This window comes from Canis aureus, chromosome 2 (assembly GCF_053574225.1).
Source record: "Canis aureus isolate CA01 chromosome 2, VMU_Caureus_v.1.0, whole genome shotgun sequence".
NCBI classification, from domain to species: Eukaryota; Metazoa; Chordata; class Mammalia; order Carnivora; family Canidae; genus Canis; species Canis aureus.
In genome coordinates, this window is record NC_135612.1 from 68925277 (window position 1) to 69069455 (window position 144179).

The 144179-nt window shown below is 38.8% G+C and overlaps 1 protein-coding gene across 8 annotated transcripts; it reads right to left on the bottom strand.

Moving 5' to 3' along the window:
• Window positions 1-8068: 8068 nt before the first annotated feature.
• On the bottom strand, window positions 8069-97546 carry LOC144301319 (uncharacterized). Of its 8 annotated transcripts, XR_013368142.1 has the most exons (5): window positions 78992-79216; window positions 60479-60579; window positions 53658-53748; window positions 11301-11382; window positions 9976-10722 (listed from the first exon to the last, which is right to left on the bottom strand). XR_013368142.1 is itself a non-coding variant. In XM_077878122.1 (4 exons), exons 2-4 carry the CDS (start codon window positions 11789-11791, stop codon window positions 8211-8213), a joined length of 318 nt encoding a protein of 105 aa, XP_077734248.1. In that variant the 5' UTR covers window positions 11792-11908; window positions 19426-19713; the 3' UTR covers window positions 8069-8210. The 8 variants fall into 8 exon arrangements, 1 of the variants encoding a protein (XP_077734248.1); XM_077878122.1 differs by lacking the exons at window positions 11301-11382; window positions 53658-53748; window positions 60479-60579; window positions 78992-79216 and adding exons at window positions 8069-8326; window positions 11776-11908; window positions 19426-19713 and having other exon boundaries at window positions 10537-10722; XR_013368144.1 differs by lacking the exons at window positions 60479-60579; window positions 78992-79216 and adding an exon at window positions 97470-97546.
• Between the last annotated feature and the right edge of the window lie 46633 nt (window positions 97547-144179).

Sequence of the window (144179 nt, forward strand, 5' to 3'; positions counted from 1 at the left end):
AGAAAGGTCACCAATGGATTACCTTGTACTGTGGTAAAATCTTGATATGTTGAAAAGAAGCAACATCAATAATTCTGAACGATTTGGATGTGGTATCCAGAGAGGTAACACTGAATCCTAGCTCTGCTCCTTGCAAGCTGAGGTATATGAGGCAGATAATTTACTGTCACCAGGCTCAGTGTTATATGTGTAAGTGAGAATTACATATGTATATAATATATATATATATACACAATTATATATATACACGTATATATGTTATACTATGAGGAATTGAGGAACTAGCCATATAACTGCTATGTATATGTACCTGTATATAATATTATATGTATAAAATAATATTTTATGTATTAAATTGCCTCAGTGATTTTTTTAGGATCAAAAATATAAAAATTGCTTGGTATCAAAAAAGTGTTGACATGAATAAGTGTAGGAAAAATAGTGATTATTTGTATCATATAGTTGATCTCATTTTGTTTTCTTTTACACTAATGTTTTACACATAGAAATTCTATAGAGAAGGTCAGCACTTAAATACATGATAAACCCACCTTGAGGATGTCAACAACTGGTAATGTAAACTAGACCAGATCTAAGCATTAAAAGATTCCAGAAATGTCCCTTGAGTATGGAAAAGTCACAGCTCATGGATTGCCTTCATCAGAACAATATTTAATTTTATGCCCATTGTATACTGCAGCCTTTCCTTTAAGGAGTCTGAAAATCCCTTTATTTGGAAGTTAGGTCAACATAGCTATTGTGTTTGCTTGCAGCACCTTCCTCCTATGTGCTGTTCAAATTGACAGCAACTCAGAAAATCATCAAACATCGGAAAATGCTTACTGCACACACTAATGTGTCTGCTCCTGCCCTTCGATGGTTTTGTACCTACTAATGCTGTTTTGAGTGCGATGTTCTCATCTCTCATTGGATGCCTGTCTTACAAGAAGTAACTGTGTAAACAGGGAGGAGAGAGAGAGAACAATTTTTCTAATCTAACTACATGGTGCTTTTATTGTGTTTTCACTTCCAATGAATAGAGAATTCAATGAATGGAGAATAAACACTCCTGTGGGTTCCTTTCCCCGAAGAGGAGGGAAATACTGGGTTTTCAAAACAACGTTCACTAGGAGAAGCTGCATGCAGTATCAAGCCCACATTTGGAAGATGTGAGACCTTACCTCCCACCTTGGCTCCAACCTGTATAAGCCACATTACTTTGCTCAAGTGATTTGAACTGTATGAACTGCCGTGGCACTATTAGTAATGTCTGCTTCATTGGTGTGTAAGATGTGAAAATGTTCCATAAACCATCAAGCACAATGCAAACATTAGTTATTATTGTTATGACTTTTTTTTATTACTTCTATAGGGAAAAGAGTGCTGCGAGTTATAAGAATTCAAGTTACTTTACAATCCCATAAACAATATCACGAAAAGCCTTAAATGCTAAGAATAAGGATCATACATCAGGAGAGTTTATATTTATGTTTTCTGTATATATACACATATATATAATAAGATTTTTTTTCAGAGCCAATAATATGGTCACTAAAATTGGCCACAGTTGTAAACACAATGATTATTAGTGTTATAAAGCACACATAAGCTCAACATGTAAAGGAATGGTATGTAATACAAGCTTCCCAGCTACATAATATCTGGAGAGTATTGTGTTAACACACACACACAGGAAATAGCATCAAAAAAAAAAAAAACATGAAATGTAGTTGCTAATGAGTCCAGCTAAGTGTAATATTTCCCCCCAGTACAGGGGATTTGATTAAACACTAGGGAGCCAGGGGCCTTCTTAGGTCTAGAGAACCAGTCTACCTTCTAAGGGTTCCCTTAATTCAGGAGAAATTTAACTGCAACAGATCAGATTCCAGATCTACATTTGCCTCTGTAATAAGGATATTTTCAGATACATCTATTCTCCCTTCACCTTGCCAGTGCAGATAAAGTGTGTCCCTGACACTCAACAAGGGCCTAGTTACCTGGCTCTTGAGTATGGCATTGTTGAGCGTGCCACTGGCTGCAGTGACAGCTGTTCCCTCACAGATGTTAAGGCCCAACAATTCCTTAAGTCAGGATGAATACATGAAGTGGGATAATTCTTTGCCACATGGAGTGTTCTGTCCATGTTCACTGTGGGTCCTTTCACTTCACCTTTTCCCACTGTCAAATTCTAGTAAGATCTCACAATAAATTGAAAAAAGTATTCATGTTTCCAAATGCTTCCCACAGAGGAATTAACACCATCTTGAGAACCTCTGGGCTTTGAGTGTATTGTTGTTGAGGATAGATTCTTAAGAGGAATCTGAGAACTCTTCTCTGAACTAATTCTACCCTTAGACCTAGAAGATACATAAAGTTGCAACGGTCAAAAGATGAAGGGCTATGTAGTAGTACACACCTGGTATTTTATTGATTTCCCAGAATCTAAATACTTTGCTTATGTTTACATGATCCCTACTTGTCAATAGATTTGATTTTCCAAGGTCCCAGGGAAAAGAGGGTGAAGCTCTGCAAATTCCCTCAACAGCCCAGAAGTGTGTATCTAGGATCAGTGATCAGAGTGAAAAATTTTGTTTCCTGGTGGGCAGCAGGCTGAGCAAGAACATCAAAGGGCCAGGGTTAGTCCACAATACAGTGATGGTCCTACATGGAATGCTGGCAGCAGGTGCTACTGCCTTTAGGTTCTCCTTAGACTTGCTCTCTAGCTCTCTTCACACTGGTTCTGGCTAATAAGCTTGCCCTCCTTCCTGCCATTTTCTGAGTCTAGTTCTCCAGTTTTCCTGGAAATCTAGGAATTGTTCTCTATATTTTTAGTAAATATATTTTCCACTTAAAGTAGTTCTAGTTGGCTTGTATTGTGAACTGCAAGTTTGTGTTTTCACAAAAATTATATATTGAAACTCTAACCTCCAAAGGATGGTATTAGGGGGTGGAGTTTTTGAAAGGCAATTAGGTCATGAGAGTAGAGACCTCATCATGGGATTAGTGTCCTTATAAGAAGACACCAGAGTACTTCCTCCCTTTATGTTCTTGGCCATGTGAGAGTGTAACTAGAAGACCTCCAAAAGTGCAGAACAAGAAGAGAATCCTCACTGGTTCACTTGGTACTGGATTTGCCCATGCTTTGATCTTGGACTTCCCAGCATCCAGAATTGTGAGAAATAAATGTTTGTTATTTAAGTCCCCCCATGTATGGTATTCCACTACAGTAGCTTGGACTTACCTAACATAGCTTGTATTGTTTCCACCTAAAGCCTGGAGTGATGTGGATAGTTGGGGATTAGCAAACCCCTGAAGGGGATTCAGCATATGGCCTTGTACCTTCTAATCCTTCCGTAAATGCTAACTGTGCACCAATATATGCCAGGTACTGTGCTGAGTGCTGTGGATGCAAAAATGACCCAGACTCAATTCATAACATGTTGCTCACCATGTCCAGGGGTTTGGGGGAGGCAGATAAGCAAATGTTTATATTCACCGGCTAGTATTGAGGCAGAGGTAATTGTTATAAGTAGCGAACCCTAATATTTTGTTGGCTGTATGTATTACAAATCCAGTTTATGACCTTCCTTTTCACTTTTTTTTTACAATGTCTTTGTTATAGAGTTCATTATAATTTGTGCTTCTGTATCATGTGTAAAATATCTCTTCCTGAAATCCAAGATTATTAAAATTCTAACCTAAAAATATTTTTTCTCACAATTTTACATTTTCTATTAGTTTTTTAAATTAATTAATTTAGCAAATGTTTCCCCAAATCTGTTGAAGTGATTTTATGATGTATCTCCTTTAGTGAGTTAATGAAGTGAATTACTTTAAAATATTCACTAATATTAAGCCATACCAGCATTCCTGGAATACACTCAAATCAATCTTAATTTTATTCATAAATCATTGAAATCCATTTTCTAGTATTTTGTGTAAATTTTTTTATATCTACATTCATAAGTGAAATCGCCACATAATTTTTATTTACCATTTGTCTCTGCCTGATTGATACCAAGATTATCTCAGCCTCATAAAATGAATTAGGGGGATTACCTGTGTACTAGTTTTCTGGAACAGTTTGCGTAAGCTTGGAATCAACTTTTGATTTTTTGTCAAAACTTGCCTTGTGAAATCTGAGCAAGGGGACTTTTTTTTTCTTTTTGGTGGCTAGAAGTAGCCATTTCTTTCCTGAAAAATCACTGTATCCCTCTGTAATAGTTACGTATTTTAAAATTTAAAAATGCATGAATGAGGCCATTCATTATTCTGCCCACACACACACACACACACACATACACACTTTCTCTATTCATTCTAATTATTCCTTTGACTATCTTTCCTCTTTGTGCCCCTTTCAGGTGTTATCTTTTTTATATTACTGTCTGATCTCATTCTGTCCCAATTTGATTTCTAAAGAAATCTCTAGTACCCTGGAGAATGGAGTGTATCAAGGTTCAGTAAATGGTTCTTCAATATTCACAGGGCTCCAAATGTTCCCGTTTTATTAAAACACCCACTATCCAACTCATGAGTCCCTTTGGGGAATGTATGGTCTCTCCTACAAAATCATTTGTAAGCATTTAAAGAACAATCATGGGGCACCTGGGTGGCTCAGTGGTTGAACGTCTGCCTTTGGCTCAGGTTGTGATCCTGGGTCCTGGAATCGAGTCCCACATCAGGTTCCCCTCAGAGAACTTGCTTCTCCCTCTGCCTATGTCTCTGCCTCTCTGTGTCTCTCATGAATAGATATTTTTTTTCTTTTTTCAAAGTCACTATGTATCAGACTGAGAGTCAGGAACTTGAAGGAGTAAAACAGTGTCCATACCCTCAGCCCTTCCAGTGAGGTTTCACAGACTTTTTAGGAGATAGACCAATAATTTGAAAGCAATGAGATAAATATGGAGATAAGAACCAAGAAACCCAGAGGAGGTGATGTTTAAATGCCCAGGGATAAGAGCTTGTCACTGTGGAGTCAACTTATTCCTCTAGATCTTGGATGGACAACTCTTTGCCCAGGAACATCCCATTTTTAGCACTGAATGTCTTAACACCTGGGAAACTCCTCAATCCCTGGCAAACTGGGTCAACTGGTCACCCCATCTAGACCTTCAAGAGTCTAGGGCTACACCTGGACAGCAAGAATCCAACCAAAGGGCATATTTGATTGATTGACATAAGACCTGAATAACCACAAACAGTAGATTTTCATCAGGCATAGCACATTAGAGATGGCAGGGCAGTCAGAAGGAACAATGGATGCAGAGGCAGGAGAGAACAGGGTTGTGGTTTGGAAATACAAGTCTTTCTGTGTGACAGAAGGTTCAGTACAAACAGGGAGAGGGTGAGAGATGAGATTGCTAGAGTAGGCAAAGGCTCAAGAGCGAGTCTTGTTGAAGAGAGTTAGCTTAATTTTACCCTTGGTCACTCTGAAGTGATGGCATTAAGGGAGTTGACTCTGAACTAACATGAGCATGATAGTATAGAATCCAAACTATTTCAGACCCTTGTAAATTCAGGTTTGTTACCACGGGTTTGGCAGACTTATCTGCATCTTTATTTTTTTTTAATTTATTTTTTATTGGTGTTCAATTTACTAACATACAGAATATTATAATCAGGATCCAGTGTCATGAAGAAGAAAAAAACCTCAAACTCCTGCACTCATTGGAGTGGGTTACACATTCACTGTGTGACCTCACAGGAGTATCTAAAATATCCCAGCCTTTGTATCTTCCTCCCTAAAACAGAAACGGTGATACTAATTCTATTACTTCTGTAGGGAACCAGGGGGAAAATGTCTGTGGGTGGACTCTAGAAAATGTCAGGCAACTAGCAGATCTAGGTTTGGAGTTTGTAGTTGGAATAATTGCAGAGCTAATAGTGTAAGAGAAATCTGACTGAAAAGAAAAGAAGCAACTGAACTCATTAGCTATTGAAGTTAGCCCTAAATTGTCTGTGCAACTTCAGCGAGGCTATATAATAGGCCTTGAACTTGAGATAACTCTGCAATAGCATAGCTCAGCACAGTGAAAGTCAACTGTATATAATTTGCATGTGAAATGGATCAGCCTGTGATCTCAGTGCAAAGGAGGGCTATATTTAACCAGACTCAGAAGTGAAGCTAACTTATGAAAGAGTTAACAACCATAAGGTTGATAGAGCATTTTAAATTAAATGGCACCTATCAATGTCTTTCTCACTTAATTCCAACAGGGACTGCACATTTCCCTCTGCGAGGTTTAATCTCCCTGGCTCTTAGCACTGCGAACACTCCATTGTTTCTATTTACTTTGAGATACCAACGTATTGGCCCACTGGGGCCTCAGGTGCCATTCTGACCTGCATATCTCTAAGCTTTGCTGTCACCTACATTGCCCATTTCCAAGCTGTCTGCTCCCAACACTGTAAGTGGGGCTGTGATCCTGGCTTGTTTATAGAGGAACTCTGGGTCACCTTTGTTTACCTGATTTACCTTGTTATTAGGGTGAGGTTAGAATTGATATTATGTCCATAGATAGAGCTTGCTGAGAATAGCATGAACTCATGGCCCATAGATTGCACAGTGGCTTAGGACTCTTGCGTCCTGGTTTCTAGTCTCTGGTCTGCTGCTATCCGTTGAATGACCCCGGGTGAATCTCTTGAATACTCTGAGCCTGAGCCCCAGCTTTCCATCTGTGAAGTGGAAGAGGGTAATTTTATCTCTTTGACCCAGCTGTTGGGCTACAAATAAAGAACGATAAATGCACCTTTGTAAATTACAATTGCTACCAGGGTTATGAGTCTTAAAAAGAGGAAGGATAAAAGTGCCAGATTTTGACTCAGAAGTTAAAATTCTATTTTGCATTTACAGGTTGGATGATAATCGAGAAGACGGCATCAGCATCTTGGAGTAGTTAAGGGTTTGGCTCTGGAGCTAAAATACCTAGGTTCAAATTCTAAGGCCACAATTTGCCAGATGTGTGTGGCCTTTGGTTCAATTTCTTCACCTCTTTCATCCCGATGATATTAATTGATTATAAGATTGACAAATTAATTTTAATAGGTACTTACAGAGTCTATGCTAAGTAGTTGACATTGGAATAACCAAGTTAAAAACCTATAAAGCACTTTGATCAAAGGCTGGCACACTGAAATTTCTTTATCTATGTTAGTCATTATATTTATTTCTGTTACATCTTCAGAAAATGAGTAAGATGTGGCAGCCTCAAATGATACATTTTAAAATACTTTGTCAACTTCAAAGGACAGTTCAAATATCACTGGTGTGTGTGAATAGACACTGGTGAAGTGTACCTTTGCTGTGCCAGGTGGAATTCCTGGGTCTGGGGTCTCTATCCCTCACACACACCACACTCAGACACAGACACACATAGCTGCACACATATACATTCACACATGTGTCCAAACACTCTAGAACAGTTCTGATTGTTCTCAGTACAAAAGTTGCTCTCTTTCGTCAATGTTGAAACTAAAAGACTAAAAACCAGGACCTTCCAGACAATCCACAACTTACTTTATTTCCAGGAAGTCCCTATCCCCCTGAGGTTATTGATTTGCCAGTCATGGGTCATTAATTTTAAACAAGACCAGATTTTCCTCCTTTCAGGCACTTGGTTACCTCAGGTCTAAGAGGAACTAGGTTACCAGACATGAGTCAGTCCATGAATATTTGTTAACTGACCAAATGAATGATTCTACAGTAAAAGAAACCATCACTGCCAAGATGTACTTGTTATGGCAAAATGCTTTGGAGTGTGCATTTTTTTCAGAACAAACTCTGTTATGTAAATACTTACATTCCCTAGGTCAGCCCAGTCCCTGTTTATTTTTCTCCTGTAGATCACTGAGTCATCTACAAAAGTCAATACTCGGAATTGAATGTGCATAAAAAACTACACTGGAAAATTCGTCCCTGAGAATCCAAGTCCTGTCTTCTGGGTACTCCCTGTCTCTCATTCATTCATTTTTTTGTTCATCTGTCATTCAGCCATTCAGCCATTCATTAGCAACCTTTTGCTAAGTGCTTTCTCCATAACAAACATCATGCTGGTGACAACAGTAGAAAAATGAAAGTGATAGGTTTCTGACATTAAGAATACATTCAGATGGGAGAGGTGAGAGATACAAAAAAAAAAAAAAAATGTGGCAAAGGCTTTCTGGAGGAGGTGATGGTTGAGCTACCACGAAGAAGAAGCAAGAGTACATCAGGGTTTCTGGGTCTGCTGCCAGTTGGCTGAAGGTTGGCAGCAACTCTGCTCAGCTCTTCTCCATGCATCTGCTCCTTCTGACACCCACACTATGGGAGCATTCCCTACCTGGCCTGTGGGCAGAGAGGCAAGAAGGACTTCACTGACAAATGAAAGATGGTACCTATAGTGTTTACTCAGACATAGAAAACATCAAGTTCATTCACATCCTGTTAACCAAAGTATGTCACATGGACAAACCCATGTTAGAAAGACATGGGTATATACTCCTGCCATATGGCAAGCCATGTGACAGTCAATGAGACATATTATCCTATTGTATGAAGACAGAGAAGAATTGGGAATACAAATTTAATCTGTCATAGACATTTTATTAAAGCACAGACAACTTATTAGGGCTAGGCACTCTGAATTAAAGAAGATGAGAATGAAGCCTAGCCAGTGGCAATCCTCCTGGTAAAGCCAGTTGATGTAGTTGTAAACCTTAGAGTTCTTTAACTCTTTATTTTCTCTCTTCCCCAAAGTGAATCACTTACTAAATCCCAGATTAATTCCATCTATTTGTGTTATATTAGCAAATACTAGTATTAGTATTATTTGTTATATAATTGATGAATGAATGAATGAATATAAGGTTGAAAAAAATGAAGGATTTGCCAGCCTTCCCTGGCAAAGTCCATTTTAGGTTGGCTCATGTAAGAGCACCTGAGCACCCGGGCTTATCAATTACTGTTAGACCTACTAATAATTGTTAACTTCTCTTCCACACACTACACTGTGTTGACTGTGAGGTCAGGATGTGTCATCTCTTCTCTCAAGGGCCAGGCACAGTATCTGATATATAATAAGAGCTTACTTATTTGTTCTGATTCCTAGTTGTCATTATCATCATGACGTCATAACCACTTTGCATATGATAAGAAAGGCTTTGTTTAGGATATAAACACTTTGTATATGATATGCACCTAAGAGGGGCTGATTAACCACAGGCTAGCTGTGTCACACGTTGAATAAGTGATGACACTAGAATTTACCAGGTCAGTATGTCTCCAACTCACACGTGTTACACTATATCATGCTGACACCTTAAGATCAGCCACAAGCTGAGAAAAGATACGTTTAATATAAGCAACAAAAAAATACATAGGAACTTGTACAAGCTAATAAGAAAAGTACAACTGCCCAACAGAAATATGAGCAAACAATTTAGAGATCTGTCATAAAATAGAAAACTCAAATGGTTTATAGAATTCAAGGAAATATTCAATCCCATTAGCATAAGATCAAAATATGTTATTATTTTATGCTCATTTGATTAGCAACAATTAAAAAGTGTGACAATACCAAGTTTGGGAAAGTAAAAACACAAAACAAAACAAAACAAAAAAACAACCAAATCACAGCATATCTGGTATATTGCTGATGGATGTGTAAACTGGTTGAATCACTCAAAAATAGTTGGAAATTATTTTAAAGTTGGACATTTTAAAATCATAAAAAATAGCAATTTTATGAATACATGCAGAACCAAGGGAACTTTTTAAACATGTTCACCAGACATAAGTCCAATATTATTCACAGCAGCATCTTTGAAATTAACAAAAACCTGAAAACAACCCAGTGCCCAGAGAAAGGATAACAGAAAAATAAAGTGTTGCATATTTAATTGTACTATATCCCTAAAAATAAATGAGGTACAGCAACAAATAACAATATAAATGAGCCATAGCAATATGTCTAAATGAAAAACTAAGTTGCTAAATATTATGTATAACATAAATTCTTTTTTTATTAGAAAAAGTGAAAATAATTCATTTAAAAATAAGTCATTTCTTGAATGTATAAAAAAAGAAATGAGAAGGAAGAGGAATGATACCCAAAGACTTTGGGATGGTGGGTGACTCTGCATGGGATAAAGTAAGAAAAAGATTCCTCACAGTTTTTGTGAAGGTCTTGCCTCGACTTTCAAAGACGCCTATCACATTATTTCAAGATAATTAATTCAAAGACGCTTATGACATTATTTCAGGATAATTAATTATTTTTAAAAGTTTTAGAAGAGATTAATCTATGGAGCAATGATACAGTCCATGGCCAAGTTTTAGAAACAACACAATTGGACTTGAGGCCCATCAAAAAATAAAAGGAAACAAAAGACCTAAGCATAATCCAAGGACCTAAGCTCAGAATTAAATAGAATATGGGTTTTGAGGAGAAATCTTCCAATCTGTCATAGTCCTCTTCAATTAGTTCAAGTACAGTTGTAACAGGAAGATGGTCAAAAGGGGCAGAAGAGGGCCCCCAGGATCCGGGATACACATACTGTGGGTCAGAGACAAGTGAGACAAACAGGAATCAGGATGCCACAGATGACACCGAGCAGAGCCAGGCAGCCGCTTAACAACCAGAAGGCTGGTAGTCCCCGGTACACCCACGGGAAAGGAGAGGTCAGACGGGCCTCGTGCTGGGTAAATAATCAGGATTTGAAGATTCACAGGAAACAGAGATGCTGAAAAACAGTTAATAAGAGAAGCTGTGCAGTGAACTGGAATAAAGACTAAACTGGAAATTACAAAACTGTCTTTAGTTCTGTTCCTGGCTACTATTAGGCTTTCATGCAAGTCATTTTCTCTGGCTAAATTCCAGTTTCTTGCTAGGATGTCTTCCTCCTTTACAGAGGCTTTTTTTTGTTTGTTTGTTTTTTTCACATGAGAAAACATACAAGGATGTTCATATTTGGAAATTACAAAATGCTTAATAAAGATAAGAAGTTGTTATTATTTTGGTTATTCTGCTCATTAAGGATATTGAAGATTGAGTAACCATAAAAATGCCAGGGGGGTCTCTGATGTTTTTCAAGTGCTCATCATCTGTCTGCCTCCTTTAGTGGATTATAAATTCTTAAAGGATAGCGATATTAACACATTCTCTGACACAACTTTTGCACCTTGCTCATTAGATGATCCCTGTATTCTGTGAAGTATTGAATCAATTAATGGAATAATTGCAAACAACTCTAGTGGTGACCTTTTTATAACCCAATTGTACAATGACAATGATTTCATAGCTAGATCTTTTTCAGCTTACCCTCTACATAGGTGACACCCCAGCTTGGAAGAAAAATCTCATTTCATGATGCTGTTTAAAATTCCCTTGAACTCCCTCAAGTCTAAAAAGAGAGAGAGAGAGAGAGAGAGAGAGAGAGAGAGAGAGAGAAGCTCAAATTCCTTAGCATGATATTCAACACTGATAACATAGTTTGTCTTCTCCCTACATTTCCTCTCCTTACCTTCTCTTGTCTTCCGCAAAGGCATACTGAGCTGCTGTGTTCTAGAACCTGTGCCATGCACTTTCCGAGCCTTGCAGCATCTCATGTTCTTCCTCATGCCTGGAATTCTCTTACCTCTCTTAAGTCTATCCTTACCAAGCAAACCACTGTTTATACTAACAGTGGGAGCTCACACATCCATTCTCCTTGTCAGTCCCAGGCGGATTCCCACCTAGTGGTGTGATCTGTTTACGTGTGAGCATTCTCATGGCAGGAAATATACTTCTCTCTTACCTCCAGCACCCACCATGGTGCTTAGAAACAGAGGACCTGCTCAGGGTAGGTTCAGTGCAAGAACAGAAGAAAAGATCTTGCCCACTCCAGTTGAACACCGTAGATATTCCCAGGGACCTTTACATAATGATCCCTATAGAGGGTGGAAAATCAACAGCAACAACAAAGTACTAATATTTTGAACTTCACAAATGTGCCCAGCCCTCAAGAGCTTATTTCCTGTGCCACTTTGACTCTACAGAATTGAGTGTGATTTTATCAAATCATAATTTTTCACATGTGCAATATGTGGAGGTGGGTGATTGATGTAATATCTTAGAAAATTACTCTAGCATGTCAAAAGGACAAATGGATTAGTGAGAATTATTATTTATAGTGGTAAAGGTGGCTTTGCATTAACTCAGCCAAATCAAAGCCTTATGTAAAAGGAAGTTACCTCATACCTGATTCCTTCCCTAACTAAATATTATTACTAGTGAGGCCAATGTAGTGAAATAGCTCAATTGTGTTGAATTTCAGGCCTTACATCTGCTTCCTTTGATTAGTACTTCAGAACATTTTTAAACTATACTCATTTAGAAAAAAATGACTCTGAATATTACAAAGTCTTTATATCTCTAGAAATAAAAATCCCCAAAGAATATAAATACATTTTGCCCAATCTTTTTTGTTTTGTTTTCTGTTTCTTTTTTTTTTTCAAGTCTCTAAGTTACTGTTGTGTACTGAATTGTGACAACTACCCCCAAACACATATATTAAAGCCATTACCTCCTCTGTGACTACATTTGGAGATAGGCCCTTTGAGGAAGTCATGAAGGTGAAATGAGGTGATGAGTGGGGTCTTAATCCAATAGGACTTGTGTCCTTATGAGAAAGAGATGCCAGAGCTCGCTCACACACTCTGTCTCTCTCCTCATGGTCACAGAGCAAAGGCCATGTGAGGACATGTGGAGAAGGCAGCTATCTATAAACAGGAAGAGAGATTTCACCAGAAATCAACTCTGAAGGCACCTTGATCTTGAACTTCTAGCCTCCAGAAATATATAAAAAAAAAAAATTTCTGTTGTTTAAGCCCCACATTCCATGGTGTTCTGTTTCGGCAGCCTGAGCTGATTAATACAGGGACATATACGGCCTTAAAGGGGCATTGCAATATTTTTTAACATATGCATATTCTCATGTAATCCCTGCCTAATCAGGACAGAGCATGTTTTCAACAACCCAGAAAATTTTAAGCTACCACTTTTTAAGAAAATCTGACCTGTATCTCCTACCCAGAGGAAACCTCTGGTCTGATTTCCATCATCATACATTAAGTTGTGCCTATAATAGAAGGAAATCTTACAATATGTATTCTTTTTGGTCTGAATTCATTAGCTCAACTTAATTTTGCTAAGATTCATCCATGTTATTTCATGTATCAGTAGTTTGTCATATATACATAAATATATATAATTATATAGTTATATAGTAAAATACCATGCAGAAATAAATTGTATATACAAATATATATACTTGATATATACAATTTATATATATTATATATACTTGATATATACAATTTATATATACTATATATATACTTGATATATATATATATATACACACACACACACACACACACACACACTTGACTGGTATCTCTCTGTGTAAATGTATCACAATTTATTTATCCATTGTTCTTTTAATGGAATATTCTATGTTTGCTGAGAGTTTGTATAATTTTTTTCATTTATTGAGATGATTATGTAGTTTTTTTCTTTTTCTTTGTCAATTATAGTGAAGTATATTGATTTACTTTGTAATATTAAACCAATCTTGCATGCTTTGGACTAATCTGACTTGATGATACTGTATTATCATTTATATATAGTCAGAAATTATGTTAGTAATTACTTTCTAAAGGTTTTTGTGTCCATGCATGAGAAATATCAGTTTTGAGATTTTGTTTGTATAATGTATGTCCAGTTGTGATGTCTTAGTTAATGATGCCTCATAAAATGAGTTAGGAAGTGCTTCTTTATTTTCTGAAAAAATTTGTATATTACTTTAAGGATTTGCTTGTGTTCACCAGAGAAGTCATTTATGCTTTGAGTTTCATTTGTGGAAAGACATTTAAATACAAATTAACTTTTTCTAATGGATATAGGGCTATTCAGATCTTCTATTTCTTCCTGAGGTTCTGACAGAATGGACCTTCAGTGAATTTTTTTTTTATTTTATTTAAATAGGGAAGTTTGTTGGCATAGAGGGTTTCTCAATCATCTTTTAGGTCTGTTTTATTATTGGTTGGATTCTTAGTGATGTCCTCATCTTCATTCCTGATTGTGCTGATTTGTGTTTCGTCTCTTTTCTTTCTTGATCAGTCTAGTTTTTAGGCTATTGATCTTACTACTCATCTTTCAGATATATCAATTTTGGCTTTTGTTCACTTTTTATTTATCCTTTTTTATGTATTTCTGCTCTTATTTGTATTATTTCCTTCCTTCAACTTAATTTGCACTTGGATTTACTCTTATTTTTCTAGCTTCTTAGTGGTTAAGCTGAGATCATTAATTTTAGACTAACATTCATTTATAATATAATTATTTGAAGCTACAGGTTTTCCTTTAACTAATTCTTAGTTGCATCCCACATGTTGTGTCTTAATATTATAAATATTCATTGCATAATATAAACTATTTTATATTTATTATTTTAAAATTATACTTAGCATGTATTATTTTATCTTCAGTATTATTTAGTATTAAGTAGTACTAAATATCAAAAGGTATTTCTTCTATCCATGGCTTATTTAAAGATTTCCCATCTAATTACCAAATATTTGACTATTCTTTCAGACATTTTAAATTGCTTTTCATACAATTTTATTATGAACAGACTCTTTACAATGTAATTTCTTAAAAATGTACTGAGTTGTTTTATGATCCATTATATGAACTATCTAGGTAAATTTTTGTAACAGTTGAAAACAATGTGTTTTACACGCTTCCAGTTATTCTATAAATATCAATTAGATCAAGTGAGTTAATCATATTTTTTCAGTTCTATATCTCTAATGGTATTTTATCTACTCTATCAATTTTTGAGAGATATTTCAATCTCAAACTGTAATTGCTAATTTTTAAAAAAAACTTTTTACTTTAGTCCTATCAGTTTTTAATCAAGAGTTTTAAAGCTCTTGTATTAGATGCATTTTAGGTTTATTATATCTCCCTGAAAAACTGACTCTTTTATAATCATAAAACTCCCCCTTTTATCTCTGGAAAACTCTTTGTTTTAAAGTCTACATTGTCTAACATTACTATAGCCACTCAGTTTTCTTATGATTAATTTTTACAAAGTACATCTTTTCCCATCATTTTACTTTTCACCTATTTGTGTCTATTTAAAGTATATTTGACATAACAGCACAATATTAGGTTTTGTTTATTTATCTAGTCTACTAATTTCTGCCTTTTCCTAGGAATGTTTAATCCATTTATATAAAATATAAATATTAACATAACTGGATTTAGTCTTTCATGTTTCTATTTGCTTATTATTTGTCTCATATTTTTGTTTCTTTGTTATGTTTTGCTTCGCTTATGAACCACAGCCTGTGATCTCTGTTGCCAAGGCCTAAAAACATTTTCATATACTTCATCCAGTTTTTCTCATTGTTGTTGCTTTTACAGACAAAGAATAACTTCAATATCCATTATCCATCATAACCAAAATGGAAGTGCTTTCCTATTTGTTTTGAAATTTAATAGTAAATCATCAGCATTTCCAATGACAAAGTACCCCATAATCTTTGGGCTTTTATCCCAGGAAGAGATGTGCTTTACATTCTGAGTTATCAGCTGTAGGAGTACATGTGGAAAAGAACCCCTGGGTTATGGACTGGCTCTGGAGGAACGGGTGCTGAGGGAAACTGGGTCAGAGGTCAGAACAAGCAATGCATCTGGAATCCCAATTCTAGGCAAGCTTTCAACCTAAAATCAATTGTCACATGTCTTTGAGCTACCTGACTTAGATACCCATTGCCGGGAACAAGAAATTTAATTGATATTGAGAAAACATGTAACAGCAAATTCAAAGAATCTTTTATCAGTGGAGGAGGGAGTGAGACTGGAATGGAAGCAAAAGCTGGCTGAGATGAGGGTTCCTGAGCTACATCCTTCCAAAGCAGAAATCTTCTCTAACGTGTTTGGAATTTTATTTATTATTCATCACTTTGTAACAAACTATGCAAAAAAAAAAAAAAAAGTACCAGCTTATAATAGCAAACATTTGTTATTCCTCTTTGTTTCTGTGGGTCAAGAATCCAGAAGTGGTTTTAGCTGGATAGTTTTGGCTGAGGATCAATCAGGAAATTGTATCAGGCTGTTGATTAATGCTACAGTTATCTAGTTTTTGGCACACCTCTGGCTGGTGGCCGGAGACTTCAGTTCCTCACCCCTCAACCTCTCCCTAGTCTACTGTTTTCATGACATGGCAGCTGGCTTCCCATGAAGTGAATGAGAGAGAGAGAAAGAAGACAATGCCATAATACTCTTTATGACCTCATCTCTGCATCACGCACATCACTTTGGCCCTATCCTATTCATTAGAAGTAAGTCATAAAGTCTAGCCCACACTCAATGGGACAGGTTTACTAAGGACATTACTGCCAAGGGGCAAGGGGTCTTGGGGATCCCTGAAGCTGGCATCCTCAGAAGCTGTGATGTTAGTATTTAGGATGTCCTGTTTGCTTCTTGTTTAGGGGTAGGCGTGGCTGTAAGAACTGAAACTACAAGAAGTTCTCAGTGCTTATGGAAGAGAGAGTTGTAGTTGTGTGTAGGCTTACCTATTTTAGCTACTTTAGGCCAACACTTATTTTCGTTATCTGCATACTGGTCATTCCAATCTCTGAGATTATAATCTAAGAGATATTCCTTTCATAATTTCATGTAAACCATATATTTTGTTTTTACCAAGAGGGAATATACTTACTGCTTTACAAACTAAAAAAGTAAAGGCCCTCTTAAATCACCCCACCCTCAGGTAACCATGATTAATGTTTTGATGAGCATTTCAGACATTTCTGTAGCCACATAAACACCTAAACTACATATTATATAATTTTACAATAGTATTGCACCTGCTTCTCAGCAACTATATTTTTCACTTGATAATATGCTATGAGCAATTTTCCATGTCAATAAATATAGCTCCATACCATCATTTTGAGTGACTGCAGTGTGTCCCATTGTATGGATGCTCTATAATTTAGTCTACTAGTTACTTATTATTAGAATATTAAGGTTGTTTCATATTTGTGTTTTTAGAGGAACTGAATGAGCAGCTGTGGGGATGCCCAGCTTAGCACAAACCTAAAATACAGAGCATTTATTATCTTGGTTTTGTTTCCTTTTTCTATGCCTTTTCAGATTTTAGTGGAAATGTCCGTGTTTAACAATTATTTGTGAAGCTGCAGATTAAAAAAAAAAAAACAAAAACTTCAAGAAGCCACAGTTTACAAAGAAATATGTGATTCAGAAGGGTTTTCCTATTTCCTGGGTAAAGCTAACTTCATTAATTTTATGAGAAGACTCACAGCCCACACTCTCTCCATTCATTCCTGACATGACATAGTGAAGACAGGAAGAAACATTAATCAGAGTTATTGGTGAAATTAGCCCCAAAGGGACAGTTTCAGGGTAAAATCACACTAAGCAAGAACTGAAGTCATGACTACACTTCTATTCCCCCATGTTCATTGCATTCTGCATTCTTCCCATGAAGGTAAAAGAACATTACCCTTAGATCATGTAATACGGATGACTATGTAATTTATAACCTAAATGGGGCACTTTAGGGAATGAAACAAGACGTTATTAACAATTATCTAGGACAATTGACATAAACCAAAACAGTCCCAGGTCAACTGGAACATATGGTCAATGCAAAGACATCAGTTAAGGAAACTCAGATACAGATTGTTGAAATAAATTATCAGCACTGAGAACTAGTAAATTAGCTGGGAATCAAATCAGACTTCTCCTGTGCCAGATCCTTTACATTTCTGTAAATTTCCAGGTCCCAGAATATCTGTACAAGTTTGGTTTTTTTTTTTTTTTTTTTGGTTGGTGTTGCTTCTCCCTAGGTGAAATCTCACTAACACAAATTTTTATTCATTGGAATTACTTGGAGGATATATTTCTATAGTGTAAATGTATTTATTCTTACCCAGATTCAACAAACATTTAGCTACTTTATATGTCCTGGGTATCTTCAACATCTTACTCCTGTTCTTACAATCTAGGATAAGGCAGAGGGGTAGTTCATAGGTCCACCACTAGAGAGAGTGCTGGCCAAGATTTTGGGTCTATAGCCTGCAAGTTGTGAATAAGGAAGAAAAGGGGAATTTGCTTTCTTTTTTCTCTGAGAGAATGAGATGACTTTTTATACAACCATAAAATCCTAATTCCCACTTCTGCCTTTAATTTTTGCTAATTGTTTTGTTTTTTAGGTTTTTTTTTTTTTAATCTAATTTTAACATCTATCAGAAACTTTTGCTCCTCCATTTATGGCTTTTCCCCCAGTATCTCCCACTCTATGTTCCTTGTTTCCTGTAACTTCCAGGTTTACCTCTCTCATTTAATTCATCATATTATGTTATAATTACTTATTAATGTTTCTGGGTGCTCATCCTTATCAGTTACAATCTCCTGAAGGACAAGAACTACCTTATTAATTTCACTTTTTCCAGCATCAAGTTGGCACTTGGTTAATGTTAAATGAATTAGTGAAAGGATGAATGAACAAATTAACAAAATGTAAGTATATGATATGATCCAATAGGAAATCTATATTTTAGGATGGCAGTTTCGAGACAAGATGCCACTGACTGGAATATTAAATTCAAATATTAAAATTTCAAAGAAAGAAGGTGAAGCCAAATAAAATATAGCAAATAGCTGGCTTCTTAAGCTTATCTCGCTTTTGACATTCAGTCAAAAGAAAAAGAAAGGGATTATTCCATGTTCCATAAAAGAGAAATCATTCGTGTAAGCCAAATAATCACAGACACTGTCAGGATCTTCAAGAACCTTGATTCTAGCACTCATAATAGTTAACACTTCCTATCATATGTTATCTACAACTTCCATGTATCTGTAATCAGATCATTGTTTAATTAAAATGTTAACTGTAACAGGTTTGACAAGATCCTCAGAGACATCAGTAGGGACCTCTGTTAAGTTTGACATTGATTTATTATGTCTTTGTGCTTTATGCAATCACCTATGAATTAAATTATTGTACTATCATGTAGCCCACATTTCTATTTGCTGGACATGGTGGGACCGTGAGAGTTTTCCCAAATGCCTTCTAAAATCCAGGCAAAATATATCTATCTATTTCTGAGTCTAACACCCTTGTGAAACATGTTTGGTTTGCATGAACTCATTTTCAGTGAACCAATGCTATTTGCTGGTTGGTTGGTTGGTTTGTTTTTGATTCTTGCCTTTTACCTAGGAACCAGTTCATTTAGTCACTCAACAAATTTTTTTCTGATGAATTCTCTGTGATAAATATTATGCTACATACTTGTGTCAAGTCTCTAACTTTTAATATTTTGTATCTATCCTTGGTCTTCTTTTTTACAAATTAAACAATAGTTACCTGACTCCAGTCTTCAAGGATCTATCTGTTCCCCCAGAATTCCAAGCTAATACACTGACAATGTTTCTCTGGAATCAAATTCAAGACTTTTAAATTTTTTCTTGTCAGTATCAGATATGTATTTTTTTCTGGCATAGTCTCAGTCCAGACAACTTCAGGATCACCTAAAGCAAGTCTCCGTTTTTAATTCCTTCCTGATGAGTTTCTCTTACTTGGGACCTTGTTTTTCCCATGCTTTCTCCATGGAGGACCAATCTCCTGGTTCTTTGAGCCCCTCTATGACCTACTTAGATTCCTTCTGTCATATGTCCTCAGTTCTGTGTTCTAAGTTGTTTCTTTTACTCTGTAACCCATGCTCAACATTTGGTATTCTTGGAAATGAGAAAAGGGAAGAAAAACGTAGCCCTTTTGGTATTGTCACATTTCTATCTTCTTCATTGTCAGTAACATTGTGCTCCACTCTGACTTTTTAAGGAAAAAGTTTGTTATATCATGTGGACACAGTATTTCTAACAAGCCATGGATGTTCTTTCTGTATCTTTCTGTATCTCCACCCTTAGTCCTAGTTAAGGTTGTCTTAGCTACCTATGGCAACTTGTTATTTCAGATCTATTGTAGTTTACACTGATGGCCATGTTAGGATAGAAGACTATAGCATCACAAAAATGTTTAGAGATGAGATTATCTATATGAACCTTCAAAATCATTGGATCGTTCAGTCTTGCATAGGTCCAAATAATGACCAGAAATCATATGTATTACTGTAATGCGAAACCCCATGATCTGAAGTTCTTTCTGTATTATTTTTGCCAATATCCCCTGGTAAAATTATCTGTTTTGCTCCCAATTCCTGCCTTTGGTTACATGACAATAGCTTATTTTTAAAAAAATAATTTGCAAAATTACTATGCAAAAATGCTTCAAGCCAAATGCTCTGTAGTGAATATTGATTGAGTGCCTACATTGTAAAACACTGTGTCTTTTCCCAGAAAACTTACTCTGAAAAAAATAGAAATAAAACAACAACAATTAAGATATAAAACAGAGCCAAGAATGAGGACATAGCTCAAAGCCCTAAGGTTATTTTGTTTTGTGTTATTTTCTCCTTTCCTTTAATTTTTCTTTTCATATTCCCTCCTAGGAACCTTGTCTCCCCAGGAGAGAAAGTCCTCATTGTTGCAAGTTCACTGAAAGATTTACAGAAGAATTGGGTTCTTTTGTTTTTGCCCTTCATTCATCTTATTTCCCTTTGCCAAAGCAAACACATTTGCATTCTGAAATCAACAGCTTCAGTCAACTGTGTTTGCCATATAACCCCTGTAAAACCTGTCTTTGAACCCTTTGGAGGCTTTGATGCTATAACTGAAAAATCCGAGGGATGTTCCTTTATCCCACTTGGAATTACTTGAGAAATTGTGTTGCTAGAGTTAACACATACCAGTTAGTCTCTTTTGGGCTTATTGCTTTGTGTCAATTTCTTCAGTAGCTGAATTTGTCAAATTGTGCCCATCCTACATGACTTTTGGATAGAAAGCTACTCTTGGCTTGCTTCATGTTTATTTGGAACTTCCACTTGAAATATTGCCTTTTTAGCCTCACAGTGCTCCTATGATATGGTCAGGGAAGGCATTTGCATTTGCATTTTTCAGATACTGAAATTTATATTTAATTGAGGTAAGCGATTTACTCAGATTACAAGGTACCTGGCAAAACCGGGACTTGAACTCAGGTTTTGTGATTGCATATCCAGTGAACTTCCCACTTTATTTCCTTAGCATCCAATTAACTGTTAAGTTAGGGGATATTGTTAATGGTAAGCTCTTAACCTAAAAATGTCCCTTCTGACACTGTGTCCTCCTCAAGCCACAACCTCAGTTCCATCCTTCTGTTTGTGATAATATTTTCAAAAGTGTGCAGTAGGAGATAGTACTGGGGAAAATACAGTGGTGGAAACAATGAAGTTTTTGAATCTTTAGAACTCAATTCTGACCATCCCCAGATAAAACAAGGATAAAACAGGGATATTACAACGAAAACCAATGGACAATTCCTACAAAGAACCAGGTGGTTAGTATGTCCTCAAATCTCAAAAATATAAGCAGGTAGTGACAAATCGCCAACAGCTGTGAGACCCCTGTGACATCAGCACCTGTGAAGTGGAAAGCAGAAGGAAGAAAAATGGGGCATCTGGAAGTCCCAAGGGCACAGAAGCTACAAAATCATCATAATATTGTAGTTTATACTCACCCAGAAGGATACAGTGAGGAGAAACGTTTACTGAATAGACATTTACTAGTGAGTGATCTTAAGGTCAATGCCTGTGGAAGAGAGAGACACTGGCAGCAGTACTGGGCAGGGGTAGAAGTCCAGCTGTGATACAGCTCTAAAGACAACTTCAGCCCATCTCCTGGGAGGCTCTGGCACTAGAATGGACCTTCAGCTGTGTCCCAAGATCAGGGTGCCTGGGCGTTGTTATAATTTCACATTGATCAGTCACGGACTAGGTGAGTCCTATAAGACAGTATGATCTTTGGTGAAACAGATTTTTTCTGACCATGGCAATCCCCAGAGGGCTAACAGTTAAGGGTCATCTCTGGCAATACTCCTAGCAGACAGGAAAATCAGCCTTCAGTGTCTACCTTCAGGGTAGTACCTCACTGAGTCCACCAAAGGTACTTACTGGAAAGTGTAAGAGTAGGATCCCAAAATGAGAGTGGTTCTCTAGACTCCAGCTTACATGCAAAAGTAAGGGAACTGCAGTGAAGTGCTGGAGCCCTCTGAGCCTGCCAACTTCCTCAGCAAACAATTCAAACCTCTGTTGTAGACTGAAGCCCACACAGAGGACTAACTGTTCTAGGGAACTATGAATTGAGTAAAACAGGCAAACTAGAAACAAACAAAAAAGAATACCCAAAAACATTTTTTGAGTGTAGTTATCAGAAAGCTTGAAGCTATATGTTTTAACATTTCAAAACAAAAACAAATGTAACAACAATACAGAGGGAGTTCTAGAAAGGTGAAGCTTAACAAAAACTGTCCTTCACCACCATCCTTCTAAAAGTAGAGGAAAACTCATATCATGTAAAAACAAGGAACAGAAGAGAATTATGTATGATGTTATTATAAGAAAAAATAGTATAAGGAGCAGAATAAAATTGGTACAGATAATGAAATCCTGCCAGAATGCATGTCTATGAAGCAGAATGCATGTCTATGAATATCTGTAAACTAATATTTCTAAAAACCTTGAAGATATTGAGAAAATGATAGAAGTTATAAAAGAAACCATATATCAAAAGGAGATAAATTTTATCAATTATGTGATTTGAGGTAAGGAGGATTTGGAAAAAGAGGTGACAACTCACAAAATAAATTTAAAAATAAGGGATCCCTGGGTGGCGCAGCGGTTTGGCGCCTGCCTTTGGCCCAGGGCACGATCCTGGAGACCCGGGATCGAATCCCACATCAGGCTCCCAGTGCATGGAGCCTGCTTCTCCCTCTGCCTATGTCTCTGCTTCTCTCTCTCTCTCTCTCTCTGTGTGTGACTATCATAAATAAATAAAAAATTAAAAAAAAAATTTAAAAATAATTTCATAAATGAACACTTACCTAGAAAAAAACACAAAATTATGTTAAATGCAAATAATATATTTTTAAAATGGAAGAGAGACATGACAAAAAACTTAAAGCCCCCTCCCAAAAAATTAGAGGTAAATAAGACTCAAGGAGAACATGACAACTGTGGAAAATAAACAAAGAAAATCTAATAAACATTTCATAGGGGTTTTATTTGGAAGAAAATTAACAAAAACACATAAATTCTGAGACTATAATTTAAGGTTTCTTGAAATAAAATAAAAATTGACTTAGAACTACATAAATACACACACCACATAGTGAATTTAACCCTGTGCACTCTTAATATAAGATGCATGCAAAGACTATATAAAAGAAAGGAAAATCCTTTTGGCATCCAAGTAAAAAGACCTACTCACTTATACAGGAAAGAATATTAGGTATCCATCAAAATTTTTGACACTAATACTTTATGCCAGAAGACAATGAAGAAAGATATTCACCATTTTTTTCTATTATTTCTTTTTTTTCTTCCCAAACCTCCTTTTTAAGTTTTTTTTTTTTTTTTTTTTTTTAAGATTTTGGGGATCCCTGGGTGGCTCAGCGGTTTGGCGCCTGCCTTTGGCCCAGGGCACGATCCTGGAGTCCCAGGATCGAGTCCCGCATCGGACTCCCGGCATGGAGCCTGCTTCTCCCTCTGCCTGTGTCTCTGCCTCTCTCTCTCTCTCTATCTGAATAAATAAATAAAATCTTTAAAAAAAATATTTACTTATTCATGGGAGACACAGAGAAAGAGAAACAGGTAGAGACACAGGCAGAGGGAGAAGCAGGCTCCACGCCGGGAGTCCGATGCGGGACTCGATCCTGGGACTCCAGGATCGTGCCCTGGGCCAAAGGCAGGCGCCAAACCGCTGAGCCACCCAGGGACACATACAATATGTGTCTAAAATTCAACCCATCTGAAGTTAACTGCAGTATTTTTACCCTAAATATTTTTGCTCCATTATAACTCTTACTACAGTGAACATCATGAGGCAAAATGACCATAAAATTGAGTACTTAATGTTGTTTATTATAACCCATTTTATGTTGCAAAATAGGCAACTGAATTGCATACAGGAGTTGAGATCTTCCCAAAGTTGTCCAGCTAGTTATTGGCAATGTCCAAGAAACCAACCTGTGTAATTATTAATCCAATATTTTCCTTCCAAAATCCCCTTTTGGCAAATAACTTAAGGTAAATTAATTAACTTTGTTGATATACTATTTGAAATTTATTGCAAATTCAGAAAGATTATGAAAACACACTTTAAACATCTCACAGAGCTATAGAAACTGAGTTTCTTTGTCATAGAATTTATGTAAAAAGTGTCTGTGGACATTAGAAAGAAAAAAATGAAAATTTGCTATCAAGATAAAAACATTTGGCTTCATGGATTACAACAATGCATATTTGCTACAAAGAATAATAGAGCCCACAAAAGAATAGGGTTTCATCAACAAGAAATTCAAAGACTAAATACTATATCCCCTTAGAATTTTTCCCCAAATTTAATCACCAGAAGTGACAAGAAACACACAAAAATCTCAAAGATGATTTTGAGAATGGAAAAGAAAAGTTAAAAATCACACAGTAAAAGAGAATTACCAATATATGTAGACTTTAAAAATATGCCATATGATTTCACTTATATGTGGAACCCAGAAAACAAGTGAATAAACAAAAAGTAGAATTAGACCTATAAATACAGAGAACAAAGTGATGGTTTCCAGAGGGGAGGTGGGGGTGCAAAATGGGTGAAGGGGAGTGGGAAATCCAGGCTTCCAGCTATGGAACGAATAAGTCACAGGAATAAAAGGCACAGCATAGAAAATATAGTAAATGATTCTGTAATAGTATTATATGGTGACAGATGGCAGCTACAATTGTGAGGAGCGCAGCATAACATATAGACTTGTCAAGTCACTATGTTGTACATGTGAAACTGATATAACGTGTGTCAGTAATACTCAAAGTCTACTGAAACTTAAAAAAATAGAATAAGATGAAATGAAATGAAATGCCCATACTTCTCATTTCAAAATGCCTTTTATATTATTGGAGAAGAAAGAGTTGGGTCAGAAGCTTAAATGCGGGAGTGCCTGGGTGGCTCAGTCATTTAAGCATCTGATTCTCGGTTTAAGCTCAGATTCCTGAGATTAAGCCCCATGTTGAACTCTGAGCTAAGTGTGGAGTCTGTCTCTCTCCCTCTGCTCCTCCACCCACTTATGCGCTCTCTCTATCTCTCTAAAGATTTTATTTATTAATTTGAGAGAACAAGAGAGAGAGAGAGCACAAGTAGGAGGGTGGGCAGAGGGAGAAGCAGACGCCTTACTGAGCAGGGAGCCCAACTCGGGACCCAGTCCCAGAAACCTGCGATCATGACCTGAGCTAAAGGTAGACACACTTAACTGACTGAGCCACACAAGTGCCCCATCTCTCTCTTTCTCTTTCTCCCAAATAAATAAAATCTTAAAAAAAAAAAAAAACTTTAAATGAAATAAACACAAAATAATGGTAGAATAATAGCTTAAAAAATGGATAAATACGGGAGGGTCAAAATATTCCTTCATTGATGCAATGTCCATGAATGTCCTTTCCTTTTTCCTTCTCCATAGAGAATTAAAACATTTAGATATTACTTAGTATGCCATTCAAGGATCTCTCCAATTTAGTATCAACGTATTTTTTGCTTCCAATAAATTGGTTCTTATATAAAGCTACCAACTTTAGCCAAATTGTTTTATTTATCACCTCCAAACATATGTTCATTTACCCACTTTGATATTCTTTAAATTATTAATACTTATTCTAGTATCAATGTGATACTTAGACAATGTGCTAAGTACAGAGATTTTGGTCAACTTTTCAATACATGTTGAATGTCCTTCCCTCAGCCTGTTTGCTTCTGCTTTCAGAGTCTATGTTTGCTTCCAGATCCAGATTAAATCTCATTTCCAACATCATTCTCCATCCACCTTGCTCTAAAATGGACTTGTCTCTGAATATCAACAAAAGTTCTTGACCAGACAAATCCTTTACTGAGTAATTTTACATTGATTTGGGATATCTTTGTTTCATGGAGTCATAGATGATAGTTGGTGGTGGAATCTGGCTGAAATGAAAATATGCTTTCCCCTGATTTAATCTATTATATCTCTGAAGGCATTAATCAATCAATGATTGATTTTTTATATCATTGCCATTATCATTTTTTATATCAATGCCATTAGGGATGAAGACCTCACCACTTTTTAAAGTTATATCTATCCTATCACTGGAGCATTCTGATTGCTTAAAGTTCTTCCTATACTTAGAAGAATAGTCCTCCATGTCTTCCTGTGAATTCCACATATTGGTCCCCAGTTCTGCATATTTGGCAGCAATCAAGGCTGGTAATTTACAGAAACTTCTGTTAGTGCCATTCAGCATCCACTCTCTCTTCTTCTGGGAACTATGCCCTATTTTCCACCAAAGGAAATTTCTTTTCCCAGTCTTAGTCTTTTAAATGAGATTGGCTCCATTACAGAGAGGACATGTTTCCTGTGCTTAAGCCAATCAGTGTATTCACCTACACATGGCAATGATTTCTCTAGTGGGCAAACAGCCTAAGCAAAGTCAATCACAGTGAAGTCTTTCAATTCTGAATATAGTTTTTTTTTTTTTTTTGAGCTCTATGGCTCATAGACTTACTCTTTTCAAATATTTTTCCCATTTCCATTTTCTAGGTGACTTCACTGGAAAATCTACCAAGCATTTAAGGAATTAATATTACTAGTCCTATATAAATTTTTCTAGAAAGTAAAAGAGTTAACAATTTCCAACTTGAGGAAATTGAATTACCCTATAAACAAAACCAGACAGGGGGGCACTTGGCGGGATGAGCACAGGGTGTTATGCTATATGTTGGCAAATTGAACTCCAATAAAAAAAGTATTTATTTTTTTAAGATTTTTATTTATTTATTCATGAGAGACACACAGAGAGAGAGAGAGAGAGGCAGAGACACAGGCAGAGGGAGAAGCAGGCTCCATTCAGGAGCCTGACATGGGACTCGATCTCGGGTCTCCAGGATCAGTCATATTAATAGACTAAATAAGAAAAAATATGATTATCTCTAAAGATGTAGATAAGTCGTTTTATAAATTTCAACACCAATTTATGTTAAAAACTTTAAACAGACTAGAAGGTAAAGTAAATTTTGTCAATCTGATAAAGGTCACCTACAAAAACCTATAGCTAACATTATTTTTAATGTGAAAATACTGAATATTTTCTTCTCAAAATTGAAACACAGTAAGAATGTCTGCTGTCTCAATTCCTATTTAACATCTTACTGGTATTCCTACCAATGCAATAAATTTTAAAAAATGAAATAAAATGAAATCAAATTCATACTAAGTGGAAAATAATAAATAAGCCTATATTCTTTTCAAATAAATGATCATCTACATTGAATACACAAAACTCTCCAAAAAAGCTACTGAACCATTTTACCAAGATTATAAAACATTCGATAAATATGGAAAAATTAATTTTATTTCTCTATACTAGGAATGAACATATGGAATTTGAAATTCACCAGCCTATACCACTTAAATAGCATTGAAGCATAAGAAATTATTTTGTGGAAATTTATTAAAGTATTTGCAAGAGTTATATGCTGAAAACTACAAATATTGATCAGAGTAACCAAGGTAGATCTAGGAAAACAGAGAAATATACCTTGATCATGGGTTAGAAGACTCAATGTAATTAAAATATCAGTTCTACCCAAATTGATCTATAGATTCAACATAATCTAAATCAAAATACCAGTGAGCATTTAAAACAATCAACAAACTAATTTTAAAATTTATGTAGAGAAGAGAAGTAAGGGGCCCCTGGGTGGCTCAGTCAGTTAAGCATCTGCCTTCAGTTCAGATCATAATAATGGCGTCCTGGGATGGAGCCCCACATCCCTGATCAATAGGAAGCCTGCTTCTCCCTCCCCTTCTGCCTTCTCTGCACTGGTCATGCTTTGTCTCTGTCTCTCTCAAATAAATAAATAAAATCTTAAAAAAAAAAAAGTAAGTTGAATAGTCAAAACAATTTTGAAAAAGAGGAAGAGGGTTGCCTGGGTAGCTCAGTGCTTGAGTGATCCTGGGGTGCTGGGATCAAGTGGGGCTCCTTGCAGGGAGCCTGCTTCTCCCTCTGCCTATGTCTCTGAGTCTTTCTGTGCCTATCATGAATAAACAAATCTTTAATTAAAAAAAGAAGAAAGTTGGAGAACTCACATTACCTGATTTCAAGACTTCTGTAAAGCTACAGTAATCAAAAGAATGTGGTATCAGTTAACAACAGTTAGCAAAGTGTCTCTTTAAAGAGCTAGAGGGTAAATATTTTAGGCAGGCAGGTCATAGGTTCTCTGATGCAACTACTTCACTCACTCATTATAGTGTGAAAGCAGCTACAAATAATGTTTAAAAAATTGAATACAACTATGGTCCTATAAGACAACAGAAACTAAAATTTGAATTTCATATGATTTTCAGGTGTCATGAAATATTATTTTATTTTTTTACCATACAAAAATGTAAAAATCATTCTTAATTTATGGGTTATACAAAAAGAGGCAATAGGTCAGAGTTTGCTGAGCCCTGGGTTAATGAATGCACATAAAATTTTATTTCAATAAAATTGAAATACATCCATTTATTTAGGGTCAATTTAATTTCAACAAATATAAGGCAACTCAGTTGGGGAATTGTTAATCCTTTCAATAGTGATGGAGCAACTGTACAGTAATAAGAAAATAATAATCTACCCAAACCTCACACCATATTCAAGACCAAATCAAAATTGATCAGAGATATAAATATATAATGTTAAACTATAAAACTCTTTGAAGAAAACAGAAAATCTCTATAACCTAAGGTGCCACCATACCTCAACTAGAAGATGAAATAAATTGGTAATACCAAGTACTGACAAAAATATAGAGCAAGTTAAATTGTAATTCATAGGTGATGGGAAAGAAAAATGGTACAGCAACTCTAAATAATAGTCTGCAATTTTCTTATAAAGCTAAACATACCCCTACAATCTGATGATAATCTCATTTATAGTTATTATACCTAGGATACACGAAAATATATATTTAGACAACAATCTGTATGAGGATATTTATTCATAATTGTCTCAAACTGGAAATAATCCAAACATCTGGCAACTGGTGAATAGATAAAAGAACTGTGGTAAATCCATACAATCTAAAATAACTGAGTAATAGTATAGATACATGCAACATGAATGTATCTCAAACATCACTATGCTAAAAGAAGACTTAAAAGGCTGCAGATTATATGATTCTGTTTACATGACATCATGGAAAAGGAATAGGCACAGACAAAAAAAAAAAAAAATCTCTATCTATCTCTTAGTTCCTGCTATGGACTTGGGGAGATGAAGAGAAACGATTATAAAATGGCACTAGGGACTTTTCTGGATGATGGAAATGTGCTATTATTTCTATTGCAGTGGTTACACAGATATACATATATGCCATATTTCACAGAACTGAGCACCAAGAAAGGGGGGAGTGTTGCATGTATTTGTATACGTTTGTATTCAAATGATTTCACCGTAAATTTGACTTAAGGGGAGACAGAGACAGAGGTATCAGGTCTAACTCTCTAGATCTTTAGAGACTGAGGTCTGAAAAAGGAGAGAGATGAGGGGAAGTGAGTGAGATCAGAGAAGTAAGAGTATAATCTTGGAAGCCAAGGAAAGAAAAGAGTCTAAGGTGAGGTGGACCACTGCATTAGGCTGCTATAGGGCATGTGGCTAAAGGAGTGGATGTTACTGGTAGATTTAGCAATAGAGAGATCATTTGATAGAGTCTGACAAGAGTGATGTGATGGGATAACAGTAGGTTCAAGATAAAAAAGAGAGAGGGCAGCCCAGGTGGCTCAGCGGTTTAGTGCTGCCTTCAGCCCGGGGTGTGATCCCAGATCGAGTCCCACATCGGGCTCCCTACGTGAAGCCTGCTTCTCCCTCTGCTGTGTCTCTACCTCTCTCCTTGTGTGTTTCTCATGAATGAATAGATAAAATCTTAAAAAAGAGAGAGAGAGAGAGTGAGATGAGTAGAAAGTAAAGACAACATTTTTAAAGAGTTTTATTGTAATAACACATGGTGAAGTGAGAGAGTAGCCAGAGTCCTATAGGACCAAAATTGTGTCTGGTTACTTTAGGGTGGTTACTGCAGCTTGCATGCTGATTCGAATGACATGATGAGAGGGGAAAAAAAAAAAAGTGATGATGCAGGAAAGGGAGAGATCTCTGAAGCCATGTGCTTGAGTAAGTGAGGGAAGGGGGTCCAGTGCAGAGTCAGAGGTTCCCATCAGGGAATGTACCTGGAGAGCCTGGTGATCGAGATAAGGTTCTTCCTGCTCCAAGTGGCATGTCTAATTTGGATGCTGGTTTCTTATCTAAGGAGATGCCAGGGGTTACACCAAGGGGCATGGAGCCCCAGAGAAGGGGGATGATGAGTCCTGAATTGGAGGTCTGAGTCACAGCCAAGTCTTCATTCAGGCAAAACTTGAAAGGTAAATCAGAACTATTATGAATTACTAAAAATGCAAGTACCATACGATCCAGCAAGTCCACTTCTGGGTATTTACCCAAAGAGAACAAAATTACCATCTTGAAGAAATATCTTTACCTTCACATTCATTGTGGCATTATTTACAGTGGCCAAGATATGGAAACAATCTAAGGGTTTGTCAATGGATGAATGGGAAAAGCAGATGTGGCATACATACAATGGAATATTATTCAGCTGTAAAATGAAACAAAACAAAAAACAAACAAACAAAAAGAAATCCCATCATTTTCAACAATATAGATGGAACTCAATGGAACTATTCTAAGTGAAATAAGTCAAAACAGAAAAAGGCAAGTGCTGTATGATCTCACTTTTATGTGCAATTTTTAAAAGAAGCAATCTTATATAGAAACAGAGAACAACAAAATAAATAAATAAATAATAAATAAATAAATAAATATTTAAGAAAAGAAACAGGAAACAGATTGGTTGTTGCCAGAGATGGAGTGTGGGTACTGGGGAAATGGGTAAAGGTAGTCAAAAGGTACAAACTTCCAGTTGTGCGTTCTGGGATGTAATGTTCAGCATGGGGAACAAAGTTAAAAACACCATATTGTATATTTGAAAGTTGCTAAGAGAGTATATCTTAAAAGTCCTCATCACAAGAAAAATATTTGTAATTATGTGAGATGCTAGATGTTAACTAAACTCTATATAATAAACACTTCATAATATATACATATATCAAATCATTGTATTGTGTACCTTAAACTATTACAATGTCATATGTGAATTATATTGCACTAAGTTGAGGGAAGAAAAGCAAGTTTGATTAAGAAACCCAAGGGACAGGGAAAGGTCATTTGGACAGGGGTGGGATGATGTGCTCAGAGAGGTAGGATGGATCCCTGGGCATTTGGAGCCATAATCATGGCAATTAACCACATCTCTGGGTTTAGGACACATAATTCCAAACCCCACCTAGCCACGGCTCCTACTATGACTCCAGGCTTGCTAAGATTGACTCAGAAATCAGGAGACACTGGGCCTAAGGTTTGAAGGTTAAATGTGGTCAGAGCAGCATAAGAAAAAAATAGTCATTGACTTGGTTCTATTTGTTTTGATGGATATGTAAAATATGTGCAAAGTGCAAGTGGATTGATTTTAAATGTGATGAATTCTTTGCTAAAGTAGTAGGGGAGAATAGCAAACACATAAACTATGGATCAGGACAAATAAATCCTTTTTGAACCCAGAATCAAGCCATTCTTAAATATTATTTTTATTCCCTATTTAAGCCAAGATTTTCTTTTTCTCTCTTGGAACACTTCCTTGAAATGGCAGAACTTATGGGGGGTGGGGGGGCAGAGTATGCATATGTGATTCAACAAGCCAAAGTTGACTCTAAGTGTGATTTCTCAGGAATACTAATAACTATCATTTGTACTTTATTACAGGTTGTAAAATGCTTTCAGAAATTTGATCTCGTTATCCTTACAAATAAATGACTTTTGTCCTCATTCTATAAATGCAGACCCAAGACCCAGAGAGATATAACTGTTTGCTCAAAAACACGCAGCAAACGGCAAAGTCCAAGCAAAATCCAGGCTTTTTTGACACCCAGTCTATTGATCATTCTGCTATGTCAGTATATCACACTGTTACGAATCATCACAGTCCTGTGGGGCATGCACAGAAAATTCCTATTCCCAGGCCTCTCCTCAACAAATTCTGATTTGCTCAAGTGGGGCTGAGGAGTCTATTTTAACCACCTGGGCTGCCTTGGAGGTGCCACTCATTACAAGGTTTTTTTTTTTTTTTTTTAATTGTTTTTTTTATTTATTTATGATAGTCACACAGAGAGAGAGAGAGAGACAGAGACAGAGACACAGGCAGAGGGAGAAGCAGGCTCCATGCACCAGGAGCACGACGTGGGATTCCATCCCGGGTCTCCAGGATCGCGCCCTGGGTCAAAGGCAGGCGCCAAACCGCTGCGCCACCCAGGGATCCCTCATTACAAGGTTTATTCCACTCTGCATCTTGGCACATCACAGTCACTTGCCAGCCTCTATCAGGAAGCGCCTTAATACAGAGTATGCATAACTGTGCAGCCCCCAAGAAAGCACCACCAGCCTGGAAACAAAGAAGGGTGGGTCCTGATGTCTGCTCTACCATTCTCCTGCTACACGGCCTCTGGTAAAATAAGTCACTTCTATGAACCTCAGTTTTCTAATTTCTATAAAATTGGGCTACCCTGTAGAATTGCTACAAAAATTAGAACATAGCATGCTCAATCAACACCATCTCTTATAATTGCAAAGAAAGTGTTAGAGATCAAAATTTGGCAAAACAAAAATATATAGGATCAAAAATAACCATCAAAAAGTCGTCAACAGAAGGAACGGGGTGAAAAACAAACGAAATCAGTCATTCATCTGTAAGATCCTTTGGTTTAAAGTCCCATTTTAATTCCGGCACTAAATTAGCAACCCATTGAAAATAGTCTGAAATAACTCACATTCAGAGTTATTAAAGGAGCTTGATGAGTTTCACACACATTCACACACACACACACACACACACACACACAGGCACACACACACAACCCTGCAGGTTGTGCTTTTTAACAGACCTAAATGTAAACTTCTGGAACCCAAAATAAACTCCAAGTTGGTAACAAGTAAAATTAGCTCCAGTTTGTAAGCGTCTGTGAAAGACAACCGAGAGTCTGTTCCGAAGATAATGATAATGACTCAAGCCCGGCGTGGAAGGGAGGCCTTCTGTAGAGACAGAAGCTGGCGAGTAATGTGGGGTGCTGTCCTGACAGCAGAGAGCCAGGGTGTCACTCCAGCTGAAGCTCATTAATTCCCTTTGCCCCAAAGTCTATGCTTGATCGATGTCTCCCTCACAGGCAGCTTTACTGGAGGCTCTGTGCCCCTTCTCTATGGTGTGCTCTTCCCTCCTTAAGACACTTGTGTTTTGCAAGTTGAGATGAGGACACCTGCTAATGAATGATTCAAGACACACAGGTGGCCCAGGGCTGGGCCTGGCAGGCGGATTCCTGGAGCGGCGCCCCCGTGAGGATCCTATATACAGAGTGAGAGCCCGCCAGCAGCCAGATTCTTGCTTAGTCAATTATGCATAATGGCTGTCAGTCAAGTGCTCCTCCTTGTGTCCTCATGGAAGCCATGGAGGAGGAATCAACAAGGCTGTTTGCAGCTTAAGGGCAGCATGTGGGCTCTGATGGAAGCAGCAGCAACAGCGCAGGGCTGGTAGCCTGCTCCTTGTCTGCAAAGAACAAATTCCTTAGTGAGGTTACAATACGCTCCATGATTTGCCCTTGTCTGTCTCTCAGAAGGGATTTCCTACAACTCATCCACATGCAATGCGTGCCTCAATGCAGAAAGACTGTTATGGGTTGAATTGTTCCCCCACAAAATTCATATGTTAAGTCCTCACCCCCAGTACCTGAGAACATGGTGGCTGTGTTTGGAAATACGGGCGTTACAAGTGTGATTGATTAGGACAGAGTCATACTGGGGTAAGCTGGATTCCCAATCCAATATGACTGGTATCCTAGAAACGAAAAAAAAAAAAAAAAAAAGGAAATTTAGGTACAGAATCACACACATCCAGGGCGAAGGCCGTGTGAAGACAAAGGCAAAAATCAGAATGATGCACGGAATGCCAAAGATTGCCAGCAGACCCCCAGAAGCTAGTGGAGTGGCATGGCACCCCTTCTATATAGCTTTCTGAAGGAATCAACCCTGCTGACACCTTAATCTCAGACTTCCAGTCTCCAGAACTGCAAGACAATATATTTTTGTTACTAAAGCCTTTGGTCTGTGGTACTTTGTATGACAGTCCTAGCAGAAGAATGGAATAGTATCTAAAGACTGTCCTTGGGTTTGCACATGTATTTCCAAAATAGTAGAGGAATTAAGGGCACAAGGTTTGGAACCAGAGAGAATTTGCCATGATTTCCACCTTGACCACTTTCTAACTGTGATTCTAAACAACACATTTTGGAGCCTCCACCTGAGAGCTTTGAATCATCATTAAATAACATGACCCTGGACTTCAGATAGACTTGGTTGCAAATTCCTGGCCATTCACCAGCTGATTGATCCTGTAATGTTACTTTATCTGAATGCACCTCCGTTCTGCGTCCTATAAGCAGAGGGTACAATACTCCTTTCTCTGCAGCCTGTGAGAATTCAGTGTCACAGGGCACAGAAAATTCCTATCTGCAGCCGAGCCATGGTCTCTACTGCTAAGGAAGAAGCAGGGATTTGCTCCCTTGGGAGAAAGTTCCCTTGTGCTATCTGGACAATTCTATTTTTCCTGCACATGCCACAGAATGGTGGCCTTCTCGGAAAAGTCTTGCTAGTCTGGTTAGTTTGTCTTACTATATCATCAAAACTTGTTCTTAAGAAGCACAAGTACCTGTGCCAACATCCACACATAATTGGATTGTTCTGAAGTAGCTTATGTGCGGAGGCTACTAGACTAGATCTTTTGAGGGAGAAGCTTTGTTTTTCAATTCCGTATCTCCCCGTTTCTTCACAAAATAGGTTTTCATTAAATATTGGGTGGATGGATGGACGGAGGATGGATGGCAAGGCTTTAAGTCAGATTAAGAAAGTTCTAGGTGAGTGTTCTGTCCTTTCTCCTTGGTGTCAGTGGGGTCATACTTGTGGCTTCTTCCCAATGCTGGGACCTCAGACTCTGAGAAAGAGAAGTGGGGAAAGAACCCCCGCCTCCAACGTGGGAAAGATTCTGGCCAGATGAAACAGAAGAGCCCATATGTGACTTGCCCATTACTTGTGTCTAGATCTTTCCCTTTATAACACTTCACACTACACAACAGGATCATGGGTGCATTCTCACTTAGATATCACAACAATTTATAAGCCAGGCCAGAGAGACTTTATTTTCCTATCTACCAAGGAGGAAACTGAGGCAGATAAGTTTCCCAGGATCATGTAAGCTAATCAGAGACAGACCTGGAATGAGATCACAGTTAGATGGCTTGTGTTCGCTCTTCTTATTAAATCTTGCCAGTCTGACTTCATGGAATTGGTTTCTGAAATAAAGTCTTAGGTTTCTGCCTGAGGACTATTTGATAGACATTTTGTGAAGAGTCAGCAAGCATGGGCTTTATGGACTGGTTTTCCTGGGGACAACATACCATTGGAAGACAGTAACCTGAGCATAATCCATACAAGTTGAGGATAAACTCTACAGAACTAAGAAGGAGAATTCTAGAACATAGCACCAAACAGGAGATGAGAAATGCCTCCATGAAATTTTAGACATGGGCCTGATTACTAATTGGTTGGTAATTCCCTGAGTTTCATCATTCTCATCTACAAATTGAAGATAATATCATCTGCTCTAATGTTGAGCTTTTGACAATCTGTTGTAATACAGACATGAAGGCCACCCCAAGTTTGCAGCAGACATATAAAAGGCCCTTCATCTGGTCATAATTACAGTCAGTTCTGAAGTCAATGCTCAAGATTAAAATTAAATCCAAATCATCCTCCAAAATCCTTTGGAAAAGTCTTAAGTTGAAGACTAAGAATTTCTCATTCATCTAACACATCCTGCTTTCCCTCCAGTGTACAGACAGATTGCTTCTTCCTTCCTTGAGCACAGAAGACATTGCTGACTTGCTTCTATGGAACATGTGGTAGGAAAAATATGAATATTTAATATAAGATTCAGACTCCAATAGCACATTCCTGTCTCCAGTGTCACCCGCAATCATGGAAATATTCAGAGTGGAAAAATGGGGGTAGAATCACCTGCTCTCTGTTCATTATGATTCCATATCCCCCCTTCTTTGTTGTATTTTCTGCCACCCCCCTTCTTTTATTACCATTATTACCAACATCATCATGATTACAACCGTGATTTGCCAGTGTACATAATTGAAACGGGTAAATCAAATATGTGTATTATGCAAGACTGTGGTGGTTAGAAGTCAGAGATTCAAAAGCCCTTCTCTGTAACTGAATTCACCCACTGTGATGGGTTGCACCCTCCAATCATTATTCAGAATCCTGTGACTCAGCACTTGCCACTTTGGATTACCCAGCCCAACCCTATCTCTGAGCAGAATTCCAGGTCTGTAAATGCCATCCATATTTCAGCTTCCCTAAGAAACCTGACTCAGTTCCTGCCTTGCCCTTGTCCCCTTCTGCTGCAGACTCCCAGTGATAATTAGGGAAAAGGAGATGCAGGATCCCAGGAGGGCAGAGTTGAATCTAGAAATTGGCAGGAGTGGCCCGAGCCAAACTTGGCTCCAGCTGTCTCACTAACAGGTTCCATAATTAGCTTACAATGCACAAGGACTTGAGGGTTGACATGACGTGTGTGAGAGTGTGTGCTTCCCTTATATACTGTGTTTCACTAGTCATCTGAAGGTAAAGAGTCAGCAGACATGTGAACTGGGTTCTTCTGGCCATGGGAAGACTCAAGGTGATTTTCCTTTTGATGATATCAGAGTTAGGTTGGATCAGGTTGACTCTTTCCATGCTCCTCCCCACTTCGGCTATTAGAGCTTGGGTAGTTGGAGGCAGGACCAGGGAACATACTAATTGGAGGCCAGACCTAATGAGGCACCAGGCCCTGCTCAAAAGCCACTACCAAGGGGAGGTTTCCCCAGAACCTGATCTCTCTCTTTGCCCTCTCTACTGGATCCCTATCCCCTGTTTCACTTATTCTGGTTCTTAGAGACAGTGGCAGCATGCTCTGGAATCTTCCGCTTGCTCATAGTCTCAGCATACTCCAATTCAGCCCCCACACTACAGCCAGAGGTAGCTTTTAACTTGTAAATTTGACAAAGTAATTTACTGCCTAAACCTGTCAGCATCTACCAGTTACCCTTCAAGGCAGCATTCACAGTCCTTAAGAAGGCTTTCAAATCACTTGGCAAGCCAGCCCAAACAAACTCTCACGCTTTATCTCCTACCACACCTTCACAGAGTGCTGCCAGATTAAATTAGGGACAGAGGAGAGGGAAAAAGGCACATAGAAAATATGCAAAACAATGTTCTTTAAATTCTCAGAATCTGTGGAACTCCTGTATAATCTCTTTAACTCATTGCCTCTCCAACTCAGCTCCATTAAATAAGAAAACCCGAAATGTTCGACTTGGTACTGGATCATCGACAATGATGGGAAAGACGTTGAGGGGATTTTCCCCACATTTTGTGAAGTGCAGCCCCTACTCAGCCTTTAGGAATCCAGCTTAAAAAAAAAAAAAAAAAAGCTCAGGGGTAGCCCCAGTGGCCCAGCGGTTTAGCACCGCCTTCAGCCCAGGGCCTGATCCTGGAGACCCAGGATGGAGTCCCATGTCGGGTTCTCTGCCTGGAGCCTGCTTCTCCCTCTTCCTGTGTCTCTGCCTCTCTCTGTGTTTCTCATGAATAAATAAATAAAATCTTAAAAAAAAAAAAAACCAACTCAGTTAAAGATGGCCCTGACACTCCCCAGTGTCACTATTCTTCTGTATCCTTCAGGAAAAAAGTATCACCTTCAGTGTGCCTGTAATGAATGTTGGGACTTTTGTGCCTCCATCGTACTGGTGCCAAAAGGGATTCTGAGTAAAAGCCTGATCTTTTTTAGCCAGAATGAGTGTTTGAGAGTGTTACATGGTGCTACGGTATCTATGTTTCTCTGCAAAAGGCAATCTGCTTTCACCTTAAACTCAATCTGGCAAGTGCATGACCAATAAAAAAAGAGTGACCCTTGAACCTCATTCCCATTCCCAAAGAGAATCAAAGCACAGAAAGCAAGAAAGGCTCAGAGGGGATTGACAACTACTATGTATCGAGCCGTTGGCAAAGACCACATGGGTGGGCTAACTCTGCAGATACGCCGCTGACAAAGCATGCTCTTGTCAAGTGAACTATAATAACTAAATAAGTAGAATGGGGCATTTTTTGTAAACAGTATAATCAATGGCTCTGGAATAAGCAGGTGCCAATATCAAGTATAGAGAAGCCCAGGGTATATGGAAAGGGATAAACATACCTGGAAGAAAGAAAGGAGAATTGCTTATTCAGGGCAGAGCGAATGCAATTCCCAAGCCATGGTGAGCTGAGGAAGAATATACAAGTGAATATTGAAATTGTAGAAATAATTATATTAAACAGGCTGTGTAGAACTATGCTGGAGTTAAGTGCACAGTATGTGGTTCTCACTCCATAGTTCAGGCCATCTCAATCACTTTTAATGTCTTCATATAATCTTACATATTTTAATTCATGTCTCTACTTTGCTAAGTGATATAAAAGTAATATTTCTGGTCCAGATTCTGAACACTTTAGTGATCAGCTGAGGCAGACAGCAGCACTTCTACCTTTGCATATAGGTCGCATTTCATCCATTCAATTCATTCTACACATGCATATTGAATTTATAATATTTGACAAGCACATTCCTAAATGCTGAGGAGATACTGCTAAACAAATCAGAAAATAAACAAATTGATACCATAAAGGGGCTGACAGGTAATTAAGAGGCAATGATAAGGGAACAAGGTGATTTCAGATCGTGATAAGTACTATAATGAAAAGGAAACAGAGTATATCGAAAAGGGCAGTGATGGCTCATTGAGATCATAGGGGGGAGGAAGGACATATATGAAATATATGAGTGGCTGAGTGAAGAGGACTGCGTGCTTACCAAAGCCAAGGGGGCCTGAGGTCCCAACCAACTCCTCTCCAGCCCCAAGTGAAGAAGAGGAACTGGCATTTCCCCAGAAAGGTACAAAAGATAGCTAAGAGAACAAAGCTGATGTCTTGGAAAAAACAGAAATGGCAACCAAGCGGTTCTATAGAACAAGAGAGATTTCGGAGGGAGTCTAACAGGAATTTCATTAGCTTCTCCTCCTACCAGTAATGTCAGAAAGACTGCAGCCATGATCCTCATTTTATAAATAAAGAACTCAGAGTTGCCAGCTGATTTAACCCCCATGACCAACCAGTGGCAAGGAAACATCTAGAACAGGAGTCAGTAAATGAGAACCTATGGGCTGATGCCAGCTGGCCACCTACTTTTGCTCATAAAGTTTTAACACAGCCTGCTTGTTCATTAAGATCATTGATGGCTACTTGCACACTACAACGGCGAAGCTGAATACTTGCATAGACATTGAATGGGCTGTAAAGCCTAAATTATTTCCTCTCTGACTTATTACAGATGGAAGAAAAAAAATTTAAAAAGCCAACCCATGATCTAAACAGATTTCCTAATTCCTGAGTCCAATTCCCCTTCCTGTAGATGGTGCTTCTATGATTCATGATTGTTCATGATTGTTCCTCTTGATCCTTGGGGAAAAGACTGAGTCCTTAAGGGAGGGACGATATTTTAAGAACTCCATCCTGGGACTTTCAATGAATAGACATTCATTGTCTTGCCTTGATTTAAACTAAAACAAAAACCAAAAAATGAGAATAAGAAATAGAAATTATTTATGTATGTATCAACCTAATATTGATTCCTATAATTCCAGCTATTCACTCATATTATTTCCTACTGCATCCAATTATGTTATCAACACTGAAAAGGGAGGACTAATCTATATGTCTACAGTTATAATGACAGATAAAAGTCTTAATCAGTGTTTCATTTCATCATAAGTACTGCTTCTTAATGACACAGTAAAAAGAAGGCTGCAATGGGAAATTAAGGAAGGGAACTTTAATTCTGTGTCCTAGGGCACACAATTTCTTCCCTAGGAAATTACTTCAAATAGCTAAACATTCCACAATATATGATTAATAATGAAAATATTCATGAGTTCAGCATTAATTATTGCATTCATTCATCAATCCTTATTAGCTGCTTTTCTAGATATCTACTGTTATACGATGAATTTCTCCAAAACTTAAGGCTTAAGATAACAATCATATTCTATTATCTCACAGAATTCTAGGGGTATGAGTAGGTTGAGCTTGGTGGTTCTAGCTTCTCATGTGGTTACAATCAGACCATAGGTAGGATAGCAGTTATGCCAAAGACTTCCTCACTCACATGCGTGCTGGTTGGTGATGGCCATTGGCTAGGAGTCCAGCCGTGGCCATCTGCTAGAGTACCCAGCCATGGCCTTGCTATGTAGCCTGGGCTTCCTCACAGCAAGGTGCCTGCATTCCAACAGCATCCATCCTTGAAGTAGGAAGTGGAAGGGCCAACTTCCTATAGCCTGGACCTGAAAACTGGCAAAGTGTTCATTTTCCTAATCTATCAGAAAAGCAGTCACAGAGCCCAGTGCAAGGGGGAGGGTCTATGGGCAAAGCATCGATGAATGTCAGCGTCTTAAAAACAAATAAACAAAACAACAACAACAACAACAAACCTCTGCAATCTAGTATCCTCTATTGTGGAACTCTATTGTGGAACTCGCACCCAAATTTAGAATACATTCACTCACTTCAAATATCCCACAAGAATATTATTACATCATAGCATCGAGCTCAGCCTCCAGATCCAAATCTTTTAATTTTAGTTGGCTCCTCAAGAATGGTGCCTTAAGAACAGATCCTTGGTTTCTTTATACTTCCAATCTAAAGACTTATAAACTAAAGAGACAACTTATCTGATCCCACAACAACTCAACACACAATGGTGGAGCATTACAGAGTAATGTTACAGAGTTACAGAGTAACATCTACTTATGCTCCTTTAGAACAAGAAGGAAAACAAAGTGCACATGGATGCCACTCATCCATAGCGACTCAGAAATCCAGGAAGGCACATGCTCCTAGATTCTAGTTCCTAGATCTTATGTGTGTTCCCTCCATTGGTTTCTCCAAGTCTTGGACCAAGTGGGTGTCTGCAGCCTTGTGGTGAAGGACATCAGCTTGTCCGGATGTCCTGTATTGTTGAGGTGGGAAACAGTGCCAGATGTGGGTTCCAGTTTGTCCTACCTGTCCTCAATTTTACTTCCAGCTTTTTTCCTGACTGCTGTCCTTGTTAAATCTTCAATGAGTGACTTTTGATCTATTGCCAGATGCTGAGGTAAGAGCCTTCCTTATACTTCTTCACCATCTCCTCCAGTTACCGATGGCTTATCCTTATAAGAAATCCTTTTTTTCCATATTATTCATAATTGACAATGCTTTCTTGATAGAACCCAAATGAATAAGCTAATTATTATCCTGATGATACGTAATAATATGCATTATCATGCACAGATATGTAAAAGTGTAACTAAGGAACACATACAGTTTTCACAGAAGTAACATTTTACCTGGATCCTTTAATTAATAGAGATTTTATCACACAGAGAAGAAATGGTAATGACACTCAATGTAGAACAAACAGTATTGATTCTACTGATTTTAGAGGGACTGGTTTTGAAAAAAAAACCACTCCTATTGACAGTAGCTGGTAACTTCTTAAATTACATACCTTGATTTCCACCACACTTCCTCTATTTATCCTGTTCATGAACTTTCCATCTAGTCAGGAAAGCTTTGGAATTCGTGACACTTCACAGCCCCTCCTTCTGATTTTTTTCTGAGGTCTCTCAGGAAAGCTGCTATTTATTTCTAGCCATGGCAAGGTCAGGATGGAGAATCTTAATAACTTCCTTGTTACCCCTGAGTTGGCTCTTTGTGGCCCCACTTGATTACTCTATTTGTAGGACATTCCCAGAACTTCAGGCACGCCCATGAACAAATGTGTGTATCTTTAAAAAGCATTTTCTCAAAGGGAACATCAATCATTTCTCAAGCCAAATATAGTCTTGCTGTTATGGAAAGAGTTATATCTGAAATTGCAGTCCTTGAGTTTTAGATTCTATTATGTCACAACTAAACTGTTGGACTCTGAGCATCTCATTTAATTTCCATGAACCTCAATTTCCACAGCTGTGAAATAAGTATGATTGTCCCCCTTTTTCTATGGGGGATATATTCCAAGACCTCAGAGAACACCTGAAACCATGGATAATATCAAACTCTATCTACCTACCCATCTATCTATATCTCCACAGATATATATATAGAGAGAGATATAATGTTTATATCTTTCTATATATACATAGTAGTGTTTTTCCTATATATAAATACCTAAGATAAAGTTTAATTTATAAATTAAGCACAGTAAGAGATTAACAACAACAATGAATAATAAAATTGAACAGTTACAACAAAATCTAATAATAAAGGTTATATGAATGTGCTCTCTCTCTTTCTCTCAAATACTTTATTTTACTATACTCCTCTTATAGTTATAATGGGAGATGATAAGATGTCTACATATGATATGAAGGGATGTGAATGATGTAGGGATTGTGATGTAGCATTAGGCTACTATTGACCTTCTAATAGTATGTCAGAAGGAGAATCATCTGTTTCTAGAACATGCTTGACCAAGAGGAAGTGAAATCATGGGAAGTGAAATCACAAATGAAGGGGGACTGTTGTAATGTCATTTTTAAGATGTGTTGTTAGGATTGTCAGTGGTACTGGTTGAATGATAAATGCAATTTATCACCTTCTTTGATGTCACCTTTTGTTTCTAACCATTAATATTAGGAAGACTTAACAGTCTAGAGAGGTAGAATTTCATTCTTTAATCTCAGATTTTATTTTTTACAGTATTGTTGAATATTAGAAAGAATGTGTACAACACAGCTCAAGTAGAAGGTGGTATATGAAAGGTGCTCCTTATCAAAGATCTAACAGATGCAATGTAGGTAGGAGATGCTGTTATGATGGAAGAGGTAGTCAGTCCAGGGGACCCAGGAATACTAATATCCTGCTTTTATCAGCCACCTCTGCTCCCTGCAGGCCATTGGAGAGAATAGGAAGGCAAGTAAAAGGCAAGGTAACACTTTACTAACAGCTGGATCTTTGTCTCAAGCAACAGGTAGATTTGAGTGAGCTCAGATGAACCATGTGGACACTCAGTCTCATCTAGTTTAAGACTAGAGTAGCTTTCTCCCCACATAACATCAAACTTACATCTTTGCACTCACCATTCACACTGTGGTAAAAAGTTTCACTGACCAGGGATTGGAAAAATGAATACAGAGAGAGAAACAAGCATGAGAGAGTGCATTTGTGACAGTGTCTAGATCCAGACTGGTCTATGCCTCCCACAATACAAGCAGAAGCCTGAGTCCAGCATTCACTTAGAAGAACAGAGAATGTCTATACAGAAGGAAATGCCCAACATGGCTAGAACACTTGTACCCTTACTTCTCTGTGTGGAAACAAAATTTCAAGGAAACACCATACGTATATATATTTCAACTTATACCTACTTTAAAGCTATATGTTTAAGAAAATGATGCTAATTCAGAGGTTTTAGTTTTAAGAAATCTTCCTCCACTGGGACCAAGAATTTGTACATTTGCACATGATTTATCAATGATACCTTATGAATTGTTACATTGGAGTATTTATTTATTTATTTATTTTTGATGAAACCGACTAAGGCACTGTGGTGTAGATCTCCGTTCTGACATTAGAGAGCCATGTGACCTTGAACATTGTTTCCCTCTGGTACTCAATTTCCACATCCTTAAACAGAGGAGGCGGACCCAATAAGTTTTTAAGTCCTTCACAGTTCTAACATTTTAGTAGATAACCTAGTTATCTATGTTTTTTTTTAATCACTTAAGGAAAAATTAAAAATGCAAGATTTTATTCTTTGGGAAATGATTTTGCATCCCACTTTGGAGTTAAAAATCTCTGCTGCATGAATTTATTTTAACAAACACTAAATCTTCGTGATTTAGCTAAAGCTAAAAATAGTCTCTGCAAAAATAAAAAAAGAGTCACGTTGTTTATAAATAGCAAGTCTTCAACTCTGGGGCTTGTTCGGTCAGAAAGAGCAGCTTAAACTAAAATGCAGAGTCAAAATAAACCTATTTTACTGGGTTGGCAAGAGTCCAGCTGCACGATTTAGCCCTTGATTCAGCTAAGAGAATGGTATGGAGGCAAAATTTGAGAATCATTCTATGTGCTGTGAACAGGTTGATGTGTCTGCTTTAATAACTACCCATTTTACAGAAGAGGAGATGGAGGCTTAGAGGAGTCAACTGTCCAGTCCATAGCCACACCAAAAGGGTAGTGGCTGGGATCAGACTTGACTCATTCTTTCGACTTCATTGTCCTCATGGAAGGCTGACCCACTGATTAATGAATGGATTAACTAAAATAACAGGTTTGGCAAGGACTACACACAGGGTACTATGAAATGAATGTTAGAAGAATCAAAGACACCCTGGATTTCAGGATACCCACACTCCAACAAGATATGATCACATCCAATTAAACATCATAAAGAAATAGTGGCCCAAGAAATACATAATACTCATTTCTTAAATATTCACCAAATGTAATGGCACTTATGTTTGGGTAGTGGTGTTTTATAAGAATTTTAATTTCTTTTTTGCTTTCCTAAACATGTAAGACTTTTACAAATGATATAATATATACAATGTCAATTTTCCAAGGACTCATTTATTCAAGCTTCAGACCATAAAGGCATGCCTGATTTGTTTGTTTAATATACTTATTTTGGTGAATTATTTGGTAGGTTTTATTAATAGAATTTATTTTCTTTGGGCAGTTTTACATTTACAGAACAAATGAACAGAAAGTATAGAGAGTTCTTATATACCCCTCACCACTGCTACCCTGTTTTTCTTATCATTAACATTTTGCAATAGTGTAGTACATTTATTACACTCAGTGAGACAGTATGGAAATACTATTATTAACTAAAGTCCATCATTTACATTAGAGTGCACTCTTATGTTCTATGGGTTTTGATAAATAGATACTAACATATATTTACGATTTCAGTGTCATATGGAATAATTTCACTGCCCTAAAAATTCCCTATGTTCTACCTATTTATCCTTCCAACCCTCCTCTCAACCCCTGGCAATGACTACGTTTTTTAGTCATTATAGTTTTTGCCTTTTCTAGAATGTCATATAGTGGGAATCATAGAATGAAGCCTTTTTCAGGTTGGTTTCTTTCACTCAACGATAAGCATGTAAGATTCCTTCATGTCTGTTTGTGGCCCCATAAATCATTTCTTTTTATCTCAAATAATTATCCATTGTCTGGATGTGCCACACTTTGTGCACTAACTTATTAGAGGGTATCTTGATTGCTTCCAATTTTTGACAGTTATGACTTAGGCTGCTATAAACATTTGTGCACAGATTTTGGTGCAAACATAAGCTCTCAGTTAATGTGGGTAAGTACCATGCAACATAATTACTGAATTGTCTGGTAAAAGTATGCTTATTGTATGATAAGTTTTGTAATAACTGCCAAACTTATTTTGAATTCCCACTGACAATGAATGAGAGTTCCTTGCCAACATTTGGTGTTGCCAATATTTTGGATTTTAGCCTTTTTAATAGGTATGTAGTGGCATGTCACTGTTATTTTAATTAGAAATTCCCTGAGGACATATGATGTTGAATATATTTTCATATGCTTGTTTGTCATCTGTATGTCTTCTTCAGTGAGATGTCCAAATCTTTAACCTATTTTTATTTGGGTTGTCTGGTTCTTATTTACTGTTGCGTTTTGGGAGCTCTTTGTATGGATATGATTCTTTGTTTAGATAATACTCCTTTACAAAATATACAAAATATGTATTTCAAAGGTTTGTTCCCAAGTCCTAGCTTCTCTTTTCATTTTCTTAACAGTGTCATTGGCAGAATAGAATATTTTAATTTTAATGAAGTCCAACTCATTTTTTTTTCTTTCAGTAATCATGCGTTTGGTATTGTACCTAAAATATCATCTCCAACCCAAAGATAATCTACATTTTCTTCTATTATTTTCTGGGAATTTTATTTTCACCTGTTATATTTAGGTCTATGACCTATTTTTTTGTGAAGAATATAAACTCTGTGTCTAGGTATTTTCTTTTCTTCTTATTTTTTTAATGTAGATGTCTAGTTGTGCTAGCACCATTTGTTCAAAAGACAATCCTTTCTCTGTAGAATTCCCTATATTTGTCTGAGTTTATTCTGAGCTGTCTATCCTGTATCATTGATCTCTCAATTTTTTGCCAATATCACACTGTTTTGATTACTGTAGTTTTACAGAAGTCTTGAAGCTGGGTAGTATGTCTTCTCACTTTGTTTTTCTCCTTCAATACTGTGTTGGCTATTCTGGGTCTTTTTCTCACCATATAAACTTTAGAATCAGTTTGTTGATATTGATCCACAAAGTAAGTTCCTGATCTTTATATTGGGATGTTGAATCTATAGATCAAGTTTGGAAAATCTTGATAATATTGAGTGTTGCTATCCACGTACATGGAATGTCTCTCCATTTATTTAGCTCTTTCTTGACATGATTCATTTCCAGACCTAAAGGTAGATGTTGCTTCTATAGATTACATTTTACATTTGCAGTACATGTACATAAATATATATATATATATTTGATTCTTGTTATAACTTTTAAAAAGCAAAAGTAAAGTCACAAGATAATAAGTGCTACTAACAGAGATGTACATAAAAAGCCACAGGGTGCAAAGTCAGACAAGATTAATTCTGTGAGGAATTGATGAAGAGAACATCTTCTCCAAGATGATGATGGATGGGTAGCTCATCACCTAGAGAAGTAATAGAAGACTTTTTTAGACCAGACCAGGTGTGTGTGTGTGTGTGTGTTCAGCATAAGAGGCTGAAAATAAATCAATTCAATATATTCATACAATTCAAAGGCATTCTGGAGACGTGAAAGTACTTAAGGACAGGGGTTATTGGTCAGACATTACATATAATCATATAAGGGAAGGGAGAAGAAATGTGTGGGAAATATCAGAAAGGGAGACAGAACATAAAGACTCCTAACTCTGGGGAATGAACTAGGGGTGGTGGAAGGGGAGGAGGGCGGGGGATGGGGGTGAATGGGTGACGGGCACTGAGGGGGGCACTTGATGGGATGAGCACTGGGTGTTATTCTGTATGTTGGTAAATTGAACACCAATAAAAAATAAATAAAAATAAATAAATTTAAAAAAGAAAGGATTGAAATAATCTAAAGAAAGGAAAGTCTCCAGCAATGGGAACACAGAGTGCATGGACAGAGATAATGAAGTGTCAGATTTGTTTAAGTACTGATAAGAAGATCAATTTGCTGTTGTCTAGGAAGACAATTGTGGGTGAGGTAAAAAAAAAAAAAAGTCTGAGGGAACATCTGCTGCTTTTGCAAGCAGTAGCTCTATTCCTGGCACATTTTTGCAATATTTGTCCTTCCAAAAATATCTCAATAGAGTAAAGCCTCAGAGGACTCAATGATTTATTAATTCATCCAATAATTATGTGAACTACATTGTATTCTGGGTACTATTCTAGATGTTGGTACATACAGGTACGAACCAGACAGAATAAGGTCCTCCCCCAAGGCACATTTTTCTGCTCTCCTTGACAGCCATTTGCCTCCACCCATCACATTACATACTCTAAATGTTTGTGTCCTGTTATTGGCCTCAGTGAGAAATTCAGGTTTTCTTCTCTTGTTTACTGACCTAAACCTTTCTTTAGACCATCTCCCACCCCTATCCACTCCTTCACCACTCTGCTCTTAATTCAGTCTTCTGATTCAAGAACTTCTGAAATATTCTCTTCCATTCTTAGCACCATGAAATGCTAAGCATTGAGGTTCCTGTCCTCCCCCTAGAGTGGGAAATTTGAGTCAGGATATAACATCTGTGTTGTACAAATGCCAGAATAAGGTCAGAATAAGGTCCTGACAGAATAAGGTCCTCTTATTCTGTGGCTTTTCTGTTGATGTTAAAGGTTACAAATACTTCCTTTTTAGGAAATGATGGTATGAGATGTCATGTCCAAATCAACAATTACAGCAAGGCTATGCTGTAATTGATCACCTGGGGGAAAAGAGTGGTTTTCCAATTGGAAATGGGAACTGCTGGAAAAGCCTCGGCAGTGTCTGGAGCATATGCTTTACAACCTCACCATCACACAGAAGGAATAATCACATAAAGATATAACTATTGTTATCCCTCACAAAGGCTCAAGGACATTAAGTAATTTCCCCAGGGCTATAGGGTCTTTTATTTGGCAGAGCTGGGTTTCAGACTTAGGATGGTCTTCTATGGTGTCAAGCTTTTTGTCCATTTGCTTCTCAAACTACCTCCCAAAAGTGGCAGGACATCCAGAATTGAGGTTTCAGTTTAGTTTGTAACACAACAATTATAACAGATTTTATTGGTATCCTGCCCACCTCCTCCTGGCTCTCATCATTCCAGTATCTGCCAACAGTCTCCTACTAAAGACATTAAGGACTCTCTACCTGTGGCTTTTTTAAAGACCTCCACTGTAGGACAGCAGTACTGACAGGTATGTCCCTGTCAGTGTGTCTCCACCATTGACAAGTGGCAACTGAAGGATGAGAAGTCCAACCTCTTCTACCCTAGGCAGGATGACTTAAGGGTATGTTCTACACTGTGTCCCAAGGTTTCCTGGCAAGGCTGAGCTCAGCTTGTCCACAAGATAATTTGATGGAGAACATATCTTTTATTTGCTTCCTTCCCTGCCTTGTCTAACCTTTTCATTTCCCTACTATGGTTCCTGGAATCATGTCCCAACTTTCCAAATAAAACCTTTCACTCAAAGTCTAGTCCCTGGAGCCACTCCTGGGTGAAACCAATTAAAGACCCACCTTTTACTTAGGAAATAACAAATAGGAGAAGAGGCAATGTGAAAGATCTTTGAAATTATAGGGGAACCTGTCTTTATAGGTGAACTTCTCATATTGTCCTGTGCTTTTATTTCTCATTGTCTTTCCTTGGGATAGTGTAATTCTGACAACACCGAGGCTTGTCTCATATGCATCAAAGGAAATAGAATATTTGAAAAAATGTTTTTCGCAGGGCTAAGATCAAGAATTAGAGCTAAAAGCTCAAGGTGTTTCTAGGCCAGGACCCTGCATCACACTGAGCTGATAGAATAGACCCACCAAGGAAAAACTCAAGTGGCAGGGACCATAGGGATGCTGGATTCATCACCATGCCCTTATCATGCTTTGGTTCAAAGCTGGGAGCATCGGCAGAGATCCAAGAATGTGCTTCTCAAAGGATCTTTACAGATAATGGTGTCCTAAGAAACTACCATCCCCTGGAATTTGGCATGTAGATTCTATTATCCACAGTTACACGTTTTCAATAATTATGTTATTTGAGTGTCTCTGAGGGAAATATTTATTGGAGGGTGAAAGGGGGTCAATCAATCACTCGTGACAAATCAGCTACCATCTTAACCTAGACAACTAGTAATACCTAGAAATTTAGGTTGGCAGTGAGTGTGATAAATCTGTCTATACATAACAAGACCCTTGTGTCCAGGTTGGGGTAAAAGGTAGGGACTTAACTTTCAAGGGCAGCAATTTGAAAACAAATCTCTGAACCTAGTCAGCCTAATGATAATAATATTAGTAATTGTGTCCATGAGGGAGTAATAGAAGCAGCATGAGTACTTCCCACCTCAGACATAATTAATTCAGTAATAGTGGGATAAAGGGGCCAAGGAGAGAATCTATGAGATAATCAACAAGCAGCAGTGACATGAGCTGACATGAGTGGGGCAATACAGAGGTACTAGGGTTAATTGTCTCTGACAATTCTCAGTATCTCTTCTAGAAGACAATCTGATTAAAGCCACAGAATATGAGTATCAAGCCTTCTCAGGAAGGAATTTGAATTCTTATTTTGAGTCACCAGGAGATATTTCTTAACCTGTCTCCACTTGAATTTCCTAGGCTATAAAATGAGGATCTTAGTATGTGCTGTATATGTTACGGGAATTAAAATGAGATTTTGGACAACCTGATTTAAAAAATGTACCAAAGACCATAACAGACACTTCATCAAAGGAAAAAAAAAATTAAGTGGAGATGCCTAAGGTGTGTGCTTATAAATATTATATATATGTATATATATATATACGCACACATATATAATATATATAATATACAGTTCAGTGCATATATGTAGTATAGTATCTATAGTATAGTTTATGTGTATATACATATAGTAAATAAGCACATAAAATATATTTTCCATTCTCTATCATCAGAGAAATACAAATTAAAAAAATAATGGTGTACTACTATACTTCTATTAGAATGGCCCAAATCCAGATCACTGACAACACCAAATGCTGACGAGGATGTGGAGCAACAAGAACTCTCATATGCTGCTGGTGAGAATGAAAATGATACAGACATTTTAGAAGATATTTTGGCAGCTTCCTACAAAACTAAACAGTGTACTTAGTTTTATAGGAATCTGCCAAACAACTGTGCTCTTTGGTATGTATTCAAAGGAGTTGAAAACTTACCTCACACAAAAGCCTGCACACAGATGTTTATAGAAACTTTATTCATAATCACCAAAACTTGAAAGCAACCAAGATGCCCTTCAGTAGGTGAACGGATAAAATGCACTACATCCAGATAGTGGAATGTTATTGAGAACTCAAAAGAAACGAACTTTCAAGCCATGAAAAGGAGGAATCTTAGTGCATATTACTAAGAAAAAGAAGCCAATCTGAGAAGGCTACCTACTGTATGGCTCCAATTCTATGACTGTTTGGAATAGACAAAACTATGAAGATAGTAAAAAATCACTGGTTCCCAGCAGTGGAAGGGAAGAGATGAATAGGCAGAGAACAGAGGATTTGTAAGGCAGTGAAAATAGTCTACATGATGTCATAATGGTGGATATATGTCATTAGGCATTTGTCAAAAAACTCATAGAATGTGCACCACCAAGAGTGGGCCCCAGTTGGATGCCAAGTGATTATGATGTGTCTGTTCATCTATCCTTGGTGATGAATGTATCACTCTGGTGAGAGATATTAATAAAGGGGAGGCTCTGCACCTGCAGAGACAAGGGCATACGGGAAATCTCTACACCTTCCTCTCAATTCATTGGAAACCTAAAACTGCTCCAAAAATGAAGTAAATTTGTTTAAAATGAGATGTATATCAAATTCATGGAAAATTGTAGACAATAGTTTCCTCCTCATCATACACAATAACAATTCTAGCAGAAGAAAAGAAAATCTTTTTAAATAAATTGATTTAACAAGTTGATCAGGGATCCCTGGGTGGCGCAGCGGTTTGGCACCTGCCTTTGGCCCAGGGCGCGATCCTGGAGACCCGGGATCAAATCCCACGTCGGGCTCCCGGTGCATGGAGCCTGCTTCTCTCTCTGCCTGTGTCTCTGCCTCTCTCTCTTTCTCTCTCTCTCTCTCTCTCTCTGTGACTATCATAAATAAATAAAAATTAAAAAAAAAAAAAAAAAAAACAAACAAGTTGATCAGCTTTCTGGCTTACACACGGAATATCCTAAGTCATTGCTTTTAAAAAGCCTAGAATGTAAAGGCAGTCATTGTTTCACTCAGAATTTATTAATGCATACAGTTAACTTCATTAGACAAAACATTCTTCTCCCAGGGAGCTCATCATTGTAGACAGGGTTTATTCTGGCATAAAGGCAGAAGGCTCAGTTCAGGGAAATATGTCTCATTCAAAAGAATTGAATAATTTGATGAAGTATATCTTAGCAATGGGTGGGAACAGGGACCTGAGTTTGCCTGTAGTACCACAGATTTATAAGAAGGAGATTACAAGAGGAAGAAACCTGCAGTTTGCAGATGGAGACAGTGGAGATGCCTGAGGAAGTGCATGATGTCCTGCTAGAACACTCTGCTGGGCGGTAGTGGGAGAGGATCATCCCATCCCTCTGCAGACTTGGCCCAGCACTTCCTGCACATTTCTCAAATGAAGGCATCAATGACATTCTTTTTCTCTAGCCACTTCTTTTGAGTCTTGTGTCAACACCAGGTAGCTGGTAAAATTCCTCATTACGTTCCCTAATTTCAATAAGAATGAATCCAGTCCAATTCCTTAGAGCATCTGAATTCATTGCATTCTGGGAGAAATTAGGAGAAGTCAATCTCTCTATAGTTATTGCTCTGAAAATGAAGCATGCAGCTAGAAGCACTTTTTTTTTCTGGCAGAAAATAATTTTATGAATACAACTCACAGCCTAAATTACTGAAAGAATGAGGATCTATAATGAGTTTTCCAATGCAATTGTTGTTACTGAGAATATAGGTTCCCCCCGCCCTCAAAAAAAAAAAGTAATTACAAAAATAATCGTATTGAGAAATGAAGTGGCCTGTTGCAGGTAAGGTGGTTCCTCTCTCACTGAATGCCAATCACTTGATTTGCTCTTTTACTCTAAAGAGTGAGAGAGAGAGAGAGAGAGAGAGAGAAAAGAAATTAAAAAAAAAAAAAGAAAAAAGTAAAAGAAAAGTTGTTTTATGGTACCATGCATTGTTCCTATAGGAGAAGGCCTTCAGGAAGGCTCTCAGTTGAAGTTCATTGAAAGTTTAATTGAAGTTATTACATGACTGCTTTTGGCAAAAAGGAAGACTGCGTGGTAGTGAGTATAGGCGGTTTTTTTTTTTTTCCTCTGGCTATTCCTAGTTTTACCATCTTTGCTCCCAGACTCTTCGTAAAAAAATATAGGGATGATACTTTGACAATAAGGGGTAGATTTCTTTGTTGCTTGCTTTAATGAAAGGTAAATAGAAGATATTAACTGGCCAAAGTTATTACACTTCATAAAATTATACAGGTATCTATACACGTATTATGTGTGTGTGTGAGCTACCACCAGAAATAGCATGTTTTATATTTTTCAACCTGAAACAAAGATATCCTTACACTGACATTGATAGAAGAAAGCTAAACTTTTCGTCTTCCACAAATCATTCTTTTAGATGGGAAACATGTTTTAACCTTGATTCTTGAATAGCCAGAGTATATTCCACATCAGATCATGCTAAACATTGACAGTTACAGAGTTCCTGAACACCTATTTGTGTACGAATAATGCAATGTGCCTTTGGAAAAATGTTCATGAATGGTTAACGAACAAGAAAATATCTGTTAGGTAAATCTGAAAGATAGGGTGAGGAGTCATCCGTGCACTCACAGGCTAGCATCCAGTGATACTTCTGATATCCATGTAACCAAAGGAGTATGCTCCATCGGTGAGGCCGTCCTCTCTGCTCACAGTCCTGGGTCTGTTGGTAAGGCAGACAGCACAAGACTAAAAATGAACGCTTTTGTATTTCCTTTAAAGCAGGATTAGGAATTTATCCTAATTTGGAGATAATTTGAAAGTACTTTAGTCCAAGGACTGGAAACTAGGTATTTAATTTCTTTGAAAAAGTCACTTTTTTAAAGTCTCATTAATCCTAAATTCACCTTCTACCTGGAGGACTATACTGCCTGAAAGTTGAACTTGGAGTTAAAAATTAGGGACACATACCTTTTTTCCTCCTCTTTCCTTCTCCTCTTCCACTCTAATTAGAAAGCAGCTAAACTGGTTATAAACCCAGGTCTCTATCATTTTCCACTGAACCACCCTGACTCTCAGGATTATAAATGTCTTACTCCTGATTTTACACAGCTTCCCCGCATATATGATCTAATTTTATATTTACAGTAACATTTTGAAGTGCATATCAACAGCATTATTTTATAGATGAAATATTTGAAGCTCAGATAGGTTTCTTAGCCATTAATTGGTAAGGCTGAATCTGAAACCACTATTTCTGGGTTTAATTCAATTATGTAACATCTTAGATGTGGCTTTCTTGTGAGTAATTGGCATAACAAAGATGAAATATATTATGTATAAATTTCCTGGCACTTAGAACATTTATAGTGGTTTTTTTTTTTTGTTTGTTTATTTGTTTTCTGCATTGTTTTGTTTTCTTGTAAAAATGCAGTATGGAGTTCTGGTTAATAAAAAAAGTTACATATGCAATCCAGAATAATCTAGAAAACATCTTAATTAGAAACACAAACCCTGTTAAATAGGTGATGGAGATGAAGTAGTGCACTTGTAGTGATGAGCACTGCATGATGTATGGAAGTGCTGAATCACTATAGTGTCCACCTGAAACTATGATAACACTATATGTTAACTGGAGTTAAAATAAAAACTAAAAAAAAAAAAGGCAATGGAAGAATATCTATGAACCCTCTTTAGGGGCTGTTATTTTAACTGTTTTATCAGAGAATTGGAGGCATTAACTCCAGTTCCAAGACAGTGCCCATCTAACTTGAGTGAAAGTCAGTAGAACCACAGAATCAAGTGAGACAGCCCGCAGACTGACCATGATCCCAACTTGATATGCAACAGGGGATGGGATCAAGAGGTGGGGACATTTGAGGTGACATAGGAAACAAATGGTTTATGGGTAATGAGGGAGAGAGTTCCCACCAGCATTAAACCCTGGGAGTATTCTTTTTGTAACCAAAACCACAGGGCTTATTCTTCTGTAACACCCCCACAGAAGATATTTCAAAGAAACCAGTCTCCATTTTTTTTTGCAGAATGGTCTTCATGTGTAACAATGCCACAGCTTTATTATTTCCAGAATGTGTGAAATAATGAATAAAACAAAAATAGCAGATCATAATTGTGATAGACCGCAAAACTGGCCACAAAGATCTCCCTGAGCCTGAATGTCTCTGCTTTGCTTTGTGATGGAGTGGCGTGTGTTTCTCCATCCCTTGAATTCGAATCGGTCATGTGACTTGCTTTGGTTAATGGGGCACAAGCAAAATGCCTCAAGCATAACTTTAAAAGCATTTGTGTTTTAGGGCTTGCCCAGTTTCTGTTCTTGGAATCCTGAAATTGCCATATGAAGGAGCCTAAGTCATCCTGCTGGAGCAAGAGAAACTGTATGGAGGAGAACCAAGGCATCCCTGCTGCCCGCCAACCACTGCCAGAAATACAAATATGACCGTCTTAGCTCCAGACAGCAGCTTGTCGCATAGCTAACCACCAATGCATTAGAGAGTCCAGCAGAAATCAGACCAGAAGAAACATCTCTCCAGCCAACAGTATTGTTAAGATCAATATTATGTGGTTTTACACTTCTAGTTTTGGAGTGGTTGATATGCATCATTGGCTGACACACACAGAAAATACAATCCATGAAGACTGAGCCAGTAAAGGAAAATTTCCTAGTCCTTTAAAAAAAATACCTCAAAGATATTTCAGGCAGAGTGATTGAGAAAATTTTGTGTTTGAAAAGAATACTCAGTAGTAACTGGGTCCTATAGATTTACTCCTATCATGAATCATGAAGAAACAAAACAAGGAAACAAGATTGATGATTTAATGAGGGTGAGGGGCTTATGATTAACACCAGCAATGCAATAAAACAATGTTTTTTCACAATGTGGTAAGTTTACTCTACGTAGGTATATAGATCAATCTAGAAGCAGAGACTGAAATTCATTTATTCTAATATGTCTGTTTATGTATTTTCAAAGGACTCTCTTGTTTTCCATTAAATTTTTCCACTAAGATTCTGCACATTTGGGGATTAATTTAATATAATGAATATTCAGCAGCTAAAGTAATGAACCACAGTCATGAGTGGATAGATCCTAAAAACATACTTTTAGTGAAAAAGCATCCTTTAAAAGTTACATAAGCAAGGGGCTGCCTTGGTGGCTCAGTTAGTTGAGTTTCTGACTCTTGATTTCCACTGAGGTCAGGATCTCCGGGTCCTGAGATCAAGCCCTGGGTTGGGCTCTGTGCTCAGCACCAGGTCTGTTTGAGATTCTCTCCCTTTCCCTCTGCCCCTCTTTGCTGCCAGCTCTCTCTTTCTCTCTCTCTCAAATAAATATTTTTTTTAAAGTTACGTAAGCAAGTAAATAAGTAAACCGTGTATTTTCTACCACACAGATTATAAAAATAGTCATGAGACATTCGTTTCTATCAAAATGATGATCTAGAGATCCTTTGAAAGAAACAAAGGTGTAGTTTCTTGCTAAAAAACAAAACTTATGGGAAAGTATATATCTTAATCTATTTAAATGAATAATTGAGATTGCCAGAAAATACTAGAATTTTTCTTGTAACTGAACCAACATGAATTCTCTCCTTGGTGAATCAAAGATACACCAGGTAGGGTTGTTGCACAAAGAAAACTTTATTTGTAGCAAATAAGGAGATCACAGTGAATGACTTCCAAAGCTGTGACTCTTCTAGCAAGGGTCATGGGTTGCTTTTATGTAGGGTAGATATTTTGATAGGGATGCCTTGTGATTGTATGTAGAGGTGGACATAAGACTGTGCATATGCCATAGGAAATATGCCTATACACACTATATATGTGTGCTTGTGCTCCTCCTTGTAGAGCTTTTAGTATTATCATGAAGTGAAGGTAGAGGTTGATCATTCTAGAAGTCACTCCATGGTCTATTTGCTCAGACATGAGGTGGGGCCTTTAGCTCAAACTGGTCTCAGTGGTCTGGGCCACTAGAGCCTTTCCTCTGGGCAGTTGTTGTTGCTGGAGGGGTGGTTTTGTTTTCCATAATGGGATGTCAGGTGTGTAGAGTCCTTTGCTTAAGTTAAGAGATAAACTAGAAACAAGAGCTTAAGGAAAATCTGGGACAAAGGTCAGTGGGTACACGCAGTGGGTACAAGATCAAGTCTTGGAGTCTAGCTGGTGGCAGACACTCTGGGTTCAAGATAGAGTAGGATCCTGAATCTCGAGTGATGAGTTGTCAGTAAAGCTGGTAGCTGTACAGTTGTTGTCTAATCCCTGGTAATTGTGAGCCTCCTATTGAATATGATGCCCACAGGTGACAGAGGCAAGACTCTTTATCTGCTGTAAGTGACCAGCTGAAAAAGAATGAGTGCAGAAACCCAAAACTTTAGAGGGCCACATTCTCAGTGAACAGCTCAGACAAGAAAAAAAAAAATCCAACCTCAATGTTAATGTGACTTGTCTTGCAGCTGAGCAGAAAGAAGAGGAAAAGGATTCTTCCCAGCCCTTATGAAGGAAAATTCTTCTAACTTTTGGAAGAAAATATCATTATTATTATGCCAGTAAGAGCTCATAAATAAGGACTGCATTTAATGTTTCTGAACATGAAGCAGTAAGAAAAAGACTGATAAATTACATAAAATATAAAAGCTTTGTTTATTTTATTAAAATAAACCATCAACAAAGATAGTAGCAGGGAAAAAAAAAAAAAACTTCGAACAGTTTTCACCACACATGTGACCTTTATAAAGAATTCCTGGAATCAGTGAAAAAAACAAAAGTTACCTAACAGAAAAATGGCCCAAAACATCAAGAGCTATTTTGCTAAAAAATGAACACGTCAGCCAAAAAAAAAAAAAAAATAGAGCGAAGATGATCAACCTCATTAGTAATGTGAGAAAAGCAAGCTAAAAATCACAACAAGATACCATTTTACACCTCCTAAATTGGCAAGCAATGTAAAGTCTGACAATTAGAAGGTCTGGTAGAGATGGGAAGCCGTGTGAACTCCCAGACACAAATGGTATGAGCATAAATTGGTATGTTTGATTTGGAGAGCGATTTAGCATTATCTGTAAAAGTATAAGGTACAAATATATAGTGAACCAGCAATTTTGTTCCTAGATAAACTTTGCTTAATGTGTCAGAATAGGATGCCCCCATCCATATTGTTTGTTATAAACTCAAATATCTATTAATATGATAATGGAGCAAAAGTAGTGGGAGAGAAAGGGGAATATTATACAGCAAAAAAAAGGATTCATTACATCTCTAGACCTCAATGGAAATTCATCTCACAGACAGACATGAAGAGTGAAAAAGACAGGCTATAAATAACATGCAGGATGGTACTTAAATGATATTCAAAACAATGTAAAACTCAATACATTGCTTCAAACACAATAGAGAATCACAGCTCACGTTGAGCCTTAGGGTTATGCCTTCCTGGGAAGGAAAGTTTTATTTCTTAACATATATTATCTTTGATATACTTATAATATTCTCCATAAAGATTCCATATGTATGAAATATTGCAATACCAATTATTTTAACATGACTTTGAAAGATTTGCACTAGTTGTACCAGATTTATACTAGTCATTACCCCTGAGGAGGGGAACAAGGAATGTATTTTTTGATTTCCCTTAAATGTAAAGCCTCAGTGTTCAGCCCTGCCGCCTCTCATCCACACACCTTCTCTAAGTGGTTTTGTCTATATTGGTGCCTTAAAGGCCATCTATATGATGATGAATTGCAAACTATACCCCTTGCCTAGCACATTCCTGGATTTCTAGCCTTTGCATCGACTGCTTATTTATTCATCATTTCCCCTTGGATTTCTTTCTTTTTTTTTAAGATTCTATTTTTAAATAATCTCTACACTCAATGTGAGGCTTGAACTCACAACCCTGAGATCAGATCAAGTCTCCCAACTAAGCCAGCCAGGCACCCCCTTCTCCTTGAATTTCTAATAGTCATGGCAATTTTAAGACACCCAGAGGAGAACACATGACTATTTCCCCCGAAAGGGCTCAGTAACCAGTATTCCACATTTCGTGATAGGCACCGCCATCTGGTCAGTTGCCATTCACATATCTAGGAGTCATAGATAATTTATAGTCTGGTTCCCTCTCTGTACTCTGATCTGGCCCATGTCATCAGCAGTCCTGCTAAGGTGAGTCCCAAAACATACCTCAAATCCATCCACTTCTCAGTCTCCACTCTTAATCACCGTAAATAAAGTCCCCACCAACTCACATCTGGACCAGAGCAGTAGCCCCTGCTCACTCTCCCTGCCAGCACTATTGCCTGCCGGCAGGCCACTCTTCTGAAGACAATCCAAGAGACTATTTTAAAGGTAAATCATATGATGTCACTTCATGATGGAAACTCTTTGATGACATTGAAACATGGTAGAAAATGTCACCCCCAAGTGTGCCCCTTGGACATCAGTTTCGTTTTGAGCTAAAGGCATGTAAACAACAATGAGTACCTAAAGGATGCGCTGATACTCCCACTTCTTCCAAAAAGCAGGAAGTGAATCCCCCATGGAAGAGGTCTTCCTGAAACCAGAGGCAAAGTAGCATTCTTATCACTGAGTGTGGGCACCTGAGAGAAATCTGTACAAACATTCATGGACATTCATGGACAACTTCTCCACCCACCGACTACCCTCATGTAAGTGACTTTGCCTTGTCACATTTTCATAGTTTATTACTTTTTGTCCAGTTGGGTCGATTAACAGTCAACCTGAAGTGCTTCTTTGAGACTTCATGTCCTTATGAGGGCTCTCGTGCCCTTGCAAAGCCTACATTATATAAATTTGTATGTTTCTCTCCTGTTAATATGTTTTATGTCAACATAATTCTCAAGCCCAGCCAAAAACCCTAAGAGCATAGGGGTCAAATTTAGCCTCCCCTACAGGATCACATTGCTCTTAGAAATAATATCCAAATTCCAGCTTATCAAGCTCTGTAGGATCTTGCTCACATCTCCACACATGCCAAATCCATGGGGGCTCTTTCTGCCCTTGATACTAGAAGCATTCTTCCCTCTCAATCTGTAAGTACTAGATTTCTTTCTCCTGAGATCCACGAGTGTCCCATCCTGTTCTTTATTCCAGAGCGTGGGTCACCTCTGCAGGCCTACTGGGCAGCCATGGGAGTTAGCCACCCAAACCTCTGGGGTATCTTTTCACTACACTTGGGTTATCCCAGAGCACGTAAACACTGTTACACTGATTTGTGCAAATACTTATTGTCTCTCTCTCTCTTCTCTCTTCTCTTTCCCTCCAGAAAATAAAATCACACAATGTAAACCTTACCATGTGATAGGCTTTGTTTAAGAACTCCAAGTGTGTCTACTCATTAATTACTCAGCACAGCTCTTAAAGGTAGGTGCTACGATTATTCCCATTAGACAGATGAGGGAGTTGAGGCATAGGAAGACTGAGTTACCTGCAGAAGAGCCCACAGTCAGTAAACACCAGGTGCATGGCGTGAGCGTGGACAGGCTGGCTCCAAGATGCACATGCTTCCCCTCCACATCCTGTAGACACCTCCGTGTGGGGGAAAAAAAAAATCCATGCTTTGTGTTCTTTCTTACTTTATTCTCTGTATCACACCACTTAGAAGAGTGTTTGGTGCACTGTGGCTACTTTTAAGAAATGTTGAGTAAATGCATGAATATATAGACTTTAAAGAAAATCCATGCTCACCTTGCTTGTTTCATATGCACACACAATAAAAGCAAAGTGCTCTGTGGCCTTAAGCAACAGAAATTTAGCCTCTCTGTGCTTCATTTGTAAAATGGGAATAACAATAGAACCATAACATAGATTGGTAAGGATTAAATAATTTAATATACAGATGATATTTAGAATAGGACCTGTTATATATATATATATATATATATATATATATATATATACACACATATATATATATACACACACAGAGAGACATATAATTTTATTTTATACATTTTATATGCAATTTACTATATATATTATATATTATATATAATTAATAAATGTTAGGTATGATTATGAACATGATGCATCTGGAAAACAGTTCTTTTTTCCTTCATGTACCAAATTTCCAAATGCATAAATATATCAATATAATTATCTGTATATCTGTATCTATGTCTAATTCCTTTAGGCTTTTCTGAGGAGAATCCCTGAGCTGACTGGCCTTTCTCATATGGTCACCTTGCTGGCTCCTCCACTGCCTAAAGCAAATCTGTGTCTACTCAGCAAGATCTCATTCAAGAGCTGTTAAGCTGGAGCCTACGATGTGCCTGCAGCCCTGTGCTCCCATGTGCTGGAGCAGTCTGTTTCAGAATCAGAGTACTGGGTTTGAAGGCTGATCTGGAAGACTTCCCAAAGGGATACCTGCTTACTTCTCAAATACCAGCAGAATCCTAATAAGAACCACCTGCATTGAGTATGTAGGTGTAGGTTTGCTTCTTTTTCCTCACAGCAAACCTACAACATGGGAAGTAGGACATCCATTGCACAAATGAAAAACTTGAGGCAGAGAGGTGAAGGAACTTTCCTGGGATCACACAGCTGATAAAAAGAACAGCTCCAGAAACCATGCCAAAGGCCATAGTGGAAGATACTGTGCTGATTATCAGCAGATGTCTTGAGGGAAGTATTCACTTCTCAAAGTGCTGATCAAAAATTTTGACCTCATAAACGTTATTTGCATTATTCCTGTATAAACTAAATGAGATGTTTCACATAATATTACTTTATAAACTACCCAGAACCTTAAAATCAGAAAGATGAGAGAGCAAGCAATTATTAATTATAGTTATTTTAATAATATACTGATTACAGAGTTATTATAAATAGTTACCATATAATTATTATTACATCTTATCTAGGACGAGGATGATAACTAGGCTAAGGAATGAGAGCCAGGTGAAAACAAGTGATTTTTTAGAATTTAAATTCAGTATTTTGTCACTGGCAAAACTCCAACCCCCAATGGGGGGGGCGCTTGTGCTCCTTCCTGGTCGGCCATGTTATCATCTTGATAACATCATCTCCACAAATAAGAGTTGGCCTCAACCAGTACAGGATCAGATGGAGCCGAGTTCCACTGTAATCCCAGGAGCACTTTGTTATCCTAACTACGTGTATATGTATTTGCTATTTTCATATTCTTGTGATTATAAACCAGGGGCATTGTTTATTCCCCATAGACAAAGTCTATCAAGATTTCAGCAGAACCTTATCTTTTAGAAAAATTCGGATAATAATTTCTATACTGTTCTAGAGCATGAACTTTGTTTTCATTTAGCAAAATAATTTTTACATTTTCTCACATCAGTTAACATTATTTTAATATTAATATTATTTCATTAGAGGAATGTACCATAGTTGGCAGAATTGTTTTTTTTTTATCAGTTTGAAATGTTAAATTACTTATAATTGCAAATTGTGAAATATATCCTTATTAATACATTTTTGCATATACAGCTTGCAATTTCCCTGGAATAAGTTCCTAGATGTATATGCAGTAGGTCAAAAAGTGTTCTCATCTGTCTTGCCTTGAGTATGCCTTGCCAAAATGCATTGCTGAAAGGTTAAACCAACTTAAACTTAAACTTAAACTCTTCTCAGATGTTTGCAGTTGTGCCCATTTTCTCTTATTTTGGCTCGACTAGAGAATTCTAATTTTTAAAATTGCTGATTAAAAAGTGACACTTTATTTTAATTTGTATTTTAAAAAATGAATGTATAGTTAAGCCTGTCTTACAATGTGCTTATTGACATTGAGGTTCTTGTCTTGTGAATAGCGTTTTCAGGAATCCCAACTACATTTCCTACTGGCTTTCCAACATGCTGTACTATGAGTCAGTCAAGATCTTTGTCCCCAGAAACAATTTTTTATCTTCCTTGCTCCATCCCTGCACTTTTCTCTCCTCTGATTCCCTTCCTTGGTTAATGATACATAAGCATTAACCTAGTCAACCAAATTCTGTTGTGTGTTCATTTTATGCCAAGTAGACACCAAATCTTCATAATATTTCCCTGAAATATCTCTCATACCTGTCCCTTCTGGAACCATCCCCACTGACACCATTTTAGAGGAGTCACTGATCAATACTCAGAGATATTTTTAGTAGCTTCTTAAGAGGAATCACAGGCTCAGACTCACTCTGGCAAATTGTCTGTCACACTTCTGCCAGAGGGACTGTTTCAAAGTGCAGATGTGCTCAGGATGGATCTCCCTCCCTTCCTCTTTGTGCTCCTATGGAGCTTTATCTGTGCATCTTTGATACTGATCTTTCAATGAGTTTAAGATGCCTACCACTGTCTTAGGTGACAAGATTTTAACACATGGATAGACTCTATTTCACTACTTACATGTATTTATTTTAATGCAATAGAAATAACATCATTTGTCCAATGAATAATAGAATGTATCATTCACAGATTTCTTATGATCAAATTGATGTAAATGTTTTACAAGCAAATAATAATGAGATTGGTGATCATAAACAAAAAATCTCCAGAATGGAATATTATAACTTCAGTTTGTGGAGCACCGTCTCATTATAGCCACACTCAGAGGGGCATCCCTTGCTAGGCAATGAGCCCCAAGGCACGGGGAGTCCCTTGTTGCTCTCTATCCCAGGCACATTCACAGTGATTTCTGTATTGGGCAAAGCTCAGCTCTGGAAGGAGAAAAATACTCAACTGCTGGCCAAGTTCCCATCTCTGGTATTTCTCTCTGTGAGTCAAGATTCTTTTGGTTGTAAGTGACAGGACAGAAACACAACTCTAACTGCTTTAAGCTCAAAGGAAATTTTTGCCACACGTAATTGAAAAACCCGGTGGTATCTGTGGCTCAGTGGTGGCTGAATCCAGATGCTTAAATGACGCCAATGGGAGCAGTCACGTCTCCCTTTATTTGGACTTAGGCTCTTAAAGAACTTTTTTATTTGTTTGTTTTGGCTTTGCTCTCATGCAACTTCTGATAGCATTATCTATATGATAATTCTGCAGCTCCAGGCTTATGTTATTGTTACAAGGAACAATCAGGAAAGAAAACACCTGTTTTAGTAGTTGCCAGCACAGAGGTAGGATGGGAACTTTTAAATGGATGGTCCATTTGAATATGGATCCAAATATCTCCAAGTTAACCATTTATTGAATATTTATTTTGTTATTTCTTTATTCAACACACATTTACTGAGGACCTACTATGTATCAGGCACTCTGTCACAAAGATTCAAGTCTATTGTGGGATACAGAGAAGAGTGTAAGAGCATCACATTATAGCATTGGAAATAACACATAGAGAGGGGTATGAGTCCCTTACTCAGACTCTGGAGGCAGGGAGAGCTGAAGGGCATATCTGTTGGAGCTCCCTAATGGAGGAACTTTAGAATTTGGGCAGTCTTTGTTATCTGATGGGGGTGTTCTTTACACTCACTGCTGCCATTACTGGTTTTGTTAGACTCCGGGGCAATCTCTACAGACAACATCTCTTTAGAAAAGGCATGGGTCTGCCTAGAAGGCCTATTTGTCACTTGACCCATGTAAAATAGTATTTGGAACTTAAAAAATATTTCTCTTCCAAATACTTCTCTAATGTATGTGAATTTGTTTTATGCTATATTCATTATTTATTTTCTATTAATGAATCGTTTGATTATTTCCCTTGGTGAGCAGATTTTTTCAGCAGTTGAAGATCTGAATAATGCAGAGATAACTAATTATGTTATTTTTTTTTCAGCATGCACATTTCTGATGCAGAAAGATTCTTACCGAGGGAACATAAAAAAACCAAACATTTTAAATTGCCATTGTCTAGAAAATGTGATGGGAAAATGCTCTCGATTAGTTTGAAAATTAATGACTAGGCTGAAGGGAAAAAAGAAAAAGACATGATCTCTTTGTTAAACCAGCAACAAATTGTGACAAGTCAGCAGATCAGGTTTTTGGGATTTGTTACTCCACTATTTAGTGGATTAACTGGGAGCCTGGGCCCTTCCTTTCTCTACCCCAACCCTTCGTTTTTAAAAATAAGGCCTTTCAGTACTGATAATTGAGATACCTATGAATCAATGAAATTAATTTCAAAATAAAAATAGACAAATTGATTTGCAAATCAATAGAATAAATAATGTGTAAAAATTTATTCTATTTATTCAATAGAATAAATAACTTGTATACTTTTTGACCTCTAATCTCAAGGCACATGATCAATCAACAGAGGAACACCCTCCAATCCCAAAAGCCAGGCAGAAATTTCATTTAGGTAATATTACAACTGGATAAAGATAATGACTAAAAGAAAGGAAAACTAATAATGTCAATTTTTGGAATGCTACATGATTTTTTTTACACTTACATAAATGGTTCCACATTTTATGACTGCCTATTTGGACAAAGTATTTATATTGAGGACTAATGTCCAATAGCCATGATTGATGCTAATCCCAGGGTCTGTTCAGCTGAGCCACAATGTGTGCCATTCCAATGGCGACATATTTTTAATGTCACCCCTGCTTATATTCATTGTGAAAAGAAATCTCTATGGCCTCCTTGTGAACCTGAATAATTAAGGATAGACAGATATTTTATATTTTATCTGCCAAATATTATGGAAATCGTCCAGCTTTCAGACTGGACAGGCTTAACACTAGGTGAAACAATTCCTACATTCTGTGTGGGATCCAATAGTTGTTGCCCACCCTCCCCGAAGTAGATTGTTGTACTTTTGTTCAAACTAACAGAAGTATAGATTGTCTACTTCCTAACAAGATTTCTTCCAGAAAAATAGAATTTCCTCCTCCGACAGGCCATGGACAGACTAGGAAGGGGTTCTACCAATGTGGATTAAAGCCAACTAGCGGTAGGTTCTATGGTTAGGTCAGGCTAGAGACAGGAAGAGCCAATGACTGAACAGAGCCTCAATGCCTAGGTGTTACAAGGAAATTTCTATAGAAATCAGGGGAAAATGATCTTTTCTTAAGCCCAATGACATAGCAAGAGAAAAACAGTAGAGATCCTTTTTTTTATTTTTTTTTATTTTTTTTTACCTTCAGTAAATTCTTTTTTTAAATTATAAATTTATTTTTTATTGGTGTTCAATTTGCCAACATATAGAATAATACCCAATGCTCATCCCGTCAAGTGCCCACCTCAGTGCCCATCACCCAGTCATCCCTACCCCCCACCTACCTCCCCTTCCACCACCCCTAGTTTGTTTCCCAGAGTTAGGAGTCTTTCATGTTCTGTATCCTTTTCTGAATTTCCCACTCATTTTTTCTCCTTTCCCTTTTATTCAACAGTAGGTATCCTAATTGGGAAAACTGAAGAGAAAGATGTTGGCAGAAAGGTATAAAAAGAACAACACTAGAGAGAACAAAAGTGGAAGGGAATGTCCACATGGCTCAGTTGGTTAAGTGTCTGACTCTTGTTTTTTGGCTCAGGTCACGATTTTAGGGTCTTGAGATTAAGCCCCACCATGGGCTCTGCAATGAAAATGGAGCCTGTTTAGGATTCTCTCTCTCCTTCTGCCCCTCCTGCTCACATTCTTTCTCTCTCTCTCTCTCTCTCTCTGACTCTCTCAGAAAGAAAGAAAGAAAGAAAGAAAGAAAGAAAGAAAGAAAGAAAGAAATAGAAAGAAAGAAAGAAAGAAAGAAAGAAAGAAAGAAAGAAAGAAAGAAAGAAAGAAAGAAGGGAAGGAAGTTATATGAACATGGCAGCTCCCCAAAACTCTACAATATAATCTCTTATCGGGGAATTCAAAAATAGCGCTGCATAGCTCTTAGAGTTATTATGAGGATAAAATACAAACAATGTGGGCACATTTCTAGGTAGAATTACTCGAGTAGGGACACATGGGTGGCTCAGCAGTTGAGCATCTGCCTTTGGCTCAGGGTGTGATCCTGAAGACCTGGGATCGAGTCCCACATCAGGCTCCCTGCATGGAGCCTGCTTCTCCTTCTGCCTGTGTCTCTGCCTCTCTTTCTGTGTCTCTCCTGAATAAATAAATAATTTTTTTTTAAAAAAAGAGAATACATTCCTCAAGTGTATGGGAGTGGGTTGAAGAAGGTAATTACAAATAGAATTCTCATAAATCATTTGATCATTTAAAAAATTTTTACCTTCAGTTCTTAAGGAGCTAATATATTTATCTTTTGCTTTCTGGCTACCCCTCCTTTTCCCTTCCCTGGTACACATGTTTTTAGCTATAGAAAAATTCATTAAATAGTTTAAATTGTTTGTATGTTATAGACAGATTCATTAAACTGTAAAGAATCGGTGCAAATATCTGATCCTAAAATCATGTGTCCGAACACATGTGGAAGTTTCCATCTGGAAACCTTCATGACTAAACAGCTGATTTTGTTCATTCTTAGAAGGCTCCAGCGAAAAGGAAGCTAGAGATGGTTCTAGACAGTAAATGACTCTCTTGTAGAGCTGGCACTGTCAGGGTGAATCCTAAGGAAAAACCCAAATTGCTAGGTTTACAGAGAAGTGAGGGTTGCCATCCTATCTGCTAGCTGTGACTTTTTAGAAGGTTTTTTTCTTCTATGTTGATACTCACAGGCGGGTCTTATTTTGTAATCGCACATCGCCTTCTAGGTTTGGAGGGAAAGGTGGTGGAAACTTACACCGACCGTGAAAACCTCACATTCATACACAGATTCAGTGCCACTAAGGTAGGCTTGAAGTACCAGAAAATGAGGTTCTAACTCCTTTTCTTCCACTTGCTAGCTTGTTATCTTTGGGCAGTTAGATAACTTCTTGATGACTAGTTTCCTCATTCATTAAATGGGACTCATTATACCCACCCAATAGCATCATGGCCAAGATTATAGGGAGGCTTATGCAGATTCCAGTCGAAAAGATTTAAAACCACTGTAGGAAACATGAAACCAATGTTTGCTCAGCTGAGCAAAATAATTTCAAATATGATTCTTACCTAAAGCAGCTAACAGTATTTAGTACCTCCTTTTTGGTGGCCTTCATTTCCCCACTCTTATTGTAACTGTTAATCCACTACATGGTCAGATATGAAGCATGTAGAAAAATATCATAAAATAATGATGCAATTTGATCAGTAATTGTAAAGTGAACTCCCATATAACCATGCACTCATGACCCAGTAGGCTGTGGCCAGTCTCCCCAAGCCCCAAATTCCCTTCTTCCCCATTATCTTCCTCTCTCTAGAAATGAACATCATTCTAATGTCCATGATGATTGCTTTATGATTGTCTTTAGAGTTTTGCTGCTATATGCATCCCGAAAAATAGTTTAGTTTTGTCTGTTTTCTTACTTTATATAAGTGAAATAGCAATCTACATATTCTTTTTTTTTTCTTTATCTTCTTGCTTAAAAGATCTATTTATTTATCAGAGAGAGAGGTAGTACTGGGGAAAGGAGCAGAGGAAGATGGAGAAAGAGAGAGAGAGAGTCTCTAGCAGACTCCTCACTGAGTGTGCAGCCTACAGCAGGGCTCAAGCTCATGACCCTGAGACCATAAGCTGAGCTGAAATCAAGAGTCAGACACTTAAATGACTGAGCCACTCAGCCCTTTTTCCCCCTCCATCTTGCCTTTTCAAAATAATGTATGTGAGATTCTGGTTGTCTGAACATTCCTTTTTATTTGCTATATAGCATTGTATTAAATCAATGAACTCCAGGTTATATATGCATTCCACTGTTGACAGACACTCATTTCGTTTCCAGTTTCGATTAGTTATAAGCCACGCTGACACTGACATTCTTGCATGTGTTTGCTGGTGCTCAGGTGTCTTTGGGTCCCCAATAAAGCAGAGACTGAGATAAGGATGTGGTATGGGTGTTTTATTTGGGAAGTTTACTTTCTCTGGGAAGGAGAAGTGAGGGAGCAGTCAGACTGAGTGAGGGAAGGGGGACACTCCTCACACTACACAGGCCATGGAGCGGGATGGTCTCTCTGCTCAAGGACTGCAGAAGTATCAGAGCAGAGTGGTCTCAAAGCTATCTTGCCTCACCAAGTTCCCATTTTTCCTTCAGTGGGTCCTGGTAATTGACTGATACCTTGTCAAACTTTCTTTAGGTTTAAGAAGTTTATGAAATTAAAAAAAAAAAGAAGTTTCTGAAATATTTATTCAGCTTTATTACTTGGGTGTATGGCAGGTCATTTAAGGAACAAGAAAGCCCTTACTTGTATTTCAACTTGCTTTGTAACAATATTTCCCCCACCCCCTATTGTGCTTTATTCGAGAACAGGTGCAGGTGCTGTCACAACAGAGTAAGATATAAAAAAAGTTATATAAAAATAGCACATATGTGTGCATATATGTTGAATAATGAAATCATTGTTGTAGTGTTCCATTTTTTTTCTTTTTATCCTTAAAGTGGAATTATCTGTACATGTGCATTACTTGTATTAAGCTTGAAAAGTCTCGTAGGTCATCTTGCTAACCTGGATAAGGTCAGTATGCCCATTCATCTCTGTGTGAGCATTCTTCATCTAACATTCAGTAATTTAAGAGGCTTAAATAAATATTTTATTTTATTTTATTTTTATTTTCTTAAATTTTTAAAAGATTTTATTGATTGATTGATTGATTGATTGGGGCGAGAGGGAGAGAACACAAGCCAGGGGAGGGGCAGAGAGAGAAGCAGACTCCCTGCTGAGCAGGGAGCCCAACATGGGTCTCGATCCCAGGACCCTGGGATCATGAACTGAGTTGAAGGCAGATGTTTAACCAACTGAGCCACCCAGGCACCCCACATATTTTTTATTTATTTTCTACTTCAGTACAACCATGGCAAACAGGAACAATATTTTTTTAAAAAAAGAAAATCTTAAATAAAATTATGATGTAGCATTCCAAAATGTTATGTTTTCAAAAATAATTTTAAAATGTTAAGTTTTCAGGATGTTAGTAGGTACATCAAATGAACACACGAGTCCACATGAAAGATTGGGCCTTCACAAGCTCTAGCACATCTGGATCTAGCCATTCTAAGTATTGAGAATTGTACAGTGATCACTAATAGTCTCAGCAAATAGCTACTTTGGACTCTATGTGCACTTTTACAATGCTTCCCAAAGCAGAAATGCTGCTATGCCTTCTCCCCCACCCAAGTTCTTGATGCCCTAGGACCTCTGAATGCAAACACGGTCTACCTTACAGTACGTCAGCCAACTGGCCTAATAAGTTGGTGATAAGATCTTGCCAAATGCAGCAGCTTTTCTGTCTGTATTATCATTTGTAGAGACACAGATAGCCAGAACTTTGGAATTTCACCATTTTTCTTCTTCCAAATTGAGTACCATTATTCCCTGGTCATTCTGTCTCTTCCCTAGTTACAAAAATTTACATTGTGCTGTGGCTACAAGAAGAGATACAGTGGACAGGCTCCATGTGTCACACATGAATTCAGCTGCTCTGGTCACAGACCCTTAGAGCTACTCACTGTTGGCCTTTGGAGGAATCACTGAGTGGAATTAAAGTTTAGGGGTTTTCAGAAAACTAGCTTACCAACCACACTTGGACAGCTTGACTCAGCCTTTCAGACAGCAGCCTGTGATGTGTCATGTCATGCTAGAGAAACCGTGAGGTCGTGGAAAAAGTGCTGCAGCATGTCCAGACTGGGTTCCAGTTTGAATTGGCTACACCCTAGATGAGTGAATGTGACAAAATGTACCTAAGTCCCTGGCATTCTGGTTTATCTATTGGAATTATGGTATCAACTGTTCAATTGACTGGGTCTGTGTATTGGAGTGACGTTGTTGCAAACTGTCAACACGTGGAAAGAAATCCAGATACTAGGGATTCGTTTCTTACCTCTTCTTAGCAATGTGCTTATTCTCATCTCGATCTTACCCTTCATGTAGCCTGGAGGGAGACAGCGGTGTCACCTCACAGCCACTTTTCACCTTTCACAAAGCAGCCCAGGAAAATAACACTGTCTAAGCTGTCATCACCTCTTACCTGGACCACAGCAGAGCCTCCCACCTGGGCTCCCCCGGCCCACACTTGTTCCCAACACTGTGGAGCTATCACAGTGATCTTTTAAAATCTTTTAAAATGAGGTCATGTTACTCACCTGCTTAAAATACCCCCAAAGCTTCCCAGCACACACCCGTCGGAAACCTGAAGTCCTGCTGAGTTCACAAGGCTCTGCAGACCCTTGCCACCACCTGCCTTTCTAACCTCACCTCCTGCCACTCCCTCCACCTTCAAGTTCCAGGCTTGCTCACCTTCTTTCCATTTCTCACAGGTGCCAGGTTCTTTTCTAACCCACAATATTGCCTTTGGACCATCTGTTCCCCCTTCTAGGCATGCCCTTCCCTCTGTTCTTCACATGGAAGACTCCTCTTCACCCTCCCAGTTTCATGTCACCTCTCCAGAAAAACTGTCCTCACCTGCCCTCTATACTCTTTTCCTAGCATCTATCACTGTCTTGCCATTGCCCTAGTTACTTTCCTGACAAACCAATTGTGGTCTCAAAGTATCTTGGACCTGCCCTTTGCTCTGTTTCCTACCATCCCAATAGGGTCTTCAAAAGAAATCTCATCTGCTACAGTCAGTGCTGGATCCTGAATTTCTTGAGGGGCACCTGCTACATTATAGGTTCTCTATAAACATTTGGGAATGCAAGGGCCTTTAGGAATCCAACTAAGACTACCTCTTCTTTATCACAAACCACCTCGTCCTCTACATTCCAATACCATCAACAGAGTCTATCACTTTGCCTTTCAACATTTGTTTTTTGTTTTTTTTTTTTTCTCAAGAAACAAATGCTTCTTCATTCTCTAATTTTGCATACTCATCTTTGGAGATGAGTTTCACCAGCACCTTCTCTGGGAAACCTCTGTGAATCTCCTTAAATTGTGTTTAATTGACCTTCTTAAGTGCTCCTTCTATGTGACTGAGCTACCCACAGCATAGCTTCTTTATTTGCTTACCAAGTACTTTGAGAATATTTAAGAATATTTCCTTCCATTCTGCCAAAGATCAAAAATAAACATTATTTTTTATTTTTATTTTTATTTTTTTTAATATTTTATTTTTATTTTTTTTAAGAGAGAGACATACATATGTGTGTGTGGAGTGGGGAGGGGCAGAGAGAGAGGGAAAGGATTTTAAGCAGACTCTTGAGCCTGCTACAAGGCTCAATCCAATGACCCTGAGATCATGACCTGAGCAGAAATCAAGAGTTGAACATTTAACCAGCTGAGTCACCCAGGCGCCCCACCAAATATAAACTTTTTATCCACATATTCATAATACCAACCTCCATGCTTAACACATAGTAGGTGCTAAAAGAAATGTGTGGAGAATGAAGAGCTGAATGAAGGAATGACCAATTCGTCATATTAAACAGCTTGAAAAAAATCAAATAACTAAACATATGGAGGCAGCAGAAGAAAAGAATTAAAATATCTCTTCAGGCATTTCTCTGGGCATCCACCTTCCTGATTTGTATTATATGAGGGTCTGTGTTATTCTAGGGACAAGAGACAGTGGAGAATATAATGTTCACAGTGTTCTATGGATGTTATATCCTTTCCTTCATTTTTTTCCTTAGGAAAGCCCAATGAGTTAGAGTTATAGATAAGTTATGTATGAATTTAGATGACATACACAAGCCAGAGTCCATTGTCCAGTATCAAACAGCCACAATAATGATAAAAGTGGAATTACACCTAAGATTTCAGATATGAACCATAGATGGGCATGGCTATTGGGCCCCCTTCCCCAGCCTGGATGGGAGATCACAGTGTATTTAATACACATACTCTGAGTTGAGTCTTAACCCTTTTACCTGTTGGTAAAAACATCTGAAGAGTCTAATATTAGTACTAGTATCTCTGCCAAAGTTATAGAAGATGCAATACAATTTTCAAATGATAAAAATAGGAATGCCTAATGAAAACCAGAAGAGTTTATTTAAGGCTAAACTAAAATTACTCAAATCACAGTTGATGCTTGAGGGGGCTTCACAGATTAGACCTCAGTGAGACTTTTTTTTTTTTTTTTTAATTTGGCCAGGCACCAGAACATCTGGGATTTAAGATGTTTTCCTCAGAACACTATCAAACATGAAACCTAAAATAACTGCTTGTCAATCACACATAGACAAGTAGTAGCATATGCCAATTGCTTAAGATGTGTGTGTGTGTGTGTGTGTGTGTGTGTGTGTGTGTGTGTCTTTTGGCAGAGAACATGTTAAGGCCTTTTTTTTGCCCATATATGATTAATCTTTCACTAGAATCCTCTTTCAAATATCACCTAGTCTGGGGGAAGGGTGCCATCTACATCAAGGATGATCTAGTAATCTTTCACTGAAGCAATAATATAAGTGTCCCCATCGGTAATGCTCAGTCTTATTTCCTATCTTCCTGCTTCACACCCCATCTCTCCTTTCCAAGATGCCCTAGCGGTGTAGGGAGGAGCTTACGGCATCCTCACAGAAACTATGTGTTGGGGAAAGCTCTCTCATGCACACAGCACATCCTCTGGATGCTTGGAGATCCATGACAGCAATGGCAGCATCAATGTCTTCTGTGGATTAGTGTCCACTGTGGCGCACTGACCACCTTTAGAGCACCTTTACAAGTCCATGATCCTAAAGACCCCGTTCTTGGGGTCCCATTAGTCTAATTCTTTGCTCTCAGAAACATCAGGTCTGAGAGTACCGAGGTCTCCTGCAGACCACTGGGAATGCTGCAACCTGCTCACTGCCCAACTACCTCACATTGATGCTGCCACCATGGACTTGCAGCATTACACTGTACCAGCCAACAGGTCTGTAAGCAGATCTTCTAGAAGCTTATGGCCCACCAGTCCCTTTGTTGTCTGACTTCACCAGGGTTATTGATGGCAGAGGGGAGAAACACAAACACTTTAGAACCTGTTCACTTCTTTCCCCAACTCTTTTCCCTTCTCTTTCTAGGAGAAGAAAAGGAAACTCAAATTTTAAAATGCAGGCATTAGCATTTTTTCTAGGGTTGAGAAAGTCCATGACTTTTCTATTTTTTAAGTGAAAAACTTTATCTCATTAAATTGCAAATTTTTACTGTATTACAATTTGAAGAACACTGATTTACTCTAGCAACATAATTTTATGTTATTTTATTTTTTAAAGATTATTTATTTATTTATTCATGAGAGACACAGAGAGAGAGAGGCAGAGACATAGGCAGAAGGAGAAGCAGGCTCCATGCAGGGAGCCCTATGTGGGACTGGATCCCGAGTCTCCAGGTTCAGGCCCTGGGCCAAAGGCAGCGCTAAACCGCTGAGCCACCTGGGCTGCCCAGAGCAACATAATCTTAAAGATGAGAACAAAAGACTGTTTGACTTTCCTAAAATCTCAATACTGCTCCTTTACAAATTGTTACTCTTAGCAATTCTAAAAGGGGTCACTAAATTTTCATCCCCTAAATTCAGAATACACGGTCATATGGTGAGAATTAAGTGAGCAGGCAAACAATAGATAAAATTTCTAATGTAGTTTGGGTCTCTGAAAGTCTTTACAACTTCAGGTAACTGTGTTATGCAGAGCTTGAGACCAGTCCCAGTAGCAAAAATGCATCCCATTATTTACTCAGCAGCCCACCGATCCAGACATTTACCCATTCATTCATTCAACAAAATTTGTTGATAACCTATCTACTATAGTTTGGGCACAGTGCCGATAAATGTTCTAGGTTGTTAAGGTATAATTTTGTAAAACAAGATCCCTTCTAGCAAACAGAACTAGGAGACAGGATTTGCAATGCATTGGAAGTGCCATCATGGGATATTTAGCGGGTGCTGTGGGATCATGGAGATATTAGCTGGAACACAAATAAAGGGGGCCATATAGAAGATGGCATTTGAAATGAATCTGAAAGTAAAGTTTTACTAAGCACAGGAAGCCATACCAGCAATAGCTTGAGCTTAGACATCCAGACATAGAAAGACGTATCACCTTGTATTGAAAAGTTCCTTATTCCTTACTTGGAGTTTCCGTAATAGCTACTATCAGTGGGCTGCTTTATGTGGCAACTTACTATTTAAAGCAAATAAATGGCATATAGTGTGAGGGAAAGAAGTAGGAATAAAAAGTGGATTACATGACAGAAGTCCTGAGGTCAAGTGTTTATCATGCAATTAACTAGTTTTAAGACTGTGTCAATTAGCCTCCTTTGCACATTTTTCCCCAAACAAGGCTTTTGTTTTTGTTTTTGTTTTTTAAGATTTATTTATTTACTTTAAAGAGAGAGAGTGGGCAGCCCGGGTGGCTCAGCTGTTTAGCGCCGCCTTCAGCCCAGGGCGTGATCCTGGAGACCCGGGATCCAGTCCCACATAGGGATCCCTGCATGGAGCCTGCTTCTCCCTCTGCCTGTGTCTCTGCCTCTCTCTATCTCTGTGTCTCTCATGAATAAATAAATAAATCATCTTAAAAAAATAAAAAAAATAGAGTGTGTGCACAAATGTGGAGGAGGGGCAGGGAGAGAGGGAAAGAGAGAGTCTCCAGCAGTCTCCCTTCCAAGCTCAGGGCCCCCACATGGAGCTCGATCCATGACCCTGAGCTGAAATCAAGAGTCAGATGCCCAACCCATGAGCCACCCAGGCACCCCAATAAATAAGTTTTAAATCATAAGCAGTAGTAATAATAACAAGAATTACTAAAGCATGTTTTAAGTGTGTGGGATGTGTTTTTAAGCTACTTAATTCTGGGACACCTGGATGGCTCAGTGGTTGAGCATCTGCCTTTGGCTCAGGGAGTGATCCTGGAGTCCCAGGATTGAGTTCCACATCAGGCTCCCTGCATGGAGCCTGCTTCTCTCTCTGCCTATGTCTCTGCCTCTCTCTCTGTGTCTCTCATGAATAAATAAATAAAATATTTAAAAAAAATAAATCACTTAATCCTTAAAATAACACAATCATGCAGATACTCTCATTTTTCCCATTTTTGGAATAATCAAGGTCTCATTTTTTTAGATCTATGAAATATAGAGGAGTGGGAACTGCTAGAAAGGAATGTTGTTACATTGACTGCCCCCACTTCTGAGAAATTTGATTCACTAACTCTGTGGTAATCCACCTTGCCTACTCAATAGAATCACCTGGAAAGCTTTTCTAATTACTGAAGCATGACCACCACCCAGATAAATTCAATTGGGATATCGAGCTGGGTGGTCCTAGTTAACAGATGTCCCCAGAGTATTTTAATGTGCAGTCCTAATGAAGAATCCCTGATGTCAATCTGTTCATTTAGCTACCCATATGGTTCCTTTTTTTTTTTTTTAAGATTTTATGTTTTTTATTCATGAGAGACACAGAGACAGGCAGAGACATAGGCAAAAGGAGCAGCAGACACCCTATGGGGAGCCTGATATGTGGGACTTGATCCCAGGATGCTGGGATCATGACCTAAGCCAAAGGCAGATGCTCACCCTGAGCCACCCTAGCGCCCCTTCCCAGATGGTTCCCAGCCACGTTGAAAATCTTTGCTCCTGACCCAAAGGTAAGAAGGGAAAAAGAAGAATGCATAGTAGAGGTAGAGGTGATAATGGCTGATGAGACTAAGAGAAAACATTGTGCAGAGAATATAACCAAGCCCTGGGTTTGGCAGTGAAAGCAATTTAACTTGTTTTCGATAATTTAAGTGAGCAATATGAGCCCACACTGCAAGCTCAGGAGAGATTTCTTTTCCCATTGATCACAAGTGAAATTTAAAGTTAAACAAGAGGGGCATCTTGGTGGTTCAGTTGGTTAAGTGTCCAACTCTTGGTTTCAGGGTTGTGAGATTGATTTCCCCTCTTCCTCTCATGGGCTTGATGCTCGGCTCGGGAGTCTACTTGAGGTTCTTTCCCTCTCCCTCCCCCCTTGCTCCTCCTGCTAACCGTGCTCTCTCTAAAATAAATAAAATCTTTTAATAAAGTTAAACAAGATCCTTGATCAAAACCAGAAGCTCCATCATATTTAGCTGCAGGCATGGTGCTTGGAGCAGTGTGGGGAGGAATAAACAGAATCCTTCCTAATAAAGCAACATGAGGTCAGTTCTGGATTGGACCTTCATTCACATTTCTTTATTAAAAATAATGGAGATTAAATAATGTAAACAGAGGGAGAGATACCTACTGTTGACCCTTAATTGTAAAGTTGCTAAACATGCAGGTTAGGGGAGTAGAAATAATGTAAATGTGACAAAAAAAATTAAGATGTAAAAAAATGTCATCCCTGTCACTCCATCCAACAGGAAACATCAAAAAGGTCCTGTATCTAAGGAATGAATGGCCTTAGAAGTAAGGAAAAATTGGTATTTTCCTTGGAAATACAAAATCTAAGATTAGCATCTTAGTTTACTTCCCCATACTTACCTTCATTTCTTCTTTCCTTGCCTTGAGCTACTCTGACCTTGAGAATGGAAGGATCAGATGCACATCTGGGTTTTAATAGAACATACAGTTTATCTCTCTACATAGATCCTCTTGTTTATTGATAAGTTCGTAGTAACCCTGTGAGATAGGCATTATTGGACCTTTTGACAGTTGAGAAACATGCTCAAAGTACTGAAGGTGACACTTCTCAAGATCATACGGAAAATAGAAAGATGAGATTTGGGCATAAACAGGTTCCAAAGCCTGAATTGGTTGCACACCAGCAATCCAAATGCTTTGGACCTCAGCGGAAAGCAGAGCTAGAATTTCAGCCCTTGTACCTTACTGCCATGTCCCAGTGCACTCGCCACATCTATAACCACACACACTTCTGTGAGCCTGAATTTCCTCAGGGAGGGAATGAGGAAAACAATAAGTAGCTCCCAAGATTGCAGAGGTAATTGCGTGGGGTCAAGTGAGTGAAGTCACTGTTTTCTAACATTTTATTTTGAGATTGTCAAACATACAGCAAAGCTAAAAGAACTTTGCAGTAAACACCTAGATAGCGGTAGAGTGAAAGTCTATGATTAGCATGTTGCTACATTTGCTTATATTGCATTTCTGTCTCTCTATACCACTCTATTCACCAGTCCATCTTATTTTTGGATGCATTTATAACTAATTTGTGGACATCAGTATACTTTCTTATGTATCTGAAGTTGGTTTTCAGGAGTTCAAAATCGTTATAAAAGCATGGATCATCATTATTACAATTATCCTTCTTATTATAATAATTTCTTCCCATTACTTCTATCACATGCCTATTTCCAGTTTTTATAGTATTTGTCTATTATTCTTTGTTATTGAACAGCACTTCCTAACAGTTAAAAAAAAAAAAATAGAGTTCACTCTGCTTCCTCTTGGCCTGCTCAGGGACCATCTCTCTCTGTAGGACATACCAACTTCTTATTCTCAGTTCCCCTAGTCCAGTCTGCATCCTTCATCCAGTTACTTTTTCAATATCTGACCATTTCCTCAAATATGGTGAGAATAGTCGGTGCTCCATGTGGAGAATTTCTTAAAATATTCCTATAAAGTGTGGAGTAGAAAAGGAAGAGAAGCAAGCATTTGCCATGCGCTGTGTCAGGTTTTTTTATATTTAATTCCATAATATATAAGTACAAAATCCATTTAAATATATCTTATTTACATATGATGTGTAATATTTGTAATTATTACTTAGATATTGTAGAATATATAATTATATAATTTTATCCACTCATTATTCTTATATAGGCTATCTGTATTATAAAATGTAAATATTGTACATAATAATTGCACACTATAGAATACATGTGATATATTATGTGGATAATAAGTATAAATTATCTCTTTAACATTAATTTATATATAAATAAATATTTGAATGGTCCTTAAAATCCAGAGTTTACCTTGATTTCAGTAAAAGGTTGAAAAATAAAAAAGGTTAAATAAAGGAAAGTAGGAGCAATAAGAGGAACTGCCATATCTTGAATACGGCAGAAACAGAACAAACTAATGTCTCTGGATTTATTGAAAAACGTAAACTAAAAAAAAAAAAAAAGAAAAACGTAAACTACTTACATCAGGAAGGTTGCAGAAGCTACTGGACTTTGAGGACATAATTGGCATGATGTGAGAGTTTCACTGCAGTTGTTATAAGAGAAAGTAATCACTGTCTGCCATCATCATCCACATGCTACATGATATTATCATCTAACTGAGGATGAGAAAGCAGACGTCATTCTCTCCAAACACAGATATTTTAGCTTCTATGGAGTTGCTAAAGAATAAAGTGAACAGTCACGAATTCTAGAGAAGTGCTCTGATTCACACATTGACATCTGGCCCAGTTCCATGCAGTTTTCACAAAATGTACAGCAAACTCCCCAAAAGCTTTCTTAGTGTTGGCAGTGGCACCAGGAGCCAAGCACGAAGCAAAATATTAACATTTCACACAAAGAGCGGGTCACACCATGTGAGTTTCAGGAACAAAGTGCCTCTATTTCCCCAGAGTTTATGCCGATGACAGAGCCTTTTGCACAGCTCATTACCAATGCTCTGATGGCTTCTCCCAGAAGGATGTATTGACTTTTGTTGGCATTGAAAAGATGCTCAAAAGATCAAAATAATAAAATCAAGTGACAACAGTCTCAGCAGGAATGGAATGCTTCTGCTCAATACTGCCTGAACTGGTTGCATCAAGAAGAGGTATTTCCCATGGAGAACTCTGTTCAAGGCTTGCCTTTTGCCGGGAGTGTCACAGCATCTGAGACAGAGGAGGTGTCGGTGCAACATATGCCATATCTCTGGGATGGCTACATTTCTCCAAAGGAAGGCTGGTGGTGCAGGAAAACCCAAAGACTCCCTCTTGAGGATACCTGCACCATCGCTGTGAGCATCAAATCCCTCTAGTTCTTCAAGTCATAAAGCACCTCTTCCCAGTGCAGATGACAAATAAAAGGCCCCTGGCATCCTTTGAGATCCCTGACTACCACCCGCAAAACCCCATCCCCAAGAAAATCTGGTTTCTTTCTCTACAGTGATTGTTTTTTTAAGATTTTATTTATTTATTCATGAGAGACACACACACACAGAGAGAGAGAGAGAGAGAGAGAGAGTGAGAGAGGCAGAGACACAGGCAGAGGGAGAAGCAGGCTCCACGCAAGGAGCCCGATGCGGAACTCAATCCCAGAACCCTGGGGTGATGACCTGAGCCAAAGGCAGACACCCAACAGCTGAGCCACCCAGGTGTCCCAACAGTGATTAAAAATTAAATGCCAGAACAGGGACTTGTTAGCAATACAGAACTTCAGGCATATTTTTAGTACTTAATGTGTGCATACTGGTTTATGTACATCATCTCTAGTCTTCTAGAGTCATACAAGTAAAATACTATTATGCCCCTTTACAGACTAGGATACTGAGGTATTACAAGGCAAATAATCTTGTTTGAGGTCACATCTCATTGCCATGACCTCATGGCACTACTGAATGGTGGACGTGGCTGGAAACTCAGATCTGTCAAATTGTAAAGTTTAATCTGCTACCAATATTTCATACCAATATTCCATCCCAATATTCTATCAATATTCCATTGCATAGGATGTTTATTAATTGCTAGATACTTTTTATGTTCTAGCAATGTGGGTTACATAGGAAATATATTTTAGAACAGTTCTCAAAGTTTAACATGCATACAGACCACCTGGAGATCTTGTTAAGTACAAACTTTGATTCAGCAAGTCTAGGGTGGAGCCTGGACTCTCTGTTTCTAGCAAGTGCCCTAATGGATGCTGCTGATCAGAGGATCACACTTGAATTATCAATGTTTAAAGTATACAACCTTTAAAAAAATTATTTTTGAAGTTGCTTTTTAGAGAGAGAGGGTGAGAGTGAGCTGGGGTGGCGGTGGTGGTGGCATGCACAGAGTGAGAAAGAGAATCTAAAGCAAGCTCTATGCTCAGCATGGGGCTCCATCTCATGACCCTGATATTATAATCTGAGCCTTTATAAATCAACAGTTAGATGCTTAAGGGACTGAGCCACCCAGGTGCCCCTAGAACATGCAATCTAAAGGAATAAGACCTTATGCCCTTTCAACATAACACTTGTGAGTATTTTCATAAGGTAGCTCTAACTAGGTACGGGTTATTCTCAGGATCAGTGTTCCTGGGGTCATGATCAATGGTAGTTCTACATATATCTTCACACTGCGCACCTTTAATTTCCCTTTTTCAAATCAACAGAGATTCATTGGCTGTATACAAAAACACTCACAGCTAACACTTGCTGGGTGCTTTACCACTTAAAAAATGCCTTTGCATGTGCGATCTTATTCAATTCTCACAGAAAGCAAAGAAAACAAAGTAGACATTGTTACTGGTATAATGTTAAGTTGATAATATTAAGATTTATAGAGATGAGGTGACATGTAGCTGGCTTGTGTCACAGATTTTATTAGAATATTCGGTTTTTCCTGAATCTCAATGTCCTACCAAGATATAATTTGCAAGACCTTGATGGCAGGTGTATTAGTTTGCTTAGGGCTGCAGCCACAGGCAGAATGGCTTAAACAATAGAAATTTATTTTATTTATGTGTCTCAGTTCTGGAGGTTAGAAATCTGAAACCAAGGTGCTGGCAGGATTGATTCTTTCTGAGGACTGTGAGGGAAAAACTGTATGATTCCTCTCTCTTAGCTTCTGCTGATTTGCTGGCAATCTGTGGTGTTGCTTGGGTTATGGAGTCATTACTTTGACCTCTGGCTTCATTTGCAAAAGATATCCTTCTTATGTAGGTGTCTTTGTCCACATTTCCCCTTTTTATAAGGACACCAATTGTTTTGGACTAGGGGCTCATCCTACTCCAGGATGACTTCATCGTAATTTAGCTAAATACATCTTGAATGACCCTATTTCCAAATAAAGGTAGATTCTCAGGAAATGAAGGTTGGGACTTCAAAGTAGGAATGTGGAGGTGGGGGGACACATTCAACCCATAATCATAAGTATTGCCTGGTTCCTATTTGAGAGTTGCTTATGAACTACTTAAGCAGACAACTATGCACATATCTAAATCATCACACATAAAAGACAGGAAATGACAGTTTGCCAGTGGGTCTTGATGCCTCCTGAGGTAAAGAAGAAAGTATTCTCCCGGCTAGACCAAGACAGCTTTTATACGTTGGCCACCAACGTTATTCTTGGAGTAAAAGACAAAGACAAGACATAGTAATATGGAGAAGTAAAGAACATTACAGGCGTCAGAATACTGTTTGCCAAAGAGAAAAGGAAATCAATCCCCAACGATGTCCTGAAAACAGAAAGTAGAGACATTCCTTCTAAGCTACAAATGTACAAAATAAGATTAGAATTAAGTAACATTGATTTTATATTTGTTTCTGGAAATTGAAATAAAATAACCCCAAGGCCTGGTCTTAGTCTGTAAAATGGGGATGCTAACTCTAATATCACTGGGGTTGGCTTTATTCATACTTTGTTTTTTTAACATTAAAACAATGTTTGTTGAAGCAGTATGCTAATATCTCAACAGATGTCTGTTGGTATGCTGATAAAAATTAACAAGAAGCTACTGTCTAAAGCAGAAGAGAACAATTATCATTATTGCACGCTAGAATTGAGGTGACTTTTCCACTGAAAATATAGCTAATCTTCTGTTGGATTACAACAAACCCAGTCCCTGTTTACAGGCTTGAGGATTTAAGAGAGCAGGTCACCATTTTAATTGACAGAAGATTCTGAGACTCTGTCAAGAGGATTTATTTAAACTCTTCTGGACCGTCTCAGAACTCACAGTCCTGTGTGTGAAAACAATTCGTTCTCAGTTCAGAGAATGACATCTTTGGGGAGTTGTCTTTGAAAGGATGTAGTCACCAACATCCACAAAGAAAGAAATGTTCACACCCTGAACAGAGATTATCTCACAAGATAAATCGCCATGCCCTGATTCAGACAGAAATGCATTTTGACAAGGTCAGAGACACTCTTCTCATTCCTCAGGCCTCAGTTCCCTGGGACACACGAGGTTCCTTGTCTGAGCCAAAGAGCTAAGAGACCAGTGGAGAGAGAGCTCATTAATTCTGTCAATACCCATCCCTTTCCCCTCAGCTTTTATAGACTGTCTTAAGTAAAAGATGAGCTTCTCTTCAGCTCCTTATTCCATTCACACAGTGATTTAAGAATGGACCTTTCTATTTTCAGCTAATATCTTCTTCTTTATCTAAGATTTACAAGCCCCATAAATCTGCTCATTCCTCACTCCTCCCAGTGTGTAATCAATTGCTCCCAAGCCCAGAGCCACTCTATAATCAAATTGGTTTGTAGATCTATCAACACTTCAGATGCATTATGTTTGCCTAAAGTTTCACAGTATAAGTTCTTCTCGAATGAAAGCTTCCTGTGACTTCTCTCCCTTCTTTCCTTTACATTCACTTCATCCTAATTTAGAATGGCCATCTTTTAAACTCTTTCACCACTGCCTGTGCCAGGCCAGGGGCAAATGTTACCAAAGGATCACAGCATTCTCTCCTGCTAAATGTGGATGGGTAGCCGTGGGGTTTGTTTTTTCATTTACACAATTCTCCAGCTTTGTCCCACCCACCCATCTCCCCAAAAAAGCAAGATTTTGAGTTGACAGAAAGATACAAGTGAAGGGATGGTGGGGATGACCCTATGAAGGTTCCTCAAGAAGTTAAAAATAGAGCTACCCTATGACCCAGCAATTGTACTACTGGGTATTTACCCCAAAGATACAGATGAAGTGAAATGAAGGGTCACCTGCACCCCATGTTCATAGCAGCAATGTCCACAATAGCCTATTTGTGGAAGGAGCCACAATGTCCTTTAGCAGATGGATGGATAAAGATGATGTGGTATATATATACACAATGGAATATTACTCAACCATCAGAAAGGATGAATACCTACCACTTACATCAATGTTGATGGAACTGGAGGGTATTATGATGAATGAAATAAGTCAGTTGGAGAACGACAATTAACATACGGTTTTACTCATATATGGAATATAAGAAATAATGAGGAGGACCATAAGGGAAAGAGGGGCAACTGAATGGGGAAAAAAAAAATCAGAGAGAGAGACAAACCATGAGAGACTCTTAACTCTGGGAAACAAACTGGGCAATTATGAAGGGGAGGTGGGGGGGGATGGGGTAACTGGGTGATGGGCATTAAGGAGGGCAAGTGATGAGATGAGCACTGATTGTTACACACAACTAATGAATTATTGAAAACTACATCTGAAACTAAGGATATACTATATATTGGCAAATTGAATTTAAATTAAAAAAAAAAGAAAGTCAAGGTAGGGTATTGAATGTGGATACAATTTTGTAGAACATGAGGGAGACATCCCAGCAGAGTGAGCAGATATGTCAAATTCATGAGAAACACATGAAGGTTAAATTGAGTGACAAGAATTAGACACTGATACCCAGAAGCCATATTCACTAGCATTTTTAACTAGTCATTACTGACCTGATGGTATACTAGAAATTTCATGTATATAATCTCACTTATGCCACTTAGTTTAATGATTTGCCCAATCATTCAGAAGTGAACAGAATTCTGTGTTCTTTCCACTCTGCTATTATGGGAAAGTGGAGACTCTCAACAGTTAATACACATTCACTTAGCTTCCTGTAATCACTTGCTAACCTTCTTGCTAACATTTGTTGAGACCTTTATTTTGCTCATGTTCCACTAAATTGTTTAAAGAAATCTTTAGCTAAACTAAATAAAGAACTTGAAAGAAGGGAGGGAAGAAGAGTGATATTTTATGATAGAACTTTATCAAGGTGAACCTGAAATTTTCTAAACCAGAAAAACTATTTTATTGCCAATCAAATCTCAGAGTGAAAGGATACTATTTGTACAGAATAGAATTTTCTACTCATTCTTAGGCAAGTCTACACAAGTCCCATCTGATCAATCATATGCAATTTAATTTAAGGTCCTTCCAATAGGCTTTCAAGGATTGTAGGATTCATTATTCCAACCAGTACACAAGAGAAGTTCACCATAAAATTCTATTACATGCCTTTTTTTTAAGATTTTATTTATTGCGATCCCTGGGTGGCGCAGCAGTTTAGCGCCTGCCTTTGGCACAGGGCGCGATCCTGGAGACCCGGGATCGAATCCCACATCGGGCTCCCGGTGCATGGAGCCTGCTTCTCCCTCTGCCTATGTCTCTGCCTCTCTCTCTCTCTCTCTCTCTCTCTATCATAAATAAATAAAAATTTAAAAAAAAGGATTTTATTTATTTGTTCATGAGAGACACAGAGAGGCAGAGACATAGGCAGAGGGAGAAGCAGGCTCCCTGCAGAGCCTGATGTGGGACGTGATCCCAGGACCCCAGGATCATGACCTGAGCTGAAGGCAGTTTCTCAACCACTGAGTCACCCAGGTGCCCTATCACATGTCTTTTACTCATGTTCTTGAGCATCAGTTTTCAAGAGAAGATCCCAACTTCAAAGAAGAAACCGAAGCCACCATTTGGCTCGGTAAGAAGGAGGTGCACCAGAACTCTAGATATGTCATTCAATCACAGAACCAACATTTACTGTCTGCCTGGTGTGTGTTGGCGTTATTCTATGTTCTGAGAGTACAACAGTGAGATTTGCCTTCATGGCATTAGATTCCAGCAGGGCAGAATGGAGAATAAACATTGAAATAAACAATGCATAAATTTATATCATTTATTAGAAGGCAATGTATACTATGGAGATGAGAAACAGACCAGGATAACGATGATCAACAGTGCTGAAGTTGAAAGCAGTGTTGAATAGGGTAGTTTGGGTAAACTCACTGAGTAGATGCTATTGATGTGTTGATGCTCATTTGAGTGAACCATGGTTGGAGGAAACATTGCTTGTTTCTCAGACAGGCTAGAGTGTACTGGGTTGAATCTACCAGGCAGACATCTGGGTTTGGGGATGGAGGTTGAGAAAAATTCATCTAAGATACGCTGAACAGACTTGCCTGACTGGGCAGAGTGAGAAATTTCTATAAGTATAAAGAAGAGCAATCAAGTGGTGAAAAATTAGTTGTGGTCGAGAAAGGAGCCAAAGGTTAAAGCTGGAAAGGTAGTACCAAATATCAGACCAAAAGTACCAACCGGTTTTAAACAGTAACAAGTGACATGAGATTAGAAGCCAAAAGAATCTGGGGCAGGTCATGAATTAAAATGCATAATGAGTCAGAGTTCAAGGAGCCTGATTTTTTTCAGAAATTGCTAGGTGGGCAAAGGTGAACTAATGAGGTTAATTGGTGGCAAAAGTAACCCAAGATGCCTTGGATATCTGGCCGTCTTTCATTTGTCTATGGTAGCAGTACAGGAGGGACAAATCGATGGATGGAAGTTGGCATCTCCAAAGGGTCCAAAGTAAGGAATAGGTATGCCTGATAGAGTAATGTGCTAGGCAAATGGTGCAGCGTTAGGTATAAGGCAGAAACTATGATTTGGTTTCTCTGGAGAGGTTTATGACCATTCAGTCACTCTATTTAAAGGTATCTGGGGCTGCAAAATGGAATTGGGCATCAAAGAAAAAGGAGAGAGAGGCTTCAGTAGAGATGACTAGACCATACAAAGGCAGAGTGTTGCACTAGGTGCAAAGTTGAGATTATGTGGAGTTAGAAGGATGGCTAAAAGAAACATACAGACAAATAGGGCAGGATCCTCAAGAAGCTCTGCAATATGAGAAGAGTTGGAAGATAAGACATCTGTCATGGAGCACCTGAGAAGTAGATCGTTTTGCCATTCTCACAGTTGGATCCTCATACTGTAAATCCCACCACTTTCATAAAGTACAGTTTTCTTTTGAATCCTGCATTTCCTCCTCTCCCTTAGGAGAGAGGTAGTATCATTTTGTGGTCAACTGCTAGAGCAGCAACTTCCTGATTCAGCAGCTTCTTGGGCTTGGCAAGTGCAACCATTACCTTGGTGGGCCAGTTGTACAGAGTAGCTCTGGGAAGCAGTCTTGGAAGCTCCCTTCATAATTCAGTGAGCTACCTATTGCCCTTTCATAGACAGTCTTTCTGTTCAAACAAGCTGGAGTGAATTCTGGTTTCTGCAACCAAGAACCTTGACCAATATAGTCGTCATAAAAACCTCTAGAAAGAGACGACTGGACAAGGAAAGGCCAATGCAATTTTCTTTCATCTGTGCTAGCACCCTGTGCATCAGCCCTTATTTGATAGTGAAACCATTTGAATTATGACCACATCAGGATGACATTCTCTGCCAGGAATAAAATGCTTGGGTGCTAATATTACAATATTTATAATATTAATGCTTTAATATTATAAAAGCGGTAATCAAAGTGATGTGTAGTATCCAGAAAGAAAGGACTCTAGAAAGAAATTTGTAGGGATTGAAAAATTATTTCCTGGTCACACAATTCCAAATCATAAGTATTTTTATAAACATTTTGTAGATTTCTGGATCATTGTTGTAATACCTAAATGAGATTCCTTATCATCTGACTCAATTGTCAAAATATTAGAATAAGGATAGGCATAAAAAAACAGGTGGCACCTGAGGGGCTCAGTTAGTTAAGTGTCAGATTCTTGATTTTGGTTCATGTCATGATCTCAGAGTCATGATATAGAGCCCTGAGTCAGTCTCCTTGCTCAGCAGGGAGTTCTATTGGGTTTCTCTCTCTCTGCCACTCCCCCAACTTGTGCAAGTGCACTCATGCGAGCTCTCTCTCCCTCTCTCTCTCTCTCTCAAATAAATAAATCAATCTTTTTTTAAAAAAAGAAAGAAAATGATACAGATAAAGGAGGAGAAGTAGCATCGGTCATATAGTCAACTTCAGGACCAGGAAAATGGACCAGACTTTTGATCATAGCACACATGCTGCAGTTGTCATTTAGACATAAAAGGAAATGAAGGTCTACAGCACTCAGTGGTAGAAGGTAGTGTCTTTTTGTAGCGGAGGAAACAGTTGTGGTTTTTGTCCTTTCCCCAACTGTATTAATAATGGTGTTCCATTTCACTCTTTAAGTCTTTTTATTTGGAGGATAAGTAATGTGTCACCTCCAATCAGATATGACTCATGAGGAAGGATCACAACCACTTTGCTAGTTCATGGGACATTGGAAGGAGTGGTCATACTCCTTGTATCTACCACTGCCATACTAGCTTCTTGCATAAGAGGAGGAAATACAGATATTTGATATCCTTCAGGTTACACTAGATAAGTGGGAAGGGTTACCACATTGTCTGGAATATCAGTGAGCGTGTTTTTCCCTATATCTGAAGACAGACTAAGGAAGGATCTGCCTTCTCAATGCCAGCATGGCAGCCTCTTGATCCCTTTGTTTGCTCTATACCAGTTCAGGAAGAACCTCCTTCTTCCACTCAGTAAGCACACAGGACAGGGTCCAGTGTGCCTCCCAGATGAAGGGCTGGCCACTGTGACAATCTCTTGATTACAGATTTTTCTCTGAGTTCCACAGACACTCCATGACATCAGTGTAGGTATTTGCTCCACAGACCTGGGCAACTCTTTCTTTTCAAGCCACTTGAGTATTCAGTTCCAAAGATGTGTATTTGGGCTTGGGCTAGGAGCAACATGCTGACCTTAGTAATGAGCCATGTTATTCATTCCAGTTTTTACCAAAACTTGTCCAAAGTGGTACAAATTTCTAGTTTCTGCATTTATTAAAGTGGATTTATTATTCCCATTGACTGATACTAAAATAAGTAAACATGAATTTTATTAGGTCAATCTTACTAGCAAAATACTAGTTCTCTTCATTTCATCCATTGGGGTTCTACTTATACCTCATTAAAAAAAGAAAGGGGTTCTGTCCTGATACTCTGAACATCACTAGTACAGCCTCCTAATTTTACTATAAAAAGCGTAATACCCCAAGAATTGAAGCAACTCTGTTATAGTGTCACACAAGGTATATTTTAACTTGGTTCCCAGAGAAAGCTGTTTTTGTTTTCTCCCCTTTTCCCCTTTTCTTAGAGAGAGAAAAAAAAAAAATCACTGCCTAGTTATCCTTCATGGGAAAAACATCATTAGCATTTTGTATTTTTTGTAAGCTTTTCTTCTTCCCTGGGGATTACTCTACATCTGAAAAGGCATTATTCATTAATGAATAATGAGAAAGGTTTCAGGAAAGATTTTTCTCTTCAGTCTTGCTCTCAACCTACCCTCTTTCCCCAAACTGCATATGCAAAGAGTGTGTGATGGAGGCCATCCCAACAAGGACATCCATCCCTACCTATCATGGCTGCCAAAGAGGGTGGTTGTCATTGACTCCGAAAACTAACATAGCAACTTTTATTAAATAGTGCTCTTCAAATGGATGTAATTGAACACGTAAATTGGATTTACACACTCAGATTTGGGGAACAGAGACTATAAACACAGAGTAAGACTCGCATTCACAAAATTATTCTGGACTGTACATACAAATCAGCTTGCATTCAATCTTTGAAAATGAGACCACATTTCTTCCGGATTTACCACACACTCCACACTGGATAACTAGAGCAAATTGTTGTCACCAAGCTCAGCTGAGAAAATATGAAATGCCCATGATGGTTATTTCTCCTCCCTCCTCATGAGGGGCTTTGCAGGTAATGTATTTACAGAGCATTTAAAATGTGATACAAACCAAGTCCCTAAATTTTCCTCCCATTGGTGGTGTAGTCTGGATAAATCACACCCTTTGGCATTTGCATTGATGCAACAAGAACATACCATGCAGCACAAATAACCTCATTTCCATAAAACGGCCTTTTAAAATTAGAAAATGTATAATTCATTTGGGGTAGTTATTACCGCTTTTGGACGGGAGGGATTTAGACTTGTATTTAAATGCAAATAACTGTATTTTTCCCAGTTACACATAGGAAGCCACAAAACTTACCCACTCTGAGATATGTCCTTATCCTTAACTATAAATTCAGGATTACTATATTAATAAAGGAAGATGTTTGCATGACCTGCTACAGTTTACAGAAAGCATGCACATCTCAGATGTGGCCTCCACTCTCCATGAGAGGGATTTCTCACTTTACACTCACGGAGACTGAGGCCTGGAGAAGTTAAGTGACTTCTCAGGATCACACACTCTGAAATTGGCAGATCCAGGACTTAATTAACCCCGGGTGGGAAGACAGAATGGACAAGCATGGAAACCCAGAGAAATCCAAGAGTGGAAACAAGGCAGCCAGAAGAAGGTGGGAATGAGAGAAAGCAGAAGCAGAAGAAGAGGCAGAAACTCCCAGATAAGAAAGGATCCAAATAAACTGCAGGGAGGTAATGCACCACTTGCGATGACCCTCTCTGTGATATACTACAGCTCCCAGATATTTGAAGAACCAAGGGAAGCAAAACTCTCTGGTGGTTCACAACCAGAGCATCTGACCCTAGATCCCTGGCTCTCTATTCAACCATGAGGCTCGTGTCTTCTTGATGTATTCTGCAGTCCACCAACCAGTAAAGGTACTGGGTCTGGCGTACAGTAAGGCACGACACGACAGCTAGCATAATTACCATTGCTAATATTAAGTAATGATTATATGTTTGAATATCAGGGACCCTGACCTCAACTTCATCCTTTTGGCCTTTGCATATCAGTTTGGTATCAAAAGGTCCCCCGCCTCAGCCACATTACAAATGACACCACTATGGTCAGCCCTGTCTCCAGCACAGAATCATATGGCCCCCCAGGACCTTCTATTTCTCCAACCTCAATGTCAAATCCAACATTAACATTTTATAATCAACCAGCTTCACTGGGGTATCTGGGTATCAGAAATTGGGTTTGATCAAAGGAATTAATGATTCAAGGTACTTGCAAGGTACTTGAGGTAGCCGTGAAATTGAAAAGCTTCCCAGTCCAAAAATTAAGAGCAAGAGGAAATATCTGTTTGAACTTGAGCAAGACACTTTCCTTTTCTGAATCATCATTCCTTATCTAAAAAATAATGGTCAGAGAGTGTAGGATACTCATGTGGGTGTGTTCCTGAGCTCTAGGGAGGCATGGAGAAAGTGGAGAGGCTTTGTATTGTCACAGTGACACTAGGTGGGTGAGTTTAAGGACATTATACACCCTACAATGTATGGAATACTCCTGGAGGATGAAGAATTATCTCTCCCAGATTTTCAGGATTGTCCCAACTAAGGTTACCTTAGCAATGTTCAGATGATCTCCATAGGATGTTCTAGTTTTAACATTTTATGAGAGGCTAATTGAAATAATAAGTGCTCAGTAAATTTGTTTAGAAAGGTTTGTTTTGTTTTGTTTTGTTTTGCAGTGCCTTGGTTTTCATGACACAACATATAATTAACCTTGGAATCCATCTTTGACTTAAACAGAACCATCTTTCTCTTCTTTGAGCACATGGTTTCCAGAAAATGTGCATTCTCATTTCCTCTAATCTTTCCCTCACTTACCTACATCAGAGCCTCAGCACGTCTTAGAGCTCCAACTAGTAGACTTGGAAGAAGCATCTATCCAGAGTTTTCATAGCATTAGACTGTTTCTAGCTTAAGTTCCAGGAAGAAAAACTGAAAATGGATCCTTCCACCTCTAAAATTGCTGATTTTCATATTTATATGATTGTCTTTAAAAAATATATAGATTGCATTTCCTGAGTGCCTGCTCTGTGTAAAAAGGTGTGTTGAAAGCTTTATAAACATTATTGTTCATATAATAAATATTCAGTTATAATTTATTTCTCCATGTTGGGTATGAGGAAAATAAGTTTAAAGGAGGTTTGTAAATGTTCCTAAGTAGACACAGATGCTAGTGGTAGATCTAAATTTGAACACATCTGTCCAACTTGCAATTCTTGATTTCCAACTACGTGGCATTCTTCTCTATAATTGAGAATTATATATAATTCTCTATAATTCTTCTCTATAAATGCTCTCTGTTAGAAGGGGCATGGTGTCCACCTGACATTAACCATATGCAATACCCAGGTCCAGGTAATAGCAGGGCTGACCCAAGGAGAGAGAGGCTGGTTAGCATGTGTGCCATGTATATGACAAAATCCTTGTTTATATTACTGGCCATTTTGTCCCTTCAGGAAATCTCCACTCCCACATTAAGAATGAGGTCTCTCATTCTGAAAAATTATCTCCTGTCTGGAGATTGGGAAGCAAAAGAAAAACAACTTCCTAGAAGTGAGAGAAATTTAGCTTTCAGATCAATACAAGAAACAACTTTCTGACAGTCAGAGCTGCTGTTGCAGAGTTAAAAAGCTTGATTAATGGAAATCCATAGATTGTTATTTTGTCAAGGTCAAGGGTAAATACCAGGTCTACTGTTTACTAACTTTATGACCCCAGAAAAATCCCTTATGACTTCTGAGGCCTTATTTCTCATCTGTAAATTGATTCATAATACTTATTTCAAATCATAGTGTAACTAAATAAGGTATGGAAAAGCCATTGAATGCCTCTGTCACCTTCTATAGGATGCTTCCATTCTCCTCGCTCTTGAAGGGTTAACAATTCCTGGAATTCTGCACCCTCCCCTCATTTCCTTTTCACATGTTCCCACTGAGCAATCCCATTCCTTCCTGGTATTCCTTATCTTCAGTCTTGAGTTTGAGAATTGTGTATCTGATTGTGAACTAGACCTTTCCATTTGGTTACCATGAAGGACTTCAAGCCTGAGATGTCATTATGTGAGCATACCATCTCCATTCTTTCTTTGACTACCCCATTCTTCAATCTCATGAATGGCAAAACCATCAGCCCAATTCTAACTGTAGAATCAAAGGGTCATTTCCTATTCCCAATTTTTATTCCTTATGGACATTGACTCCTACAATAAGGTATCTGGCCTAGGTAAGCCTGATTTTCTCCAACAACAGCTAACACAGACAATAAAGTACAAGTGATAGGGACACAAGCATGTGTAAAATGGATCATGGAATTCTGGAAAATACTAGTTGTTCAATTGGCTACACTGAGCTGACCTCAATAAAAATCCTCTAACTGCCTTCAAAAATAGTACTGTCGTTAACACTGGAGGTATTCAACTTCAGGCTGGGCAGCCATGATTATCTTCTATAGAGTAATGAATCCTTGTAACGAACATACTTGAATTTATATTGTATGATAAAAATATAAAAAGTATATAGATTGCAATCTTTTGTCACAGAAGAATCTTAATGGTAAAGAGGGTTCTAAAATATAGCCACGTTTAAAAGCTATATCCTTAGGATTTGGCACACAATAAACACTCAATAAATTTTTGTCGAATTAATCAATTGATTAATAGTGTGATTTTAAGAAAAGGTAGGGATAATCCAACTTCAGGACCAAACTTTCCATCCTATAACTTTCTCACCAATATCAATTTTTAATCTGTGCTTGCCTTTTCACATTTCTGAAACTGTTTCCTTTCTTCTTCCCTTGAGAAGCACACACATCCTCAAGACCTCTTTTTAATCAACTCATCCAGGATAAGAGTAGAGATCCCCATGATTTTTCAGTGCCTTCAGCAGGACTTGAGGATTTGGAGAGGGAACTGCATTCCATAATCAGACATCCAACCACCAATGTGACACCTCTTCTTAATGTCTCATAAACATCTCTCTGTAACATGCTTCAAACAGATCTCTAGACTTTTCCTTCTAAAACCTAGTTATCTCCCCCCACATTCCCTGGCTCAGTTAGTGGAACACCATTTTTAATAAATGCATTTAGGTTAAAGTTTGAAGTCATCTTTGACACATGCCTTTCTCAGACCCTATCCTATCCATTAGCAAAGATTATCCATTCCTACCTCAAAATATATCCTAAATTTGTCCATTGCTGACCATCTCCACTCTAAATGACACAAAACTATTTTTCCATGGACTTCAGCATTCATTTCCTGATTAATTAATTAAACTGTCTCCTAAGTGACTAAGTTACTTGGCCAACACAACAGGATTCCTGGCTCCCTCAAAATAGATTGGGGCAGAGGACAACTGTCATAGTCAGTTTGGACTACTATAACAAAATATCATTGACTGGAGGGTTTAAACAACAAAAGTTTATTTTCTTTCAGTTGTGGAGGCTGGAAAGTTCAAGACCAGGGCACCATCATAGTTGAGCTTTTGGTGAGGATCCTTACCCTGGCTTGCAGGCAAATGCCTTCTCACGGTGTCCTCATATGGTGAAGAGAGAGAGAGAGAGAACTTTGGTCTCCTTTCCTCTTCTTATAAGGACACTAGTGCCATCATGGCTCTCCTCCTTATGACCTCATCTGTATCTGATTACCTCCTAAAGGCATCACTTCTCAATCCTATCACACTAGAAGGTTAAGTCTTCAGTATTTGAATTACAGGGGGGGCAAGAGCAAGTGACAAAGTAATTTCTTGAAGTGAGAACAAAGGTCCAAGACTGTCTCATCACCATTGAAACCATTGATCTCAAACAGCTTAGAGACAATCAGAATCCAGGGAAAACATAGAAGTCAGGGAGGATCAGAGAAAGAGATGTCAGTTAGGGCCTGGAGGAAGTTTGGGAAGAGAACATTGTGCTTGCTACAAAGTTCAGAAAAATCCCTGTGGCATCAGGAATGAATAAGATGAGGTCTCCTAGATCTATCTCCCATCTAAGTGAAATGCTGATACATGTTTAACAGGGAGGAGTCAGGGGAAAGCCCTGATATGCAGCATTTGCTAATATCTGGTGTAAAGCTTTCCACCCTGGCTATCTGTCTCTACCCATTGGCTTGTATCCCCACTGCTGGCAATGTCAGTTTCATAAAAGAGCCTTAAATGCAGAGTAGGAACTACAATGGTAAAATGTAGGTTTGGTATAATAGGGGAGAAAAGCAAGCTCCTCATTCTTACTCTGCAAAATAAGAATTGTGCCAATTGTAATAATATTGTAATAACAAATTATTATTAAAAACCATAATCATAATTTGCATTTGTGAAGCATTTAGAATGTGTACTGCACTCTGAAAAAGATATTCTACGCATCACATGATTTAACCTTCACAGCAATTCTGTTTGGCAAGTGTCATCATGAGCTCATTTTAAAGAAGGGAGGAAAAGTCTTACAAAGGTTAAAGAATGGACACAATTTTCAGTTGGTGGCAGAGCCAGGGCAGGAATTTGTTTTCTTCTGGGTCTGAAGCCCTAGTCTCCCCTCCATACTCAGTGCCGCCCAACCCTCAAGGTCAGATTGGAACACCTCCCATGACTGGGCTGCCTGCTTTCCAGTCCACAACGTTGGGAGGAATGCTGTCCCTGTTTCCTGTGTTTCCTTCTTCCCACAGCTCCCTCAGCCAGTGAGCTCCTCAGGCGTTTCTGGTCTCATGCAGAGCCACCCCCATCTTCAAGGTTTGTGAGGCGAGGAGAATTTTGAGTTATTGCTGCTGGTCTCTTGTTACTGCTGCTCCAGTGAGAAATTCCAGCTATGCCTGTTTTCACAACAGTGTGTGTCATGAGCTGAACTGCCCCTCCCCCATTCATACTTTTATGTCAGCAGCTGTATCTCAGAGCGTGACTGGAGGTATGGTCATTATTAATTGATTCATTGATCAACTGGTTAATTGATCAATGAATCAGGTAATAATGTTACAGTGAAGCTATAGGGGATCCAACCCAATCAGACTGATGTCCTTGTAAGAAGAGGGAATCAGGACGCAGACACACACAGAGGGAAGACAGGGTAATGACAACCCTGTACAAGGAGAGAGAACCCTGAAGAAACCAACCTGCCTACCATGCTTTAACCTTGAACTTCTAGCCTCTAGAACTGTGAGAATAAATTTCTGTTGTGTGATCCACCCAATATGTGGGTATTTTGTTTTGACAGTCCAAGCAAACTAATGCAGCCTGGATTGTGCATACTTGTATCAAATTCGTTCTACCAGCAGAGTTAGTCTGTTCCAGATGTGAAACTTTTGGTGGCATGTTGTACTCACTTCAACATAAAGTGAGCACTATATATGCACTATAAAGTGCATGTAACCCTCCCAGACAGAGAGAGCACCAAGGGAACTGGTAAAAGTGTACTGAAGTGCCTGACCTATGGGGGGATGGAAGGGCACAAAGCAGATGGGGTTAGGATGAGGGTAAAAGGACACATTTTGTGCAAGTCACACCTGCTCTATTTGTGCCACGTGTTATCCTACGTCCTCAACATGCATTATCTCATCGAGCTCTTATTTTAAAGGAAAGGAAACAGGCACAGCAAGGGCAAGTGACTTATGTCCTTCATGTAGGAAGTGATGTATACTTGGTAACATCCCAGGTCCATCCAGAAACCTGGTTTTGGCTATGACTCCAGGTTTCCCTGAACCACAGGATAGTGGCAGAATTTCACATGAGTGCCTACAGTGCAGTAAAAAGGGAAGCTCATTGTGTCTGCAGGACACATGGGGCCCAGGCTAATTCTACCTGTGGAATCTGAGGACTCAAGGTGAATGTGACTTGGGTGCTGGGCCTTACAGTAGAAGTCACTTTGATTGGTATGGAAAGGGAAAGGGCATTGCTGTGAGCCAAAGCAGAGATAGTGCCATGCAGGGGTTTTCTAGGGAATATTTAGCAACTAATGTTTGGACAGTGGGGTGAGAAAGGGTCATAGGAGGGACATGGCTAAAAATGTGAAGATTCTCTTCCCTACCTTCTCTGCCTGCATATCTACATTTGCCACTGTCTTATGATCAAGTTGAGCAGGATTTAAACCCAGGATTACCCTTCACTGCCAAGTGACTTTATACTTCTGGCCTTTATCTGGGGACCTGCACCCTGTGACTTGCTTTCAGGCTTCCTTAGTTAGTATCTTAATTCCTGCCTGGTCTTCACCCACTCCAAATGCTCCAACCTACAGATCTGTATTGAGATGTACCTTTCTCTCAGAGCAGGACGTTGCCCTACCATAATTTTGACAAGGCCATTTGGTGCAAGGAATGATGGTGTGATCTGTATAATGTCACCCTGGTGAGGCTCACGGATGGGAGGAACTGAGGAGAGCCACTAGACCTGGTTGGGGTCAAATATGGGTTGGGTTGTTGTACCTGGGTGACTCAGTTGGTTAAGTGTCTGCCTTCTGCTCAGGTCATGATACCAGGGTCCTGGGATTGAGCCCTGTGTTGGGCTCCCTGCTCAGTGGACAGTCTGCTTCTCCCTTCCCTTCCTGCTCATGCTCTTTCTTGCTATCTCTCTCTCTCTCTCTCTCTCTCTGTCTCAAGTTAATAAATAAAACCTTAAAAAAATGGGGTGTGGATAGAGTGCCTGCCAGTATATCTATTGGTTATAGCAGTCTTATCTTTGAAATTCTCAACATTTAATGGTCTGAGTTTAGACTATATCACAATGTTCTCCTATTATGATAGCATTATTAAATCCTATGCAGTTCCCATTATCTCTGTTTAGAAATCCTGTGACCATTAGCTTATTTTTCACATGTACTCTGGTTACAATAATATCTATTTTACCCACCAACTTAGAAAACTCCATCCTGAAAATGCCATTTTAAAGTCTGACTTTCGCCAGATAATCTGATCCCAAAACTGTTCCCATAAAGAGTGACTTACAGTTCTTGAGTTCCTTTCTCACACACACCCTCAGGCAGGAAGGTGGCTCATCGGTACCAGGGTGTTGTCTTTGAGCTGGAGGAGGAGGGCCGTGACTAACTAATCAGACACTTCCCTATAATGAGGCCACTTCCTGGTTCATTCCATCCTTCCATCCTTGCAGAAAATGCTACACCCACCAAGTAGAAGTGTTGAGCCCCTCACCTTGAAGGTTTCTGGAAGAAGCATAATCCTGTGAAACTGGATGAGCTTTGTCTCATTTGTTCTATAACCACAATTTGTATCTCTTCTGCCCCACCCATAGTCCTGCTGCAGTCATTCAGTTTGGGAGCAGCCCTGAACAATGGCAGAAGCTAGGTTTTATCAGGTTAATGTTGATTTTCAGCTTCAGGATTTGGGCCTATGGTTTAGGCTTGCTAAATCTTAGTCTCCTCTTCTGGGAAATGACATTAACTAGATTCTCCACAGGGTGATTGGGAGGCTTAGATGAGATATCATGGGCCAAACCCTTAGGTAACATTGTCTAAACATAGGGCAATGGCTCTGAGATGAGTCTAAGAGCTTTCAGCTTCAAATGACTACCAAGAAAACAAATGGTATATCAGGCCACATTAATGCAAATGAGGTGACCAGGGAAAACACAGTGAGAGTTGTGCTTAATGCAAGCTGATCAGATCAAACTGGGATCCCAGTGTCACCTCCAGGAGTCACAAAGCAAAAATAAGGTTGATTCAGGGTAGTCTCAGGTAGACTCAGACAAGCAGACTCAGGGTCAGAGGAGAAGAGCCAAAATGTGGAGCGTCTAGCAATGAAATGCATAAGGGATGTTTAGAAAAAAACTCAGGTGGTTAACCTGAGGCACACAAGACTTGGAGTCATGATGAAGCACTGTCTTCCACTCTTGAACATACTTTGTACATGAAAAATAAATTATCTTGTTTATGACTATCAAAAAACAAACAAACAAACAAACAAAAAGGTGTCGGCGAACACAAGAAGTGCCACCACGAGGATTCCAAAGGAAGAATTGGATGCAATGGGTAATAAGTAAGGAAAAACAGACTACAAGTCAAAATGTAAAAAGAGTTTTCAATGTAATGATCCTTGTCAGCCCAGAACAAGGCCTCCTGGCTCAAGAGTCTCCCTCGTACTATTGAGTCATGCATCTGCATTCTTGTATACTCTCAGGCAAATTAAGGCAGACATCCCTTTACTCAGCAAAAATATTCCTGAATAGCTGCATGTACATCACAAGTCGATACGAATCATGTTTTATCAGTGACCTCCATTAATCTGCCGAGAAGTTTCTAAATAATTCAACTCTGCTTTTCCTGGGGCCAAGTTCAACAAGCCAGGTGTTCCACCATCCAATGTTACTATCTCCTCATTGTGTCTTCCAAGAACGTAACCAGCAATTGTTCTCTCTTTTGTGCATCAATTTCCCCTTTATTCTCTATCAGTCTGAATAAAATTATATATGATTTTTTTCCCATTAACTCTCCCTTAAGTTTCTATCTTTGCCTCTACTTACCTGCCCATTTCTTTGTCCCATGTTCAATGACTTTGTTCAATGTTCAATGACTAGTTGACATTCACTCTCTCCAAATCCTTTCCTTTTGTTTCCTCTTGAGCTCAAGCCATCGTTTTGGTCACCCCAGTGCTCCCAGATACTCCTGTCATTCCATTCTCCAAAGCCCTCAGCAATGCTAAGTTAATGCTCAATTCAATTCAGTCAGTATGCCTTGACCTAATAGTATTTAATGCATGCTCTCCTTCTGCCCGGTCATACTTTCTTCATTTGACTTCCAAGACACCTCCCTCTCTGGTTTCCTTCTGAGCAACCTCTTCGAAGTTGACTTGGCTTGTTTCTCTTCATTCTAAAGACATCTAGCCAGGCCTCAGAAACTGCACTTTCTTTATCTGGACTTGTTTCCTAGGGGACAGCATCTAGATGCATAGCTTCATAGACTATTCCTGCTCTGGCAAATCTCAAATGCGCATCTCTAGCCAGGACCTCTCCTTTGAATCTAGATGTGTAGTCCAAATGCCTACTTGACATGTCCACTTGGAAGCTGAAGAGACATTTCTAATTCAAAATATCTAAAACTTCCTGCTATTGCCTGCTTGCCACTCCATCTATGCCTACTAAAACCTCTTCATTCCAATCAGCAGTGACTTTAGTTTCTAGTTGGCCATGGCAAAAACTTCAGAGACATTCTTAACTCTTTTCTCTCAATCTTCAGAGATGGTCTGTCTATTTTTGAACTGGGGCATCAGTCTTCTCCTACACTCAGATTGGAACTTACATCACTTGCTCTTCTGATTCTTCAGCATTTGGACTTGGACTGGAGCTTCCACCATTGGTTCTGCTGATTTTCAGGCCTTCAAACTCAGATTGAAACTATATCATTGGCTTTCCTTGGCTTCCATCTTGCAAAAGGCATATCATGGGACATCTCAGGGTCTGTAATCACATGAACCAATTCCTCAAAATAAATCTCTAGTGATATATAGAGACAGACAGATTCTATTGGTCTGTTTCTCTGGAGAATCCTGATTAATATAAAAAAATCCTGTTAATTCCTTATTCTTTGAAAATCTAGATTTTCACCACTTAATTTAGCACCTCCACTCCTTTACCCAAGCTACTGTGGTTTGTCTCTGGATTATTGGCAATAACTCCTAACTACTCTCTCTCTCTCTCTCTCTCTCTCTCTCTCTCTCTGGCACATGAACCAAGAATGCTCTGTAGATAAAAGCAAAAGTAATTAATTAGAAAAGCAAATGAGTTCACATAATTTCTTAGCACAAATCCACCAAAATGTTCTCATCATTCAAAATAAAATCTGCTTTATAGACACACCAAGAATGCTCTTGTTTAAGGTTTTATGTATACTCTTCCTCCTAAAAGGACTATTGTTTTCTCTATATTTTCATTACTGCTTCTTTATCTCCTTCAAGTCTTTACTCAAATGTCATTCATGCCTTCCTTGAACACCTCTTGAAATGGACACACCCTTCCCTGTCCCAGTGTTCATTAGCTCACTTCCGTGCTTTTGCTTTCATTCATGGCATTGGTTACCATTTGCCATATATTTTTTTTTCTTTGCTTACCTTCTATCTCTTTCCCATTATATTATAAATCTGGTCAGGGGATTCTTTCTCCACTTTTGTTCTATAGTCCACCTCCTGCACCAGGAATAAACTTAAAATAGATACTTCAGGCCACATCTATGGGGAAGAGGAGAGAGCAGTTATGGGACCCCTGGGGAAGCTATAAGAGAATTCCCCACAGAAACTGCTCTGCTCAAAGAGGAACATGGTCATTGTCAAGTTGATGCTAGGCAGAGAGAGAGAGAGAACCAGAGGAATAAATACCTCTCCTCTCTTTCCTTTTACATCCATTTTCTTGCTGGTGCATCCCATTGACCAAATGTAATAAGAAGCCAAAGGATAGGAACCCACAGTCCACACAAGTTAGTTTCCCAGGGTACCTACCAGAAGGGACAAGGGTGGAAAGTGAATCCGGAGGGATAAATAATGGAATGTACCAAACAGAGAGTAGACAGTGCAACAGAAAGAGAAGCAATACCTTAATTTTCATTAAAGAACTCATTACTCATCAGGTTTTCTTCACCTGAATGAATTCCAGGTGCTTCTGTGATGATGAAGAGAAATTGGCAGGGAGATATTGATCCAAGGTGTCTGTTTTCTTGCTTTCGTTTTCTTTTCATTCATTTCTTTCCAACAAGAATGGCATTGGAAAAAATGCATTTGACTTTGAACACTTTGTTCCAAAAGGGATTTCTGATGGTTTGGCTAAATGCATATAATGCAGTAAGCAGAAACATACAGAGCATTGGAGATTTATGCTGCACTTGGATGGAGAAATGTAGGGAAAGGGAGGTTCTCATTTGAACTCCTGAGCATTCCTGAAGAACAAAGATTGGGTTAACATTGGCGTTCAGCTTTCCTGTCTTCCTAAACAATATCAACCTCACTAAACAAGAGTTTCACAACACTAAGCATTTTTATGAGGTCATAATCACCTGGGAACTTACAGCCCACACTTTGGCCCCTACCTATCTAAGTCTATGGTTTGGCGTCATAGATGAACCTTTTGAAGCCCTGCTTTATTTAGAGCTCAGACTCACTCAGCCCTACCTGATGACAGTCTGACAACCTAAACCAAATCCTAAACTTGAGTTAAATGTTTAAAGTAAATTAAGACCCAATATTTCTTCAGTTTCACATTCCCCTTACTACTTTCTAAGAAATGCTTTTGCTGATAGTCATTTACTCAAGTTTGTATTTTTCAAATTAAAGGTTGTAGGATTTCTAAAAGTTATTCTAAGTTGAGTATTCTTTGGGTCCTGTTTAGTTTACCACCATATGCAGTGAGCATGAAAGAAAGCTCAAAGAAGAGAAGAATGTCTGATATGTTTTGGGACTCAGCCCTACCAGTTTCTCATTAGTATACTTAGGTAATCTATAAACTTGTCTGAACCTCATTTCTCATCTGTAAAATGGGAATAATAATACTAGCACTTAGTTTATCGTTCTGTCACATGAGGACTAAATAAGTTGACATCTTTGAAGTAGCTTAGAAAAGCACCTGGCACAGAGTAAGGACGATACAAGTATTTGTTGAATAGAACAAATTGCAATCTTTTGAACTTTCACTTTATATCTTTCTTTCCCTTATTCTGCTGAAAAATAGAAAGTAGCCTCAGCTTTTAGGAAAAATACAGTGTGCTCTATAAGAATATAACACATAAGATAGTATTGTTTTGGAGAACCAATTTTTAACCTATTCATAAAATAAACAAACTAGGAGGTGTGTTAGACAGAATGATGTCCCCCAAGCCCCCAAAGATATTCATGCCCTAATGCCCAGGACCAGGACTACATGGCAGAAAGACTCAGAAGATGTGAATAAATTAGGCTCTTGAGTTAAGGAGGGTAGCCTGGATTACCCAGGTGAGGCAAATCTAATCCTTAAAAACTTTTCCCAGTTGTCATCAGAGGAAGGAGACATGACTCTAGAAGAATGGTCAGAGAGGGGTGCCACATTGCTGTCTTAGGAGATGGAAAAAGAAGCCATGAGCCTAGGAGTATGGGTGGCCTCTTGAAGCTACATAGGGCAAGGCAACAGATTCTCCCCTAGAATCTCCGGATATCATGATTTTAGCTCAATAAGATGTGTGCTGAACTCTTGACCCATAACTGCAATATGATAAATTTGTGTTGTTTGAAGCCATTAAGTTTGTGATCGCTTGTTACAGCAGGAAATAGAAAACTAATACAGGTGGCAGGTTTTGACTTATGAAGGGATTCTCATGTCATGTAATGTTTCTAGCAGTATTTGTATATCCATACCAATTTACCTTTTTGGGAGGTGTTTGCAAATGAAGTTTTTAGTCACGTGTTTTTGCCCTATTTGAATTTCACTGATGCTTCAAAATTGAGAAAGAGAAACACCACAATGTGGTTAAAAGACAACAGGCTTTTCTGTTAGAGACACTAACTCTGGTCTTAGAGTTGCCAGACCTGCCAAATAATTTTTGAGTATATGTTTGATGCAATAATTGCAACAAACAGAAAAAAAAAAAAAAAAACATCAATTTTTTATCTGAAATTCAAATTTAGCTGAGTGTCCCATGTCCTGTATTTTGTATGGCAAACTTACCTGTGCTGGAAAAATAACTATCACAAATATAAGTGGACCCTAAATGGGGGGTTTCAACCCTGGCTGAATATTGGAATATCCTGGAGAGCCTATATAAATCCCAGTCCCCAGCCCCAGTGATCTAGTGATAATTTAATCACTATTTCTGGGGTTAGGCCACAGGCACACAGGCACACAGGCATGAGTGTATTTCTAGGTCTTTAGGTGATTCCCAACATGCAGGTAATAACTCACACAGTGGCTCTCTAACTATATTATGCATGAGAATCACACAGAGAACTTATGAAGATGCAAATTGCTGGTTTTATCCCAAGAGATTCTGAATCAGTAGGACTGGAGGGGGAATTTAAGATATGTTAACCAGCAACCTGGGTGACTGTGAAGAAAGATCCATGACTCACACTGTATGAAACCTTGATTTTACCTCTCTGAACCTGTTGCGGCAACATTAAGTATAGCGAAACTCACTGAACAAGTTTTATGAGGATTATATGGTTTACGTATACATGCAGAAGAAATTAACATAAATTGCTGAAAAGATAGTCATCTGAATCATTCTCTTCTTCCTACATTTCATGTTGCCCTGAACTTTCTTTAGCTGTTCTGAGCCCCACCTTTTACCTCTACCATCCTCCAGGATCAGGCATTTACGTCACATAGCTTAGTCCAGATTAAACACCATCTTTAATTGTTCTTTCTAACGTCAGGGGTACTCATCTTGTTTTCCCAAAGGGTTTTGAGTTTTCTATTCATGAGTAGAAGTAACAAGGATCACCACTTTGTTTTTCAGATTAATCATCCAATGATCCCGAAAGCTTGGTATTTTTATCTCCATTGTCCAAGACAATGCCATGTCTCCTTGTCATTCCCATTGGGACTTAACAGCTCAGAGAACATTTTAATGGTGAAGCAAACATACGAAACTGCCTTTTCAATTCCAGGACAGATATGCTTTCATAATCCACCCGCCTCTCTTGAAAAGAGATCAGTTTCTTAAGCCTTTGGTGCACTTCCCCCACCCAGCCCCACTCTGAGGACATAGTCCGGCCCGAAGCACGTTCCCACCAACTGAATGACTCGCACGTTATGGAAAACACACTGTGCACGGAAGGAGGACTTTTTCCTCTTCTTCCTTGATTCTTGGCGCCTGCACTTTCACAATGCCTGCTTGGAAGGACATGAATCCAAGCAGGCAGGCATCCGTCCTCTATCCCAGGGCCACCTGGGGCTTGCCTGAATGGCCCGGGCCCACTGGGTTTGAGAGTCAGGAAATTAGTGGCTGCAGGGTCAACCAGGCCCTTCTTAGAAAAATAGCTCACATTGTTCTGACTACGGGGAATAATATCTACACATATTCTAAGGCTGTTCTGAGGAACAATGGCAGCACTTACCAGACCCATCCCCCACTCTGCCAAACAGATATGGCTTCCCACGGTAAAGGCAACTAACAAAAGTTTTTCAGTTGATGTAAGGAATATTTAATAAGTGGAAACAGACTGTATTCTATGTGTGGTTTTCATTTCCACAAAGCTCTCAAGTTAATGTGCATTGTGTATGGACAAAAGCAGAGATTTTGGAGTTGTTAGAAAGCTCTGGGTGCCAACCACACATCTGTCACTCTATAGGCATAAGACTATGGATGTCTAAACTTTCCAAGTTTCTATAATCAGGGTGCACTCTAGAGGACACAATCCCTTGTTTTTAGTCTCTACCCAGACAACCCAGACATTCCAGTCCTGAAAAGTATATTTCTATTACTCATCATGAAGAAGCTCCAGTGGTCTCCCTAGGACTCTGACAGACAGAAGCCCACACCTGACCAAAAGTCACAGGCCTAGGATACTCAAGGCCACCTGTGGTGACACCCTTGCTAAGCTGCGGCTTGCTGGCATAGGCACAAACCTTCCTAACACATCTAATCAGCATGCTTCATTTTCGATGAACCACTGGCTAAGTCATCTTGAGATACCTGGAGAAAATGGCAGTCATGCTTCCTCTACATCTGAGGTCACTCCCAAGTCATCAGGATGCACCCCCTGAATGAGAAGGGTATGAAATATGCTGAATGTAGTGACCAGGACCTGCGGGGCTGTCTAATGGAGGGTCATGTGTCTGAACCTAGAGGAGGCAGGCCTGGGGCCACAGAAAGTCAAGGGTGATGGCAAATCATAATCCAAAGCTAAGGCTGAGGTCTGAGCAGTCCCTAGGCTAACTCCCTTATCTTCTTTGGATCTCTCCATTTTTTTAATCTTAAATAACGAAAGAATATTTGCCTCACCAGATAATTGTTATAAAAGAGGGGGGATGCATTCCTCGTAATCATTAAAGTCTTATCAAGTCTTTCTGCTCTAGGAATATAATGAACTGATTATGAAGAGAAGCAGAATTACCTGCCAAGACATGGATTGGGTTGAATAGCCTACGTCTCACTTTCTTCATCTCTCAAATGGTTATAAAATCACAATATTCACAATAAATATTAAATGATATTGGTTGTAGAAAACTGCTTTGTAAGCATTAGGGACATAAGAATATTTGTGGTTTTGTTTGTTTCATTTTGTTTCATTATTTTTATCAGTTTTCTCCCGTCTTCTGTCCTAGTACCCAGAGAGCAAGACAGGCATATTGGGTCAATGAACTTGATGGCTATGGCTTTCAGAAATGGGCTGAGGAAAGCCAGATGGGCAGGCAGGTAAAGCACATTAGAATAAGCATTAGGTAATGCAAGCAATTCCCAACAAATGGGTCTAATATTAGGCATCAGGTAGCTTCCCTAGCAAGCAGGAGGTTGAGGACTGGTTTGGCAGTTGAATCATGAGAGTCAGGGACCCAGTTTATGTTACATCAACATGACACAGGAGTCTTGAAATTAAGAACAATCAATTTGGTATATTGTCATAGTTGGTTTAATTTATTCATTTTGAAGTATTTATTGTTTGCAATATGTCTCAGGCAGTGTGCTAGGCATTTGCAATACAGAAATGAACAAGAACAGTCCTTTCTCTCATAGAATGAGCATAGAAAATTGTAGGAAGACAGACATAAAAATAAATAACAAAATCTGAGATAAATGTTTACTCTGGGTATATATCATTGCTCAGCATTTTTTCCCTGTAACATTTACCATTCCATAAAGTTTGGATGGAACCCCTGCCCCCAAGCTCATATGTAAACAGGATGAACCAGAATATGTTTGGCTTATGAATGTATATATTATTTTTCTCCTGAATCTATTGAGATTTCTCCAGGATTATAAATTGTGGAGACAAGAAAGACCTAGGAATGCCAGTTACCCTCTTTCCTTCCTCACAGACCCTATGTGATAATAGAGCTCATACACAGGGGGAAGCAGAGGGAAGAGAGGCAAGAAAGCTTACACCATCATTTGAGTCCCTGAATCCAGCAATGCCTGAAGCTGTGAGAACCTCCAAACCTTTCTCCTGCACTAGTTGGAATTGGTTTTCTGATTTTTTTTTACAACAAAAAGAGGTCATGCTGATAGAACTATTATAAAGGAAATGCAAAGTTTTATGGGAGCATAGAGTTTCTGAGGGTCTGAGAAGGTACCAGAGAAGGTAACTTTTAAGAGGAGGGCATGCAGAGTTTAAGAACCTTAAAAATCGTCATTATGACTAGGACAAAATTTACTAGGAGTGTGTGCACATGCATGCATGCTGGAGGAGGGAGGATTGAGGCCAGGAAGGACACATGAGGATAGATTTCCACCACTGTCACTTCATGGCTTTGAATATGTCATAATATATCTTGCATCTGTGAATTAGAAATTCATTGGGATGATGTGAGGTTTAAATAAAATTACTATGGTCATATATGTGAGGGTACCTGTCTACTTAGGGTACACATTAAGCAAAGAGCCTAAAGTTTCTCCTATGCTGCCACTTGCATTTGCTGCCGAATTATCTGTTAATGGGCCACAGCATGCCTCAGTCAGGGCCCCCAGCTTTTTGAATTGCTTCTGCTCACTGGGAGAGATCCTGGGAAGAATCCCCAGTGTCCCAGTAGCATAGAAAGAGAGCATCTGAGCTGACCACCTGGCTTGGGTCAGGCAACAGGCAATCCAAGGCAGCAGACCAACAGCCCAGCATCAGCAAAGCAGGTGCGCCAGTCACTCAGCTCCTTCAGGTACTGTACAGAGTCTATAATACAAGGTTGACCAGGAGTGGCTCCCAAGGGCTTTCCTGTGCCAACACCACCAGGTGGAAGAAGTAACACAGCATGCCTTTCCTTTCCCTCTAACTAGGGTGAGTGTCATTTCTTTCTGGAGTAAAATAGCCTCCCTCACATATCAGCTAATGCTGACTAAAGTCCTTAGTACAATGCCTGGCATACTGCAAGTGAATAATAGAGTAATAATGGTTAACTATTACCATTATATGGCAACTAAATGAAAGAACGCCTTAGAAAGTTCAAAAGCAATATGTGGTATATAAGGGCTCAGTGCAAAGAAATTCATTAGTTCAACTAATATTTCCTGGGTGACTATTGTATGCCAGCTCCATTTCTGGGCACTGGAAAAATAGCTGTGCACACAGTTTTATAAGGGTTGTGAAGAAGTGCCTGGGTGGCTCAAGTGGTTGAGCGTCTGACTCTTGGTTTCAGCTCAGATCATGACCTCGTGGTCATGAGATTGAATCCGGCAGCGCCTGGGGCTCCACACTCAGTGTGGAGTCTGTCTGAGATTCTCTCTCTCCCTGTCTCCCTGCCCTCCCCCTAGCTCATGGGCTCTCTAAATAAATAAATGAAATCAATCTTTAAAAAAAGGGTTGCAAAAGTGGAAAGACTAAATAAGTCAAGACAAACAGCTCCCTATTTTTCCCTGCTCTTACAGATCTTAGCTCTTGCTGGGAGAAGTGGACAACAGAAACCAAATAAATTAATATACACACCATCTAATTGCAGATGGCAGCAAATGCTATCAAGAAAAATAAACCAGAGCATCATCACTGTGAATGACAGGGAGCCACATTGCAGGAATCTGTTTCAGAAATGACTGTCAAAGACAGTCTCTGAGGATGTGGAAACTCTGAATGAGGCAAGTGGGTGAGCGCGATAGAGGTCAGCATAATAAGAATTTATAGTACGAAAAGAAAATTCAAAAACCCTGTGACTGGAATAATCTTGACATATTGGAGGGATCTAAATGTTAGCAAAAGAGGAGGTGGAAGGGGGGTCAGTTTTACTCTATATTTTGAAGTTTGCACCAATGAAACTTGCAAAGAGATCAATAGCATCACATGAGCAAAAGAAGAGAAACTGAGTGAATCACGTTGGTATCTACCAAGATGAGAGAGTAATTAGAGGAGGAGAAATATTGAAATAGAACAATCAGGAAGTTTCTTTTGTACATGACAAGTCTGACAAATTTATTCGGGGTCAAGAGGAAATATTGAACCCACAGGCCAAGGAAAAGAGTTCAAGTCACTGGCACATAGTAAGTCTGTAAAGCTATGGATTCAGATAAGATCCCCAGGGAGAAGGTCCAGGTAGAAGAAAGGACTGACCAAAGTGCCCTGTAGTGTCTAAGGTCTTGAGAGGGTGAGGACGAAGGAGACAGAGAAGAGGCCACTGAAGGAGGAGGAGAAGCAAGAGGCTGTGGGATCCTGAAGGCAAGTGAAGAATATTTTAAACAAAGACAAGTTAAGTGTGTCCCGTGCTGCTGAGAGGCTGACTGCATGGGGAGTTGGAGAACTGACCTTTGGATTTGGCAAGATGGGGATTGTTAATGACCTTTATGAAAGCGGCTTCAGACAACAGAGGTGGCGAGATAAGGAGAGAACAGGAAGTGAGAAAATTAATTCAGCAAATAAATTTCTTGAAGACCTTTGCTATAAGACAAAGCAGAAAAATGTGGCAGTGGCTGGAGGAAGTTGTGAGATGCAAAGATTGTTTAGGGAATATTTTGCTTTTTAAGATTGGAGATATAGGGCATATTAATAATTCAGTGAACAAGGATAAATCATGTTGAAGGAAGACAGGAGACAATTTCAGCGTGAAAAATGTGCCTGAACAGCAAAAGCAAATGGAGCCCAGTGTACCAGTCATAGACGTGGCCTCATATAGGATCAGGGACAGCCCATGCCCTGATGAAGGCATAGGGTGTGAAGATGGGGCTGACTGCATGGGAGCTGAATCTTCCTCTAGCTCCTGGACCAGAGAGGACACCTGTGTATGTTAGTTTCTTCTCACTGTCTGGGTGTGTGACTCTTTTCGCAGAATTTTGTATACTAACAAGGACTCTAACTTGTTCTGTAACCTAAGAATTAGTACTTAGAAAGTCCTTGACCTCACTTTGCTCTACAAAAGAGTTTTCCATGAGTTCTTTTTCTTTGCCAATCACACTCCATTTTAGTGAGTTTCCTGGCAGGCTTGGGTACTCATTGAAAAACATTATGGAAGTTTATCAGTCCCGCCTCTCATTTAGAGTCTATCAGAGAAGCACAGTGAAATGACTGTCTGGGATTAAGTGAGGATTTCTAAAAATCTCCTGAGTGAGGAGGAGAACAAGGAGAGAAGCATAAGAAATTAGTTTTTATGAGTGCCCTTCCTCAAAACCCAGGTCTTGAGATGTTAGTTTGGCAATTACTAAGTATCCTCTTCTGCAAGGAGCTCATGCTTTAGAGAGAAATGGCCAATGTCTCATACCCATCCCCCTCCTAGGACCTGCATGTCAATTATGTGACCTCTCTGAGATTCCATCTCTCCACAAGATGCTACTAACAAGCATCCATCTGAAGGAAGCAATGGTCGGTTTAAAATATCCACAGGTAGTAGTCTGGACCTTCAGCAGGGGCTCACTTAGGTCTATTTCCCTTGAATTCATCTTTTGAACTTTAAGTGTATTGATAAAACACTTACCATAGAACTTGAATTGGGGGATCCCTGGGTGGCGCAGCGGTTTGACGCCTGCCTTTGGCCCAGGGCGCGATCCTGGAGACCCGGGATCGAATCCCACATCAGGCTTCCGGTGCATGGAGCCTGCTTCTCCCTCTGCCTGTGTCTCTGCCTCTCTCTCTCTCTCTGTGACTATCATAAATAAATAAATAAATAAACTAAAAAAAAAAAGAACTTGAATTGATCGAATAAATGGAAGTTTAACAGGCATTTCATAAATTTCAGACAGTTTCTACTATATGTAATACGGAAATCACATAATTGTCCCTGTCCTTCAAGGTATCTATGATACATACATTATATCTTACGTAGATATGTCATATATTATATATATATAGAGAGAGAGAGAGACCATACACATGCAAATGTATATAATATACTAGTACAGTTGATTCCATAACCACCACTAGAATTTACCTGCATGTAGATGGTTGAGATTTTGATATTTGTGGAAATAAGTTAAAGAACACTATATTAATTATGCACTTGCATGAAGGATTTTTGTGTGAAAAGTCCCATTGGGTGCTATGGTGAGATGTATAAGATGCAGTCCCTCTCCCCTTACAGGAATAGTTATGTAATTAAGAATCTCAATCACACATAATTCATTCAACACTCTTGTAAGCACCAGTATATGGCAGTTTATAAGGGAAGTAAGGCCTTCCCTTTTGGATATTACATGCTAATGGAAAGATCGATAATATAAACTACTAAATATATCCAATGAATATGCTTAAGTATTAATACACAGCAAGAAATGGATTTCAGGTAAATTTTATGTAACTCCCAAAGTCCATGGGCTTCTGTTCCCCCAGGGGTTGGGAAACTATTTTCTGCAAACCATATCCAGGCCAGGTCTTAGTTTTGTAAATAAAGTTTATTGGAATACAGTTACACCTGTTTTCATGTTCTCTATGGTTGCTTTCCAGCTACAACATCAGAACAGAGTAGATACAAGAGGGATCATAGGATCCACAAAGCCTCAAGTATTTGCTATGTGGCCCTTTCCAAAAAAAGTTTCCTGAACCATGTATTATACCATATTGGGCACAATACAAAAAGAGCTCTATAGTCAACTACATTATTATTATTATTATTATTATTATTATTATTATTATTATTATTAATTTATTTATGAGAGACAGAAAGGCACAGACACAGGCAGAGGGAGAAGGAGGCTCCATGCAGGGAGCCCGACGTGGGACTTGATTCCTGGTCTCCAGGATCAGGCCCTGGGCCAAAGGCGGAGCTAAACCGCTGAGCCACCCGGGCTGCCCTAGCCAACTACATTATTGAGGCCAATTTGTACTGTAAGCAACAGGGAAATTATATACTACCACATAACAAGAAGTAGTCAGCATGGGAACTCCAGTGTGAATAAAGTTAGCAGTCAAAATGTCATCAACTAGGGCACAGATTCTTCCTTTCTTTCTGTTCTGATAAGTTCAGTGGGGCCTGTGCTCATCATCCCAGCATGTCTGGTCCAGTTCCAGATGTTACGTGGAACGACAGTGTCTAGGAGGAGACAGACAAATACCCACATCCTGTGCCCCATCTAAGAATAAGACAACCGCCCCCCCCCCAGATCCTCCCAGTAGACCTCTCCTTATTGTGCCATTTGGCCAGTTATGTAACCTTCCCTTTTCCAAACTGATCACTTACCGTAGAGTCAAGACCAGCAAGTTCAGACTAAATTTGATCCTGATTCACTCCCTGAGGCTGAAGAGGGATCCACTTTCTCCTGAAACATAAAACTATCTCCTACTTGATGAAAACTGGGGAAATCGTCTATTAAAATGAAAACAGGAGCAGAAAAGGGTACCAATGATATCTGCTACGTTAGCTGAAATAACAAATTATAGACATTTTTACAAAGGATTACAAGTTAAACCAAGCATCAGCATATGAGCTTCACCAATGCAAGCGTCTTTGTTTGTCTTGTTCACTTCTACTGCAGCATTGGAAAGCAGTAGTGGCAATGTCACATCGCCATACACTTGGTCTGAGTAATCTCAGCTCTCAAGAGCTAATGAGAAAAGCCAGAATCAGGCAAAGACAAGTTCTAGGAGATGAGAATGATAATCCAGCTTCTCATTTTATATACTCGCCACAGCCTTGGAGAAGCACAAGAGACCCTCAGGTAGAGAAATATTTGCTAAGTAAACCATTTTCAACAAGTATTTTTCGTGGCCAGCTCTATGTTTATGTATCTCGTACAAAATTAAATTATTCAGCAACTTGAGAACTTTCACTGCATCTGCTCACCATGTCAGGCTTTGGGATAAAGGAACAAAAATGAGGTCCCTGCCTTCAGGAAGCATATAAACCAGAATGAAGGAAAGATGCATCAGGGTGGAATTCCTGGAGAAGGTTACATCTCAGATGAGCCCCATAGAATGATTGGGAAGTTTTCCAAGTTACAAAGGGCAGAAGAGTGAGCCATGCAGAAGAAGCTACCTGCACATGCTCAGAGACGAGAATATGCCAATTTGAGACATTCAGAATCTGGGCTAGGAGTCGGGAGATCCAGGTCTGAAGCCCAGCTCTGACTGAGACCAAGTCACTTCATTCACTCATTTACGATATCTCTCTGAGGTTGAGAGATGCTCCAGGCACCTCAGTGTTCTGATGTCTCTGATGTATTAAAAAATAAACAAAGAAACCCTAAAAAAATATTTAACTCATTTTACAGAAGAAAATATCACCATAACAATTATCTTAAGATCAGGTTTTATGAAAATAATTCATTAGGTCACTATAGCAGTAGTGGCCAGAAAATGAGATTACTTTAAATTTCTATGAAGAACTTTTTTTCCCCAAAATTCTATAAGTTTGTATATTACCGCATATTTAAGTTCTTGTGGAGACAGTACCAAGGTCTAACTTTGAGGACATTGTTTATTTTAAGACTCAAGTCCACATTGAAGTACCCGATCCAATTTAATGACTATGTACTATTTACTAGTACATTCTAGGAACATTCCAGGGCTAGGCATGGAGACATTGATTACAAAACAAGTATGACACTGCCCTCATGGCCTTGACAGCCTCATGGATATTAAGGAAATATTAATAATTCTATTAGTCCACATCAAGTTAAGTGCTTCGAAGAAAACACAATCCCTCTCTGGGTCTCAGTTTCTACATTTACAAAATAAAGGGAAAAAACTGCATCTCTTAATTGATCCTGATATTAGAACTTCTACCACCTAATCAGTCCATGGAGATAAACCTGCTTGGAACAAGTCAAATAAAAGGCATAAAGGAATGATAATCAAAGGGACAGATGGACTGCTTAGGAAACACATTAAGGCAGAGCTAGAAGCTTCTATTCGAGTACTAAGATGAAATGAAGTCAGAGTTAGAAAAGAATGAAGAAATGAAGGAGTAATGTAAGAAACTTTCTCCGTGGGCATCAAATCCAGGGAGCTCTGAAAACCAAAGGACTGTTGGGGAGCATCCATTTGCATCCCATAACTTTACAGATAAGAGAACTCAGGGTAGGCTAACAGATCCATCCAGAGCAAACAATGAGCTAGAATTTTAAGTGCTGAACAAGTGCTGAAATTTTAAGAATAGCATTTTATGGAGTCTGGTAGACTTGTTGATTTTCCGGAAATACAGGTTAGTTGAGTCAGAAAGGTCATTCCTCTAGGCCAAGCAACGCCCTGGTATAGGTAAATGTTTCACATCCAAGAAGAACAGCAACAGGAATAGACTCAGCCTCAATCTTAAGAGGTCAGGAACTTAAGCCCCAGAGAGACTGGTATATTTGGCCAATGAATAATGTTAGCAGTAAAAACTAGGAAGCAGATAGAGGTTGTAAAGAAGGAAATGAGGAGGAAGGCATTTAAAATTCAAGCACTACCATCCTTGGAATGGGTTGTAGAATTTCTTAAGTCAAGCTCTCCTCCACTGAGTAGAGAGGCTGTTTTTTGCCCGCAGAGACTGGGACATCCTGTTTCTTTCCCTCTGTGGCCTCTCTGAACCAGATTTCAGGTCTCCGCTTCTGAGAGCAGGATCTTGAAAGAAGTCAAGAGAGCCAAGAGGGACATAAGGCTGCCCTCCCAGCAGGTTTTCCTGATGCCTAAGCTCAAGGACATTTCATTTACACTTTCAGGAAAACGTAGAAAACCTGACTCCTTTATTAATCTTTCCACCAGTTCAAAAGGAAGGTGTGTCATTTCCCTTTGATACTGCAGCATAAACTTCCAGAATAAAGATACCAACCATGCTGCTTGACAATGTAAGGACTCTCAGGAAGGATTTAGGACACTAAGTGTATTTTAACTTCTGCCATCAACATTCAGCTTCCTCTTCACTCTTGTCAAATATTTCTGGTTAGATACTCATCCATCACACACATTTTGACTATATACTGTCAATTTCTTGTGTCTTACAATTCCACCATCCTGACAACAACAAAATCTAGGTAAGTTCTGCGCTAGCTAACATTTTCCACATTCCTTTTTTGTAAAAAAGCACGAGCCTGTCATTACAATTTTCTACAACTCATGGGATGTAATCAGGACTTTGCCCTGTAATATATCTATGCTATTTTGAAATAAATATGTGAAGTGCTTATTAAAATGTGAAGCTTTTCTTAGCAATGTAGAGTTTGAGAATTACATTTAGATCCATTATTTCACCTCATGCACTCAATAGTGTTAGACTCCAGCAAGTGGTAGACAATTTGCTTAGGAGGAAATTGAGGGCCAGAATTTCTAACTTCAGAAACTAAGGCCCCAAGTACCTCAATTATTTGCTCAAGGCCATGCATCTCCGAAGTGTGAAGATAGGCAGGCTGTTACTCAGGATTCAGGATAGTGAAGACCATGCTGTACATGACATTACAGCTTATTAGGGAAAAAATAAGCAAATCAGTAAATAAACAAATGGGTAAATAAAAATGAATTTAATAACTACCTCTTGAATACTCTCCTTGATTACAAAGAATAATCACACATCTTATCTCAACCTGACAAAATCCCAATGAACTTACATAAAGAGGAAGAAAGCACTTAATTTCAAAAAGACAGAATTCAGAATCTGGAGTTAGCATAGCTGAGCATTTAATATTGTAGGTACTATTATGTGTCTTTCTCCTCATTTAGCCCATGCATATCTTGATGTAAAAGGGTATTCTACTGGGGCGCATGGGCGACTCAGTCCGTTAAGTGGCCAACTCTTGGTTTCTGCTCAGGTCATGATCATCAGGCTCCAGGCTCGGTGGGGAGTCCGCTAATGGATTCTTTCTCTTCCTTTCCCTCTGCCCCTCTCTCTGCTCTTGCTCTCTCTCTCTGTATATCAGATAATTAAACAAACAAATAAATAAATACTTTTTTTTAAATGAGTGTTCTTTACCATAGGATCAACTAATTGAATAAATCAGATAATTCATTTAGAATGAGGAAAAAGTTCAGTATTTTAAGACTATTGTAAAGACTGTCAAATCTCATTCTTTCCTGATATCTGGAATATGAGTCTTTATAGAACTGCTTCTGACATAATGTCAGAGAGAAAAGCAGAAGCTTTGGAGTCCAGAAAGAGCTAGAGTTGAATCCCAGCTAAGCCATTTGTTAAATGTCTATGTTCTAGAAGTTTCTTAACATTAATTAGTATCTACCCTCAGTTTCTTCATTCTTAATGAAAATGATAATTCCTCTCTAGTGGAAATGTTATAAGGATTAGAGATAATATAGTTAATGTATCTATTTGACAAATATTTATATACCCTGTCCCTCGTATGAAACCACGGGCAACCCCATTGCCAAAGTCTTTTCTAGAATAGAAATCTACTGGATCTAATTCATTCTATAACAGGCACCAACATGATTTCCTCCTCAATCATTACTGTGAGATCTTAGATAAGTCATCAAGGTCTTTTGGATCTCAGGTTCCCTTGCTGAATAAGAAAAAAAAAAAAAGCAGAAAGAAGAAATTTTATGACCTCAATTGCTTCTTTCAGCTCCCAACACTCAATTTTACATAATTTTAGTGCAGATCTATTTTCATAGTGATATATATTGGATGAAGATAGTTTTCCTAGTTATTTACACAGTGCTTTGTAGAAGTCTAGACTGCATTTCACGTCACTGCATATGATTTCTCTTTAGCTGATATCTAGAGGTTGGCAGAGATGGTGTCGATAGACTGCACAGATAAGATATCACAATGTTAAGGGATAAAATAGGTGAAGACAGAATCAGGAACAGATTTGGGTAAAATCTCACACTTTAGCTAAGAGAGTAAATATGAGAAATTGTTGAGGAAATCTGAGTAACTATGCTGATGCACATCAACACCGAGAACAAGTAATAAAAGTTGACATTAGAAATGATCGGGAAGTTGAAAAATAATACAACTTGCCTACTAGGAAGTGTATTTTTTTCAAATTATCTTCTGCGGTGGTATTTAATTATCTCAATCTTTGGTAGGCTTCTCAGCAGAAAATTTTTGGTGCAAAGAGAATGAGGATCATGGAGCTGGAAAATATATATGGAATTCTAATTCTAATTCTCCATGTGATCTTCCCAATTTTGAGTCATCACATGAAATTATCATTGAGTGTCCCCTTCTACAGGGCATACTATTTGCTATTGCAGGGTGATCTTAGTTAAGGTAACCAACTAAACTATGTACTATGTACAAAATGCAATAAGTCCACAGAATAACATTAGTCAAGGGTAGTTCTAGATCACAGATGGGTTTATGGGTAGAAGAGTTGGGATACAAGTTTACTTCATACAGTGATTCAGGAACCCAAGATGATGTCAGTTCTGCAACCTCCAACAGGAAGCTTGCCTAAACTGTCAAAGAACATTAAAGGGCATCCATGGAAAGTTTTCATGGACTCAGCCTGGATGCAGCCCACAATGCTTCCCTTACATTCTATTAGGGTGAAGGCCTTATGGCCACACCTAAGTGCAAAGAAGGTGGAAGGATTTGGCTGGCTCTACAAACAGGAAGAAGATAAGGAGAGTGGGCAACCAGCATATTGTCATGGATAGGAGACCTTAAGGAAGTTCAGAACCATTGTAGACACAGGCATGTCAAATTTCTCTTATATATGGCCCACTGCCTCCCCACTCAACTGAGAGACCTACACGTAGGGAAGACAGAACATGAAGTGGGAGATAATTGATTTGCAACTAAGAATAATCAAGGAAATGCTTTACAGAGTAGTTAAGAATGAGCTGGACCTAACAGATGTGATCGATATAGGAAGTGTCACTGGATAGTCCACAGGTAATTCTAGTAAAACACATCTAAAATGTATATAGAATCTCTACTTCCACTACAAACAGACTCCACTATTAGGTTTTCAAGACAGCCAGAAGTGAAAAGCATCCAATATTCACAGAGGTTCAGAGAAATAGGTATTCTACTCATCAGAGACTGTCATTGTCTACTTGTTCCTAGTAGCATCCCTGTCCTTCCGGCCCCTAGCCTGCTCTTGATAACAAAGTTACAAGTTGCTTGTTATTTGTCATTCTTCCTTCCATAAGCACCATAGGGGAGGATATTTTTTCTGACCTGTTTACTGGCCTAGCCCCAACACAGAGAACAGTACACAGCACAGCATTCAATGGATATTTGTGGAATGCATTGTACAGACTAAAGACTAAGCTGATTGACCAAGGGAGATCATTCTACATGAAGCTGAATCACAAAGATGAATAAAATGTCAAAGCAGAGAGGGACATTAAGAATAACTCAGTTCTGGGGCACCTAGGTGGCTCAGTCAGTTGAGCCTCCAATTCTTGGTTTAAGCTCAGGTTATGATCTCGGGGTTCTGGGATTGAACCATTAGTCAGGCTCTGCATTTGGCAGGGAGTCTGCTTCTCCCTCTCTCTGCTTGTGCATGCCCCTCCCCCTGCTTGTGCATGCTCTCTCTCTCTCTCAAATAAAAATAAATAAATAAATCTTTAAGAAAAAGAAAAAGAATAGCTCAGTACAAACCTTCTATACAGTATTGAAGAAATAGACGCTTAGGACAGGGAACTGATTTTTCCAAAATGACATAACAAATGTCAAAACATATTTTCAAATGCAACATGGTGACTTTCCAATATGCTATTGCCAAACTAGACCATTATTTAACTGTAAACAGAGTTTTGGAATTTGTTTCTGTTGTTGTTGTTGCTTTCACTTGCGGTGATTTAATTTTTATTTAGTATTGCTCCTTCCTCTTACTGGCAAAAATCCATCTGTTGCCAATCATCATGCAGCATTCTATGATCATATTTCCTTTTGCAATGCTGCATGTCCAATATGGGAGACAAATTTGAAAGCTTGAAAATATTGAGGTCCTTAAAATATAAAGATGAAATATAAAGAATTATCAAAATTCACTAAAATAGATAAACATCTCCCCTTCTCAACCCCCCACAGACAAATGGGCAAAGGACATGAACACAGGAAAGAAAGGCAATGGACCCAGAGGGAGCACAATTTCCTTGTGAATCAAAAGAATACAGAAGTGAGATTTTTTTTTCTTAGCAAACTGTATTGATTTTTGAAAAAGAATGATACAATCCAATATTCACAAAGGTTCAGAGAAATAGGTATTCTAATAACTCTGGAGATAATATCAAAGACTCATTTTGTTTTCTTTTTATTTTTCTCCCTGGACTTAACATTTCCTTTTCTAGAAATTTGTCTTAACAAAATAGTCATGACTGAATAGCATGTAATTTCAAAGCTTTTGATTGCATATAGGTGCGTGTGTTTAATACCTATTTAAGTGATATATGTATACATATATAACTATATAATATATATTACATGAATGTACAACATAAATTTTAAGAAATGTCTAAACATAGGCAAGGATATCCATAGCATACTATGACTGATCTATGAGAAAAATACTGAAAAGAAGTTTCCAAAAAGCTACAGCTCAAATGATAAAAACAGAGGGATAGAAAACTATGTGTTTTAGTAGAAACAGTGCCTTGGTTTTGACTCTGTTTCGAACACATCTACCTGGCAAAGTCCTTAAGGACTCAGTTCTACACTTTATAAGACAAAGGTACTCCTTTGCCCACAAACTGCCATGCAAGGATGAACAGGAAAGGGAAAGAGCTTCTATTTTTTCTAAATATTTATTTTTTATGCTAGAGAGAGAGCACATGAGGCAGTGCATGCGTGGGGGAGGGGCAGAGGAAGAGAATCTGAATCAGTCTCCCTGCTGAGGAGTCCTACAATGGGCTCCATCCCACAACCTGGAGATCATGACTAGAGCTGAAACCAAGAGTTGGGTGGCTAAAAACTGAGACACCTAGGCACCCCAGAACAGATCTGTTAAATGAGAATTTGCAGTACAAATGCTCAGAAGACAACGTGTGAAATTACTGAAAAGGGTGTTATAAGAGATGAAAGAATGAGTTAACTTCTTTGGCCCTCAGTTTCCTCAACTAAGACATAAACATGACTGGCATTTTCCAATGGCATTTGATTATAGGCAGACTTTTAAAATCACACTCAATTCATAGAACACAAAAAAGCATTTCATGCAAAGCCAGGTATACTTTTGATTGAAATTGTCTTTTAGAACAATTATGAAGGGACACATTTTTTTAGTATTAACAGGGATCCCTGGGTGGCGCAGCGGTTTGGCGCCTGCCTTTGGCCCAGGGCACGATCCCGGAGATCCGGGATCGAGTCCCACGTCAGGCTCCCAGTGCATGGAGCCTGCTTCTCCCTCTGCCTGTGTCTCTGCCTCTCTCTCTCTCACTGTGTGCCTATCATGAATAAATAAAAATTAAAAAAAAAAAAAAAGTATTAACATGTGATCTGCAGTCACCATTGAATAGTATAAATACATAGTGAAAATATATAAGCTAAGATGGGGATCCCAGGGTGGCGCAGCGGTTTGGCGCCTGCCTTTGGCCCAGGAAGCGATCCTGGAGACCCGGGATCGAATCCCACGTCGGGCTCCCAGTGCATGGAGCCTGCTTCTACCCTCTGCCTATGTCTCTGTCTCTGTCTCTCTCTCTCTCTCTCTGTGTGACTATCATAAATAAATTAAAAAATAAATAAAATTTAAAAAATAAGCTAAGATGCAGAACTTAGACCAGAGACCCTTGCCTAGATGGAATATACCGTAATCAGTGACAGATGTAATGCTGAGGCTTTGTGCACATGCATCAGGGGACCTCATGTGACCTTTTAGATTTCTTAGATCTGGCCCAACTTTGGTGCAAGCAGATTGTCACATAGCATAAGAATTACTCTCTTAATGTATTTAATTTATTTTCTTACATTTATTTTGAAAGATATATTTTAAAAGAAAAAAAAATACTACCACTGATTTTTTTTTTCTTCCTAGAATCTATTTATGTCTCTTGAAATTCAGGTGAACCATATCAGGCTGTATTGCTGGTCATCAAAATATCTCATTTCTTTTTTACTCCAATACATAAGGTGGCAGGGTCCAGAAAATATTTTGTAGATATGGAGTTCATAAATGTAAAACTCCATTCATTGTAGGAGGGATTCATCTATTGAAACATGTACCCATCAACACCTGTAACCATTCATCCATTAAATTAATCAGAAAACAAATGTTTATTGAGTTTATACGAAGTCCAAACTCTTATATTCAGGAATATATGATATAACAACAGAATGTTTGTTCTTATGGTGTACACATTCTAGCGATTATAAATAATTTAATCAAATAATTATACAAATATATAGTTAGGAATGAGGGATCAGTACTGTGAAGGGAGAATAAAAGAATCTACAGTAATGTGTAACCAGGAAATTTGATCTCAACCAGAGAGTTCAGGGAAATGGAGTTTGTTTAAGCTGAGCTAAGACAGGAGGAATGAGGAGGTGGTAATCTGACCCCAGCCTAACCAGACTCCTTTCATTGCTTCTCACGCAGGAGGAACACTCCTGCCTGAGGAAATTTGGGTTTATTTTTCCCTCTGCCTGGGAACCCCTTCCAAGACATCCGTGAGGCTGACTCTCTCATGTCCTGCAAGTGTTGCTTAATGTTACTTTCCCAATTAAGTCTGTTTTTTTTAAAATAAATATTTTATTTATTTATTCATGAGAGACACACAGAGAGAGGCAGAGACACAGGCAGAGGGAGAAGCAGGCTCCCTTCAGGGAGCCCAATGTTGGGACTCAATCCCAGGACCCCAGGATCATGCCCTGAGCCAAAGGCAGATGCTCAATCGATAAGCCACCCAGGTGTCCCCAATTAAGCTAACTTTGATGTCTGTTCCAAAAGGACAATCTGTGGGGGTGTCTGGGTGACTCCCCCAATCAAGCATCTGACTCTGAGTCTTGATTTCAGTTCAGGTTATGATCTCAAGGTGGCAGGGCTGCATGCTGAGCTTAGAGCCTGCTTAAAATTCTTTTTCTCCCTCTCCGTCTGCCCTCCCCTGCTCTCTCTCAATAAATAAATAGATGATGATAGATGATAGATAGATAGATAGATAGATAGATAGATAGATAGATAGATAATAAATATCTGTAGCCCCACCCTAGCCCCTAATAAATATCTGTAGCCCCACCCTAGCCCCTGAAACTCTTAAATTCCCCTTATACCCCTCTACTATTTCCCATGGTACCTTCTAACTTACCATCTTGTACTTTTGTGTTTTGTTTTGCTTTGGGTGTTTGTTATCAATTCTCTGAATTAACTTACTAGATGCAAGTACCATCAGAGAAACTATTTTTTCTGCTTTGCTCATTGATGTATTCCGCATTTAGAACAGTGCTTGGATATAGTTAGATATCTTAAAAAGTTAATCAATTAATTGTTAAATTAATTAATTGCATCGAGTCACAGTAAATGCACAACATAAAATGTCTGAGAAGCAGCAACAATAGCACCCAGAAGAGAGGTTAAGCTTCAGATGAATGTATCAGGTGGGAAAAAAATTACACTCCATTATCTTACTTTCCATCTGCCAAAGTTGAAAAATAAGAGTAAAGTAAAACTAAAGCATGTAGAATGACGTAAATGACTCAGATATGAGATGAAACAAATTGAGAAAACCAGCAAAAGCAAAACCTGTTTTTTTGAAAAGTTCAATAAAACCATTAAACATATAGTTAAACTGCTCCGGGGGGTGGGGGGGAACAGAGAGAGGAACAAAACCCTCAAATCTCAATAGCAGGAATGAAAGCATAGACATCACAGGGGAGATTTTACAGATACCAACATATAATAAGAGAATACTATGACCAACTTTAAATCTATACATTCAACAACTTAAGAGAAATAGATCTATTTCTTCAAGTACCCAAACCCCTAAAATGACTATAAAAAGTAATTTTTTAAAAAAATCTAAATGCTTTTATATATGTTAACCAAATTGAAATGCAAAATCCATACCCAGAGGTCATCACTCGCAAATTCATTAAGCATTCATGAAAGAAAAAACACTAATGTTTGGAAGGAAGATTTTCAATTCATTTTAAGAGGACAATCTAACTTGATGAATCATTGTAGCAAGCAGAACAATGCTCCCATTCTAAGAAGTCCACATTGAAAGCCCTAGGACTTGTGAATATGTTACTTTATATAGCAAAGGATTTTGCAGATGTGATAAAGTGAAGCATTCTGAGATGAGGAGATATCCAGGATAACCTGGATGGGCCCAATGTAAACACAAGGGTTCTTGTAAGTGAAAGCTGGGAAAAGGGACAGTCAGGGTCAGAGACGGAGTTGTGACAGTGGTGATGGAAGCAGAGGTCAGAGTCATTTACGGCTATGAGGCAAGGGATGTGAACTGCTTCTAGAAGCTTGAAAAAGCAAGCAAACAGATTCCCCCTTCTAATCTCCAGAAAGGATGCAGCCCTGACCACTCCTTGATTTTAGTCCAGTGAAACCTCTGTTGAGCCTCTGGCACCCAGAACTGAAAGGTAGGAAGTTCATATTGTTTGATGGCACAGGATTTGTGGTGCTTTGTTATAGCAGCAATGAGAGACCTCTACAGCCACATCTGCAACAGAAAATGAGGAATTCCTGCAAACTTAGTCTATAACCCAGCAAATCGGGGACCACCTATTTCTGCTCACGAAATCCCTTTTTGCTTGGAGTGATTTCTATTTCTTGCCCTGAAGCCTGATTAATTCAGAAGTACAATGATCAGAGTCAAGAAAGCTGGTTTCTAGGTCCAAATCTATTGCTCCTCTGCTCTGTGCCCTTGCGTAAGCCATGTGATTCCTTTGGATCAACATTTTTAATCTATAAAGCAAGGGTATCTTACTAGATCAATATTGTTGAAATGACAATACAAAAGATTAATTTAGGTGGATATGAGTTGCCTTTATATCTATGTATACATTTTTTTATTTCCCAAATACAGCAAGTGAAGCTGGTTTCCTAAGGTATTGTAGTATCTTAAAATTTCCTTTAAATAAATAGTCTGGAATTGTTCAAAAGAGAATAATTTAAATGAAAATATGTAAATACAGGAGTACTTTGAAATGATAACAGGATGAGGGTGGTATGAGAAAAAACTGAAGTGCAGAGAATAGCAGGCTAGAAAAAAATCTTGCTTCTTTACACCTCTTATCCAATCAGTAATGAATGTATTCATTTATTTATTCATTAAATGTATACATATTCATGAGCATCTTTTAAGAACAAGTAAGAGCACACCAGGTTAGCCATAATGAATGTGAAATAGTCCCTGACCTGGAAGGCTTCAGAGTCGGTGAGAGCAGACAAGTACATGTTTAAAATGGTAATGCGCCAGGCTTAGACCTTGAATGGCGATACATACATGCTCCTGCTAGTTTCTAGCTTTAGAACATCTAGTGTCTCCTCAAATTCCTCCTCCTCGCCAAGTTTCCAAAATGAACAACTTAAAATGCAGCTCTAACCAGGGCACTTCTTTTCTTTCCACCAGTACATGACAAACTAGGGTCCCAAGACAAAGAGCATCTGCTCTAGCATTTTGTAAATAAAGTTTTGCTGGAAATTTTACTGAAACAGGGCCATGCGCATCCCCTCATTGAGGCAATGTCTATGGATGCTTTCATGCTTTCATAAGTAGTTAGGACAGAGACAGCAGGAAAACCTAAAATATTTACTATTTGGTTCCTCATTAACACTAAAACTATTATCCTATAAAACCTTCCTTTAGGGTCCTCATTTTGATCAACTGAAACCCAAGCTTCATAAAACGGCACATGTAAACTTTCTAAAGCCATCCCCTAGCATCTTCCTGAATATACCTAACACGTCATCCATATCCTTAAAAACATGACTTTTCAAGATTTTTGGCCTGGGAAATGACATACTTTAGCCAAAGATTCTCTCCTTCCTTTTCTATGTGGACAATTCCTACTCAGCCCTTAAAATCTAATTTCTTCAATGAAGCCCTTCCTAACTTTCCAAGGAAAATTGTGATTTATTTTTGCTCTCTCAACACTTAATGTTACAAATATACCTCTTAGAATGTTGTAATTATACCTAAATAATCTCATTGCCTTTCTTTTTTTAAAGATTTTATTTATTCATGAGACACACAGAAAAAGAGGCAGCGGCACAGGCACAGGCAGAGAGAGAAGCAGGCTCCATGCAAGGAGCCCGACGTGGGACTCAATCCCAAGACTCCAGATCAGGTCCTGGGCCGAAGGCGGTGCTAAACCACTGAGCCACCCAGGCTTCCCTCAGTGCTGCCCTCATTGCTTTTGTTATAATGTTTCATTCCTTAGAATAAAAAAATACAAGCAAATATAGATTGAATAAAACCCAAAACTTCATCCCAAATAACACAAATATAATAATCTCAAAAATTATCTCTATCAACAATTAGTTAATATCATTTTAGCCATACCTCTATGCATATTTATAGAAACAAGGATAAATAGAGATGATTTTATTAAACATACACATTTATGGGGCACCTGGGTGGCTCAATCAGGTTAGCCTCTGATTCTTGATTTTGGCTCAGAGGTCATGATCTCAAGGTCATAAGGTGGAGCCCTGCATCAGCCCTCTCAGTCTCTCTCTCTCTCTAAAAAAAAAAAAAAAAAAAAAAAAAGCACATTTATGACCTAATCATATTCTAATAAAAAGTTTATTTTAGGAAATCCCTGGGTGGCTCAGCGGTTAAGCGCCTGCCTTCAGCCCAGCACAAGATCCTGGAATCCCGGGATCGAGTCCCACATCGGGCTCCCTGCATGGAGCCTGCTTCTCCTCTGCCTGTCTCTCTGCTTCTCTCTCTGTCTTTCATGAATAAATAAATAAAATCTTAAAAAAAAAAAGTTTACTTTAACTTTGCCTATATTTAGTAGAATATAAAGAAATCAATGAAACTGAATGAATGTTAAATTCCATAAATTTTTGTGTGATAAGCATTTACAGTTTTTTTTAATATATATATAAAAGTTAAAAGATTAAAGTATTTATTATGGGCTGAATTGTGTCACTCCAAAATTCAGACATTGAAACCCCTAACCCACAGCACCTCAGAGCATGACTATATTTGGAGATAGGCCTTTAAAGAGGTGATTATGTTAAAATGAGAGCTTTGGACCCTAATCCAAAATGACTGATATCCTTACAGGAAACAGGTACTTCAACCCACAAAGAGATTCCAGGAATATGCAGGCCCAGAGGAAAGGTCATGTGAACACGCAGTGAGGAAGTAGCCATCTGCAGGCCAAGGGGAGAGACCTCAGAAGTAATCAAACCTGCTACCACCTTCATATTGAACTTCCAGCCTCCAGAACTATGAGAAAATACATTTCTGTTTGGTTATGGAAGCCCTAGAAAACTAATACGCTATTTTTTTGCATTTACTTCAAATTTCTCCTACCTCTTAGGACAAGAAAATCTCCCGAATTCTATTAATTATATTATTTTTACTGTTGAGGTCTGAACTATTCACATACTTATGTGTTCCATTCTCACTTTAAGTCGAGTTTTAGGGGCAGGTAAATTTGATTTCACCATCAGTCATCTGACCACATGGTCTTCTTTTGAGAGTTCTTCATGATCATATGTCTCTTGCTTGACCAGTTTTGTCTTCAAGTATTTTTCAAAGAAGGATAACAAGTGCTATAGCCCCTCAGTTTGTTATGATTAAAATTGTCTGTTGCCTTTGTACTTAAAAAAATTACAGAGTAGCAAAAAAAAAAAAAAAATTACAGAGCTGAAATTTCTTTCCTTTATTTTGTGCACCTAGTCTATTAGCCTTTAGCTTTAAATTATTGAGGAGTTTAAGGGCAGACAAATGATGTGACCATGTAGGTTACGTGATCATTCTGTATCTCACTCTGTCTCTGGGATGCACGGAATCTTTTCAAGTCTGGATTTTCATCTTTAATTTTTTTTTAAGGTTCTATAGATGGATATTTGTTGTTCTAACCAGTATCAGGTAGTGACTCAGAGAATAGGTTCTACAGCCAGGATATTCACTCAACATGCGGCCTTGAAAAACCACTTAACCTCCTATACCTCAGTTTCTCATATCTGTCAAATAAGGATTATATTGCTATCTACTTCATAGGGTTGTGAGACTTATATGAATTAGTAAATGTAAAATCATACTATATAATATTAATTATTATAAATATGCATCAATCTTTAACTTCTCTTTTAAGTTGATAATAATATTTGACACTGTTATTTTTCCATTTCATTTGTGCATTTCCTTAAACCTACTGGATGTTTCTAGTTGTGTTCATTCTTCAAATAAAAATCCCCTAATTAGAAGTTCTGTGTTGGGATCTAGGATTACTGCTCCTTACCCTCCTATTTCACTCAAACTTACCTCTGTCAGTGTGCCCTAATAGATTAGGAGTTAGAAAGTTATTTTGTAAAGGTAGAGATAGCAAATATTTTAGGCTTTGTGAGATACGTATGGTTTCTATTTCATATTTGTCTTAGTCTGTTTGGAGTAGTATAACAAAATATCATCAACTGAGTAACTTACAAAAAACAGAAATTTATTTCTCATTGTTCTGGAGGCTGGAAGCCGAGGTCAGGGTACCAGCATGGTCAGGTGAGGGCTGGCTTCCAGGTCCCAGATTTCTTGTATCTTGTATATGGCAGATGGAACTAGGGAGCTCTGTAGGGTCTCTTTCTTAAGAGTGGTCATCTCACTCATGAGGACTCCACCTTCATGACCTAAGCACCTTCCTAACACCACATTGAGGATTAGAATTCCACACATGAATGGGGGAGGGGAAGTCACATATATTCAGGCTATGGCAACATTCTGATTTTTAAAAAATAAATAAATAAATAAAAACAATTAATTAATTAATTAATTAATTAATTTAAAAAATACTTAACCGTTCTTAGCTTAAGGGTTCTATGTAACTATGTGGGTCAACCTGATAGGCCATAGTTGCCCACCCCTGGAGGTATTAAACAATAATGAATTAGAGTACCTGTGTATGTGTGTGTGTGTGTGTGTGTGTGTGTGTGTATGCATGTTCTTCTCTCGAAAGCATCCCTCCTTGTAGATCTCTGCAATGAGATTGGGTTTCAATTACAATAGTCCCCATTTCTCCCTTGGTCTTTATAATATTTCCAGATCTAATTAATCTAATCAAAAGGGGCATTGGAAGGGCCATTCAGTACTGTGACACTTTTTTTTTTTTTTTTGGAAGAAAGTAGCACTCTCCCCAAAGCCTAAGGAGGTTAATATAGTTGGCAATATGTCTCCATATTGTTTCCAGAAGTTTCCATATTGGGCACATATTCTTCCCAAGATTTAGTTTGGAGTGGTGTTCATTTCCTTTTATTGAGGTCAGAGTTTTCAATTTTTGTTTTGTTGATAGTCAATTTTGAAAGAGGTGAAAGTAGTAAATATTCCTTCAAAATCCCACCTTAAAGCAGAAAAAGCATGACCACTTCAAGTCTACCTCTCACGCAAAGTTACATGGTTCTTGAATCTAGAAAATGAAAGATCTGGCCTCTGAATGCTCAATAAACTTTGGTTGAACGAAATAATGCACAAAACCTCATCATTTCACAAATGCAGAGGCTGGGTGAAATATGTATATTTGGCATGTTTCAGAAAATACCAGTTGCTTATTTAACCTTTTTATATTTCAGGGGACTATTTTTTTAAATTTATTTTTTATTGGTGTTCAATTTGCCAACATATTTCAGGGGACTATTGAATGAAACTGGCTCCTGCATACATATTCCTCAGTGGAATCCCCTCATCCCAGCCACCTCCAAAGGTTTGCTTCCTTTCTCTGCTCAGCAGAACAAATGAAAGAGATTAGGTCTCCAAGAAGCACATGAAGGTTTTAGAGAGAACAAAAGAAGCGTTGCAGTTTTCAAAGTAATTTGCAGGGCCTCAGTAACATGTAGGTGGTGTGGCTTTGCTGACGAAAGTATGAGTCCTGTGAGGGTGTGGACAAACTGGTCTCTGACTCTACTTTGAAACCTGTGCTCTAAATGCCTCTCAAAAATAAGTCCACTGAGCTTAAAGTTTTAAACTGGGGAATTATTTGGAATCTTTAAAGAAACATGTATTTAAAATTATAGGCTAGTAGTTGAGGCTTAAGGAGTCATCTTCATCATGTCAAACAAATTTCAAGACAAATTTCAGGATGAGGGTGGGGGAAAGGAAGTCCACTCTCTCGAAACAGACATTTAGTCTTTCCTGACTAGAAAAAAAAATGGCAGAAACTATCTCTTACAGACAAAGATACCCAACTGTTGAGCAATTACGGTTTCCCTCTCAGTTCATTTCAATAAATAAATAAATAAATAAATAAATAAATAAATAAATAAATAAAATCTCTACCTCTGTTTTTCTTTCTCTTTGTGTGTACATGAGTGCCTCAAATATATCTTATTTATTACTATAAACTCAACACTTAGCCCATCCATTTTCTGACGAGTTTTTATTTTATTTAGTACATTAAAAATATTTAGAGAAGTCATAAATTAGTGAATGCACAACTGTCAGAGAGAGAAAAATATCCATAACCCAGAGGTAGGAACTTGAGGTACAAACAGAGAACTTCACTAAATTGCTTGTTAGTAGACAGGACGCTTATGTGAAAATATGATAGAAACACGTCTGTGAGGACTGTCATAATCGAATATTCCTTGAGCCTGTAAATCCGAACAGGCTCCATAAAAAAGACTGACTAGTGCGAGGTTCATGGCTGAGAGAGATGTCCAACTGATGTGCTGTTTCAAATTGTCCATTTAGTGATCTGTTTTTTTAATATAAATACTGCTAATTTTTTTTTTAATTTGTTAAATACTGGTAGTTGGAAAGAGGCAGGAGTAATACATCCATTCCTAACAGCCTGACAGCAGTGTGGCATGTTACAATAGAAACCAACTTCAGGCCAAAGTCTTCCAAAGGTCATTGGCAGTCACTTTGAAAACAAAACAAAACAAAATAAAACAAAACAAAAAGTGCTCCAAGATTAATTAACTAGTGATTTGAAAGAAGATTAAACTGTCTCACCATCTCTCTGGTCAGATCGAGCAATAAAGGCCTGCAAAATGCATAATGGTCCATGTAGCTCTCCACGTAGATGTTCTGAAGATGACTGGCCACGAAGGTGCAGTTCGCCAGATTTTTATCCTTCACATTTGCAAAAGTGCTCCACTTCTGATGCCTTTCTAGTCAGTCTTTTTTTTTTTTTAATTTTTATTTATTTATGATAGTCACAGAGAGAGAGAGGCAGAGACATAGGCAGAGGGAGAAGCAGGCTCCATGCACTGGGAGCCCAACGTGGGATTCGATCCCGGGTCTCCAGGATCACGCCCTGGGCCAAAGGCAGGCGCTAAACCGCTGCGCCACCCAGGGATCCCTCTAGTCAGTCTTATATGTTGAATGCTACTCATTTCACCAATGAAAAATGATTTCTAACATGTCTTATGCTAATTAATGGATCCTCATATAAATTTTGATAATGATATCTGAAGCACTTGTGAATTGCTGCTTTGGGCTGTTCATTCCTGATCCAGTGCTTTTAAAGCAATTTAACTGCTGCTAAATATAGACTAAAGTCAATTTGCATGTAGGTGTATACATTACATTGTTTATACTCAGGTGTTGTAAAGCAAATCGCCACACAAGTGGTATAACATAAAATTTCAGGGTGGCTCAAAACAGCTCAAACTGAAACAAAACTGAATTAGGTTTAGTTGAGAAATAGCCATCATTCAGTCACTCACTAACTCATTCATTCAGTCATCCAGTAGACATCAATTATGTGCCAAGACAAAAAAACAATAAATTCTTTGGAGTCACTCTGTGGCTCTCTGAAGACAATGTGTTGAGGGCACCATCCTTTAAATTCATGCTTCAGTGTCTTGATAAACACATTTATAGAAAAAGTAAAAAGAAGAAAAGTGTGTTAATTTTTAATTCAAATAGCTATGTCTCAAGGGCCCTAGGAAAACTCCTCTGGTCACTAAGCACAATTTGGTCATCACTACCCATTGGCTGCATGATATAGGTCTGGAGGACATAAAGATGCCTTTGGATTATTAGACTTCTAAAATTAAACATATCCTATGATAGAGATATCATGGTGAAGAAAGACATAACCTGTCGAGTGACAGTTGTCTTTGGGTGTTTCCCATTTCTGAACATCTTTTGAGCAAAAGCAGAAACAGCATTTTTGTTCCAGACTATTCTTTCTAAGGCATTTGTATAAAAAAATCTTGGAAGAGACATAGTGTCTCCATCTGGGGCAGATTTGTGTACTGGCCTGGGTAATAAAGACAATGTCTTTTCCATGGCAAGGATTATTTTCTAGCAGCCTCCTTACATAAAACTGGGGTTTCCTAGTCTCAGAATTTCCTTTCTTGAACACACCCTACTGCATAAGCAGGCAGTGCCTTCTATTCATTGCTTCACTGCTTGGGGACAGGGCCCCAGGAAGCCAGGGCACAAACATTACTCTAACTACAGCTGTTGCTGTGAGCAATGCACCATCTTTTGCTTTGACCCATGAGTTCTGTTTTTCCATATGTTACCATGAAACTGTGGCAGGCCAGCTTGTTAGTGTGCAAAAATTGTAAAATCTCATACCCTTCAGAACTCTTAGCATCTTCTTCACCCTGATTATCCCAAATAAAGGAAAAGGTAGACATCATCCGCACTTGAATTTCTTAGTTTCCAAAGATAATTGATGTAAAATTGGTCCATAATAAAAAGTATAAAATGACTTCCATGATCACTGAAAGCTCACAATCCCTTTTACTGCATCCCTAGGCACCATAGAACAGGGTAAAGACCATAACAGGACTGGGAACACAAGTCATGGCTTTGGATTTTGAGGGAGCATGACTCTGCTGACATCTTTATTTGACACTTCTAGCTTCCAGAATTCTGAGAAAATAAATTCTGGTTGTTGTTGTTGTTGTTATTGTTTTAAGCCACCTAGTTTGTAGTACTTTGTTATGGTAATTTTAAGACACATACAGAAAGATTTCTCTTTTTCTTGGAGAAGAACATAAATGGCCGCTATCTTACATCCATGAAAACAGCAAACCTGAGGACCAAGCTGACATAAGAAGAGGAAGAAAACCTAAAGAATTATGATAGATTCCTGGCCTTACAAGCCTAAAGTCTCCCAAAAATCTAGGTTTCTTCTCCAAAATGATACACTTCCTCAATGGACAAGCTAGTTAGAGTGATATTTTTCTGATAGTTTCAATGGAAAACACACACAAATATACTCACATACATATTCATGGGGTGGTTACACACACACACACACACACACACCCCACAAGTCCTAACCCTTGATATTCATCATTTATGATTGTCTGCATACTATTTGTGTTGTTCCCTGTTTTATATAAGAAAAGAAAGAAAAATTAGTTGCTTTCCAGCTAAGCTTGAATTCCTTGAGGATGAGTGCTAGGTTTTGTATTATGTGATAAGCAAAGATGTGAATGTTGATGCTCTACAAACACTGATTCTGTTTTAGCACCTACCACTCCACTTGTAATTATTCAATAAGTTATGATATTCCTCTGTCTTCTCTTGAAGCCAGGAATATGTCTAACTGTCATATTGGTAACACTAAGCTCACAGTATTTAAGAAAGAAGTGCAGATGGAATGAAGGAAGAATAGTTGCTTTCCTTTAGGAAACCTTGAAATACTATTATTAACCAGGTCTCTTCTCATTTTCTTTTGTCTGGCACTCACAAGGACACAGAAACAGCAATGGCATGTCCCATTTATTGCTGCAGTTTTATGTCTCAAAGCTGCCAGGTAGACTCAGGATTGGAATAAGGATCAGAAGTTCATCCTATTCATGCTATTGTTAATAGCACTTATGGCAATAAATTAGAATTTTCCCATGAGGAAGAAACATTCTCCCCCCGCCCCCCCGACTTTTTGGGTTTGACAAATGCTCAGTTCTGGATATACCAGTGATAAAATTGCAAATCCTTCTTGCCCCCTTCAGGGTCAAATTTATTTTATGATGTGGTATAGTAAAGCACACTAGGTCCTTTGTGGTCTGGACCATTTAGATGTTCCCACTTGCCTTGTTTCTCCTTGTTCTGTTGTCCTAGTTTACCTGGAACTTTCTTGGATATAGCACTGAAAACCACACATCCTGGGAAACTCATAGACCCAGGCAAACCAGGACTGCTGATTACCCATCTTCATTATTCCACTTTCCTCTACTTCACCATGAGAACTGAGTGTAACATTCATTGAATGATTGGTGTAGTTTTAATAACTGGATACATTAATGACCAAATAAGGGAGCATGACACAGAAGAGTTTTGGAGTCAGGAAGATGTGGACTGAAATCCCAGATCAGCCATGTATTACTACTGTATGGAACCTGTTCAACATGTTTTGCCTCTCTGAGTCTCAGTCCTGTCATGAGCAAGAGATTGGGAAGAAAGTGGTCATAAGAATGATATCATTGACTTCCACTGGGAATAATCCCAGATCATCATCTCACCAGTAGACTTTAAATCCTTTCAAGCTCTGCTAATTATGGCAAACTCAGGCTGCTATTACAAACATACCATGAGTTTGATGGCTTAAACAGCAAAACATCTATTTCCCATAGTTCTGGAGACTAAGAAGTCCAAACTCAAGGTGCCAGTTAATTTGATTCCTCATGAGGACCCTATTCTTGGTTTGCAGACGCCCACCTTCTTGCTGTATGCTCACATAGTGGAGAGGCTAATCATCTCTTTATTGTTTCTTCTTATAAAAGCACTGATTCCCTGTATGGGGCCTACCCTCATGACCTACTCACTTCCCTGAAACCTCACCTCAAAATGTCATCATATTGAGGAACAGGACTTCAATATATGAGTTTTTATTTTTGGGGGGGTGGAAACAGAAACATGCAGTCTATAGCACTCAGTGTCTGTAACATAATAGGTACCCAACAAATGTTTGGATAATTAACATAATATATGCAAAATTCCTAAAGCGTAGATGTTTTCTAAATGATGGATATTGTTAATGTTGTAATTATTGACATTAAAATGAGTGAAAAGTATGTGTCACGAACTCCCCTAGTGTACAAGTAGCTGTCATCAGGCTTAGGAGAGATGAATGTGGGGAAAATCAGTTATATTCTGGTTACAGGGTGGAAGTCCTATGCTCCTGATAAGGATAAGGCCAAGCACAATATGACAACTCTCAGTTAGAGGATGGACTTGCATGAGTGGAGTATGTATTAAATGAGACAAAGATGAATTGATGGAAAAAAGAACCAAGAAAAATATGAACTCTTGAGTTAATACAATGAAATAAATGCACTGAAAAACTAGAAGGGTCACAAGTCCTGAGGCCCCATTTTTTTGGGGGCAGTGCTTGTTGAGGGGCTTCCCAGAAGGTATGCCCCAGCTCCAGCCTCAATTTTCTTATTTTTAAAATGGGGGTGCTTATTCTCATTCTCTAGTTTTTTTACTATTATTAATAGCAGCCACATTTTTCGGACGTTAAATTTCCCAGCTATAGAAGTTCTTCCCCTGCTATTGCTAATGCTGCCGGATATGGCTAAGTGTGTGCGCATTGGTAAAGCAGTACATTAAAGTCAAATCTATGGCTTCTAATGTATGCCTAGGAAGACAAAATACAACCTCAAACCACGTCTAAGAAAACTAAGTCTTTTTGGTCTTTTTTTAATACCTTATCTGGAAGAAATAAAATAATAAAAATAAAAAAAAAACAAAAATAAAAATAAAGTAAAGTAAAATAAAATAAAATAAAATAAAGTAAAATAAAATAAAATAAAATAAAATAAAATAAAATAAAATACTTTCCTTGCTATTGACCAAACTTCCTGTTGCTGAGGCCAACCCATTCTTCCTTTCTGCAGGGAGTCACAGAGAGGGTTACTGAAGTAACATGATTCTGAGTTCCCTGGAATTTACCCTCAATAGCCTGATTGCATTCAGGTAGGTATCCTACAGAAATAATTATAGAAGGCTAAGGTCAGTGTAAACCACCAAGTTATTCGATTATGAGATAAGAGATGGTAATGACAACCATTCTTGGGAAACCCTGCTTCTCTGGTGTTATTGGTTCTGCCCCTGCCCTATTATTATCCAAACCTTTTCTCGGATTAAAAAAAAAAAAAAAGAAACAAACAACAACAAAAAAAAACAGAAACCTATTGCAATGAAAATGAGTGAAAAAGAAAGCCTGGGTGATAGATAATATTCCTGTGTTCTCCAAGGAGCAGTGGTTTCTTCTCTCTCTCCTCACCCTCTCCTTGTGCACTGACCATACATTCCACAAACATTTATTGAGCATCATCCACACCCAGGGCTGAGGACTGAGATGCCATGGCAGGTAATGTCGGGCATGAGTTTTGCCTTCACTGGACTTATGTAGTGAAGTAGAGCCTCATCAAACAATCAGTTTAGAAGTTTAGTCAGACACTGAATCGATTTAAAATGTACTGACTTGATTAGCAAAGGGATCATCATCTGAGTCGGTTGGTGTGAAAAGGGATGATGAAATGGAGAAGAGTGGTTGGAGCTGAGAGAAATTTCAGACATGCTGTTGGAGTAAATGTGGACAGATGCATGCCTGCACAGCTATGTGGGCCTTGAATGGTGTGCAGGCACCCCACCACATACAATCAAGTTCAGTCAGTATCACAGATCACAGCACATCACATCACCATAGGTGTAGGTCAAAGAAATGGTTGAATATTGACCATTTCGTGGGGCTCCCTTTGTCTTGATGGGCATGCTTTGCTCAACACCCATACTGACTTAATCCAAACAGAACAAAATGCGGAAGTAGGTGGGATATGCCCTTTTTCTCTTTTAATACATGCAGTGGGATTTCTCTTGTCATAGAATTGTAGGCCTCTAGAGACATAATGGGCCATCAGAAAATCTGGTTCAACACCTTTCTTTTATGGATCATCAAGTTTCAGAAAGGCTAGAGACCCAAACACTAAATAATATAAAATAATATGTTGTGACATAAAATATGAAATAAAACAAAACAGATGTCCCTTTCATAGTAGCTGACACTAAACCCAGGAATACTGGAGAATATTTCAGTAAAGGTACAATCAAGAAGGACAAACTGGTGCTTCTGGAAGAGTGCTTGGCAGTCCTTAGAATAGCCATGACAAAGGAACAGGTCTTCCCCAATCACCAGAAGTGGAACACTTAGAAGCATCAGGGTGACTCCAGGCCTGCTGTGGATATGGCTGTACCTATCAGGTGTTATTAGGTTTTGTCAGTTCGTTCTTATTTTTGTGACAGAGCATGTGGCATAGCACTTTTATTTCAGAGCACTGTTGCCACACATCCATTCAAATAAATTAACACTCCATCTCTACTGACCCATTTGTCAGAAATGCCAAAATGTAGGGTGACCCATATGACCTTTCTACTGAAAAGTACATATAAAGAGTGTCATTAGGCCTCACACTGACAAGCCTGAAGTAATGGTTATCTTTCCTTTTCCTTCTCCCTATTTGTCATAATAACACCAATTGAACTACACCTGCCAGTCTGAAACACAGTCTGCTTTCTGAGAAGAAGAACGACACTCAGAGTGGGTATTTCCAAGTCTTCAAGCAATTGTTATTAAGATAAGACCCTGCGGAGAGAGAATAAATGAAATTTATTGAGCGCTTATTTTGCACTAAATTTGGAATGTGAGTAATTTCATGCAACACCCGTAACCTCCTTTAAATGATTGAACCTCAATGCAATTAACATGCCAGGGCTCACGGGGCTGAAATAGTCAAGATACCAACCCAGGTTTCACCAAGCTCAAGGAATAGTCGCTTTTCCTTCTATCTTGTTGCCAGGAGGAATCTAGCTAGCATCCTTCCCTAGAGATCAGTTACTTGGCTCCAGGAATTCACTCTTTTTATAATCCTTGAGACTTCGCCACGATACATGTACATTTGTGAGACTTTGGTTAGATTTCTTGGAGGACACTAGAGGGAAAACAAAAAAAAAAAAAAAAGGAAGAAGGCATCATTCACTTAAATAATTAATCAGAAGCTAAAAATTCTGTCCTAACAAAGCATGCCATTTTGGTATCAGGCCAACACTATTCCAAGTAGGCTGGTTGCAATGAATTTGTAAACACAACAAAGAAAGGGAATTGACACAAGTCCTCTGCTAAATTATCCCAGATTGACACTAGAACATCCAGGCTATGAAATATGCAGGAGATGCAAGGTTGAATCAAAGTGCACTCCTTAATTTGCACCACACCAACTGAACAGTAAAATGTGATTTAATTTACTATATAATTTGCTTGTTCAACAAAGCTGAAAGATAACTCACTTAGTGCCACTTTGCTTATAAGTAAGCTGGTAACTGGCGGTGTTCTTTCAGCGAATGGCTTTGTTGTTGATGCCAGAGAAAGCCGTTTGAGTGGAAAATACACAAAATTAAGGGTCTGCTGCTGTAGTATTTGCAACGCACTCCTTTTGTCCTCATCAAGTTTATTTCTGCACAGAGGCAATAATGGCCCTTTGTTTTTCAAACTCGATGAAGTCACTGTGTCTTGCTCTGTGGCACACGGCTAGAGAAAACTGCATGCGGCCAAATTTAGAAACATTTGGAACTCACGACTTGTGAATTTTGAACCAAACTTGAATCTTTTAAAAGCTCATCTGTTCCACAGAGCGTGCCAGCTCGGCTAACAGCCTTGCAGCAGGGGCTGTCCTCTGAGGGCTGAGCCGGGGGTCCTCGGGTCTCTCATGCTTCCCTCAGCATCAGGTTGGGGTGTCTCATGACACAGGAGCTTTAGTGCAAGGAGATGGTGCATGAAAAGCCCTGAAACCAACACCACAGGAGGAGAAATTTCCCAAAGGTGAAATAAGGGGACTCTTTTGTCATTTGCCAAATTTTAAAATATTGCATTTGTGTCTCTTGAATCTATTTGTCCTTTGGTCCACTAAAGCCATACCAGTGTCTACCTGTATCAACCAGTATCTACTACAGCCTCAAAACTGGCCTCACCCTTACCTGCAGTCCATGCTGCACACTCCAATGCTTGAATCAGATTCCTTGCCAGGAATCTCTGTGTGCACTGCCCACACCTTGCTCAACACCCTCTCATTTATCTGGTCAACCTTGTGTATCAGGCACAGGGCCCGCAGTCTGGAGTAGATGGCCTGCTGTGACCTGAGGAACCACCAGCTTTGGCTACAAGCAGGTGAGGTGTGAATCTGAAAGTTCAATAGTTATCCCAGAGTCCATGTGCTCTAAGAAGTTTGCTGCATGGCAGTGTTAGAGGTACAGGGAGGTGATGAAGGATACCTGGGGTGTGAGTCTCAGAGCACGGTTGTTCTCGGGGAGATACTGGAGTACCAGGCAAGCAGAGGCAGGATGGAAGTATTGTCCCAGGAGAAGAAACAGTCCCCGTGCAACAAGGAGAAGGAGAGCATGCAAACAGCTCCAGAAACTACATTTGAGTCACGAACTTGTCACGGACTGGGTGGATCAGTGTCAGCAAGTGGAAGTGGGAAAGTAGCATCGAGGATCATGGGCGACAGGAACAGTGGAAGAAAGTGAAGCTGGGTGGAAAGTATGCCCCAGTTCATGAAGAATTCACAGCAACCTGCTAACGAGTCTGACCATGTCCCGAAGACAAGTAGGCATCTTACCTGATGACTCATCCTCTCCCGTAAAACACAATCCAAATGCCTTCGCCCAGTATTCAATGCTCTCCATAATTGTTTCCAGCCTCCCCAGAAAAGGTCATCTCTCACTGTTTCCCCAAGCAAACTTCTTTACTTGTCTCACAAACATACTGAACATGTCACAGCTCTGCCTCTGGAGTCTATGTATTTGATCATTCCCCCAGCCTCCACCTGGAACCATTATCAGGGATGCATGGCCTCTCCATGTTTCTAGTATTCATTCATTAAATAAATACTGTGCAGTTAGCCAGGCATAAGGCTAGGGGCTAAGAACTCATGTATTCTTTTAGTAAATATTAACCAAGTTGTTACAGGACAGAAACTGTCCTACTTGCTAAAGTGATATTGATAAATAAGATGGACAGGGCCACTACCCTCATTATGCAAGCATCATCTATTTTGGAGATAAGTATATGTACGAGCAATTCAAACAGAGCCCAACAGATAGCATACAAGTTGCTATGATAATGCCTGGGAGAGAAACCTAACTTATACCTGAATAGTCAAAGAAGGCTTCCTGGAAGAAGTGTTTATTGAGTTGAAAACAAAAACAAAAATAGCCAAATTGACAGAAAAAGAGAAGGAAGGAAAGAGCCTCCTAAGCTGAGGGAAAACCATATGCAAGAATCAGGGCTGGAGAGATGATGGAATGCTTAGTTAGGTGATAGAGCCAGTTCATTATGGCCAGAGTCCAAAGTTCAGTGAGGACAGAGAGTCACAGGATGGATGCAAGAAACCAATTCCCTTGGAATAATGCATATAGACAGTGCCAGGCACGAAACAGGCAATGGCGGTTTTCTGAGTTTAAGATTGAGTTTGAGTTTACAGAATGTGATCAGAGAGATCTGAAAGGAGAAGGAAGAGCAGAGAGGCTGGAGATGATGCTGGCCAGTGACGTAGGTAAATCAGCATAGGGGCAAAGTCTGAAAACATCCTCTTCTCACTGTGTATTCAGGAAAAGAAGCTGACTTGCAAGAACTAAGTTGGGAGGATGGGGGTCCAGCATAGGGAAAGACCTTGGTTTTTTCTCTTGTAGGTGATGAGCGAAAGCTCACCAAAGACTTTAAGGCAAACACTGTAATGTATAGTTTCCATGGGTAACAGTTTCTCTCCTATCCTGCATTCCTTAGCCCACCTGAGCTCACTTGCAGTTGCACAACTTTTTTTTTTTCTTCATGAGGACAGCTTTCCACCTCAAGGACCTGCATCTCAAAGGTTCTTAGCCTGTGGCTTTTTAATCTTTTTTTTTTTTCACATGTTACATGTCAAATTTATTTGATTAAAAAGCACTTTAAAACCCATCTATACTCAGGTTGTCTAAATCTGTTTTTTTAATTTGTTTTTATTTAAATTCAATTTAATTAACATATAGTGTACTATTCTTTTCAGAGATAGAGCTCAGTGACTCATCAGTTACATATAACACCCAATGCTCATTACATCACATGCCCTTATTAATGCCCATCACCCAGTCACTCCATCCCCCCACCCACCCCTTTAGCAACCCTCAGTTTGTTCCTATGATTAAGAGTCTCTTATGGTTTGTCTCCCTCTCTGATTTTGTCTTGTTTTATTTTCCCCTCCCTTCCCCTATGATCTTCTGCTTTGTTTCTTTTTTTTTTTTTTTTTTTTTGCTTGCTTTGTTTCTTATATTCCACATATGAGTGAGATCATATGGTAATTGTCTTTCTCTGACTTATTTCACTCAGCATAATACCTTCTAGTTCCATCCATGTCATTGCAAATTTAGCCTGTGGCTTTTAGCCTGAGAGCTTTCTCAGTAACCAAGGTGATTTTTTTTTTTTTTTTAATATGGGGCTACCTAGAAGTAGAGAAGGTGGTCACATCCCCAGGGGAATTTCTTTTTTTTTTTCCCCAGGGGAATTTCTTAACCCACGGGAGGTGAGATTCAGTGGATGGAGGTCCCAGTGCCATGAAACTTCAGTTCCAGGTTGCAGACTCTGAGCGCTGGCAGCAAGATGAGCCCCATTTGCTCCTGGCAGCAATCTGCTTATTAATGCACCTGTGGCTTCCTCCGTTCCCTCTCTGACTTTCCCATTTCCTCACTTTTGATGCCTGGGACCACTTTCCAAATAAATCACTGGCACCCAAATTCTTGTCTAGGGGTCTGACTTTGTGGAAACCCAAACCAAAATAGATAGTCTTGGAACTTGTCACAGCACCTACCACCTGTGGAATTAAGTTCCTCTCAGTCTTCTCAACCTCTAGAAAAACCTTCACAGTCTGTAAAGGTGACAGATTAGCTATGAGTGCCACATCATGAAACTTTTCTGTGTGTGTGTGTGTGTAGGACTGTGATGTAAAGCTCATTTTAAAACTGCAGGTCATGGTCAATAGGCTTTATTGTAATAGCACTACAGAGTATGGCCACAGATCTGGGGACCAACTGGAGAAAGTGACAATTGCCTAAGAGGAGACATCAGAGGCCCAGACAATGACAGTGACAGTGATGACAATGAGGCAGTAACAGACTGGAGAAATATTTAGGAGAACTTGGTTACTCCTTATCACGATGGCTTCAAGCCCTACCTCCCCCTGCAGAAGCATACGATCAGCACGATGAGAATAATAATAATGTAGTCAGAGCCATGCCAATGGCCTAATGAACCTGCTCATGATGTGCCCAGGAAATCAATTTCCTTAGAATAACTCATGCAAAGGAAAATATACAAAGAGTGCTAGGCGCTAAACATGCAATTATAGCTTTCTGAGTTTAAAATTGTGTTTGGGTATGTGGTGCACAATCTCTAAAATATAATTACTGAGGAACATAGTTTAATTTGTATCAGTCACAATTTATGGCTTGTCTATGTTTATAGAAATGATTATGGTTTGAAGCTTCTTGTGCCTTCCTTGATGCATAAAAAATGATTATCAAGCCTTCAGAGGCAGCCGCCTTCCCTGAGAATTGGCAGCAACAGGCCCTTTAATCAGGAACAAGATCCTACAGAGCCAGTGCATGCAAATATGCAATCTCAGAACAACAGTTAACTTTTCCTAATGAGTATGTTGGAAAGAACTGTAGTGAGCCACAGCAGAAAGTGCCCACCTAACAGAATATCAGTGATCAATGGTTACTGAGCATGGAAAGCTGGATTCACTCTTGCATCGTGCTGCTACATCAGAACACAAGCCAGTTTCTGCCACCAACTTATCATTTTAACACTGTCAGTGTTTCAAATAGGCTATCATTGGATACGCTGCCGGCCTTTTACAAACACCCTAGTAAGACAAAAACTTAAAAGGTTTTCATGTTGAAGAGACGGTTGGTGATTACCCATCAACACTGCCATTAACTCATTGTAGGACCTTAGGCAAATCATTTAACTGCTCTGGGCTTCAGGTTTTCTCATTTCTGTAATAAGGGGATTGAGCAAAACGTCTTCAAAACACCCCGCCAGCTCCCAAAGATGATGACTCTATATGAAAGAAGTATGATAAGTCTTTGAAAAGCCATTCAGCTTAGGTGTGCATGCATCTGAACACGCAAACACACACGCACCCCATTTGGGGCTGTGAAATCCCAAATCCATGCAATTTTCTTTATGCAAGAAAGAAAAAGGACGATAGACAAAACTGCATGGCCTTGCATTTAATATATCATTCAGAAACACTTTGGTTGTGGAAAATTGTCAAAAATCCAGTATAAAAGAATGGGAATCTTGGATGTCTGCATATCATAGAGTGGGGCCCCCTAAAAGCTATCTGTCTGGTCTACCAGCAGGCTGTACCCTGTTCTTTCGTGGATTATTAATATTTTATGTTTCATAAGAGTAAAGCAAATGCACAGAAACAGAGAGGACAGTGGCTACTCTTAAAAGGATGCCCCGCTCTGAATATCATTATTAGGAGGCATTTAGATAGCACTTCACAGGTACAAAATGCTCCCCAATCATCTCATTACTTTCCTATGAGCCCAAAGCTATTGAATTTGTCATCCTATACCCCAAAGTGGATTTGAAGGCAGCAAACACTTTTTTGCAGCATCATTGTATGGGGAGCCACTTCTCTGTGAGCCCCTGAATAGGGAGTTATTATTCAGGCCACCACAGGAGTCTCGACAGCACAAGGGTGGTTTGGGGTGATCATAGGACAGGAAATGCACTTTTAAACAGGTGGATTAGGAGGATCGCTAGAAGGTGACATTTGAGCCAAGGCTTGAGGGGAGAGAAATGTAGCCATGAGGATCACTGGAGCTGTGAAGTCCAAGCAGCGTGAAGGTCTAATGCAAAACCCTATGATAGAAAACTGCCTGGTGAGTTTGAGGGATAGGCCAATGAGGCTGGAGCAGGGTAAGAAGAAAGAGCAGAAAGATAAGGTCAGAAAGGTAACAAGAAGTCAGATGGCATAGTCTTGGACATTGTAAAGGGATCAACTTTTACTGTGTAAGATGAGGAGCCACTGGAAGGTTTTAAGCAGTGGGTGGTGTGATCTTCAAAGAGCATCACTCTGACAGTGGGCAGTGTTGAGAATAATCTGTAGGGGGACAGCCATGAAAGCAGGGAGGCCAGTTAGGAGGTGGTGGTAGCAGTCCTGGAAGAGAATGAGGAGGCTCAGAATAGGTGGAGCAGTGGACGAAGGGAGGACCAGGTGCTGGATATACATTCTGATGGTAGAATCAAAAGGATTCCCTAATGGTTTGAATGTGGGAAGTGAAAGAAAGGATCTGAGTGATCCCAGGATTCTTAGTCTGAGCACTTATAGAAGGACAGAATTGTAGCCAATTGAGATGGGGCAGACTGTAAATCCTGGAGGAGATCAGATGTGGAATTGGTAAGTTTGACCTGACCACTGGGTACCCAGGTAGCAGTTTCAAGTAGGCAGTTGAATGTACAAGTCCAGAATTTGGGGCTAGACTAAACAATTTTGTCACCATAAGCATCCAGGTGGCAGTTAAAAGGAGTAGGTATGGAAGGAAAAGAATCAATGCAAGACTGGAACCCTGAGGAGTGTCAAGACTGGGGAGGAGACACTGGCATGGGTAGATGTGGAAGAGCTGCCATTGGAGGTGGAAGTAAAGCCAGGAGAGGTCTGGGTCGGAGGCCTCGTGACAATGGGATTTGGAGGGAGAGGGAGGGACTGAGTAGATCAGATGCTGCTCCGAGGTCAAAGAGATGCAGGCTGAGAACTGACTCCTGAATCGGATGTAGTGAGCGCATCAGAGGAGTACAATGACAGGGAATAGTGTGCCTGGGAGAAAGAGGAGAGGAACAGGTGCACAGAGAGAAAACAAATTTTCAAGTTATTTTGCTGAAAAGGGAAAAGTGTTGTATCTCTTAGGAAGATGTGATCAAGTGAATGTTTTGTTTTGTTTTGGCTTTTTTTAAAGATAAGATAAACAGCAGCACGTGTGTATGCCAATGGGGATGATGGGGACACAGGGAGCATCTAACTCTGCAGAAAAGAGAGAAGGGAGCCTGAGTGGAAAATGTCCTTGAAATTGTGACAGGTGAGGTCATGGTTTCTGGAAACAAAGGCTTGTAGGCAAGCAGATGTGGTAAGTGCCACTGGCCAATGTTCTTTATCATACCAGCCATTCACACTTCACCCAGCTTCATGCTCTTTGTCTACTGTTCTTCCATCAAGATACAGCCCACAGGCTACTTTACTCAAGCCTGGAGTGTCCACGTTTGTCCACGTTTAAGGGTGATTAGAAAACCCCGAAAGTCTTGCTGGACTGCTCTATCAATTCAAACTGGGCATACACTTAAGGCACAAGTAAAGCATGCATAAGAGAAAAGAAAGACAGAAATTCAAGGTCAACAAACTTTTCTAGATCCATGAGTAATGGTTATCTTTCCATTTGTTTGTATCTTCTACAATGGACCTTGGGGATGTTGTACTAAGTGAAATAAGTCACATAGAGAAAAACAAGTACTGCATCATGTCACTCCCAAAAAAGCCAACCTCACAAAAACAGAAGAGGAGAAGGATGGGGGCCGGGGATGAAACTGGGAGATACCGGTAAAGGATACAAATTCACTACTAGAAGATA

Coding starts and splice junctions, on each gene's coding strand:
- LOC144301319 (XM_077878122.1), bottom strand. Junction 8,327..10,536: donor TCACTTGTCTCTGACCCACA/GTATGTGTATCC, acceptor CTCTGCCCACAG/GCCAGGTAGGGAATGCTCCC.